At 45.6% G+C, this 144,179-nt stretch overlaps 1 protein-coding gene, 1 long non-coding RNA gene and 1 pseudogene across 2 annotated transcripts; all 3 read left to right on the plus strand.

Moving 5' to 3' along the window:
- The first annotated feature begins 7,717 nt into the window (after positions 1-7,717).
- LOC123448333 lies at positions 7,718-10,463 on the plus strand. Its single transcript, XR_006631706.1, has 3 exons — positions 7,718-8,625; positions 8,702-8,886; positions 8,993-10,463. It is a non-coding gene; the product is annotated as an uncharacterized LOC123448333 (long non-coding RNA).
- Positions 10,464-20,199: 9,736 nt separating this feature from the next.
- On the plus strand, positions 20,200-25,566 carry LOC123395579 (annotated as a pseudogene).
- A 960-nt stretch (positions 25,567-26,526) lies between these two features.
- Positions 26,527-98,094, plus strand: LOC123448261 (LRR receptor kinase SERK2-like). The gene is made up of 12 exons (XM_045125129.1): positions 26,527-26,632; positions 34,968-35,100; positions 35,783-35,854; positions 35,982-36,125; positions 36,199-36,270; positions 36,412-36,477; positions 36,572-36,639; positions 36,734-36,760; positions 94,235-94,333; positions 94,493-94,831; positions 94,986-95,354; positions 97,696-98,094. The coding sequence occupies exons 2-11, from the start codon at positions 34,979-34,981 to the stop codon at positions 95,258-95,260; spliced, it is 1,284 nt and encodes a 427-aa protein (XP_044981064.1). The 5' UTR covers positions 26,527-26,632; positions 34,968-34,978; the 3' UTR covers positions 95,261-95,354; positions 97,696-98,094.
- The last annotated feature ends 46,085 nt before the right edge of the window (positions 98,095-144,179 follow it).

Here is a 144,179-nt window from a genome sequence, read left to right on the forward strand (position 1 = left end):
CCTGAAGGACTGTTAGTTACGGTTGGGCCGGGGGGGGGGGGATTTTGTATAAGAAAAAAGAAAGATATGGTGAGATGTGCACAACGACGAAAAGGAGTCGTGACTAGAGGTAGCAGCATCGTCGACACGCGGGAGGGCTCAACCTCCACCGTCAACGACGGCAGCCGATCGGACACAATAGCAGGAGCATACCAGGTCTGTGGGCCCACAGGCTGGCCGACCCCTCATACGCTCGTAAAGCTCCCGCCATCGCGCTACAGCAGGCACGCCATCTATGTCGCCGCGCCCCATCTGAGCTCCTCCTCCTCCTCACCACATATAAGACCACAAAGTCATGCCGGGGCCGGTCCTCTAGGACCCAAGATGGGGCCCGTAGGGCCCAGATCAGGGCCGTGGGTGCGCCACCGGCCACTCCGCGCCAGCACACCGTCGCGTTGCCAAGAGGCTGCGCCAACACCCCACGTGCCGCTGGCCACAACCGCGGGTCCGCCGGGCCGTTGCCATACCGAGGAGCACCGCCGCCGCCTCCTACCCCGGGAAGGGGAGACGCACGCGCGGGGACTGAAGTTCTCGCCGCCGTTGACCCCACCTTACTCAGGGCCGGGGGCGGTGGGGGGGAGGGAGGAAGGAGGGGCCGACGAAGGGAGAGGGAGCATGCCGCCTCCCGGGGAGGCGACGTTAGGGTACCGGGCGGAGGATCAGATGCGGGTAATGAGACAAGGCAAGAACTTGGAAGACAAGAAAGCATCAGTGAGACCACCATCTATCACCTCTCTAGGGCTGAACGTAATGGGAGTATCATATGTGGTATCATGCATGCCAACTAGACATATTTGATGAGGTGGCATATAAGTAAATGAAGAAAGAAAAAGTTGAGTATCATAACATGATAACGTATCATATTAGATGTTGTGCTAGTATGTATTATGCATGACAAGAAATGAATTTTCGTATGATACTATGCATTAAGGATATAACATCATACACATGATATTAGTACTCCATTACAACCAGCCTAACACCTGGTGATTTTGCACGAAATGTTTTGTTGAGTCCCACTATAGGCTAGTGGACAGGGAAAGGGCATGCAGTGTGGACAATGATAGGGCATGCAGCCATACGCGAACCGAATCATATGGATCAAGGGACATGGTGATTTAGCACGAAGAAAAAATGATCGAGTCTCACGACGACAAGATATTTGACAGCGACGAGACATGGTGATTTAGCACGAAGAAAAAATGATCGAGTCTCAGGACGACAAGATATTGGACAGCGACGAGACAGGGTGATTTAGCACGAAGAAAAACTGATCGAGTCTCACGACGACAAGATATTGGACAACGACGAGACAGGGTGATTTAGCACGAAGAAAAAATGATCGAGTCTCACGACGACAAGATATTGGACAGAGACAAGACATGGTGATTTAGCACGAAGAAAAAATGATCGAGTCTCACGACGACAAGATATTGGACAACGACGAGACAGGGTGATTTAGCACGAAGAAAAAATGATCGAGTCTCACGACGACAAGATATTGGACAACGACGAGGCAGCGGTACTGTGGAGAGTGATAGGGCATTCAACCATAGATGAACTGAATCACATGAATGAGGCAGATTTCGTACGAAGAAAACTATCGAGTCTTACGCGGGGCATGCAGCCTTACGCGGAACTAATAACATGAATGAAGTGACCTGGTGATTTCGCACTAAGAAAATCTAGTTGTAGTAAAATGTGAAGATTTGAGTGCGAAATCTCCGGTTATAGTGGACAGCGACAAATCGTTCATGTGAGATATGTGCAACCATGAACCAAACGCTGATCGTTCATCTGAGGAGGCGCGTCCGCTGGTGGGAATCGCCGCTGTTGATGGTATGCGGGCTGGTGGGAACCGCCTCTGCTGATGGGACGTGGGCTGGTGGGAACCGCCAAACGCTGACAACCCTGCGCGGGAGGGCCTCGATCTGACGAGGAGCCGCGATCTGGCTTTCACGTCGGCTGGTGGGAACCGCGTCCGCTGGAGAGGAAGTCGCGTCCGCGGGCTGGTGGGCCTCGATCTGACGAGGCAGGGAACCGATCGGGAGCCGCCTTGACGCGGGATGAGACGAGCAGGACGAGGACCGGTGCTGATCGGGAACCTACGACGAGGTGGGAAAGATTAGATCGGGAAGAGCACGAGTTGCACGTGCAAAAACAACCTAGGCTCTAATACCATGTTAGGAATAAGCAACTTGTATTACCATGAGGCCATAGGCCGGTATATATACATGTACAGGTGATGGACTATATGCAGGAAAACCCCTTATATATCTGATTTTAGTAAGGTACCTTCTAAATAAAAAAGGGATAACTAATCTTATGCATCTACTTGTGTTCCATTCGACTGCTTTGATTCTAGTTTCTAGAAAACCTTGGTTCTGTCCAAGGCCACTTCGTTCCTCTTATGCATTTTCCTTTTCACCGTCCTTTTACCATTTGACCGTCACTTGGAGAACTCCATAACAAGTTGATATTAACACACAAAATATAAAAAATATATTAAAATATTCAGAAAACGATGGCCTATACGTGCATGTCATTCGCATTCAGGACAAAAGTGTTGTTTAAACCACATGAGGTTATTAATATTATTAAATCTAAAAATGTATGAATAATAATAATTATTATTTTCATGAAGGCAAATAACATCCACATATAGGTCAAATGTATGAATAATATTTTGATATCCTTTTTTTGCATATGAATTCGTTATGAAGTTTTTAAAATAATGGTCAAATGGTCAAAAGACGGTCAAAGGCCAAGTGCATAAGAGGAGAGAAATCACTTGGGTAGGACCAAGGTTTTTTTTAATATTAGGAGCAAAACATCCAAGTGAGACATGACTAGGAGCATAAAATTAACTACCCCAAATACAAATGAAGGGAGTTAAAAATAGACGACAAGTTTTTTTAGCAAAGCAACAAGGATATTTTATGGTCTGGATACCTTAGGAACAATGAGGGCAGCGTTTCAGTGCCCAGGCTCATCTGCACACGCGCCAAAGAAAAAATTCAAAGCAAATACTATAAAAATTCAAAAATAAATAAATTGTATGGTAAATATTTTGGTGTGTGAGATGCGTTCCAAATTTCAAATCATTTGGACATATGATTATCTCTCAGCAAAAAAAAAATAGGGTGTGTAAAAAAGTTACTCTTCATGTACTATTCTGACCAAATTTGTCTTTTTGCTGAAAGCTACATATATGTTAAAATGATCTAAAGTTGGAGCACACTTCATGCATCATGTTATCTACTATGCAAAAAATATTGTTTTATTATTTGTTTGTATTATTTGTTATTTATTTTGATCACCATGGGTTCAGAAATGGATATTCGGAAATAACAATCTATAGAGCCATCCAATTTTACACAAATCAAGTACTACACTCTTGGGGCCTAGAATTTATGCGCACTGAAGAATGATCCCAATATGTTGGGCCATGAATGATTATTATTAGTTTTATAGACCAATCCAAAATTACTGGAATGAGAACTTAGTTTTCATCTTCCAGAGGAAATGGAAGAATTCCTGCATCTAACTAGTTTCTTGTGTGTGTGTGTGTGTTTGGGGGGAGGGGGGGGCTCGCACATCTAACTATCTTTATGCGAGAAGGAAAGACAGGAAATGATTAAGGCTAGATGCTATAAAAAAAGAGAGGAGGTGCAAACTTAGTTTTTTTATAGGAGGAGTACCTCGTGTCTTTATATCAACCGATGCACACAACCATTTTTATTACATTATCCAAAATGATCCAATAAAATACATAGATTAACCTAAAGCCCCTTGACAACCAATGTCGCTATACCTACAAACCCGATGATGTGTCGTGACCTCGCATCAACACACACCATCTAATTCGATGGACTCATCAAGTCATCCACAGGCAAGACGAGAGCATCAACTGGTCTAGTAGACCCTTTGCGCGCATCGCATGCACACGCTTTAGAATTAGTTGCTTCCATCTTCTGCCTTCCCATCTTCAGGAACGATCACCACATTCACCTTGCCACATCAGTCTGCCATCAATGCCACCACATCACGGATAGCGCCACCGTCGTGCAGTCGTCCATCAAGACACATCCACCGCTAAGACTCTGTCGTACCATGCCGCCAAGACCCATCTTCATCGACACGATAGATACGAGACCGCTCCACCTTAGGACCCATCCATCCATCACTTGCTCCAAGAACGATGGCCCCAAGAGGGGCTGCGATGCCAGACGCTATCATCATCTGATCTCAGAGACACAAATCCAGGGTTTCCCCTAGAGAAATGATCCTTCTCGGCTAGTCCAACGTCGCTACGCCTCCGAGACCACCCCCCTAGAGGATATGAGATCGAAATTAGTGCCTCCAAATAGGTAAATGACTCCACATGCTGCCACTCTCCGTTTTGGCAAGCCAAATCCATGGTCTCCCTCAGAGCTCGACATGACCGTCACCGTGACGATTCCCTCCAAGCATGTTAGTGGCTTCCGTAGACATCGCCGCACCATTTGCACCGGCAGATCCAGGCAAAGGATTTCTCCTTGGTGGTAGTCCTTTGAAGATCAGAACGCAAAACGGTCGTCGGAGAAGCCCACTGACATGGAAGGAACGACCGCATCTGAAGAAACAAATCCGGGAACATGGCCCAAACCCATCCAACCCAACCCGACTAGAGAAGCCGCCGCCGATAGGGAGAGCATCAGGACGCGCCAGCCCAGGATCCATCGCCACCATCTACGGCCCGACCCCATCACGACCACCGGAGATCCGCCACCACGCTTCGCCCAAGCACCTCTGTGCAGGCCGCATTACATCTAACCTCCGAGTTGCCACTGATGCAAGCACTGCGAGAGCCGCCACTCACGGCCTAGAAGAACGCCACGGGAGAAAGCCCTGTAGTCGCCGCCGTTCACGTGGGCTTTGCTCAACGGCCTAATCCGGCAACGGCGTGGAGAAGAGATTGAGAAGGCGGCGACTGTTCTAGGGATGGCAGGTCGCCCTCGATTTGCGTTTGGTAGGAGCGGCACCCTTTTTTTGCATCCGCAAACTTACTTGAGTATATAAAAAATTAAATTATTGTGATTTCTAAGCAAAATTAATTTTCATAGTTGTCATCTATTTTTTTTCAAAGTTGCATTAGACATGCGGCATATAATTTGGATCGGATGGAGTAGTACATTCCTCCATGGGTCATGTGTTTGCAGAAGAAAATGTCCATTTTTTAACAATAATGTGTTTATAGTGGACTTCGAACTTCTCAAAGCTGTTTTAACTAAGCCCTATCTCGGTTTTGGATAGTAGTTTTATCGCTCAGTACCTTTAAGAATTATGGTTGCAACAAACACTGTGAAACGATACCTACAGAAATTTGTCAAAAGATATGTTTATTAATTTGTGTTCTAGAGAAGATGATATGTGATCTTTTCATTTATCTCATGTCCTTTTTGTTAGAAAAGATGACAGAGAGCTAAAGATTAAAGATCATCCGCACCAATAAATCAACATAGCAACTCAAGGCTAAGCCAACACATGACTTTTCAGGAATCTGTGGTATGAAGGCCTAATTAAACCGGAAATTCGCAGGGGCATGTAAGTGCGGGGGCACTCAAGTGCCAAGCCCTACTGTCCGCTCTATTTACCTCGCAATTCGTGAAGTAGTCGAATCCTGCATGAGGGCAGCGTAAAAAACAAAATTCCTAAAGATGATTTAAGTTTCAATGATATGAAAATTATGGGTTTTGCATCTAAAACTGCCCATGTCACAGAAAACATGAATATGAAAACATAAGTTAATTTGGAATTTGCGTTTAAAAGATATAAAACTTTAAAATCGGAAGCCAAAATAAAATGCCGGCATCAGGGGCCTGGGTGCCCTAGCATTTGTGCGTCGCAAATCCTCGTCCCTAATTAAACCAACATCTTATTTCTTTCGCATACTTCAGATCAAGTTTGTCACGCGTTTGGAATCCTTGGCAATTCCTCCAAAAACAAAGGAAGTGAGTTTTCCTCTCCTACAATGTCCAAATTTCCTGTGGCCACTCCCGTGTTCCAAAAGCTAGGATATGACTTTTCTCCCTTACGAATAGTATCCCTGACATTTCCACGTTTTCCCCGTGACCAGAACATGTTTCATTTGGGAGGAGCTCTCAGAGCTTGGGACAAGTTTTGTGTCGGCAATACAGTTGAAAAAGCACAATAGAGACCGGGCTCCAGTGAGGCCGATATTTTTTTACCAAAATACTATTTCCATAAATTGAAAAAATCTGAAAAAAATTATATACATAGATGTGTATTTCTAATACACGCGTATTAATTTTCACTAGCATTTATGCTTTCATGTAGCATACACAAAAATGATAAATACACAGATAAAAATGGGCTTTATCTTTGTTGTGTCTGGGTCAGATATTTATCTATTTTATGTAGCGTGCAAATAGACGAATTACCTGATGAAATTTTTTAGTATGTTTTGAAACTTTTAAGTATATACTAATTTTTTTAGTATACCAGGCTCACTGGAGCCTGGTCTCTGCGACGAGAACCTTTCTGTGTACGCGATAGCTCGGGATCACCATCTCTCGACCATTAATTCAACCACATCGCGTCCCGTCATGCAGGAAGATACCCCGTTGCAGTGTACCATCACCATCTCTTCGGAGCACGTACCATCATATCGGAACGAAAAAGATGTACTCCTTCTCATCTTTTCTATTTTGCGTGTTAGATTTATGTCAAGTTAAACTTTGTATGATTTGAGCTAATTTAAATTTAAAAATGTCGACACCTACAGTACCAATATATGTACTATGAACATTTCATAATCTATACCTATAATTAAGCACTCTCAAAGAATTACCACGTTAATTAGAATTTATGAGCCGTTTATTTTGGTGGGACCAAATTATTACGTGAAGATTAACCCAGTTGGCCTATTTTTCTTTCTCCCCTAATAATAAAGCACGCACTGCTTCCGACGTCCATCGCGGCTTTTTTGCAAAAAACACCCCTGTAGTTTCCTCTAATTAACCCGTGGTACGTTTTTAAGTGAGGCCGAACCGTTTTTTCACATTTTACACAAAAGCCCCTTACTTTCGTGCTAAATAACCCGCGGTCCAAATTATATTCAGAGTGAATCGTTTTTTAAAATTTTTGTGCACACCCCTCACATATGCGTTAATAACCTCGAAGTCCACTCAGAATAAATATGCATTTTCAAATAACAATATCTTTTAAACCATAAATTCAATTTAAACATGTTATATATGAAACTTGATTAGAAAAATGTGCAGAGTTTGAATATGTTGTTATTTTACATATTAAATATTTTAAAAAATACTATTTAGGATACAATGCTAATCAATATTTGTCTTTATTTCGTACCGACTATTTGTATTATAACATATTAACTTAAGCATCAATATTTGGGAAATGTTATAATCTTTGGACATGATATACTTGCACTAGGTTCTTTCTTTGTACATATTTTATAATCTAAGACCTTACGTACGTGTCTTTTTTTGACAGTATCCACGCGTGTTTTTATCAATGGACTACACTTTTTTTATTGTTCACTTTTCTTCCGTTGCAACGCAAGGGCATTTGTGCTAGTTTATAGAAATCCAAAGGAGCCACGTCAATCAGAATCTCCTTCGCTCTCCCCGTTAGGAAAAACAACAACAATCTGAGCCCACTATTTTCTTAATTATAGAAAACCAAAGGAACCACTTCAATGTCTATCTCCTTCTCTCCCCGTTAGAAAACACAACAACAATCTGAAGCAGATCTTGCGGCCTGAAATATCTACTTTCACCCCTCCCCACGAGATCTGGATCAAGATAAGATTCTCCTTTGGTTTTGGTTCTCTGGATCAGGATGAGGTTCTCTTTTTGTTTTTGATTCAGTTTTTTTTTCTTGCTTTCTACAGATTGAATCTCAAAGATCTCCGCAAGCTCTTCGCCTTTGTTTGATTTCTGCTACTGATTCTCTCCCACGTTTACCTACTGTCGTGGATTGGTTCGTCTGTTGATATCCAATAAAACACATGAGCATGTGTGCGTTCCACCCAGATTCTCCATGTGTTCTCCAATCTGATTCTTGATTGGGTGATGGTGGAAAAGTTGTTATTTAAAACAACAACAATCTGAAGCTGATCTTGCAGCGTGAAATCTCTACTATCACCCCATCCCCCGAGATCTGGATCAAGATGAGGTTCTCCTTTGGTTATGGTTCTCTGGATTAGGATGAGGTTCTCTTTTGGTTTTGGATTCAGTTTTTTTCTTGCTTTCTATGGATTGAATCTCGAAGATCTGCGCAAGCTCTTCACCTTTGGATTTCTGCTGCTGATTCTTTTCCACGTTTACCTATTGTCCTGGATTGGTTCGTCTGTTGATGTCCAATAAAATACATGAGCATGTGTACGTTCCGCCCAGGTTCTCCATGTGTTCTCCAAACTAATTCTTGACTGGGTGATGGTGGAAAATTTATTATTTACGTCTTGAAAGTGGGGTAGCAAGATTTGTGCGAAGAGTACTTCAAGTCCAACAATTTCTTTCCTGACAAGTTCCGATCAAAGTCAATATGCAGGAATCGGTACGGGCTTAGTCTCCATGGATTGATTCTCGAATCTCTCCCCAAGCTCATCTCTTCCACTGCCTATCTTATGCAGTTCTTTTTTTGCACGTTACATGGCTGCCACCTCCCAAGTAACTATGATGCGCCTCAGCCCGGCAATTGCCCCCACTGCACCCTTACCTCCTGCAGCCATCTTCTAAGCATGTACCTAAGTGCTTAGCAACGTCCTCTTGGAACAACAACGACCACATCACTATCATGAAGACTGGCAAGGAAGAGGTCGGTGGTTTGCTTCAATTTCTTCTTAGAGTTTTGAACTGATAGATTTATCGTTCCTGTTATCTCCTGTAATATCTATGGGTGATGTATTGCATATTTTTCATAGAGGTTGATCAAGGCGCGGGACTATGCCTGAGTTATATTTCAGCGTGTCATGCAACCACATGTTGACACCCACTATTGCATGTGACTTGCAAGAAGCAATAGCTTGCCATCCATCGACATAACAAGCACGATGCTGACCCCCATCTACATGCATTACTCGCGTGGCACAATACAATAAATGTTGCAGCATATATCCCTTTTCTCCAGTCAGTTTCAAACATCCCTCTGTCTACCTGTTTGACCTGCTCCCCATGCATGTGCTTGAGACTTTGAGCCTTTGAAGTGATGTTTAGAGGAAATAGCTATGAGTGGGTCTTTTCTTTTCTGATGATTGTTTAGAGAAAATAGCTATATATATATATATCCGATATAACCTTTGAACCAATGCTCAAGGTCCTATATGTAAGACACAGTGCATTACATGGTATACTCTAAGTAAGAGTAGCTTCTGTTGTGCAGGTATTTCTCCTACATGCAGATTCTTATCAACAAAGTGAATCTCATAGAATATTTATACTCATCATGTAACAGTAACATTAGCTATTTTGTTATGTGTATATTAAACAGTTTGTCTACCAACCATTATTTTCGATTATGTACTTTAAACAAAGTCGATCCTCATCTCCCTGATGTTTACTGCTACAAAATTGGTGCACGCATGGTTCTGGCACTCAATTTCTTTTATGATCCGCCAAGTAGTAGTTAAATTTTTTCTTGCAAAGTATAGTTGACTAAATTTTAACATCCGCTATTTTGAAGGAACGGTTTAGAGAAAACAGCTATAACAGTTTTTTCTGGTCCTATTATACTTGGATCTGGTTTCTTCTAATATCGTGTTACTCCTAAATAGTTCATGTTTCATTTTTCTCTTCATTGTATGTAATCTTGTCAAATGCCAGTTGTGCGCCTATCTAAATATTATAATTTCTTTACTATTAGAACTTGGTTTAATCTATATGATTACTTTCCTACTAGATTTGTACTGTCCATGTTTAGACATTTACTTAGATGAACAAAATCCACTTATTTGGCAAGATGAGCATCTATAGATGGTTCTTTATTTATCAAGTATCCCATAAGTCATAATGCACAAAAACGGATGTTCATAGTGTCAATCAGTATCTCCAGGTCGTGTGGTACAAAGTCAGGGATGGCCGGCCTAAGAATAAGAACATTTTATATCAACGATCAATGCAACATTCCCTGAGCTTATTAATCTATATCTATACTTCTACTAATTAGGCACTTCCTAGAAATTCCCACGTTAATTAGAAATTACGAACCGCTAATCTATGTGGGGCCAAATTATTACGGTGTAGATTAACCCAAAAGGACTCAATAAAAAAATCATTTTTCTCAGTTGAAAAACATAGTAAGAAAAAAAAAACTTTATCTCCATCTATTCACATAATAACAAAAAACTTTTCCTCATGTTGTCACGCCCTAGATGCCATCTAATTCTTCAGATGAAATTTTTTTCATATCTATCCTCACCGATCATAAAGTGAAGCGCTCACGTCAAGGAGCCCTCTATCTTCCATCTCAGAAAATAAATCACGTTAATCCTCACCCCCCGTTTAAAAAAAACACATCTATCCACACCTGCCAATCCTACAAAGAAGCAGTCACGCCCAAGTCCCCATCTATCTTTTGTCTCAAAGAAAATATCACGTATATCCTCACAACAAAATCCCCTTCTACATGCAAGGGACTCCTCTTTCGCTATTATTTATCCAGCAAGCAACGTGTTCCAGCCTGCAGGAGAGCCGCCCAATTTATTTCTGGATTGCTTCAGTCTCATGGTCATGCAGGTCCAAACTGATGGGTTTTTTTTCTGGTGAACTTGCATGGACTACTTGCTGCAATTGTTCTCGGGCGAGGGAAACAAATACATACAATGGGTAAGCAGATTCATTGATTCCTTCCATGAACATACGTATATGCAATTAACAGTGATTGCATTCTTCTAGGTGGATGTGCATGAGGCAACACAGTCAATTGATCACCGACAGGTTGATTGATTCTTTCTATGAACATACGTACATGCAGTTGACAGTGATTGCTTTCTTCTAGGTTGATGTGCATGAGGCAGCGCACTCAATTGATAACCGGCGGCACATGACGCGCCCCGACCCGTCAAAGGTTGAATCAAAGAAGGCATAAGTTCTTCTACTGATATGAGTTCATGGAGTCAATCATTGGTTCAGATTTATAATGCTCATTATGTCTAGAAACATTAAGGGTACAATAAGTTCACTTGCAGATGAGACACTTTCAACGTATATGCATGACACTTCTGATTTAATCATGGTGATACATATAGGTCGTCGATAATGCCAAAACATGCACATACCTTTCATGGTAGATTAATTGTTGACTAATAAGATAGTATCTTTACTTCATGCATCTCCCTTTACTAATCCGTCCGTCTTTAACTAATTTATATTCACATGGCGCTATATACGTGTTCCGACATGTAGAAGATACGCCCAATTTGTTGGTACGCTGAAGACACCATGTAGTGAATTTTTTTACATACCTGACTACCATGTATATGTAGTTGTATAAGAAATTTAGTATGTTTTGAAGCTTTCAAGTATATACTAATTTTTTTTAGTATACCGGGCACATTGGATCCCGGTCTCTGCGACGCCGTTCTCGCAATACAGTGTCCTTTCTGTGTACGCGATAGCTCGGGATCGGTATCTCTCGACCATTAATTCAACCACATCCATGTCCCGTCGTGGAGGAAGATACCCCGTTGCAGTGTACCATCACCATCTTTTCGGAACACGTACCATCATATCCAAACGAAAAAGCTGTACTCCTTCTCATCTTTTTTATTTCACGTATTAGATTTATGTCAAGTCAAACTTTATATGATTTGAGCTAATTTACATTTAAAAATATCGACACCTGCAGTATCAATATCTGTACCATGAAACTACATTTCATAATGAATCTAACAATGTTAATTTGGCATTTTAAATTTTGATACTTCTTTTATAAATTTGATTAAGGTAGAGATACTTTGATTTTAATTTTTTTATATGCATACTAAAATGCACCGGGGTACTAGCAGAATACAGTAGCGTGCTACAACATACAAATAAAGAGGAAAATGACAGGACCACTTGCAATATCTAGTACAGCCACCCGCAAAATAAAAAAATACTAAATACTTCAGTAATTTTACTGGTCATTCTGACAAGTCATTTTCCAAATGTACCATCACTGACTCGTGATTGAAAACAGGCTATTCATCATGTGTTCAAAAAATGAAAAAAAAAACGCTTTCATCAAAGGAGCATCTTCTATTCTATCTTCTAATTAGAGGCACCATGAGGCACCCCCTTAATTGTCACACTTAAATCATTACTAACCATTGGATAAAAATATGATTAAATGAACAGTTGAGATGTCTCCTTTCACCCCGTAAAAGCAAAAGAAAAAAGATGACTCCTTTCACCGTAATCATCCTCACCAAGAGTCCGGAGCAATATCATTATCAAACTGTTATCTGCCTCTCTCTTCTTTCTATCCATGTCGTCATGTCGTCCTACTTCCGATATCTATAAGATTACCTATAGGATCGAGCCGCCACACCCACCACATCCTCCTATGTCAATTTTCTTTGCAGGGTCCGATGTCTCTATCTCCTTTCTCTTCATGTTGTGATGTTGGGGTCCTCTCAATTTCTATCAGACTGGCTCTAGGTCCTCCTCTGCCTCTTTTCTCTCCACGATCTATCAGGACTAGACATTTGATCAGGGAGCTAGACCTATAAGAGCAACTTTAGCAGATCTCGTGTATTGCGGACCTGTATCACATAATTACAGTTTGCAAAAATCTTTTTTACAGGCCGATGAGGACCGCGGTAGAACATAACCCGCATCGTGGAACTGTAAATATTCCGTTTTACAGTTCCGCGATGCGGGTTCTGTTCTACCGCGGCCCTCGCCAGCCCACAAACTATAAAAATTCAAACTTACAATTCGACATCAATTCTGCTTATTTGTGGCAAATTTGAACAATCAAACACAGTCCTTATACAAACTACACCATAGTTTTCGATCAAGACTCTAAAGAACGTCATCTAAAAGCATCCATATCTTCACCACCGTCTTACTATTCCTCCATCTCACAATACTCCCTTCACGTATAAGATTTCTATGAAGTTATACTTTTTAAAGTTTGACCAAATTTATATTAAAAATTATTAACATATATAATACAAAATATGTATAGTATGGAGTGCAGCGCTTCGGTGTCCAGGTTTACCTCCACCCGGTCAGAAATCACCGGACGAAGGGAGTATTTTGGAGAGCTAGATCGGTTATCGCCACCATCCATCACCACAAAAAAGGGTTTCCCCTCGGTTTGTATTACAAAGCGATCAACCGATACAACCAACGATAGATGCTGGGGCGGAAGCAGTACAGTCACTCACAAAAAAAAATGAAAGACATAAACAAAAGAAGTAAATGCCGACAACGGCGGATCGATCAAAACAAAGTAGCCTCGCGATCACTGCACGCACCGAAGACCGTTCACCAAGCTCCAAGACTTCGGAGCGCCGTTACCAATCAAAACCTTCATGAAAGAACGCGACGATGACGACTCTGATGCCAAGGGTTTTCCCCGGTACGCGACGAGGCGAGAGGAAAGGTAGTCCCCGACGCCCTTCAGGAAGGTCTGGAGGCACCCACAGGCGCCACCGCGTCGGTGTCGGCCAGGCCGACAGGGGTTTCCCCCAATCCCCGCCTTCACCCCGGACGCTCTGGAGACTGTCACCAAACCGACCACTACCCAGCGCCAACGCGATCTTGAAGCCTCCACGATGTCTCACCACGGCACCTCGAGGTGAGATGTGCACAACGACGAAAAAGAGCCGTGACTAGAGGTAGCAGCATCGTCGACACGCGGGAGGGCTCAACCTCCACCGTCAACGACGGTAGCCGATCGGACACAATAGCAGGAGCATACCAGGCTTGTGGGCCCACAAGCTGGCCGGGTCCTCATACGCCCATAAAGCTCCCGCCATCGCGCTACAGCAGGCACGCCATCGGTGTCGCCGCGCCCCATCCGAGCTGCTCCTCCTCCTCACCACACAGAAGACCACAAAGTCATGCCGGAGGCCGGTCCGCTAGGACCCAGATGGGGCCCGTAAGGCCCAGATCTGGGCCGTGGGCGCGCCACCGGCCACTCCCCGCCAGCACACCATCCCGTTGCCAAGAGGCTACGCCACCACCTCGCGTGCCGTTGGCCACAACCGCGGGGCCACCGGGCCGTCACCATACCGAGGAGCACCGCCCCCGCCCCCTACCCCGGGAAGGGGAGACGCACGCGCGGGTCTGAAGTTCCCGCCACAGCCGACCCCACCTGACCCAGGGCCGGGGGCGGTGGGGGGGGAGGGAGGGAGAAGGGGCCGACGAAGGGAGAGGGAGCATGCCGCCTCGGCAGCCTCCCGGGGAGGCGGCGTTAGGGTACCGGGTGGAGGATCAGATGCGGGTAATCACACAAGGCAAGAACTTGGAAGACAAGAAAGCATTAGTGAGACCACCATCCATGACCTCTCTAAGGCTGAACGTAATGGGAGTATCATATGTGGTATCATGCATGCCAACTGCCGCCGCTGCCGCCGTCGCCTGGATCGCCGCCGCGATCTCCGCCTCTTCCCTCGCCGCCGCCGCCGTCGCCTGAGACGCCCGCATGGCGATGAGTAGCCCCGGCGAGTCGTCAGGGTCGCCGTCCTCGCGGAGGACAAACTCTTCCGGCGGCACCTCGTACTCCGCCGGGACAGCCGGGGCCACCACCGGGGCCGCCGGAGGTGGGTGGGGGATCGCCGCCGCCTGTCGGTAACGCGTGATGACGTCGTTGTAGTTTTTCCCGTCCCAATAGGCGTGCCGGCCGCGGGTGTTGTAGGGGTCGCCAGGGTGGACCCGGAGCTGCTCCAGCGTCGCGGGGTTGTCCAGCGTCGGATAGCCGTCCTTGCAAATACTCCACGGTTTTGCAAGGCGGCACCCCGGCGGGACGAGGAGGCCGAAGTTGTACAGCTCTTGTGTCAGCGGCTTGTCGAGGCTCTAGCGCCAGTTGCTCTCCGGCGCGCCGCCGCCGCCGGAGCTGCTGCCGCCGACATGATCCACCGTCGGGACGTCGGAGAACGGGGGAGGGAGGAAGAGAACGTCGGGACGACGGGGATCTGCGGCGGGACGACGAAGAGCGGGGGAGAGAAGGAGAGCAGGGGAGCGACGGGTGTGCCGACGAGCCGCGGGACGACGGGTATATATAGCGCCGCGACGGTAGGGGAGGCGACGGGGAAGCTGGCCGGCGTAACTCCCCCGGAGTGAATGCACGTCGCCTCGGGAGCCGTCGAACCAACGGGCCAACGACGACGGTCTCGAGAACCGACGCGATGGGCTCTGACGACGGGGCCGTCATTAATGGCGTCACCTCGGGAGCCGGCGAACCAACGGGCTAACGACGGCATCGGACGACGAGGCGCTGACTGGTGATTAATGTCGTCTTCGGGAACCGACGCGATGAGCTGGCGACGCGGTGGTTAATGGCGGCGGCTTCGGGAACCGGCGCGGACTGGCGACGCAGCGCGGGATTAATGGCGGCGGCGTCGGGAACCGACGCGAACTGACGACGCAGCGCGGAATTAATGTCGCGGTCTCGGGAACCGACGGATTGACCGCTGTCAGACCGACGTGAAGACGCCACGTCGCAGCGGGTGGACGCGGGTACGACGCGTGTACCGGGCCTCCTGTACGTCGCCGTTTCGTCAGCTGGCGCCCGTCGGGCTGACGTGCGTACGTCGGGACGGGGAAAAGACAATTCTGCTCTTTGTTACGAAGGGGTATCGTTTAATCTCAGCCGTCCTTGTATTTGGGGTTGTACCGAAGAAGAAGTGTATTTATATATAGAGTGTAAGTACGAACTTTCCTTGCTTCATCAAATGTCACGTGTACACCTGTTTATTTTCGGTCCTTCAAGTGTATTCATACTTTTCAAGGAAGTAACATCTCCAAGATACATTACTGCTGCCACAAGCTGGGATCCACCATGATAATTAAAATAAGGCCCACAGGGTTAAAAAATGTCTCCATGCAACTACAAGTGCCATTCATCTTGCCAACCATTTTTGCTCTATCTCCATAGAATTCTCCTTATGTGGTTTCCTGACACATATCTGTTATAGTTTCGAGCATTGCTTTTACATGCATAAAGAAACTAGCTAAAATTCATGCAAGGATTTTTCCTTCTTGAACCAAACAAGGATGCTCTCAAGTCAGGTAATGACAATCACCCTTGGTTTGAGTCTGTCTGAGGGCCCTCGAGTCTAAAATTCAAGCAAGAATTTCCCTTTCTGAACCAAATAAGCTTGCTCCCAATCTGGAAGATGGAAATATGGTTGGGACATGGTGCAAACCACTTGTTGTTCCCCTCATCACAACCCTTATCTGTCAAGACTTCAAGCTTCGAACATCCTGGACCGTCAGCACGGTTTGGTCTTGCATCCATCCGTGTTCAACCACGCGGTTGGATCAAATTTTGCTTTCCCCTCTAACGTGCTGACCTATTGTTTCTGTATGTGAGCTCTGGAGTGAATCTAGTTTTTTCCGTAACCCACTCATCTTTCTAGAACATGCTATGTGTCACATGTTAAATTTCAACCTTTTCAGAATTTATTTATAGTGCTTTTCAATTTCAGGGTCATTTAGCTAAAAAATTCATTAAGTGCATGGAAAATAGAAAATGATGTTAGAAAGGGTTGAAATTTAAGGATGTGTCATTGAATGATGCATATTAAATTCACAAAAAGTGTGGAGTTGAAATAATTTAAAAAAAAATGCCTTTGTAACAGATGAATTTTCGTCCGAAACCCTCATTCTTCGAAGTAGATGGTCCAGCTTGTACACAAAGTGCATCCAGTTTTTGCCGTAACCCGCTCAACTTTTTAGTACATGCTATGTGTGTGAAATTATGACACCATGCCATATTTCAACCTTTTAGCATTCATTTGTAGTCCTTTTCAATTTCATGGTCAGTTAGCACAAAAACAAATCACCAAGTGCATGAAAAAAAAAATGAATTTAGAAAGGGTTGAAATTTGAGATGTGGCACGACGACAAGATATTGGACAGCGACAAAACAGGGTGATTTAGCACGAAGAAAAAATGATCAAGTCTCACGACGACAAGATATTGGACAGCGAAGACAGGGTGATTTAGCACGAAGAAAAAATGATCAAGTCTCACGATGACAAGATATTGGACAGCGACGAGACAGGGTGATCTAGCACGAAGAAAAAAATTATCGAGTCTCACCATAACAAGATATTGGACAACGACGAGACAGGGTGATTTAGCACGAAGAAAAAATGATCGAGTCTCACGACGACGAGATATTGCACAGCGACGAGGCAGCGGTACTGTGGAAAGTGATGGGCATTCAGCCATAGTTGAACCGAATCACATGAATGAGACAGATTTCGTACGAAGAAAACTGTTGAGTCTTACGCGGGGCATGCAGCCTTACGTGGACCTAATAACATGAATGAAGCGACCTGGTGATTTCGCACTAAGAAAATTAGTTGTAGTAAAGTGTGAAGATTTGAGTGCGAAATCTTCGGCTATAGTGATAGGGACAAATCGTTATGTGAGATATGTGCAACCATGAACCAAAGTGGTCTCCAGCTATCGATCATATGTGCAACCATGAACCAAAGTGGTCTCCAGCTATCGATCGCTGCCGTGGTTGTTGAGATGTCCTCTTGAGATGTCCTGTGGTTGTTGAGATGTCCTCTTCCTACGTACATATTCCATTCATTGTCACGTATAGTTATGTAGTTCTTTTTTAATTCTTCAATTGTAACCAATTATTGTCGCTTTTGCAATTTACTATGAAATGATGGGCTTATCGGGTATGAACCATACATACATGTGTCTTCTATTCCTATGCATTAACACCGTGTATTGGGGAAAAAAAATTCCAAGATGACTTTTGAACATGAGCTTAACCATATAAAAGTCTTGGATGATAAAATCGCCTCCCAGATGCTTCAGTGGTTGTGGCTGCCGGCGAGGCTAGGCAGCGCGGGGCGAAGGCAGCGGCCGGCGGGGGCTCCGGCGGTCACGGGCGACGGCGGCGCGGGGCTGGCTCGAGCCCCTCTGCTCGGGCACGGGACTGTAGGGAACGCGGCTCGGCAGGCTGCGGGCTAGCGGCTACGGCATGGATCCGCCCTGGAATCCTGACCGCGGGTTGATTTCGGAAAAGCACAGTGGATTTTCTGTAAAATTACAAAAAAAAATTCGTTTTCTCACTTAAATCCGGACTGTAGATTTTACTGTTCATCCGAGAGCATATGAGCTCGAGCTCAGAATAGCACTTCCCAAAGTAAACGGTATATTCAGTGAAACAAATTATTTTTTCATTTACTCGGGTTGCATAGGTGTAATTATTGGCAATTATAGGGGCAATTTTCATGACACACAGCAAAAATAAATACTCCCTTTATTATTAGGTGTAAATTTGGATTATTACATTTTTAGTCCGACGACATGTTGATAGTTGCAATAAAGGAATAAACTAATATTAATCCATTAAGTCCAGAGAGCTTTACATAAAAAAGTGAGTGGCCACGGGCATTTAAGGTCTTGATGGATGTACCCGTTCTTAGATTGTGATGCAAACATTCGGTTAGTCTTGATTAGATATATTAGTGAAGAAAGAGACTTACAAGAGAAAAACTATTGTTTTTTATGGCTCACGATTCAGCATATCTTCTTTTATATATTAATTTTTTTAATGTTTCTGTGAAGGGTCTTGCATCTAGTTTCACCTTGGCCACCCGAAATCCGAGGACTGGACTTGGTCAGTGGTCTGGTGGCGAGGCCCGGTGTTCGTGTGGTGACCTCTTCGACACAAACAGCAGCATTCGTTCTTCGACGACGACTTCAAATTCATCAGCCACCCCTTTCACTCGACTATAGTGCCTAGATTCTTCTGCCATTCTTGTGGAAAAGAAAATAAGAATTCTTCTAACATTCTTCTCTCACCTTCGGGCCGTGAAAATGCCCCAATCCCATGTTTTCCTTCTCCCCATCGCCGCTCTCCTCACCGCGGTCTTCCTCCTTGCACCTGACCGCTCCGACGCTGCTCGGCCACTCCGCCATGAACGAACCACGACCACAGAGCTTCATACACTCCTAGATATCAAGAACGAGTGGGGCAGCCCCCTGCAGCTTGCGTCGTGGAATACGACTAACCATTGCAGCTGGACTGGTATCACCTGCGTGACACGCGGTGGAGGCCTAGTTACAGGGATTTCCTTTAAGAGGTTGAATCTGGGCGGCAGCATCCCTCCGTCTATGTGCAACCTCAAGTACCTCACCCATCTTGACATTTCATATAATAATCTCACCGAGAGATTTCCTCGCATCCTGCTATACGCCTGCTCCAGGCTCCGATTCCTTGATCTCTCCCACAATGCCTTCTATGGAGCACTTCCTGATGACATTAGTAGGCTATCACCATTTATGAAGTATCTAAACCTAACTGATAACAACTTCAGTGGTGTTGTGCCGCCGGCGATAGCCGAGCTTTCAGCGCTCCAGGAGCTGCTTCTTGACAGCAATGGCTTCACCGGTGAGATTCCAGATTCATTTTCAAACCTAAAGGAGCTACGGGTGTTGGACATGTGGGGGAACCATTTCAATGGTTCAATCCCTGTATGGATCTGGCAACACCAAAAGCTCGAGAAATTATACCTGTATGACAATGAATTCACCGGGGAGCTTCCTCTCAATATCACGATGCTCAAGTTGGAGGAACTTGACCTCTCGAACAACAAGCTCAATGGAAACATACCAGAAGTTCTTGGGACTCTCAAGACACTAAGCTTCATCAGTCTAGGCAGCAATGAGTTCACCGGCCCCATCCCCAAAAGCATTGGACTCCTTCCTAACCTCCAAGGACTTAGGATATATAACAATAAGCTCTTGGGTTCCATCCCCAGAAGCATTGGAGTCCTTCCCAACCTCCAACTCATCCAGCTATATAAACAATATGCTCTCGGGTGAGCTACCACCAGAGCTTGGGATGCATTCGGCACTTTTTGTGATTGAGGTCTACAACAACAGCTTGTCTAGCTCACTCCGAGAGCACTTATGTGACAGTGGAGTATTCTACGACTTAGCAGTCATGAACAACAACTTTTCCGGTGAGTTCCCGACGAGCATCCAGAATTGCCTCTCATTGAAGAACATCATGATCTCGAATAATAACTTCTCTGGGGAGTTCCCAAAAAATATATGGTTGTTGCCATTGCTGACAAAAGTGGAAATATCATACAACAGCTTGACTGGCACTTTGCCGACCGAGATATCTTCGAATATCTCTAGAATTGAGATGCAAAACAACCGGTTCTCCGGTCCCATCCCATCATCTGCGACTGGATTGTTGATCCTGACGGCGCAGAATAACCAGTTCTCGGGAGAGCTACCGGTCGACGTAAACAATCTCCGCACACTTACTGTGTTGTTGTTGTTGTCTGGGAACAAGATCTCTGGACCAATACCAACATCGATTAAATTATTGCAAAGTCTCATGTCACTTGACCTCAGCAATAATAATATATCAGGCACAATACCACCAGTAAGCATAGGGATGATGTCAGCCTTGGGTGTTCTTGATTTGTCCAACAACCAACTAACAGGTGACATTCCGCCTGACTGGGACAGCCACTCATTTACATCCCTGAATTTGTCACTGAACCAGCTCAGTGGGGAGGTGCCCCTCAGTCTGCAAGATGCGAAGTACAACCGTAGTTTCCTTGGCAACCAGGGGCTTTGTGCAACGCGGGACTGGACGATAAATCTCCCAAAATGCCACAAAAGCACCCACATGTCGAAGACTAATATGATAATCTTGTCGGTGCTTGGTGTCACTCTGTTCATTGTTATCATGAGCATCGTAATATGGCGGTTCTTCCGTAGCTGGAAGAACACACAAGTGGTGACAGAGGTCGTCAGTGATTGGAAAATGATATCATTCACATCTTTGGACTTCACCGTGTACGACGTGGTCAATAATATATTTGAGGAGAACATAATCGGCAGAGGTGGCTCTGGGATTGTGTACCGTGTCCACCTCCCTAGCCTTGATGGTGCCACCCAGGATCGCAGTAGCAAAATCGTGGCTGTAAAGAAGATATGCCTCACGATAAATTTGGACCAGAGGCAGTTTGACTCGGAGGTGCAGACATTGGGCAGCGTCAGGCATAGGAACATCGTCAAGCTGTTGTGCAGTATCTCCGGCTGAGATGCCAACCTGCTCGTTTACGAGTACATGGAGAAGGGCAGCCTCCATCACTGGCTGCACCGCCGGGACAATGTGGGTCCAGAACTATTGAACTGGCCGAGGAGGCTGGCCATTGCTATTGATGTGGCCAAGGGGCTGAACTACATGCACCATGAGCGTGGAGAGGCTCCTATCATCCACGGGGATATCAAGCCAGAAAACATCTTGCTTGACCCAGAGTTCAATGCAAAGATCTACGACTTTGGGCTCGCTCGGATGCTTGTTGTACCAGGCGATTCCTATGAGCCACACCTCCAAGGGACATTCGGGTACATGCCCCCTGGTGAGAATCTCAAATCCAGCAAGTCGTATCAATATTTTATAATTTACTATTGAACACTAATTCAGGTGAATTTTGCAGAATCGTCATATGGAAGGGCGAACGAGAAGGTTGACGTTTACAGTTTTGGCGTCGTTCTATTACAGCTGACCACCGGCAAGGCTGCCATTCACGAAAGTCAAAGCTCGGACATTGCCGTTCAAGATTATCAAAGCCTGGCCGGATGGGCATCTAGGCTATCCAATCTATCCGACGACATCATCGACAACAATATCCGTGATCCAGCTCACTCTTCTGATATCTTAGCGGTGTTCAAACTCGGCGTGTCATGCACGAGTGAATACCCGCGTAACCGGCCGACCATGAAGGACGTCTAAACCGAGCTCATTCAGTGGGACAAGAGGCAGATAGAGGCTGAGGCAGAGCTACATAGGTCATGCAACGATGACAGTGCGGCGCTTCTAGCCAGCATGCCCAGGAGCATGTCTGATGTCCGTCAGCGCAGCGGCTGCCGTGAGGTCCTTACGCGCTCAAGAACATCCTAGGGATGAGTTGTTGCGTTGGGGACCATAGTTGATGATATGGCTCCTGTTGTCGATGGGTTTTCAGCTGAGGGTATCTCATCTATGTGAAGCTATTGAAGACGTTAACATACATGATATCCAGGAGGGCGCCCCCTACAATTCTGCTACGTAGAGATATATTAGTTGTGAGCTTGGCTTGTGCCTATCTTGTAAGCAGTTTAAACCACTTGCTTGATTCTCAAGCTTTGTAACAATTTGTATGCAAACCATGGGATAAGCCCCATCATATAACACGCACCCATCTGCCTCAACAGGCATCGATGTGCAGAGAAGTCCACACACCGAGCCAACCATGGTGACATCCCAGAACCGCGCCTCGACGACCATTGGACACTGGTAAAATTGTGGTCATCCCACCGGTAGGGCCACGATGAGGATAAGAGAGGATGAACCACTACAAAGTAGAACAACCCTGCTGGCGTCGCCGCTACGTGATCACTTCCCAGGGACGCCCTCTGGTGAAGGCGAGGGGAGGAGGAGAGTGAAGTAGCAGCTGGGTAGGGGTGCTGCGGGTTCTGCCAGAGGGCTGCTCGTAGAATCAGTTCACAAGCGATATCAAAACAAGGCAACACATATGTTCTAAGAGGTGCTTCCATGTTTCAAGTATTTTACATCCACCGACATGTCACACGGATGAGGTATATCTATTTACTATGTCAATCTGGCTTTAGCTGAGAAAATGCTTTCAACTTTAATTTGTACCCCTTTTTTCACCTGGTAAATCTTGTCCCATTTTAACTTAAAAATGATTTCAGCTTCTTCTTAATAAAGGGCAGCGCTCCTGCCTGTTCCATAAAAAAAAAGACTATGAAGGCTAAGGAGGAGACCAAAGAGCGACGACCTCTAATTGAAGGGAGCAATGATGACCGATATTAACAACATGGCACTTTATTTAATTGGTTCGCCTGGTCACTCTCTCGCTTCTCCTCCAGTCGTACCTCCCGATGGCATGCGCGCTGACATGAATGGCGATGTTTCATCTCGATGGAGCCCACGATTTGGAATTATTGTGGATGGGTGTTGTCGGTGCAAGGGTTCGGCAGACAACTTGAACATACGCAGCTGCAAATAAAGCAGACCAAGACGTACCATACGTTCGAGATTTGTTGCGCAACCCATGTTTGTTGTGGTATATGGTGTATTGCCTATGGATGGACATGGACTGGGCAGCAAGCTTTCCCACTGCCGCAGTTGATAAAAGCACAGCCACGAACACGCCGCTGATTTAAAAATCTTTCACGATGCAGCTAGCTTCACCAAAGCTGTCACTAAAAGCATGGTTAATAATACAACCACTTAATCAGCAATAAAGAGTTGTCATGTTATATAAAGCCAATCTAATAATTTCTTTTTTTTTAAATATAAGTCTTTTTATAGGTTTCACTAGTAGACTACATTCAGGTGTATATAGACATATTTTAGAATATAGATTCACTCATTTTGTGCAGCTAGCTTCACCAAAGCTGTCATTAAAAGCATGGTTAATAATACAACCACTTAATCAACAATAAAGAGTTGTCATGTTATATAAAACCAATCTCTCCGTTTCTAAATCTTTTTAGAGGTTTCACTAGTAGACTACATTCGGATGTATATAGACATATTTTAGAATATAGATTCACTCATTTTGCTTCGCATGTAGTCTTTTAGTGAAATTTAAAAAAAAAATTATATTTAAGAACGGAGGGAGTAGTCGACATACAACATGCAGACTATCCACGTCACTGATTGTCACGTCATCTTCAGTTTCCAATACCACCCAATCAGGCCCATTTCCCTGCGTTCACATCGGTGGAAAAAACAGCTGCAGTCGCCCAGCCTTTGCTTTCAGACGCAACCACAGCCGCTCCTCACCCACCTCCCTCCCGCAGCGCCCATCTTAGCCGCAGCCACTCGCCCGCTCCTCATGGCCGCTGCCTCCCCCCTCCCCCTCCTACAGCGCCCATCTCCAGCCACCGGCCCGCGCCTCCGCTGCTCACTGTCGGACCGCCTCTTCCGATGGACCGTCGCATCCACCACCTCCCCCACCACCGGAGCGCCTCCTCCTCCGCCGCATCCACCACCGGACTGCCTCCACCGCCTCCTGCTCAGCCGGACCGACGCCTCCACCACCTCCTCCACCGCCTGCACCGCTTCCTCCTCCCCCTCACCTTCCCAGTACGTGTGGACGACATCAGGAAGGAGCAGCTCGCCGGTCTACCACCTCCCCCTCCCCCTGCTTCCTCGCTGCCATCACCATATTTTCGGAACACGTACCATCATATCCAAACGAAAAAGATGTACTCCTTCTCATCTTTTTTATTTCACGTATTAGATTTATATCAAGTCAAACTTTATATGATTTGAGCTAATTTATATTTAAAAATATCGACACCTACAGTACCAATATCTGTACCATGAAACTACATTTCATAATGAATCTAACAATGTTAATTTGGCATTTTAAATGTTGATACTTCTTTTATAAATTTGATTAAGGTAGAGATACTTTGATTTTAATTTTTTTATGTGCATACTAAAATGCACCGGGGTACTAGCAGAATACAGTAGCGTGCTACAACATACAAATAAAGAGGAAAATGACAGGACCACTTGCAATATCTAGTACAGCCACCCGCAAAATAAAAAATACTAAATAGTTCAATAATTTTACTGGTCATTCTGACAAGTCATTTTCTAAACGTACCATTACTGACTCGTGATTGAAAACAGGGTATTTATCATGTGTTCAAAAAATGAAAAAAAACGCTTTCATCAAAGGAGCATATTCTATTCTATCTTCTAATTAGAGGCACTATGAGGCACCCTGTTAATTGTCACACTTAAATAATTATTAACCATTGGATAAAAACATGATTAGATGAACAGTTGAGATGAGTCATTTCACCTCGTAAAAGCAAAAGAAAAAAAGATGACTCCTTTCACCGTAATCATCCTCACCAAGAGTCCGGAGCAATATCATTATCAAACTGTTTTCTGCCTCTCTCTTCTTTCGGTCCATGTCTTGATGTCGCCCTACTTCCGGTATCTATCAGATTAGCTATAGGATCGAGCCGCCACAACCACCACATTGTCCTATGTCAATTTTCTCTCCAGGGTCCGATGTCTCCATCTCCTTTCTCTTCATGTTGTGATGTTGGCGTCCTCTCAATTTCTATCAGACTGGCTCTAGGTCCTCCCGTGCCTCTTTTCTCTCCACGATCTAATAGGACTAGACATTTGATCAGGGAGCTAGACCTATAAGAGCAACTTTAGCACATCCCGTATATTGCGGACGTGTATCACATAATTACAGTTTGCAAAAATCTTTTTTTACAGGCTGATGAGGACCGCAGTAGAACATAACCCGCATCGTGGAACTATAAATGTTTCGTTTTACAGTTCCTCGATGCGGGTTCTGTTCTACCGCGGCCCTCGTCAGCCCACAAACTATAAAAAAATCAAACTTACAATTCTTCATCAATTCTGCTGATTTGCGTCAAATTTGAACAATCAAAAACAGTCTGTATACAAATTAAACCATAATTTTCGATCAAGACTCTAAAGAACGTCATGCAAAAGCAACCATCATCTTCACCACCGTCTTACTATTACTCCATCTCACAATACTCCCTTCACGTATAAGATTTTTATCAAGTTAAACTTTATAAAGTTTGACCAAATTTATATTAAAAATTATTAACATATATAATACAAAATATGTATAGTATGGAGTGCAGCGCTTTGGTGTCCAGGTTTACCTCCACCCGGTCAGAAATCACACACAAAAAATCCTAGGAAAACTCAAACAATTACATATTTTATTTGCATGGTAGAAAATTTATTACGTGATGTCTGTTATGACGTCTAGATCATTTGAACATCTGAATACACTACCAGAAACCTGTTAATACACGACGGATTTTGCTTGACGTTTTCCTACAGCACCCACGAGCCCGCGCACCCCTACAGCACCCACGAGCCCGCTAAAGCCCGTGTAACTATTCCCGCATAAAAAGCTAACCCTGGAACCATTCTCCTCATCCACTACTCTCGATTCCCCACCATCTCCTAGCCGCCGCCACCCAGCAGCACCTCGTCTCCTACCTCCTCCCAAATATCGCCGCCGGCCTTCCCCCTCCCGTCTTCTCAAGTCCTGCTGGATCCACCGCTCCTAGTATCTGGCGCTCTCGTGCGAACCCAACCCCGTGGGCTAGGGTTTCGGCTGCGGCTTCGCATCCACCGTCGGCGCATCTCCAGGTGCTCCTCCCCATCGCACACCGCGGCCACTTTGCGTCCACTCCGCCTCGTGGATAGTGGCCCCTAGCTCAGTGCGCTCGTGCTCGTTGGGCTGGACTGCGGCGACCATCGTGCCTGAGGCAGAGCAGTGTGGTCACTAAGGTCAAGGTCCAAGCAGATGCGCTGCATGTGGGTAAGCTAAATCTGAAATTAGATCATGTTGCAGGGTGAGTTTCATTCCCTTCCGCTCTATACTTGTTATTCTCGATTTCCTATGCCATGTCTGCTGCACTGTCTGCTGAAAGTCGAATGTGATAGCAAAAGACATGTCAGACAATATTCAGTAAATAGCCTGAAGGACTGTTAGTTACGGTTGGGCCGGGGGGGGGGGGATTTTGTATAAGAAAAAAGAAAGATATGGTGAGATGTGCACAACGACGAAAAGGAGTCGTGACTAGAGGTAGCAGCATCGTCGACACGCGGGAGGGCTCAACCTCCACCGTCAACGACGGCAGCCGATCGGACACAATAGCAGGAGCATACCAGGTCTGTGGGCCCACAGGCTGGCCGACCCCTCATACGCTCGTAAAGCTCCCGCCATCGCGCTACAGCAGGCACGCCATCTATGTCGCCGCGCCCCATCTGAGCTCCTCCTCCTCCTCACCACATATAAGACCACAAAGTCATGCCGGGGCCGGTCCTCTAGGACCCAAGATGGGGCCCGTAGGGCCCAGATCAGGGCCGTGGGTGCGCCACCGGCCACTCCGCGCCAGCACACCGTCGCGTTGCCAAGAGGCTGCGCCAACACCCCACGTGCCGCTGGCCACAACCGCGGGTCCGCCGGGCCGTTGCCATACCGAGGAGCACCGCCGCCGCCTCCTACCCCGGGAAGGGGAGACGCACGCGCGGGGACTGAAGTTCTCGCCGCCGTTGACCCCACCTTACTCAGGGCCGGGGGCGGTGGGGGGGAGGGAGGAAGGAGGGGCCGACGAAGGGAGAGGGAGCATGCCGCCTCCCGGGGAGGCGACGTTAGGGTACCGGGCGGAGGATCAGATGCGGGTAATGAGACAAGGCAAGAACTTGGAAGACAAGAAAGCATCAGTGAGACCACCATCTATCACCTCTCTAGGGCTGAACGTAATGGGAGTATCATATGTGGTATCATGCATGCCAACTAGACATATTTGATGAGGTGGCATATAAGTAAATGAAGAAAGAAAAAGTTGAGTATCATAACATGATAACGTATCATATTAGATGTTGTGCTAGTATGTATTATGCATGACAAGAAATGAATTTTCGTATGATACTATGCATTAAGGATATAACATCATACACATGATATTAGTACTCCATTACAACCAGCCTAACACCTGGTGATTTTGCACGAAATGTTTTGTTGAGTCCCACTATAGGCTAGTGGACAGGGAAAGGGCATGCAGTGTGGACAATGATAGGGCATGCAGCCATACGCGAACCGAATCATATGGATCAAGGGACATGGTGATTTAGCACGAAGAAAAAATGATCGAGTCTCACGACGACAAGATATTTGACAGCGACGAGACATGGTGATTTAGCACGAAGAAAAAATGATCGAGTCTCAGGACGACAAGATATTGGACAGCGACGAGACAGGGTGATTTAGCACGAAGAAAAACTGATCGAGTCTCACGACGACAAGATATTGGACAACGACGAGACAGGGTGATTTAGCACGAAGAAAAAATGATCGAGTCTCACGACGACAAGATATTGGACAGAGACAAGACATGGTGATTTAGCACGAAGAAAAAATGATCGAGTCTCACGACGACAAGATATTGGACAACGACGAGACAGGGTGATTTAGCACGAAGAAAAAATGATCGAGTCTCACGACGACAAGATATTGGACAACGACGAGGCAGCGGTACTGTGGAGAGTGATAGGGCATTCAACCATAGATGAACTGAATCACATGAATGAGGCAGATTTCGTACGAAGAAAACTATCGAGTCTTACGCGGGGCATGCAGCCTTACGCGGAACTAATAACATGAATGAAGTGACCTGGTGATTTCGCACTAAGAAAATCTAGTTGTAGTAAAATGTGAAGATTTGAGTGCGAAATCTCCGGTTATAGTGGACAGCGACAAATCGTTCATGTGAGATATGTGCAACCATGAACCAAACGCTGATCGTTCATCTGAGGAGGCGCGTCCGCTGGTGGGAATCGCCGCTGTTGATGGTATGCGGGCTGGTGGGAACCGCCTCTGCTGATGGGACGTGGGCTGGTGGGAACCGCCAAACGCTGACAACCCTGCGCGGGAGGGCCTCGATCTGACGAGGAGCCGCGATCTGGCTTTCACGTCGGCTGGTGGGAACCGCGTCCGCTGGAGAGGAAGTCGCGTCCGCGGGCTGGTGGGCCTCGATCTGACGAGGCAGGGAACCGATCGGGAGCCGCCTTGACGCGGGATGAGACGAGCAGGACGAGGACCGGTGCTGATCGGGAACCTACGACGAGGTGGGAAAGATTAGATCGGGAAGAGCACGAGTTGCACGTGCAAAAACAACCTAGGCTCTAATACCATGTTAGGAATAAGCAACTTGTATTACCATGAGGCCATAGGCCGGTATATATACATGTACAGGTGATGGACTATATGCAGGAAAACCCCTTATATATTGGGATAAATGCAAAAGGGTACATGACTTATATTATAAGTCTAACAAGCAGCAGGGGAGAGAGAAGGGGGCGTGCGGGGGGCTCTTTTGATGGGGAAGACGATTTACTCGCAAGGTGGAGAGGGGCCGGTGTGGCGGCGGCGCCAGTCTCCGATGGTCGGCCTCGGAGGCACGATTGTACGCTCGATCCTGGCACGAAGTTAGCCAGGCTAGACTCCTAGATAGATCAATCATGTCCAGATACACTTGTACGTGAGCAGCCAATTGCTTTTCTACCATCACGCATATGCGCAAGCCGCCGGCTGCATACAAGGAGTCACAAGACCGATCGAATCTCATCGAAACATGTGGTACTGATCATGTTGCCACAAGCGATACATATCCTAGTAATGCCAAGCCGCCGACATGGGAAGCGGCACGCTCTACACTCACACATGGACGGACCGCCGCTGCTGCTACACTGCCCTTCGACGTCCACCAAGCTGCCATTGCATGCGACGTGGCCATGGAAGAAACGTTGGTGGGCAGCGTGACCCGCGACGGGAGCTGCAGCCGCAACGGCCTTGCAGATTAAGATAATGTAGTGGTGTCTTGGTGGCCTGCTGGTTGCTCAGGATGCTAGTTGGAGCTCCCACTTGAAGGGCATGGGCTTGGAATCCTGGACGACGACATCTACCCCATTAGAGGCAACAAATGGTGAATCGACTCTTGGATGGGTGCCGTCGGTGACAGGCGACGGTAACGACCAGGGCGGTCACAGACTCACAACGATGAATCCTATGAATTTAAAAATGAAAAATGACAAACTACCTAGCTATTCAAGGGCTAAGGCTGGTTGTAATGGGTGGTATCATGTACTAGTATCATATATATGATACTAGTCTATGATACTACCTTTGTAATGCATGGTATTATAAAGGTAGTATCATAAACAACATCATTTATTGTAATATGGGATCTATAGTAACATTTCAGCATTGTAGCTCATTTGTGGCATTGTCCGAATGCAAATTAGGCTTCCTGATACACGCATGCATAAATTAGGCTTCAGGTGCAAGCGTATACAATGGTCTCCTGTAACAACTATTCGAATTTTACTTCAGAACACATCGTCAACAAGTTGATTCTCAATGAATAAATGAATGTAGTATTCAAATTTTGCACCCAGCATTTAAGAACTGCATCTAAGACAGAGCATAGTAATCTAACCACGTTACTGTCACAATATAACTGAATCTGCTGTTACTCACGACACTTGAGAATTGAAGAACAAAGCACACAGAACAAATAAATCATATCAATAAATAGGCGAGGTGTTGGGGACGGAAAAACTACCCATAGCTCCAGTATAGTAGTACGGACGTGACCCCATCGCCAATGGAGGTGCTGCCGACATCTCCTTGTTGCTGTTCTTGCGAGCCGCTATGGAGGAGTTCCTCCGGAAGACGAGCAGAACGGAGGCGGGTCGCGGAGGAAATCGCGCCGCTGGTCGGCACTGACGGTAGGGCTAGATTGGGGGCGAGCCGCCGTCGGTGGAGGGGTTGGATTGGGGGCGAGCCGCCGTCGGTGGAGGGGTTGGATTGGGGGCGAGCCGCCGTCGGTGGAGGGGTTGGATTGGGGGCGAGCCGCCGTCGGTGGAGGGGTTGGATTGGGGGCGAGCCGCCGCCGGTGGAGGGGTTGGATTGGGGGCGAGCCGCCGCCGGTGGAGGGGGTTGGAGGTGAGCTGCCGTCGGTGGAGGGGGTTGGATTGGGGGCGAGCCGCCGTCGGTGGAGGGGCTGGATTGGGGGCGAGCCGCCGCCGGTGGAGGGGGTTGGAGGTGAGCCGCCGCCGGTGAACGGGTGGTTTGGAGGCGAGCTGCCGCCGGTGGAGGGGGTGGGTCGGATGCGAGCCGACGTCGGTGAAGGGGTGGGCTGGAGGCGAGCCGCTGCCGTTGAAGGGCTGGGTTGGAGGAGGCAAAGATGAAAACGATTCCTTGCTCTTTTTTGTTACAGATACGGCTCGGTACAGAGAAGCCCCGCAGGCACACGGGATCGATGCAATTACTCCTTTCCTTGATGAAAATGCTATGATACTGATCTTTCTCTTTCCTCATTTAATATTGTGCCACATCATCAAAAATGCCTAGTTGGCATATATGATATCAGCTACTATGGTACGATCATTACGACCAACCTAAGATGTAAGGAAATACTCAACGAAAGAGAAGCCACGGGCCATTGGTTGGAAGGAAGGAGGGCTATGTCGTCATCGCAAGGACAAGGCTAAGCTATTAGCATAGAGGGAGTGGAGCGGAACATATTACGGCTTGAGCGCCTCTGCGAATCACACGAATTGGAATCTGAATATGCAGTTAACTTACCCTATGGATTGATGACCGCCTCCGTACATGCAACATACAATAAGCAACCCAATAAGATAAATCCATAAGTTGTCTTCATGGTTTTGGAAAGCTGATATCAGCCTTTTGGGGTGTGATGAACAAAATAAAAGATGTTAGTATTATATTGAGATTTATAATATGTACTTATACGTTACTGGGCATGAAATCAATGCTTGACAAGCGCTGTCGAACCTAGCAAATTCTGCCAAACTAATCAAGCTTTATCCTTTTGATTAATCAACACTAAGATCTAGGATTAACATTTCAGAAACACACATAAAGAAAAATTTAGAAAAAATTATATCATACCTCTCTGCTCAGATCCTCTCGTAATAATCTTAGTTCCAAATGCCTGTATCAAGAAAAACTAAACCGAGGAAATATTTTCTTGGTTAAAGGCCTGGTCGAGCCTTCCTTCTCCTTATATATCTGGAAAGCGCTATATATAAGACGGGACCAGGCTCAACAAAGCAGCCAAGGATAAGAGAATGACATAGTGTCCTAATCTACTACCTATGAGAAGCAACTCACCCTATCACCCTACCTAGATTGTTTCTCTCCACATATTAATCCATGTATTCTAAGTCGAGTCTTAAAACCATGTAGTTTTTGAATTTAAACTTTGATCTCTGGTTTGTTTACATATTTGGAGTCCTGGTATAAAAAATATCAATCATGAATATATTTCAATGATTTTTTAAATACGAATTTTGAAACAAAACTGTATACGATGTTTTGGATTGCATCATTGTTTTTCTCAATACAAACAAATTGACATAACCATGTTTCGCAGACTATATCATAGAGTTTTACACCATGTTTCATGGAGTTTTGCCATCATCAATTGCTTGATGTGAACTAAAGATGCAAGTATTCTTCTGTTCAATATACTGTCAATAGTACAATCATTTTCATTTTGTACTAATAGAAGCAACCAGAACATATCCTACATATAGGCATTTCAACTATCATCCCTAGTTTTCTTTTTCTTTTTATGAAAAGGACGTTGAAACTCCAAACATCTGAATCCGTAAACGCATACAATTGTCTTTATTAATTATTCAACAAAAGACTAATAAGAACATATATCAAACAACATGAAGCGTCCACTCACATCTTCAAACTCAATAAGGTGAAATGCCCTCACCCCCAGCATCAATAACCGGGTCACTGCCGATCCACCCAATGACGTATCGGCAATTGAACAGAAGAATACTTGCATCTTTAGTTCACATCAAGCAATTGATGATGGCAAAACTCCATGAAACATGGTGTAAAACTCTATGATATAGTCTGCGAAACATGGTTATGTCAATTTGTTTGTATTGAGAAAAACAATGATGCAATCCAAAACATCGTATACAGTTTTGTTTCAAAATTCGTATTTAAAAAATCATTGAAATATATTCATGATTGATATTTTTTATACCAGGACTCCAAATATGTAAACAAACCAGAGATCAAAGTTTAAATTCAAAAACTACATGGTTTTAAGACTCGACTTAGAATACATGGATTAATATGTGGAGAGAAACAATCTAGGTAGGGTGATAGGGTGAGTTGTTTATCATAGGTAGTAGATTCGGACACTGTGCCATTCTCTTATCCTTGGCTGCTTTGTTGAGCCTGGTCCTGTCTTATATATAGCGCTCCCAGACATAGAAGGAGAAGAAGGCTCGACCAGGCCTTTAACCAAGAAAATATTTCCTCGGTTTAGTTTTCCTTGATACAGGCATTTGGAACTAAGATTATTACGAGAGGATCTGAGCAGAGAGGTATGGTATAATTTTTTCTAAATTTTTTTTATGTGTGTTTCTGAGATGTTAATCCCAGATTTTAGTGTTGATTTATCACAAGGATAAAGCTTGATTAGCTTGGCAGGATTGCTAGGTACGACATCGCTTGTCAAGCATTGATTTCAGGCCCAGTAACGTATAAGTACATATTATAAATCTCAATATAATACTAACATCTTTTATTTTGTTCATCACACCCCAAAAGGCTGATATCAGCTTTCCAAAACCATGAAGACAACTTATGGATTTATCTTATTGGGTTGCTTATTGTATGTTGCATGTACGGAGGCGGTCATCAATCCATAGGGTAAGTTAACTGCATATTCAGATTCCAATTCGTGTGATTCGCAGAGGCGCTCAAGCCGTAATATGTTCCGCTCCACTCCCTCTATGCTAATAGCTTAGCCTTGTCCTTGCGATGACGACATAGCCCTCCTTCCTTCCAACCAATGGCCCGTGGCTTCTCTTTCGTTCTTAAATGCTGGATGCAAAATTTGAATACTACATTCATTTATTCATTGAGAATCAACTTGTTGACGATGTGTTCTGAAGTAAAATTCGAATAGTTGTTACAGGAGACCATTGTATACGCTTGCACCTGAAGCCTAATTTATGCATGCGTGTATCAGGAAGCCTAATTTACATTCGGACAATGCCACAAATGAGCTACAATGCTGAAATGTTACTATAGATCCCATATTACAATAAATGATGTTGTTTATGATACTACCTTTATAATACCATGCATTACAAAGGTAGTATCATAGACTAGTATCATATATATGATACTAGTACATGATACCACCCATTACAACCAGCCTTAGCCCTTGAATAGCTAGGTAGTTTGTCATTTTTCATTTTTAAATTCATAGGATTCATCGCTGTGAGTCTGTGACCGCCCTGGTCGTTACCGTCGCCGGTCACCGACGGCACCCATCCAAGAGTCGATTCACCATTTGTTGCCTCTAATGGGGTAGATGTCGTCGTCCAGGATTCCGAGCCCATGCCCTTCAAGTGGGAGCTCCAACTAGCATCCTGAGCAACCAGCAGGCCACCAAGACACCACTACATTATCTTAATCTGCAAGGCCGTTGCGGCTGCAGCTCCCGTCGCGGGTCACGCTGCCCACCAACGTTTCTTCCATGGCCACGTCGCATGCAATGGCAGCTTGGTGGACGTCGAAGGGCAGTGTAGCAGCAGCGGCGGTCCGTCCATGTGTGAGTGTAGAGCGTGCCGCTTCCCATGTCGGCGGCTTGGCATTACTAGGATATGTATCGCTTGTGGCAACATGATCAGTACCACATGTTTCGATGAGATTCGATCGGTCCTGTGACTCCTTGTATGCAGCCGGCGGCTTGCGCCTATGCGTGATGGTAGAAAAGCAATTGGCTGCTCACGTACAAGTGTATCTGGACATGATCGATCTATCTAGGAGTCTAGCCTGGCTAACTTCGTGCCAGGATCGAGCGTACAATCGTGCCTCTGAGGCCGACCATCGGAGACTGGCGCCGCCGCCACACCGGCCCCTCTCCACCATGCGAGTAAATCGTCTTCCCCATCAAAAGAGCCCCCCGTGCGCCCCCTTCTCTCTCCCCTGCTGCTGACCCGAGGGCAGCATCTGCAGGGCTGCGTGAAGCGTCTATTTAGATATTATCGTAAAAGGACTAATAATTTGCTTTCTCCAGTTGCAATTCTGATGGACGTGAAGATGATTCTTAATGACAGTCGTGATGTCCTAGATAACTGGCGTCGGCAACTAACGGATGCATGCGGTACTATTTCTCGTGTCGTGTGTGAAGATGGTGGGATCTTTTCAATGTAAGTGAAGCCTAATCATCTCAGTTGTCTAACATTAATTAATCTGTTCCTGCCCAAGGTAGCTACAACGAACGTACGTTAAGTCCTTGAAAATAAGAAACGAGCTCAGAAAAATTGAGTAAAGAAAAAGGCGTAACAACTCCTGGGTGCCTATGTCTATGAACAGTAAAACTAAAAAAAATAAAAAAACTGAAACTTTACAACATCAAAGACGGTCAAACTTTGTAGGTTCTTGTACGTCTTCATGTTAAAATGGCATCTAGAGAAATGTGTACAAACAAGTTCCACATTGGAAAGCACCGAATGTTTTTCCTATGCAGAGCTCCTCGAATATTTTTTTGGCATGAAAACTTGCAAGCATATCAGATTTTTTTGATTTTTTTCTATGTGTTTTGATTTTACTGTTTATAGAAGGTGCCTAAGACCCGGGAGCTGAAGATACACTCTCGTTGAGTAAAATATGTCCTTCATGTTTGACACCAAGTTTTCCTTGGACACAGAGATAGTTCGATTGCCATTTTCTCATGCTCTACTATTGCTACATAGTTCTCACTAGTTTATCATAGAATGTATTTCTGGTTACATGGCTATTTGGCTTAGTATCTGTCACTATGTTTCTATGTAATAACATGTACCTGTGTAACAAGATTGTTTGCTTAGCTTCACATTTCTGAATTTGCAGAAGTTTGAGCTCGTCAGGTTTAGCTGGAGTCCTGTCGCCCAGCATTGGGAAGTTAAGATCATTAAAATGGCTGTAAGATCAGTGTTCATTTACTTTTAGAAATCTTAGATGTTTTTCCTCATGAAAAGGGTGTAGTCATATATGGACAAATTTTTCCATAAAACACTATTATCGTTATTGCTGCATGTCCTGGTTTCAGGTATTTAGATGGTAACAACATAACTGGAGAAATACCACAAGAGATTGGGAATCTTTCAAATCTAACAATTCTAAAACTTGTGAAGAATCAATTCAATGGCACAATACCTGGCTCTCTTGGCCATCTTTCAGAACTACAAATTATGTAAGTCGGCACATGACTTCTGTTAGATCTTATTATGGTTCGCTAACAGACATAACATTGGTGTAACTTGCAGGGACCTGAGCAAAAATCTTCTAAGTGGAAATATTCCAACCTCTTTGCCAAATATTCCGTCCTTGAATTCCATGTAAGTTTGCCTTTTCATACCATATAACCAGAAAAATTAATGAATACTGTTTTTGTCATTGCAAGTCTTGTATTTACTTAGGTAATGCAATAACCATATGTACTCAATTGTTTGATGATGTATGTGTTGTGTGTTCTGCAGCATTCTGGCATATAACAATCTTAGTGGTGAAATAACCGATCAACTACTTGACGTATCCCTATACAAGTACAACCTAACTCTCGTATAGTAGAATATATTAATGCAAATAATTTTGTGCACTCCTTCAATTTACATAATGAGTGGAATCATGTGATTGTAGCTATAACGGAAACCATTTAAATTGTGGTCCATACTTAATGTCATGTGAAGGAAACAAAAAGAATACAGGTAATCCAGAAAGCTTCATGACAATCTATATTGAACTTAACATTTGGGGTGAAAACACATGCACTTACTTTTCATACCAAACACTTGTTAACAGGTAGATCTAGAAAATCCAACACACTAGGTGTCGTGGGTATAAGCCTGACAGTAGATGTGTAGGGTACGAATAAGACGGGCAGAGTCCTAGCTACAGCGAAGTTGTATGAGTTCAGGCCCCTCTACGGTGGAGGTAATAGCCCTACGTCTCAGTGCTCTTGGAGCTTGTTATCGAGTGTAATATGGAGTACAATGTTTTTCTAACCCTTTTACCAGTGGGGGAGGGCGGCTTATATAGAGTGCGTTGCCCTCCACAACGGTTCTGATTCAAGGGTGGAGTAGTGGCGATTGAATGCATGCGTTACAGGTAACGTATGCTATGAATGCTAGTTAATGCACCCGGAAACGTACGGCAGTTTCCCTTCAGGGAGGTTACGACGCACCGAGTGTATCCAGTCGGTAGGTCCGGTGTCCTCCGAGTCTTAGTCTCCGACTGAATGATTCTGGGCCCGTTACCGACTGGATGATGAGGGCACCTTAATACAGTCGGGCATGCTTAAGGTCCTGTCCCTTGCGTGGGGTAGTCCTTGGGTAGGACCCGTAGGACAGGCCTATGACCCTACCCTAGGACTATGACTCCATCATTAGTCCCCGAATGGATTGGGGTTGAAACGTCAAAGCAATGCTCGATGCTCAGATCCGACTGGACTAGGTTCGGCTTGGGCGTTGCTTGCCTCTATCCATTCTATCTCACCTGGCCAATGATCCGAGTGAATGTGTTCTACGGAACGGACTGTCGGGGACCGACTGCCTTCGCGGCATCTTTTGACACGACTGGTCAACTGACAGCAGCGGATTTTCCGGGATCTTACACATGTCTCTCCCTCATGCTATGGATCTCTCTCATAGTCACATCATCATGCATGCACAAGTTGTTGTCTCACCTACTAAAAAACATCTCTTTATCTCGGGCATAAATTCTCTGTCACTTGTCCCTTCTTAAAAAAACGTGATTTCCTCTCTCACAAGCGTTCTCTCCCTCTCTCCATTTTTCGGTGTCACTTCTCGAAGAAAAAGGTGAAGTTCTCTCTCACATGCTTTCTCTCTTCATTTTTTTGTCACATCTCAAAAAAGTAAAGTTCATTCTTAAGCGATTTCTCTCTACTTTTTTCTCCGTGTCACTCTCAAAGCCATACGCAGCAGCGTCCTCTCACTCAACTGTGTACTGCATTAAAAAAAGAGTTCTGCCATAGTGTTTCTTTCAACCGTCAGAGCAATGGAACCTGTGATCGACATGTCAACTAGACAGCTCGCTACTTGCATCGCTAGGTGGAATCAGCCTATGAGCGGTGATAAACTAGGCCCGGAATCATTTCAAATAGACGCATCCTCCAGCGCTAAACAACTGCTGCGCCTGCTAATCAAAATTGTGGTATCGTACATGTCACAGATCTCTATGTGGTAAATTCTAAATGTACGATTTCGATAAAAGGGTGTCTAGACACCCGGGTATTAAAAATCCACTCTCAATAAAGATTAGAGAAAACTCAGATAAAAGGAGACGTTCATAAAGATAATTTATTTTTCAAGCATGCCATCGGATAGAAATTAAAGGAGCCACTACGGCAACCAAGTGATAACTCGATTGGTGCTGTCTGCATCTGGTATTCTCTGTCACACCCTGAACTCCTAGTTGTGCCGTGGTGGCTGTGCCATGGCTTGGTGTGGTAGGCTGTCCGCAAGATAGGGTTTTGATTGAGAGAAAGCCTCTTTTTTCTGGTTATGTTGGTTGATTTATTGGCCCTATAATTGCCAATAATTACACCTATGCAACCCGCTTAAATGAAAAAATAATCCGTTTTCTTTGGAGTATACATAGTGCGGTTTCTAATGTATCACATCCACGCAGGTAGCCCAGTGGCTAACGCCTCACTTGACTATGTAGGAGGTCTTTTTCTTCTTCACTTCTTTTTTGTTGAGCAAATTCAAATGCTTTTTGAAAATACTCATATCTTTCAAATCCTAACTTCACATAAAGCATGTTATGTATGAAAATCCTTCAGAAAAATACGTAGGTTTCAAATATGCTATTATTTTGCATGTTAATCATTTCTAGAATTAAGTTTATGGTGCAACTTTAATTAATACCTTCTCTATATGGGATATTTTGGAAATCCTTCTACATATGTTTTCTACCCCGTTTTAACTTGAGTAAACATGATATTCGACCATTACGCTTTTGCACAACATCACTTATCATGTTAGTTTTGTGGAGATTTTATGGGATTTGCTGATATCGTCAAGTGTATACATAATGGGGTTATTTTTTTTCCAGTAGCAACACACGGACTTGTTTTCTAGACATATACTCCCTCCGTTCCAAAATTCTTGTCTTAGATTTGTCTAGATATAAATGTATCTAGTCATGTTTTAGTATTTAGATACATCCATTTGTAGACAAACTTACGACAAAAAACTTTCGGATGTAGAGAGTATGCATGAGCAATATGTAATAAATAGATTATGAGTGGCAAATTGCAACAGTTAAGAGGCAATATTGATAATCATTTTGTAAATTTTGTTCAATCATCATGGCAAAGTACAATATTAAAGCATTGACTGAATGTATAAACAAAGATTAGAGATGTACTTTCTCTTCTTTGTAACTTGTCAACGTGTCTCAAGAGTTAGCACGGTCGTATGGGAGGCAACGACGTGTTTATCTCAGCTGGTCCGTTGCTCCTCTGACGCTCCGACTCAGGCCTGCAGGGACTTTCGGATCTCACTCTTGCAAGGAATCCTAGACTAAGGAAAGAAATCGTGGATTAAAGGAAGGGAATCGTAGCAAAAAAGAAATCATGGACAATTTCAGAATTACCTTGCCACAGCGAGTAAAGGTGGTGCGCCCCGTCGAGCGACCTTCTTTCGTCTCTCGCTCCGTGCTTGAACTGTGGGAAAGAGGAATTGGGCAGACACCTGATGCGGGCTGGTTGTGTTGATCTTATGGTCCCTTAAATACACGACGAGGGAAGAATGTCAGGCTCAGGTAGCTATCCTAGCGGCCGGTGCTGTCTTTCTTGAATGTTCAGCCGGTTGTAGTGCAGTGTTGACAGGCTGCCGGCTGCTTTTTTTCCAGCCAAAAGTGTGGCGTGCCACATGGTTCGATAGGAATGTTTGGCTTGCCACACCGTGTAGAGACTTTTGCAGTAAAAACTTTTGTCAAATGTGTGGCATTGGTCTTGCCCGCCACAATTTGTGCGGTACGCCACATGTGTGACGCCAACCAAAAGCCAGCCGTCTTGACCGTGTTGTCCCAATACTAACGTAAAAAACACAATTATACCCCCCTACGTTTTTTAGTCCGCGCACAAATCTTGTCTAAAGTCAAAGTATCCCAAGTTTGACCAAACTTATCTATATCTATCTTTCCCTAACAATAAAGCAACTACATCTTCTGTCGTTCGTCGTAGCATTTTACAGAAAACCCTCTGTAGTTTCTCGAAGTTAACCCACAGTCCGGATTTAAGTGAGAAAACGAATCCTTTTTTGTAATTTTACAGAAAATCCACTGTGTTTTGCCGAAATCAACCCGCGGTCAGGATTCCGGGGCGGATCCACGCCGTCGCCGCTCGCCTGCAGCATCCCGAGCCGCGTCCCCTGTAGTCGCATGCCCGAGCAGAGGGGCTCGAGCCAGCCCCGCGCCCCGTCGCCCGTGACCGCCGGAGCCCCCGCCGCCCGCTGCCTTCGCCCCGCGCTGCCCTAGCCTCGCCGGCCGAACCTCCTGCACCCGCCGCAGCCACAACCACCGAAGCATCTGGGAGGCGATTTTATCATCCAAGACTTTTATATGGTTAAGCTCATGTTCAAAAGTCATCTTGGAATTTTTTCCCCAATACACGGTGTTCATGCATAGGAATAGAAGACACATGTATGTATGGTTCATACCCGATAAGCCCGTCATTTCATAGTAAATTGCAAAAACGGCAATACTTGGTTACAATTGAAGAATTAAAAAAGAACTACATAACTATACGTGACAATACATGAAATATGTACGTAGGAAGAGGACATCTCAACAACCACGGTAGCGATCAATAGGTGGAGACCACTTTGGTTCATGGTTGCACGTATCTCACATGAACGATTTGTCCCTGTCCACTATAGCCGGAGATTTCGCACTCAAATCTTCACACTTTACTACAACTAGATTTTCTTAGTGCGAAATCACCAGGTCGCTTCATTCATGTTATTAGGACCGCGTAAGACTCAACAGTTTTCTTGGTACGAAATCTGCCTCATTCATGTGATTCGGTTCAACTATGGCTGAATGCCCTATCACTCTCCATAGTACCGCTGCCTCGTCGCTGTCCAATATCTTGTCGTCGTGAGACTCGATCATTTTTTCTTCGTGCTAAATCAACCTGTCTCGTCGCTGTCCAATATCTTGTCGTCATGAGACTCGATCATTTTTTCTTCGTGTTAAATCACCTTGTCTCAGCGCTGTCCAATATCTTGTCGTCGTGAGACTCGATCATTTTTTCTTCGTGCTAAATCACGCTGTCTCGTCGCTATCCATTATCTTGTCGTCGTGAGAGTCGATCATTTTTCTTCATGCTAAATCTCCCTTGTCACTTGATCCATATGATTCTGTTCGCGTGTGGCTGCATGCCCTATCATTGTCCACACTGCATGCCCTTTCCCTGTCCACTAGCCTATAGTGGGACTCAACAAAACATTTCGTGCAAAATCACCATGTGTTATGCTGGTCGTAATGGAGTACTAGTATCGTGTGTATGATACTATATCCGTAATGCATAGTATCATAGAATAATTAATTTATTGTCATGCATAGTACATATTAGCACAACATCTAATATGATACGTTATCATGACGATATGATACTCAACTTTCTCTTTCTTCATTCACTTATATGCCACCTCATCAAATATGTCTAGTTGACATGCATGATACCACCTATGATACTCCCATTACGTTCAGCCCTAGAGAGGTGATGGATGGTGGTCTGACTAATACTTTCTTGCCTTTCAAGTTCTTGCCTTGTGTGATTACCCGCATCTGATCCTCCGCCCGGTACCCTAACATCGCCTCCCCGAGAGGCGGCCGAGGGAGCATGCTCCCTCTCCCTTCGACGGCCCATCCTTCCTCCCTCCCCCCACCGCCCCCGGCCCTGGGTCAGGTGGGGTCGGCGGTGGCGGGAACTTCAGTCCCCGCGCGTGCGTCTCCCCTTCCCGAGGTAGGGGCGGCGGCGGTGCTCCTCGGTATGGCGACGACCCGGTGGCCCCACGGTTGTGACCAGCGGCACGCGAGGTGGTGGCGCATGATGACCCACAAGTATAGGGGATAAATCGTAGTCCTTTCGATAAGTAAGAGTGTCGAATCCAACGAGGAGCAGAAGGCTCTGATAAACGGTTTTCAGCAAGGTAATAACTGCAAGCACTGAAAGTAGCGGTAACAAGTGATGGTGTAGTGAGGTGAAACATAGCAAGCGAAAAGTAACAAGTAACAAGTAGTAGCAACGGTGCAGCAAGTGGCTCAATCCCTTTTGTAGCAAGGGACAAGCCTGAACAAAGTCTTATAGGAGGAAAAACGCTCCCGAGGACACACGGGAATTTCTGTAATGCTAGTTTCATCATGTTCCTATGATTCGCGTTCGTTACTTTGATAGTTTGATATGTGGGTGGACCGGCGCTTGGGTACTACCCTTACTTGGACAAGCATCCCACTTATGATTAACCTCTCTCGCAAGCATCCGCAACTACAAAACAAGAATTAAGACAACGTCTAACCATAGCATTAAACTAGTGGATTCAAATCAGCCCCTTACGAAGCAACACATAGAATGGGGTTTAAGCTTCTGTCAGCCCCTTACGAAGCAACCCATCATCTACTTACTACGCCCCAATGCCTTCCTCTAGGCCCAAATATGATGAAGTGTTATGTAGTTGACGTTCACATAAAACCACTAGAGGAAAAGACAACATACATCATATCAAAATACCGAACGAATATCAAATTCACATGACTATTATCAGCATGACTTATCCCATGTCCTCGGGAACAAAAGTAACTACTCACAAAGCATAATCATAATCATGATCAGAGGTGTAATGAATAGCATCAAGGATCTGAACATAAACTATTCCACCAAGTAATCCGACTAGCATCAACTACAAAGAGTAATCAACACTACTAGCAACCTTACAAGTACCAATCGGAGTCGTGAGACGGAGATTGATTACAAGAGATGAACTAGGGATTGGAGAGGAGATGGTGCTGATTAAGATGTTGATGAAGATGCCTCCCCTCCGACGAGAGGAGTGTTGGTAATGACTATGACGACGATTTCCCCCTCCGGGAGGGAACTTTCCCCGGCAGGATCGTCCTCCGGAGCTCTAGATTGGATCTGCTCAAGTTCCGCCTCGTGGCGGCGGAGAAAGCACGAAAAAGCTCCCGAATGATTTTTTGTGGACCAAAACCCTTCATATAGCAAAAGAGGGGGGCTAGTGGGCCGTCAGGCAGCCCACAAGCTTGCCCTCCGCCACCAGGGGGTGGCGGTGGCAGGGCTTGTGGCACATTGGTGGCCCCCTTTGGTACTTCTTTCGCCCAGTATTTTTTATATAATCCCAAAAAATTCCACGTAACTTTTCAGGACATTTGGAGATGTGCAGAATAGTGGACTAAGATTTGCTCCTTTTCCATATTAGAATTCCAGCTACCTGAATTCTCCCTCTTTAAATAAACCTTGCAAAATAAGAGAGAAAAAGCATAAATATGGTACCACAAAGTAATATAACAGCCCATAAAGCAATAAATATCAACATGAAAGCATGATGCAAAATGGACGTATCAGCGCAGCCTCTTGGCAACGGGACGGTGTGCTGGCGTGGAGTGGCCAGAGGCGCGCCCACGGCCCAGATCTGGGCCCCACGGGCCCCATCTGGGTCCTAGAAGCCCGGCCTTCGGCATGGCTTTGTGGTCTTCTGTGTGGTGAGGAGGAGGAGCAGCTAGTATGGGTGCGGTGACACCGATGGCGTGCCTGCTGTAGCGCGATGGCGGGAGCTTTGCGGGTGTATGAGGGCCCGCCAGCCTGTGGGCCCACAAGCCTGGTATGCTCCTGCTATTGTGTCCGATCGGGTACTGTCTTTGACGGTGGAGGTTGAGCCCTCCCGCGTGTCAACGATGCTGCTACCTCTAGTCCCGGCTCCTTTTCGTGGTTGTGCACATCTCACCTCACGGTGCCGTGGTGAGACATCGTGGAGGCTTCAAGATCGCGTTGGCGCAGGGTAGTGGTTGGTTTGGTGACAGTCTCCAGAGTGTCCAGGGTGAAGGTTGGGATTGGGGGAAACCCCTGTCGGCCTGGCCGACACCGACGTGGTGGCGCCTGTGGGTGTCGCCGGACCTTCCTGAAGGGCGTCAGGGGCTACCCTTCCTCTCGCCTCGTCACGTACCCGGGAAAACCCTTGGCAGCAGAGTCGTCATCGTTGTGTTATTTCGTGGAGGTTTTGATTGGTAACGGCGCTCCGAAGTCTTGGAGCTTGGTGGAAGGTCTTCGGTGGGCGTAGTGGTCCTGGTAGGGTTTCCTCTTCAGCCCCCTCCCCCCCTCCCATCGCGCCCACCCCGACCTCTGCTCTGTCTGGGGCTTCCTCTCTCCAGCCCCATCCCTCCTTCGTCCTCCGCGGCTCCTCTAGCTAGCCCCATGCCGCGGGACCGGGACGACGATCGCCTCCACCCGAAGCGGCGGCTGGATGACAGGGACGACCATACCTTATCTTGGCCCTTCCTGGACGGGTCCTGTCGGGAGGCCGACCTGCGATGGCATCTGGAGCGGCCGACGGAATCCTCCCTATTGGACCGAAGATCCCGCACGCGCAGCGACGGCTGCCGGTCCCCTTCCCGGGGCGATCGCCATTCCCCTGGTCGTGGCCGCTCTCCGACCCGGGATGGGGGGCCTCTCCCCTGCTCGGGAGTCTCACCGGTCCCCTGGCCGCGTGGACTGACAGGCTCGCCGCTCGCCCTCCCCCGATCGGCGCCACGGCCGGTCCACCTTGCCGGTCAACCAACGACCGTCTGCTGGTTCATCCCCCTTGCGCCGCTACGTGCCTCCGCACTCACAGCCGCGGTTCCCTCCTCCCAAGGGCCCCAACAATGGGTGTGGTCATCAAGGGGCCAAGAAGAAGAAGCGTAAGCCCCCCCGCCCCCGCTTCTTGGCCACGGCCACCCCGGCTCCCAAGGGCTCGACCGCGCCCGCGGGTGATGGCCCCCCGTGCTTCAACTACGGCCTTTCCGGCCACTTAAAGGTGGCATGTCCCAACCCGCCGACCTGCTACATCTGCAAGGATACCGGCCACCCCGTCGTCCTATGTCTGGATCGCCTGGTGTCTGAGGAGCTGATGGTCTATGGGCATGGCATCGAGGGGTTGGCATTCTTCCACATGGAGATCCTCGATCGATGTGCCCCCGCCGGCGCCCTCCCTCTCGGCCATCGTCACTGTGTTGGGCATTGGCGTGGCCTCCCTCGAGATGATTGAGGCCGAGCTCAACCATCTCTACCGCTGCCAATGGGACTGAGAGGTGACCGCGATTTCTGGCCACCAGTTCTCCGTGATCTTCCCCGGCATTGCGAGTCATGACCTCGGCACTCGGAGTGACGAGATCACTCTAGCCCTCAACAAAATCGTGGTGGACATCTCTGAGTCGAAGCTGGATCCGAAGGCGGTCGCGGTCCTCGACACGGCCTGGATCCTGGTTGCGGGCCTCGCCGACATCGCTCGGACTGAACGGGTCATCCCGCAACATGTCGCGGATCCTAGGCAGGGTGATGGTGGTCGATGAGCTTTCCCTTCGCAAGGAGGAGGAGGCCCGTGTCAACACGAAGTGCTTCGACTCCGACAAGCTCAGGTCGACCTAGTAGCGGGTGTCGTCTTTCTTGAATGTTCAGCCGGCTGTAGAGAAAAAACTGTTGTGCAGTGTTGATAGGCTGCCGGCTGTTTTTTTGCCAGCCAAAAGTGTGTCGTGCCACAGGGTTCGATACGAGTGTTTGGCTTGCTACACCGTGTAGGGGCCGTTTGCAGTAGAATCTTTTATCAAATGTGTGACATTGGTCTTGCCCGCCACACTTTCTGCATCACGCCACAGGTGTGGGGCCAACCACACTAGTAGAAAACGGGCCTTTGGCCGGGACCCTTTAGTCCCGGCCTGCCTCTGGGCCGGGACTAAAGGCCCGACCACGTCGCCCCAATTCTCATATCCTCCCTCGAGGCTTTAGTCCCGGCCCGTAAGGAGCCTTTAGTCCCGGTTCGTGTCCCAAACCGGGACTAAAGGGCTACGCGGTGGGCAGCCCGCATGTGCCCACCTTTAGTCCCGGTTTGTGTCTCAAACCGGGACTAAAGTCCTCTGCCTATATATAGCACAGCCCCCCTCTCCCCTCTTCGTTGCATTTTTCTTGGATGGAGGATTGTGGGTGGGTGCTTGCTCTCCACTTTTTTTGATGCACTAGAGGTGTTTGTTGAAATGTGTGTTAGAGCGATGCCGCTTCAGTTCACCGAACACAACTACGATATGAGATGGCCGAGCCACGCTTAAACCTCTTCCTCTTTATTTCTACTTATTCTAAAAGGGTAGCAACTATATTTCCTCGTTTAGACCGTGCGGTACTAATTTTTAGGATCGTGATTGTATTTGATATACTGTCGTATAACGCAGATGAGCCATCCATGGATGTACGGTGATCGACGCATAGCCGCTTACAGAGAAGGTGTGCATTCTTTTCGAGATGCAGCCGATGCGAACAAGCATGGTGGTGGCTATATGTTTTGTCCATGTGTTGAATGTCGGAATGAGAAGGATTACACTTCCTCAAGAGTCATTCAGAGTCACCTGCTTCGGTCCGGTTCTATGTCAGGCTATAATGTTTGGACCAAGCACGGAGAAAAAGGGGTTATGATGGAAGACGACGATGAAGAAGAAGAGAATGATGATGACAACTACCGATCTATGTTCCCTGAGTATGCTGATACCGCAATGAAAGACAATGAAGAAGAAGATCAGGATGAAGAACGGGAACCAGATGAGCCCGCTGATGATCTTGGCCGGGTCATTTCTGATGCACGACGAGGTTGCGACACAGAAAAGGAGAGGTTGTAGTTCGAGCAGATGTTACAGGACCACAACAAATTGTTGTACCCAACTTGTGAAGATGGCCAGAAAAAGCTAGGTAGCACACTGGAATTGCTGAAGTGGAAGGCAGAGACCGGTGTGACTGACTCATCATTCGAAAAGTTGCTGGTACTGATGAAGAAGATGCTTCCAAGAAAGAACGAATTGCCCGCCAGCACGTAGGAAGCAAAGAAGCTTGTCTGCCCTCTAGGATTAGACGTGCAGAAGATACATGCATGCCCTAATGACTGCATCCTCTACCGCGGTGAGAAGTACGAGAATATGGATAAATGCCCGGTATGCACTGCATTGCGGTGTAAGATTAGAAAAGATGACCCTGGTGATATTGAGGGCGAGCCACCCAGGAAGAGGGTTCTGCCAAGGTGATGTGGTATGCTCCTATAATACCACGGTTGAAACGTCTGTTCAGAAATAAAGATCATGCGAAGTTGTTGCGATGGCACATGGAAGATCGTATGAAAGACGATAAGTTGAGGCACACCGCTGATGGTCGGTAGTGGAGAAAAATCGAGAGAGAGTTCCCGAGATTTGCAGCTGACGCAAGGAACTTATGGTTAGGTCTGAGTACAGATGGCATGAATCCTTTTGGGGAGCAGAGTTGCAGTCACATCACCTGGCCCGTTACTCTATGTATCTACAACCTTCCTCCTTGGTTGTGCATGAAGCGGAAGTTCATTATGATGCCAGTGCTTATACAAGGTCCAAAGCAACCCGGCAACGATATTGATGTGTACCTAAGGCCATTAGTTGATGAACTTTTACAGCTGTGGGCCGAACCAGGTGTACGTGTGTGGGACGAGCACAAACAAGAGGAATTTGACCTTCGAGCGTTGCTTTTCGTAACCATCAATGATTGACCTGCTCTTAGTAACATTTCAGGGCAGTCAAACAAGGGATACAATGCATGCACGCACTGTTTGGATCAGACAGAAAGTATATATCTCGACAACTATAGGAAGAATGTGTATCCGTACAATCGTCGTTTTCTTCCGCCCAAGTATCCCTTAAAGAAAAAAGGCAAGCATTTCAATGGCAAGGCAGAACCCCGGGGGAAGCCTGTCATCCGTACTGGTGTTGAAGTATTTGATATGGTCAAAGATTTAAAAGTAATCTTTGGAAAGGGTCCTGGCAGCCAACCTGTTCCTAACGGCCCTGATAAGCGCGTACCCATGTGGAAAAAGAAATCTATATTTTGGAAGCTACCCTACTGGGAAGTCCATGAGGTCCGCTCGGCAATCGACGTGATGCACCTGACGAAGAATCTCTGCGTGAATATTCTAGGCTTCCTGGGCTTGTATGGGAAGTCAAAAGATACACCGGAAGCACGGGAGGACCAGGAACGTCATAAAGGAAGAGATGGCATGCATCCAGGGCAGTTTCAAGGGCGTGCCAGCTACGCTCTTACTAAGGAAGAGAAGGAAATCTTCTTTGAAGTCCTGTTCAGTATCAAGGTCCCGACTGGCTTCTCGTCGAATATAAAGGGAATCGTAAATATGAAAGACAAAAAATTCCAAAACCTAAAGTATCATGACTGCCACGTGCTTATGACGCAATTGCTTCCGGTTGCATTGAGGGGAATTCTACCGGAAAATGTTTGCCTGGCAATTGTGAAGGTATGTGCATTCCTCAATGCAATTTCTCAGAAGGTAATCGATCGAGAAAGTATATCAGGGTTACAGATTGATGTGGTCCAATGTCTGGTCAGCTTTGAGCTGTTGTTCCCGCCATCCTTCTTCAATATAATGACACACCTCCTAGTTCACCTAGTCGAAGAGATTAGAATTCTCGGTCCTGTGTTTCTACACAATATGTTCCCCTTCGAGAGGTTCATGGGAGTCTTAACGAAATATGTTCGTAACCGTGCTAGGCCAGAAGGAAGCATCTCCAAGGGCTATGGAACAGAGGAGGTCATTGAGTTTTGTGTGGACTTTCTTCCTGACCTTAAGCCGATTGGTGTTCCTGAATCTCGGTATGAGGGTAGGCTGACAGGAAAAGGCACACTAGGAAGGAAAGCTGACAGGAGGCGGGGTAGTTGTAGACCAAAAGTACGGCATGACAACAGTGGATCTCAACAATCTTTCGTACATGGACGAACCATTTGTCCTAGCCAATGATGTCGCTCAGGTTTTCTATGTGAAGGGCATGTCTACATTAACGAGAAAAAGAAATCAACAAAAGAAGATATCGTCCGATGAGCCAAAACGCCACATAGTTGTTTTACGGAAAAGAAACATCATGGGAGTAGATGACAAGACAGACATGTCAGAAGATTATAATAAGTTTCATGAAATTCCGCCCTTCAAAGTGAAAACTGACCCAAGCATCCTACTGAATGATGAAGATTCTCCATGGCTACGACCCAGAAGAAAACAGAAATAATAGATAGGAATATTGGTGCAATAATGTAATAATGTATTAAACCTTTTATGTAATGCATGTATGGAATGTACTAAATTTCAAACACTTTTCATTTTCATAGTATCCATGTAAGAGATGAGTTCTCGTTCGAAACCCTGATACTTCGAGAGAGATTGTCCGTTTTGTACACGAAGTGCATCCAGTTTTTGTCATAGCCCTCTCAACTTTTTAACACATGCCATGTGGGTGAAATGATGATAGCATGCCAACTTTCAACATTTTCAGAGTTCATTTGTAGTGCTTTTCAATTTCAGGGTCAACTAGCTCAAAAAAAAAAAGTAAATGCACGAAATATATCAAATGAAGTCAGAAATTGTTGAATTTTTGTGGTGTGCCTTTGAATGGTGCATTTTGAACACACAAAAGTATGGAGTTCAAATAAGTTCAAAAAAATGAAATCCCTTTGTAAGAGATGAGTTCTCGTTCGAAACCCTGATACTTCGAGAGAGATTGTCCGTTTTGTACACGAAGTGCATCCAGTTTTTGTCATAGCCCTCTCAACTTTTTAACACATGCTATGTGGGTGAAATGATGATAACATGCCAACTTTCAACATTTTCAGAGTTCATTTGTAGTGCTTTTCAATTTCAGGGTCAACTAGCTCAAAAAAAAAAGTAAATGCACGAAATATATCAAATGAAGTGAGAAATTGTTGAAATTTTGTGGTGTGCCTTTGAATGGTGCATTTTGAACACACAAAAAGTATGGAGTTCAAATAAGTTCAAAAAAAATGAAATCCCTTTGTAAGAGACGAGTTCTCGTTCGAAACCCTGATACTTCGAGAGAGATTGTCCGTTTTGTACACGAAGTGTATTCAGTTTTTGTCGTAGCCCTCTCAACTTTTTAACACATGCTATGTGGGTGAAATGATGATAGCATGCCAACTTTCAACATTTTCAGAGTTCAATTGTAGTGCTTTTCAATTTCAGGGTCAACTAGCTCAAAAAAAAAGTAAATCCACGAAATATACCAAATGAAGTCAGAAATTGTTGAAATTTTGTGATGTGCCTTTGAATGGTCCATTTTGAACACACAAAAAGTATGGAGTTCAAATAAGTTCAAAAAATCATTGCAGAACATATGACCAAATTAATACAAGTTCATCATCACATTAAAGCCAAAGAACAGTAGTGATCAAATGTTATTATTGCAAAAAATAAATACATAAAGTTCTCTCATAAAACAACATACAACTATGTAAAACATTTAAATACAACAACAAACGCGATCAAAATCGCAACTAAGGTAACAATTGACCCAACAACATAATGATACCAAGCCTCTTTATCAATGGCATATTTTCTAATATTCCTAATCTTCAAGCGCATTGCATCCATCTTCAACCGCATCGCATCGATCTTCATCTTGCGATCATCGATGACATCGGCGACATGCAACTCCAGTTCCATATTCTTATCCTCAATTATTTTCAATTTTTTCTTCAAATATTTGTTTTCTTTTTCAACCAAATTTAACTTCTTGACAAATTTTTTTATGTGGGTTGGAATTTCCGGTTCACATACCTCCTAGATTAAAAACATATATGTCACATTGGTCGTCATAGTTGTCATAAACACTAAATAAACAAATAGTTATAAAAGATAATATATATACCACATCCGAATCATAGACAGGACGAGGGCCGACGGAGGCGGATACCAAAACCATCGCATTATATAATGAAAAAAAAATGAAAGTGAGTAATTTATACAAGTATATATCTAAATCATACAAGTAAGATTTTTTTGATTTTAAAAAGAAGATAAGAACAAGATGCTCACCACGGTGGTGCTCGCAGTTGGTGTGCATGGCCAAACCTAGACAAATATTAAGGAAAATGAAGCTTGGAGGTCGAGTTTGGAGAGGAGAAAGCTTAAGTAGAGTGGCTCGGGCAGTTCATCGAACACGTCATGTGCATGAACTAGAGTGGCAAGAGCATGGCATGGTCACACTTCAACAACCAAAAATCAGGGGATATGGCGGGCAGGGGCGAGGGTTTATATAGGCAAAACCTTAGTCCCGGTTCTTGCCACGCCCCGGGACTAAAGGCCCCTGCTTCCCGCCTTCTTGTCTGCCAAAAAAGGGCCTTTAGTCCCGGGTCGTGGTGCCACCCGGGACTAAAGACCCCCTTTAGTCCCGGCTGGAGCCACGCCCCGGGACTAAAGGCCCCTGTTTCCCGCCTTCTAGTCTGCCCGAAAAAGGGTCTTTAGTCCCGGGTCGTGGCACCACCCGGGACTAAAGGGGTCTTTAGTCCCGGATCGAGCCTCGAACTGGGACTAAAGATCCACCTGTATAAGCGGGAGTTAGAAAATTTCGAACCTAAATCGTCCATTTTCTCTTCTCTTCCTCTCGTTCTCCTGCCCGGCGCGGCAAGCGACAAACTCGACGACGCCGTCAGGTTGCCCGCCGTCCTGCTCGCCGCCGCCTACCGTCCTCCTTGTCATCGCCGTCGTCTTGCTCGCCGCCGCCGTCCTCCTCGCCGCGCACCGCCCTCCTCGCCGCGCGTTGCCGTCCTCCTCGCCGCGCGCCGTCGACACCCCCGTACGTTAAGCCCCACGCCCCCTCCTCCCCAACACTCTGGCAGCACAAGAAAGGAAGAAAAAGGAGAAGAAAGGGAGAATAAGGAGAAGAAACGAAGAAAAAGGAGAAGAAAGGAAGAAAAAGGAGAAGAAATGAAGAAAATGGAGAAGAAAGGAAGAAAAAGGAGAAGAAAGGAAGAAAAAGGGAAGAAAGAAAGAAAAAGGAGAAGAAAGGAAGAAAAAGGAGAATAAGAAAAGGAGGAGAAGAAAAGAAGAAAAAGGAGAATAAGAAGAGGAGGAGAGGAGACGAAGTAGTAGAAGAATAGGAGAAGTAGAAGTAGAAGTAGAAGAATAGGAGAAGTAGAAGTAGAAATATAATTTTGCTATTGTATATGCTTAAGTGTTAATAGTTTAATTTTTCTATTGTATATGCTTAAGTGTTAATAGTTTATTTTTAGCAAGAAAATTAATAGAACTAGTTTAATTTTGCTATTGTATATGCTTAAGTGTCCGGGACTGGGCTCCGCCAGGCTGGTATTTTAGAGTTTAGGTTCTAGCCAAGACCCGGGACTAAAGGTCCTCCTATATAAAACGAACCTTCGAAGTTTCCAACCCCTCTTATATAGTTTGTTAGTTTATTAGTGTCACATCCCTGACCCTTAAGCAAGATAGCATTGTGCTCATGTCTTCTTTGCATTTGCATCTAAGAAGTTTCAACAAAAACAACAAAGTGGCAAAGGAAAAACTCAAAACCCTAGCCACCATTTCAATTAATGGAAATCTCAAACTAGTTCAAAATCAATGAACCCAAAATGGCCTCAAGAAATGTTCAAACTTTCTGATAAATCATGAAAGTAAATGAGCATTGGAGAAAACTATTTTCTTGACACTTTAAGCATTTTAAATAAATGCAAAAGCCACTGGTTTCAAACTTTAAAATTTGAAATCAGAATCTATAAATTTCCAAAAATGTTGAAAACCTTGGAAATGGTTGGGGATATTATAACAAATATTTCAGGAGGTCTAAAATAGTTTTACTTTTTGTTTTGGAGCTGAATTAATTAGCAAAATAGAAAAACAAAAACAGAAAAAAATGGAAAAACCTTACCTGTCGCCTAAGCCTGGCCCGGCCCATCTCCCCGCTCGTCCCCTCCCTCGCGCCAGTAGGCAGCAGGAGGTGGCCGCCGCCCCCTCCGGCGCGGCCACGCACCTGCGTGCCTGCCTGGCCGCCGCCTCGCGCTGGCGACGACGGGGATAAGCTCCCCAGAGCCTCCCCTATCCATTCCTCGCCTCGGTTCTCCTCCTCCTCCCGGATCTCCTCCTCCTCCTTGCTGCCGCCATTAGAGCCGAGCTCGAGCTCGAGCTGCCCGTGCCCCTGGCCATAGGATTCCCTCCCAGAGCACGCCTTTAGCTCCGCGTCGTCGCCCTGGTCATCTCTGCAGAAGCCGAAGCTTCCTCAAGCCCTGCAACGCCCGCAACGCCGTCGTCTTCCACCTCTGGCCGCCGGACCTCTCCCGTCGATTCGTCGCCCCCAGGCCTTCCCCGAGTCGTCTAAGCTCTGCTCTGCACTCCCCGTGAGCATGCGGTCGTTTCCCCTAAGTTTTCCCCGTCGATACCCTCCTCTAGCTCTAGTTTCACCGGAGCCCGACGAGGACCGCCGCTGCCGCTCGTCGCCGGTAGCCCTCCGATGATCAGCTCGTCCTTCCGAGGGCACCAGCAGCTCCAGGACGACGCGTAGATGCCGTAGCAGCTAAGAACCGAGCGTAGATCCCCCTGATTCAAAGACCCCGATGACGCCCGAGCCTTGGCCGCCGCCAAGCTCGTCGCCGGCGTCATCTCCGGCCAGATCAGCCCCGGCTAGGCGCAGAAATGAAGCTGCGGGAGACGTGCCGTTCCTCTGGTGCTCCCCGCGCAGCATTTGGCCCCCTGTGCGCCGTTTTCGAGCCCCTCCGCCGTGCTGGTGGTCGCCGGAGGCTCCCCGCCGGCGAGGACGACCTCGCCGCCGGTGGATGTCGACGTGGCAAGCTAACCCAGCCGATTAGTGACCTAATCACTCGCTGACAAGTGGGCCCAAGACCAAGTCAAACCTCAGTTAGGGCTGGTCAGCGCGGGATTAGTCCCAGAGAGGCTGACGAGTGGGGCCCCCCTGTCAGGTTTGACCTGAACAGGTCGGCTGACCTGCTGACGTCAGCCTGATGCAATAAATAGAATTTCCAGTATAGAAATAATTCCAGTAAATTGCTAAAACTTGTAAAAATCATAGAAATTAATCTGTAACTCCAATGAAAATAATTTATATATGAAAAAGTATCAGAAAAATTCAAGGATTCTGATTATGCTATTTTCAACCATGTTTAAAAAATTACAGAACCCTAAATTGTGAAATAAGGAATAATTCAATTCTTATAATCACTTTATAAATGGAATTTGCAAAAATATTCAAATTCCATTATATATGCAATGATCACACACTGCCCTAATTACAAATCAGTATCATAACATGACATTTCATGCATGTTAACATCAAGTTGATCTGAGCATCAGGTCGAATCAATTAAACCGGTATCCGAGAATACCCCGTTTGAATTGCTATTCGAATGTGATTCAAATCAACTCTAAACCTAATACATGTTGAAAATAATAACTTATCACCTTGCATTCTCATGCCATGCTCATGCATCATTTTGAGTGCATATGATTGTTATTGAATGTTGCCATTCATTTCGGTAGGCTCCGCACCCCCGGATTCCACCGAATATCCGTTTGACGGATATCGTTCCTCCTCTGAGCAACAAGGCAAGCAACCCTTTTGATCATCCGATAAATCCCATGTTCTTGCTCCTGCACCTATTTATTGCATTAGGATCGAATGCTTCAACTGCTTTTGCCACGATAGTTGAACCCACTTCCTTTGCATGACTTAACCTTGTCACAGTAAATAGCTGAACCTTGCAACCTAGCATACCTGGTAGTTGCTTGAGCTACGATGTGCCTTATCCTGCTATGCATGCTATGCTTAGAGTTGTGTATGGTCTGTCATCTGGGAGATGAACAGAAATGTGGAATGTGTTCGGTGAGCAAAGGTCGTGTGTTGAACTTGATTTGGTAAAGGTACCGGTGAAAGGCTGTGTAGGAGTACATGGCGGGTTGTTTCATTGGAACCGTCCTTAGGAACTGAGTTCCGTGTATGTAATCCAAGACTAGATACTACCACATGCTGGGCCCTGAAATATGACCCCGCTCGGCCTATTAATCGCTTAGTACTCGGTCCAGGAGTTGCAAGTAGTTTCTGGTGTTTATAGTAATGCTGGAGGCCGTGCATGGTGCTGACCTCAGAGGTGGGCCGTGATGCGGTAGGCAGTGGCACGGTGTACCAAGTGGCACCCGGATGGTGGGCTTGGGAACCCTGCGCACATCGTTTGAGGCCGTGGCGGAAATCCCGGCCGGACTTCCGTACGGGTTACTCTCAGATAGGCGATAAACCTGGACTAGGTACTGGTGTGGTTAACGGTCGTGGCCGACTCCCTTGCTGGGCTTCCGCTTGAAGGTTGCCGAGGTGCATGACGTGCACATGGCGATAAGTGGCGAGAGCGTGTGTGACGAAGTACACCCCTGCAGGGTTATGATCTATTCGAATAGCCGCGTCCGCGGATATGGACTACTTGAAGACATATGTTGTTCATAGATAACTTCAATGGCTACTCATAAAATTTGTCAAGATAAGCGTGAGTGTCGTGGACGACATTTCCGTATGGAGACGGAATGATTCCATGATAGTGTATTGTTGTGGTGTTAGTGGACTCGTGTGCGAAAAATCAAGTTGTCAAAACTAATTTCAAAATGCAAGTTGTCTAGCCACGAGTCAAATGCTGGCTTTCCGCATGAAACCCCACAGTACCTTTTGATACCTTGCATGAGTAGTTAGTTCTCCTAAAGTCTTGCTGAGTACCTTCGTACTCATGTTTGCTTAATAAATGTTGCAGAGGTTGCTAATGACCCTAATGGAGGGTTCTTCGTAGACATCGACGACGACGAGTAGCTGGTGTCCCAGCTACGATCTGGCCCTACGTCGGCTCTGTAGTATAGTCAGGCCATGTGCCCTCTAGTTGCACTGTCTGTACCCAGACAGTTTATAACTCTTCCGCTGGCTTGTATTTGTATGACTGCTATTATAGGTCGAGAGACCTTAATGTGTAATATTATGTGTGTGGCTCTTCCGAGCCTCTTGAATAAAGGTTGTATGTTTATGGTTATGTTGTGATGCCATCGATGTATCTATACATATCGGTATGCCATGCGTACGTGTGTCATACTTGATATGTATGGGGTTCGAATACCTAGTCGTGAACTTTAGTAGCACTCCTTAGAAGGAAATGCCCCTTTGTGATCCAACGAGCCTTGGTAGTCCGCTACTGCTCCGGACACATTGGTTGACCGGCATGTGTCCTTCTTAGCTGCTGTGTCTGTCCTCTTTGGGGAAATGTCACGCGACGTAATGGAGTCCTTGTAGCTTGCTACGACTCGTCTACGTTCGCTGATGACCGACACCTGCTTTGTTGGGTCATGTATGCGTGTCCTTGTGCGGAACTGCCACTTTGGTTTATGACTAGACATGTCGATCCGGGTTCTTTGACATTGGATTGCTAGCGACACCTATCGCATACGTGAGTCAAAAGACGCAAACGGTCCCGGCTAAGGTAAGGCTGCAGCCGTGGAGTTAACCGTGCGTGAGACCACAAAGAGATGCGATGTGTTACAGGCTGGATTCCTATGGCTTAGGATCGGGGTGCCGACAGCGTTGGTATCAGAGCCTGACTGACTGTAGGATTACTAAGCCAAACTGGTCGAAGTTGAGTCTAGAATTTCTTAGTTATATATAAGGGAATTGTTTGTGGAAGGGAACGTAACACTCTTGTTCTCTTCTCAAGATATTCTATCCTGGTCATCCTCGTCTTTTCCGCGGGAATTAAGGACTAGATTTCTCATCTTCTCCTAGGCTCGTGTTTCCGATCGGTAGCTTATAGGACTACGGGTCGAGAGATATTGGGTTTCTTTTATCCCTAGGAAGCAGGAAGTAAGTTTGATGATCAGAGAGTTGAACTTGATAGTTGAGTGGTGACGCTATTTCATTTTGGGTTGTCTCAAAATTTGTTTTTGAGCATTTACAACCGTTATGCTGCCCAATTTCGCATTCGGAGCTCTAATGCTTTTGCATTACTCTCTATTTACAGATGCCTGGCCGTCCTTCTCGTCAGGTGGTACGTCTGACCAGGTGCATTGATGTGCCGGGTCATACGGCCATGCTGGTCAGGGTGATGTCGGTGTGCGGTTACCGCTGGTACCCCGAGTACATGGTAGAGGAACAGTACCGAGACTTCAACCAGAGCCAGTACATCTGCACTGTTAGGGTATTCCCAAACTACCCTGGAGCGGAGAAGCCAATCCATTGGTCCTATGGGTTGGGGGTCACCGTTGACATGGCAGTACAGGATGCTGCCTATTCAATGCTGACTATTATGAGAGCGAGACATGCACTGCTGCAGAATTCAGAATTTTGCTATGTTCCGGCCTCTCAGTCTGGTGAAGAGGGATACCTCAGTGGAGTCTATTTTGATTCTTCTATGGAGGATCCACTTCTGCAGTCCACTGTTGAGATGCTAGAGAACACAGATAAGGATGCTCGTGCTCTCCGCATGGAGCTTTATGCTACCCGTGCCCGTCTGTGGACAACTTTGACGCAGCTGGCACCGGTAGTCCAGACAGGGTATGGAGAGATGGAGATGCTGAACCCTGTTAGGACCCATCTTCCGGCCCACGTTGACTGGCCAGCTATAGGAGGAGTCACACCTCTTCGGGGACCCCTCTTACCACCAGTCAGGGGACCAAGGCCACATCCGTGCCCTTATGGATCCGAGGGATCTCAGGCTAGAGTGTTTCCTGATCCGCAGGTTGAGCTTCCAGGTCATGGAGGTAATCTCTATGAGATGTTCTATGCGGATGCCTGAGCTGTGAGCGGAAGGATAGTATGGTAGTAGCCGTATGTTCACAGTCCTGCGTGACTTGTGAAGTATGGTAGTAATGTGAAATGAATTCCGGAGGCCTAGATAAATAATGTATAGGAAGCTTGTAAGCCTCTGATGAGTAGTTCCACCATTTCAGTAGTTTGCTCTTCATGTAAGTTTGTACTGAACTATGTAAGGGTGTGTATGAACCATGGTGTATATATAGCAGTTGCTTGTTACCATGTTGTTCGGATATTCATTTCCGCATTTCGTGTGTTCAGTACATTCTTAATCCATAGCTAGTATTGATATGATATTGGTCTAAGCTATGAGTTTGTTTGTCAGGATGGTGTTCACCAGGTTGAACCGTGCCTCTGCTCATGAGCAAGGTGAGGGTAGTCAAGCGTCGCAGGAAGACCTGCCTCACCCACCTTCTCTGGTAGAAGTGATGCTTGAGGCAGAAAGAAACAAAAGGGAGACCAACCGACTGCTAGAGCGTATTGAGCAGAATATGGCTCGACAGCCTAGGAATGCTGCAGTGTCCCTCAATGACTTTGTGAAGCTGAATCCTCCAAAGTTTCATCATTCCGTCGATCCCCTCGACGCTGATGACTGGATGTGCAGCATCTCACGCAAGATTCGCTCGACGAATGTGTCTGAGGCCGACAAGGTGACCTTTGCGGCGTATTTCCTGGAGGGACCCGCCAATCTGTGGTGGGAGAATTTTGAAGCTATGCGTCCTGCTGAACCAGTGGCCACATGGGCAGACTTCAGCGCAGCTTTTCGTCTGCACTATATTCCAGAGGGCCTGATGGACAGAAAGAGAGAGGAGTTATGTGCCTTCACTCAGGGCAAGTTGTCTGTGGATGCCTATAGCCGCGAGTTCGGTAACCTCGCCCGCTATGCAACAGAGGAGGTGTCTACTGACGCCAAGAAGCAAGCAAGATTCCGTAAGGGTCTGAGCCCTGAGCTCCGTCGAGACCCGCGCCTCCATGAGTGTGCAAGTTTTCAAGCCCTGGTCAACAAAGCGATCAGTGCGGAGACTGGTCATTCTGACTTCGAAGCCACAAGGAAGCACTCCCGTGACTTCGGCTCATCTTCTGGTTCCGCGTTTCCAAAACGCAGGCTGTGGGTTCCAAACAGTTCTCTGCCGCCAAGATACACTCCGAGGCCATCCTACGTGGCGCCTCAGACGAATCAGGCCAACTCTCCAGCAAAAGCTTATGGTGGTCCAGCTAGCAATGCTGCACCACGTGCCAACCAGGTGATATGCTATAAGTGTGGAGAACCAGGGCATTATTCCCGTGAGTGTCCTCAGAATGTGGGTGCCAAGCAACCCGGAAAGTCCGTCGGGCAGGCCAAGTCGGGCAAAGCTTTTTATGTGAAGCCAACTCCTGCACGTGGCCGTGTGAACTATGTGTCAGCAGAAGAAGCTGCAGAGGATCCCGACGTCATACTGGGTACGCTTCTTGTTAATCATCACCCAGCGTCCGTTCTCTTTGACACTGGGTCTTCTCATTCCTTCATTTTAGAAAGTTATGCACAGTTGCATAACATGTCATTTTGTGATATGCCAATCCCATTGGTTGTCCAAACCCCTGGTAGTAAATGGCAAACCTCTAGGATAACCTATGACAATGAAATCCTAGTAGACAGGCTAGTTTTTCTAGCCTCATTGACAGTATTGAAATCTTCGGATATTAATATCATCTTGGGCATGGACTGGATGTCAGCTCACTATGCCAAGATTGATACTCACTCTAGAAATGTCCAGCTTACCCATCCCTCGGGTGAGATAGTAAATGTCTCTACTCGAGTTGCCAAATGCCAGCTCTATTCCCTAAATGCCAACCCTCTTCCGGAACTTGAAGACATTCCGGTAGTCCGTGACTTCCCGGATGTTTTTCCAGAGGAACTGCCAGGAATTCCACCTGACAGAGATGTGGAGTTTGTGATAGATCTTGTTCCGGGAACTGTCCCAATAGCCAGAAGACCTTATAAGATGGCATCCCTAGAGCTAGCCGAACTTAAGAAGCAACTAGATGAGGCCTTGAGCAAGGGTTTCATTCGTCCTAGCTCTTCTCCTTGGGCTTGTCCCGTCCTCTTCGTCAAGAAGAAAGACGGAACAGATCGGATGGTTGTAGATTACCGACCAGTTAACCTGGTCACCATAAAGAACAAGTATCCGCTCCCCAGGATCAACGATCTGTACGATCAGCTCGCTGGATCCTCAGTCTTCTCCAAAATGGATTTGAGGTTGGGATACCATCAAATCAAGATTAAGAACGGGGACATTCCAAAAACGGCCTTTGTTACTCGTTATGGCCAATATGAGTACACCGTTATGTCCTTCGGTTTAACCAATGCCCCAGCCACCTTCTCTCGACTGATTAATTCAATCTTTATGGAGTATTTGGATAAATTCGTCGTAGTATACCTCGATGATATTCTCATCTACTCAAAGAATGAACAAGAACATGCCGAGCATCTAAGGCTGGTATTGATGAAACTTCGAGAGCATCGCCTTTATGCCAAATTTTCAAAATGTGAATTCTGGTTACCAGAAGTGACCTATCTAGGCCACGTAATCTCTGGTAAGGGTATTGCTGTCAATCCCGAGAGAGTTCAAGCTGTCCTTGATTGGACTCAACCTGAATCGGTTAAGCAAGTTAGGAGTTTTCTTGGTCTAGCGAGCTATTGTCGCCGCTTTGTTGAGAATTTCTCCAAGGTTGCAAAGCCTCTAACTGAACTCCTCAAGAAAGATAAAAAGTTCGAGTGGACACCACAGTGTGAGCATAGTTTTCAGGAACTGAAAAGACGCCTGACTTCCGCACCTGTGTTGCTACCACCAGATTTTTCTAAGGACTTTGTTATCTATTGCGACGCCTCGCGACAAGGATTAGGTTGCATTCTCATGCAAGATCGTCATGTGATCGCATACGCATCTCGACAGTTGCGTCCACATGAGGATAATTATCCCACACATGACCTTGAGCTTGCAGCTGTGGTCCATGCACTAAAAACCTGGCGACATTACCTTTTGGGTAATCGTTGCGAAATATTCATTGATCACCAAAGTCTGAAATATATCTTCACCCAGCCGGATTTGAATCTCAGGCAAAGACGGTGGGTTGAGTTGATCTCGGATTACGACTTAGGGATAACTTACACCCCGGGGAAGGCCAATGTTATGGCCGATGCACTAAGTCGTAAATCTTATTGTAACAATTTGATGCTACAACAAGGTCAACCACATCTCCATGAGGACTTTCGGAAGTTGAATCTTCATATTGTTCCTCAAGGATTCCTTTCTACCCTGGTGGCGAAGCCTACTCTTAAGGATCAAATTATAACTGGCCAAAAGCGTGACAAGGGTGTATCACGGATCAAGGAGAATATTTTTTGCGGAAACACTAAAGAATTTTCCATGAATGATCAAGGTGTTGTGTTCTTCCAGAATCGTTTAGTGGTTCCTAAGAACCCACATCTAAGGCAGTTAATCCTTAAGGAGGCTCATGATTCTCCTCTCACCATTCATCCCGGTAGTACTAAGATGTATCAGGACCTACGACAGAGGTTCTGGTGGACTAGGATGAAGAGAGAAATTGCTGAGTTCGTTGCTAACTGCGACGTTTGTCGCCGAGTTAAGGCAGAACATCAAAGGCCTGCTGGCACCCTTCAACCTTTAGCTATTCCTGAATGGAAATGGGATAAAGTTAGCATGGATTTCATTACCGGATTTCCCAAGACCAAGAAAGGAAATAATGCTATCTTTGTGGTCATTGGCCGTCTTTCCAAAGTGGCTCATTTTCTTCCTGTTCGTGAGAGTATAACAGCTAGCCAGCTAGCAGAGTTATATATCTCTCGAATAGTGTCTCTTCATGGTGTTCCCCTGGAAATTAACTCGGACCGTGGAAGTATCTTTACTTCTCGCTTCTGGGAAAGTTTTCAGAATGCCATGGGGACTCACTTATCTTTTAGCACTGCTTTCCATCCTCAATCAAGTGGTCAAGTAGAAAGAGTGAATCAAATCTTAGAAGATATGCTCCGAGCCTGTGTTATTTCGTTCGGTATGAATTGGGAGAAGTGCCTTCCATTCGCCGAATTCGCTTATAACAATAGTTATCAATCAAGCTTGGGCAAAGCCCCTTTTGAAGTTCTCTATGGACGAAGATGTCGAACCCCTCTTAATTGGTCAGAAACCGGAGAGAGGCAACTCTTTGGCCCGGACATGATCCAGGATGCAGAAGAGCAGGTTCGCATTATTCGTGAAAAGTTGAAAACAGCCCAGTCTCGTCAAAAGAGCCAATATGATCGTCATCATAAGGCTGTGACCTTTGAAGTTGACGAGAAGGCTTACCTTCGGGTTACACCTTTGAAGGGTACCCATCGATTCGGTATCAAGGGCAAATTGGCTCCTCATTACATTGGTCCTTTTCGCATTCTTGCCAAACGAGGAGAAGTTGCCTACCCGTTGGAACTTCCTCCTCATCTTTCAAGGTTCATGATGTTTTCCACGTCTCTTAACTCAGGCGTTGCTTTTCGGATCCTATCCGTGAAGTGGACCACGAAACGCTTGATCTACAAGATAACCTTTCTTACCGAGAATACCCCGTGCGTATTCTTGATCAAGCTGAGCGTACCACTCGACGTCGAAACCTCAAGTTTCTTAAAGTTCAATGGTCAAATCATTCTGAAAAGGAGGCAACTTGGGAAAGAGAGGATCGTCTCCGACTTGAATATCCTGCATTATTCCCGACGACTTCTAAATCTCGGGACGAGATTCTTTTGAGTGGGGGTGAGTTGTCACATCCCTGACCCTTAAGCAAGATAGCATTGTGCTCATGTCTTCTTTGCATTTGCATCTAAGAAGTTTCAACAAAAACAACAAAGTGGCAAAGGAAAAACTCAAAACCCTAGCCACCATTTCAATTAAAGGAAATCTCAAACTAGTTCAAAATCAATAAACCCAAAATGGCCTCAAGAAATGTTCAAACTTTCTGATAAATCATGAAAGTAAATGAGCATTGGAGAAAACTATTTTCTTGACACTTTAAGCATTTTAAATAAATGCAAAAGCCACTGGTTTCAAACTTTAAAATTTGAAATCAGAATCTATAAATTTCCAAAAATGTTGAAAACCTTGGAAATGGTTGGGGATATTATAACAAATATTTCAGGAGGTCTAAAATAGTTTTACTTTTTGTTTTGGAGCTGAATTAATTAGCAAAACAGAAAAACAAAAACAGAAAAAAATGGAAAAACCTTACCTGTCGCCTAAGCCTGGCCCGGCCCATCTCCCCGCTCGTCCCCTCCCTCGCGCCAGTAGGCAGCAGGAGGTGGCCGCCGCCCCCTCCGGCGCGGCCACGCACCTACGTGCCTGCCTGGCCGCCGCCTCGCGCTCGCGACGACGGGAATAAGCTCCCCAGAGCCTCCCCTATCCATTCCCCGCCTCGGTTCTCCTCCTCCTCCTTGCTGCCGCCATTAGAGCCGAGCTCGAGCTCGAGCTGCCCGTGCCCCTGGCCATAGGATTCCCTCCCAGAGCACGCCTTTAGCTCCGCCTCGTCGCCCTGGTCATCTCTGCAGAAGCCGAAGCTTCCTCGAGCCCTGCAACGCCCGCAACGCCGTCGTCTTCCACCTCCGGCCGCCGGACCTCTCCCGTCGATTCGTCGCCCCCAGGCCTTCCCCGAGCCGTCTAAGCTCTGCTCTGCACTCCCCGTGAGCATGCGGTCGTTTCCCCTAAGTTTTCCCCGTCGATCCCCTCCTCTAGCTCTAGTTTCACCGGAGCCCGACGAGGACCGCCGTTGCCGGTCGTCGCCGGTAGCCCTCCGATGATCAGCTCGTCCTTCCGAGGGCACCAGCAGCTCCAGGACGACGCGTAGCAGCTAAGAACCGAGCGTAGATCCCCCTGATTCAAAGACCCCGATGACGCCCGAGCCTTGGCCGCCGCCAAGCTCGTCGCCGGCGTCATCTCCGGCCAGATCAGCCCCGGCTAGGCGCAGAAATGAAGCTGCGGGAGACGTGTCGTTCCTCTGGTGCTCCCCGCGCAGCATTTGGCCCCCTGTGCGCCGTTTCCGAGCCCCTCCGCCGTGCTGGTGGTCACCGGAGGCTCCCCGCCGGCGAGGACGACACGCCGCCGGTGGATGTCGACGTGGCAAGCTAACCCAGCCGATTAGTGACCTAATCACTCGCTGACAAGTGGGCCCAAGGCCAAGTCAAACCTCAGTTAGGGCTGGTCAGCGCGGGATTAGTCCCAGAGAGGCTGACGAGTGGGGCCCCCCTGTCAGGTTTGACCTGAACAGGTCGGCTGACCTGCTGACGTCAGCCTGATGCAATAAATAGAATTTCCAGTATAGAAATAATTCCAGTAAATTGCTAAAACTTGTAAAAATCATAGAAATTAATCTGTAACTCCAATGAAAATAATTTATATATGAAAAAGTATCAGAAAAATTCAAGGATTCTGATTATGCTATTTTCAACCATGTTTAAAAAATTACAGAACCCTAAATTGTGAAATAAGGAATAATTCAATTCTTATAATCACTTTATAAATGGAATTTGCAAAAATATTCAAATTCCATTATATATGCAATGATCACACACTGCCCTAATTACAAATCAGTATCATAACATGACATTTCATGCATGTTAACATCAAGTTGATCTGAGCATCAGGTCGAATCAATTAAACCGGTATCCGAGAATACCCCGTTTGAATTGCTATTCGAATGTGATTCAAATCAACTCTAAACCTAATACATGTTGAAAATAATAACTTATCACCTTGCATTCTCATGCCATGCTCATGCATCATTTTGAGTGCATATGATTGTTATTGAATGTTGCCATTCATTTCGGTAGGCTCCGCACCCCCGTCGTCCTATGTCTGGATCGCCTGGTGTCTGAGGAGCTGATGGTCTATGGTCACGACATCGAGGGGTTGGCATTCTTCCACATGGAGGTCCTCGATCGATGTGCCCCCGTCGGCGCCCTCCCTCTCGGCTATCGTCACTGTGCTGGGCATTGGCGTGGCCTCCCTTGAGATGACTGAGGCCGAGCTCAACCATCTCTACCGCTGCCAATGGGACTGGGAGGTGACCGTGATTTCTGGCCACCAGTTCTCCGTGATCTTCCCCGACATTGCGAGTCACGACCTCGGCACTCGGAGTGACGAGATCACTCTAGCCCTCAACAAAATCGTGGTGGACATCTGTGAGTCGAAGCTGGATCCGAAGGCGGTCGCGGTCCTCGACACGGCCTGGATCCTGGTTGCGGGCCTCCCCGACATCGATCGGTCTGAACGGGTCATCCCGCAACATGTCGCGGATCCTGGGCAGGGTGATGGTGGTCGATGAGCTTTCCCTTCGCAAGGAGGAGGAGGCCCGTGTCAACACGAAGTGCATCGACTCCGACAAGCTCAGGTCGACCTAGTAGCGGGTGTCGTCTTTCTTGAATGTTCAGCCGACTGTAGAGAAAAAATTGTTGCGCAGTATTGATAGACTGTCGGCTGTTTTTTTGCCAGCCAAAAGTGTGTCGTGCCACAGGGTTCGATACGAGTGTTTCGCTTGCTACACCGTGTAGAGGCCGTTTGCAGTAGAATCTTCATGCATGCCCTGTTGCTATCCAAACTAGCCTGGTGGAAGTCTTTTCTTCACGCGAAGTCTATTTTCTTCACCTGACCGCGTGATTCTCTTCATGTATGGCTGCATGCCATGTTGCTGTCCGCTAGCCTGTCAACAATTTTTTTCATGCCAAATCACCAGGACGCTTGATCGTATGGTCGCCCTCGATTTGCGTTTGGTAGGAGCGGCACCCTTTTTTTTGCATCCGCAAACTTACTTGAGTATATAACAAAGTAAATTATTGTGATTTCTGAGCACTATTAATTTTCATAGTTGTCATCTATTTTTTTTCAAAGTTGTATTAGACATGCGGCAAATAATTTGGATCGGATGTAGTACATTCCTCCATGGGTCATGTGTTTGCAGAAGAAAATGTCCATTTTCTAACAATAATGTGTTTATAGTGGACTTCGAACTTCCCAAAGTTGTTTTAACTAAGCTCTATCTCGGTTTTGGATAGTAGTTTTATTGCTCAGTACCTTTAAGAATCATGGTTGCAACAAACACTGTGAAACGATACCTATGAAAATTTGTCAAAAAGTATGTTTATTAATTTGTGTTCTAGAGAAGATGATATGTGAGATTTTCATTTATCTAATGTCCTTTTTGTTAGAAAAGATGACAGAGAGCTAAAGATTAAAGATCATCCGAACCGATAAATCAACATCGCAACTCAAGGCTAAGCCAACACATGACTTTTCAGGAATCTGTGGTACGAAGGCCTAATTAAACCGGAAATTCGCAGGGGCACGTGAGTGCGGGGGCACTCACGTGCCAAGCCCTACTGTCCGCTCTATTTACCTCGCAAGTCGTGAAGTAGTTGATGTTGGAAATATGCCCTAGAGGCAATAATAAAATGGTTATTATCATATTTCTCTGTTCATGATAATCGTCTATTGTTCATGCTATAATTGTATTAACAGGAAACAGTAATACATGTGTAAATAAATAGATCACAATGTGTCCCTAGCAAGCCTCTAGTTGGCTAGCTCGTTAGTCAATAGATGATCATGGTTTCCTGATCATGGGCATTAGATGTCATTGATAACGGGATCACATCATTGGGAGAAAGATGTGATGGACAAGACCCAATCCTAAGCCTAGCACTAGATCGTATTGTTCATATGCTAATGTTGTTCTAATGTCAAGTATCTTTTCCTTCGACCGTGAGATTGTGCAACTCCCGGATACCGTAGGAGTGCTTTGGTGTATCAAACGTCACAACGTAACTGGGTGACTATAAAGGTGCACTACGGGTACCTCCGAAAGTGTCTGTTGGGTTGGTACGAATCGAGATCGGGATTTGTCACTCCGTGTGACGGAGAGGTATCTCTGGGCCACTCGGTAGAACATCATCATGAGCTCAATATGACTAAGGAGTTAGTCACACGATGACGTGCTACGGAACGAGTAAAGAGATTTACCGGTAACGAGATTGAACAAGGTATAGGTATACCGACGATCGAATCTCGGGCAAGTTCAATACCGACAGACTAAGGGAATCGTATACGGGATTGATTGAATCCTTGACATCGTGGTTCATCCAATGAGATCATCGTGGAGCAAGTGGGAGCCACCATGGGTATCCAGACCCCGCTGATGGTTATTGGCCAGAGAGGTGTCTCAGTCATGTCTGCCTGTCTCCCGAACCCATAGGGTCTACACACTTAAGGTTCGATGACGCTAGGGTTATAGGGAATTGTTATACGAGGTTACCGAAAGTTGTTCGGAGTCCCGGATGAGATCCCGGACGTCACGAGGAGCTCCAGAATGGTCCGTAGGTAAAGATTGATATATAGGATGGATGGTTTTGGACACCGGAAGTGTTTCGGGCGTCACCGGTAATGTACCGGGACCACCGAAGGGGGGCAACGACCCCGGGAGGCTAGATGGGCTAAGTAGGGAAGGGAACCAGCCCCTAGGTGGGCTGGTGCGCCCCCCACCCAGCCCATGCGCACCAAAGAAGGGGGGAGGGGGAAACCCTAGGCGCATATGACGCCCAAGGCCCACCTAGGGTCCGCCCCCCTTTCCCTGCCCTGGCCGTCGCCCCCCTCCCATCTGGTGGCTGCCGCACCCCGTAGGGAGGGAACCCTAGGGGTGGCGCACCCCCTCCCCCTCCTCCTATAAATATAGAGGGGTTTTGGCCATTGGAGATTGCACCTTTCATCTCTCTCTCGGCGCAGCCCTGCTCCTCTCCCTCCTCCTCTTTGCCGGCGCTTGGCGAAGCCCTGCCGGGAGACCTCGTCTCTCCACCGACACCACGCCGTCGTGTTGCTGGACTTCTTCCCCAACCTCTCCCTCCTCCTTGCTGGATCAAGGTGCGGGAGACGTCACCGGGCTGCACGTGTGTTGAACGCGGAGGTGCCGTTGTTCGGCACTAGATCGGAATCGCTACGAGTACGACTCCATCAACCGCGTTCTAGCAACGCTTACGCTTAGCGATCTTCAAAGGTATGAAGATGCTCTTACCCCTCTCTCGTTGCTGGTCTCTCCATAGGAAGATCTGAACATACGTAGGAATTTTTTTGAATTTATGCTACGTTACCCAACAGTGGCATCCGAGCCAGGTTTTCTATGCGTAGATTCTATGCACGAGTAGAACACAAAAGTTGTGGGCGATGATTTGTCAATTTGCTTGCCGCTACTAGTCTTATTCTTTTCCGGCGGTATTGTGGGATGAAGCGGCCCGGACCGACTTTACACGTACTCTTACGTGAGGCTGGTTCCACCGGCAGACATGCACACCGTGCATAAAGGTTGCTAGCGGGTGTCTGTCTCTCCTGCTCTAGTCGGATTGGATTTGATGAAAAGGGTCCTTATGAAGGGTAAATAGCTTTGGCATATCATCGTTCTAAGCAAAATAAGGTGCATAAAAGGATTAACATCACATGCAATTCATAAGTGACATGATATGGCCATCATCACGTGCTTCTTGATCTCCATCACCAAAGCACCGGCACGATCTTCTTGTCACCGGCGCCACACCATGATCTCCATCAACGTGTCGCCATCGGGGTTGTCGTGCTACTCATTATATTACTACTAAAGCTACATCCTAGCAAAATAGTAAACGCATCTGCAAGCACAAACGTTAGTTATCAAGACAACCCTATGGCTCCTGCCGGTTGCCGTACCATCGACGTGCAAGTCGATATTATCTATTACAACATGATCATCTCATACATCCAATATATCACATCACATCGTTGGCCATATCACATCACAAGCATACCCTACAAAAACAAGTTAGACGTCCTCTAATTTTGTTGTTGCATGTTTTACGTGGTAACCATGGGTATCTAGTAGGATCGCATCTTACTTACGCAAACACCACAACGGAGATATATGAGTTGCTATTTAATCTCATCCAAGGACCTCCTTGGTCAAATCCCATTCAACTAAAGTTGGAGAAACTGACACTCGCCAGTCATCTTTGAGCATCGGAGTTACTCGTAGCGATGAAACCAGTCTCTCGTAAGCGTACGAGTAATGTCGGTCCGAGCCGCTTCGATCCAACAATACCACGGAATCAAGAAAAGACTAAGGAGGGCAGCAAAACGCACATCACCACCCACAAAAACTTTTGTGTTCTACTCGAGAAGACATCTACGCATGAACCTAGCTCATGATGCCACTGTTGGGGAACGTCGGATGGGAAACAAAAATTTTCCTACGCGCACGAAGACCTATCATGGTGATGTCCATCTACGAGAGGGGATGTTTGATCTACGTACCCTTGTAGGCCGTACAGCAGAAGCGTTAGTGAACGCGGTTGATGTACTGGAACGTCCTCACGTCCCTCGATCCGCCCCGCGAACTATCCCGCGATCAGTCCCACGATCTAGTGTCGAACGGACGGCACCTCCGCGTTCAGCACACGTACAGCTCGACGATGATCTCGGCCTTCTTGATCCAGCAAGAGAGACGGAGAGGTAGAAGAGTTCTCCGGCAGCGTGATGGCGCTCCGGAGGTTGGTGATGATCTCGTCTCAGCAGGGCTCTGCCCGAGCTCTGCAGAAACGCGATCTAGAGGTAAAACCGTGGAGATATGTGGTCGGGCTGCCGTGGCAAAAGTTGTCTCAAATCAGCCCTAAAACCCCACTATATATAGGAGGGAGAGGGGGGAGCCTTGCCTTGGGGTCCAAGAACCCCCAAGGGGTCGGCCGAGCCAAGGGGGGAAGGTCTCCCCTCCCAAACCGAGTCCTACTTGGTTTGGAAGGTGGAGTCCTTCTTCCCTTTCCCACCTCCTCCTTTTTTTTCTCTTTGATTTTCTTCCCAATGCGCATAGGCCCCTTTTGGGCTGTCCCACCAGCCCACTAAGGGCTGGTGCGGCACCCCCAATACCTATGGGCTTCCCCGGGGTGGGTCCCCCCCCGGTGAACTCCCGGAACCCATTCGTCATTCCCGGTACATTCCCGGTAACTCCGAAAACCTTCCGGTAATCAAATGAGGTCATCCTATATATCAATCTTCGTTTCCGGACCATTCCGGAATCCCTCGTGAGGTCCGTGATCTCATCCGGGACTCCGAACAACATTCGGTAACCAACCATATAACTCAAATACGCATAAAACAACGTCGAACCTTAAGTGTGCAGACCCTGCGGGTTCGAGAACTATGTAGACATGACCCGAGAGACTCCTCGGTCAATATACAATTGCGGGACCTGGATGCCCATATTGGATCCTACATATTCTACGAATATCTTATCGTTTGAACCTCAGTGCCAAGGATTCATATAATCCTGTATGTCATTCCCTTTGTCCTTCGGTATGTTACTTGCCCGAGATTCGATCGTCAGTATCCGTATAACTATTTCAATCTCGTTTACCGGCAAGTCTCTTTACTCGTTCCGTAATACAAGATCCCGCAACTTACACTAAGTCACATTGCTTGCAAGGCTTGTGTGTGATGTTGTATTACCGAGTGGGCCCCGAGATACCTCTCCGTCACACGGAGTGACAAATCCCAGTCTCGATCCATACTAACTTAACGAACACCTTCGGAGATACCTGTAGAGCATCTTTATAGTCACCCAATTACGTTGCGACGTTTGATACACACAAAGTATCCCTCCGGTGTTAGTAAGTTATATGATCTCATGGTCATAGGAATAAATACTTGACATGCAGAAAACAGTAGCAATAAAATGACACGATCAACATGCTACGTCTATTAGTTTGGGTCTAGTCCATCACGTGATTCTCCTAATGACGTGATCCAGTTATCAAGCAACAACACCTTGTTCATAATCAGAAGACACTGACTATCGTTGATCAACTGGCTAGCCAACTAGAGGCTTGCTAGGGACAGTGTTTTGTCTATGTATCCACATATGTATATAAGTCTTCATTCAATACAATTATAGCATGGATAATAAACGATTATCTTGATACAGGAATTATAATAATAACTATATTTATTATTGCCTCTAGGGCATAATTCCAACAGTCTCCCACTTGCACTAGAGTCAATAATCTAGCCCTCACATCATCATGCGAATTACATTGTAATAAATCTAACACCCATACAGTTCTGGTGTTGATCATGCTTTGCCCGTGGAAGAGGTTTAGTCAGCTGGTCTGCTACATTCAGATCCGTGTGCACTTTGCATTCAGATTCGTCATTGGACCTATCTCCTGCCCCATCGGCTTCATCTTCGTGTCGCTCGACCTCCATTCCAACGTCCTGGTTTAGATATGACGACGGAGATTCAGCTGGTTCAACGTCGGGGCCATCTTTGATTATATCTTCGAGAAGTTCTTCATCTTCGAGGTTCCTGATATGTGGATCCATAGTTCTGCAAAAAACGGATTCTCTTAACCTTTGTACCAAAAAAGAATTATTCTATCACGAACTCCGTTCCAAAACAACTTAAGTCCCGGGTCGTGGCTCCACCCGGGACTCCTAGATTTCTGCATAGTATTCAAAGTAGGAGTACTTTCCCAATTTGAGCATTCAATAAGCAAAACCAAATCGTAAAATAAAGTAGTATTCAAATTAGCATGCATTCAATTATAAGCTAATACATCATCACTTGTGTCCGTACATCGTCGAATATTATCACTAATACTCCTCGAATACTATCATACATATAGCATCATTAATACATCTAGAACCGTAGCGCCGGACGGGTATCGGTGCGGACGGTGGACACCCAAAGAGAAGGAACCATCACAGGATCATAGCTCCAGTGAGATCCCCGAAGAACCTGCCAGGTATGCTCGAACCTGCCCTCCAACGCAACCATGTAGCGACGGACGTGCTCATCCTCCTCGCTGACACGATGACGTACCACCTCCGCGGTGTCCGTAAGCCTCGGCACCCTCACTGGCCCACGCGACCGCCACCAAACAAGGATCGGGTCAACGACGGGCTGGCTCCTCACCAACCTACGCCCCCGAAAGGTAGCACCTCCCAATACCAGCCGGGCGGAGCCCAGTCCAGGACAGGGCCCCTTTGATCAAGCAGGTGTCCTCCGCCGAGTCGGCGATGAGGATGCGGGATAGGCATCGTAAAATGAACTACAAAAATAAACTAGTTCTATTAATTTTCTTGCTAAAAATAAACTATTAACACTTAAGCATATACAATAGAAAAATTAAACTATTAACACTTAAGCATATACAATAGCAAAATTAAGCAATAATCTAAGAAACACTATTAACACTTAAGCATATACACTATACAATAGCAAAATTAAGCATATACACTATACAATAGCAAAATTAAATGACACTATACATATTTTTGTTCATATACACTATCTTATTTTCTTATTTTTGTTCATATTTCTTCTTCTTGTAACCCTAACCTAATTCTAAATATTACTAACCATTATAATCTAACACAAACCTAATAACAATAATAACAATAGGAATTAAATGACAAAAAAAATCTTTTTATTTTTCTTCTTTTTTTCTCCTTTTTCTTCTTTTCTTCTCCTTTTTCTTCTTTTCTTCTCCTTTTTCTTCCTTTCTTCTACTGGCTGGAGTGTTGAGGAGGAGGGGGCGGGGGGCTTACCGGCCGGAGGTGTCGACGGCGCGCGGCGAGGAGGACGGCGGCGCGCGGCGAGGAGGATGGCGGCGGCGAGGAGGACGGCAGCGACGGCGAGGAGGACGACAAACGGCAGCGAGCAGGACGTCGGGCAGCCTCACGGCGTCGAGTTCGACGATGTGCCGCGCCGGGCAGGAGAACGAGAGGAAGAAGAAGAGAAATGGACGATTTGGGTTGGAATTTTTCGAAGTCCCGCTTATATAGGTGGATCTTTAGTCCCGGTGTGTGGCTCGAACCGGGACTAAAGACCCCCTTTAGTCCCGGGTGGAGCCACGGCCCGGGACTAAAGCCCCTCGTTTCCCTCCTCCTCGCCTGCCGAAAAGGGGTCTTTAGTCCCGGGGCGTGGCTCCACCCGGGGACTAAAGGGGTCTGTAGTCCCGGGGCGTGGCTCCATCGGGGACTAAAGCCCCTCCTCGGCTGCACGATAAGTTTAGTCCCATCTCGCCCAGCGAGGGGGACAAACACTTGTTTATAAGCCTCGTCGCAGCTTCTTCATCGAGCTCCTCTCTAAAGCAGGCTTACGGGCCTAAACTCACTGAAAATTGAAACTATATTAGAAATTGTAGCGAAAATTCAATCTAAATTCAAATGAGAATTTAGATTGAATTTTGATTGAATTTTCTCTATGATTTCAAATATAGTTTCAGTTTTTTTCTATTTTCATAATTAATAATTTTGACTATCCAAACTATTATCTATTTTGTTATTTTCAATTAAAAACTATGTTTATTAAAAATTCTTTTTGCATATTTGAGAATTTGACAAAACAATTATAATGAAAAGTGTTTCAAATTGAATAAAAAATGCAAAACTATTTTATATTTTCATAATTAATTATTTTGACTATCCAAACTATTATCTATTTTGTTATTTTCGATTCAAAACTATGTTTATTAAAAATTCTTTTTGCATATTTGAGAATTTGACAAAACTATGATAATGAAAAGTGTTTCAAATTGAATAAATAATGCAAAACTATTTTCTATTTTCATAATTAATTATTTTGACTATCCAAACTATTATCTATTTTGTTCTTTTCAATTAAAAACTATGTTTATTAAAAATTATTTTTGCATATTTGATAATTTGACAAAACTATGATAATGAAAAGTGTTTCAAATTGAATAAATAATGCAAAACTATTTTCTATTTTCATAATTAATTATTTTGACTATCCAAACTATTATCTATTTTGTTATTTTAAATTAAAAACTATGTTTATTAAAAATTCTTTTTGCATATTAGAGAATTTGACAAAACTATGATAATGAAAAGTGTTTCAAATTGAATAAATAATGCAAAACTATTTTTTATTTTCATAATTAATTATTTTGACTATCCAAACTATTATCTATTTTTGTTATTTTCAATTAAAAACTATGTTTATTAAAAAATCTTTTTGCATATTTGAGAATTTGACAAAACTATGATAATGAAAAGTGTTTCAAATTGAATAAATAATGCAAAACTATTTTTTATTTTCATAGTTAATTATTTCGAACGAGAACTCGTCTCTTACAAAGGGATTTCATTTTTTTGAACTTATTTGAACTCCATACTTTTTGTGTGTTCAAAATGCACCATTCAAAGGCACATCACAAAATTTAAACAATTTCTGACTTCATTTCGTATTCTTCGTGCATTTACTTTTTTTGTAGCTAGTTGACCCTGAAATTGAAAAGCACTACAAATGAACTCTGAAAATATGGAAAGTTGGCATGCTATCATCATTCACCCACATAGCATGTGTTCAAAAGTTGAGAGGGCTACGACAAAAACTGGATGCAGTTCGTGTACAAAACTGACAATCTCTCTCGAAGTAGCAGGGTTTCGAACGAGAACTCATCTCTTACAAAGGGATTTCATTTTTTTGAACTTAATTGAACTCCGTATTTTTTGTGTGTTCAAAATGCACCATTCTAAGGCACATCACAAAATTTCAACAATTCCTGACTTCATTTGGTATTCTTCGTGCATTTACTTTTTTTTTGAGCTAGTTGACCCTGAAATTGAAAAGCACTACAAATGAACTCTGAAAATGTTGAAAGTTGGCATGCTATCATCATTTCACCCACATAGCATGTGTTAAAAAGTTGAGAGGGCTACGACAAAAACTAGATGCAGTTCGTGTACAAAACTGACAATCTCTCTCGAAGTAGCACGGTTTCGAACGAGAACTCATTTCTTACAAAGGGATTTCATTTTTTGAACTTATTTGAACTCCATCCTTTTTGTGTGTTCAAAATGCACCATTGAAAGACACATCACAAAATGGACAATCTCTCTCGAAGTAGAAACGACCCCCACAATAAGAGACGATATTCTTCTTCTCTCATATATGGTGGACACTAGCTCACCTGATTTTCAACCGTCAATGATGGTCGCTACTCCTACTTCCCCTAGTGTATAACCAATATCTAGCACAAGGAGATGAAGGAGAAGCGACCCCCACAACAAAAGTTGTTCCGCGGCAGGCCACGTGGTTCCGCTGCACGCCACGTGGGACTAATGGTCTTTCATTTTTAAATGATCGTTTTAATCAAAAACAGATCTGTTACAAAAGGGATTTCATTTTTTGAACTTATTTGAACTGAAGACTTTTTGTATATATATGTGGTCGAAATGCATGATACCATGAAGTTAGAAAGGGCTAAACGATTCAAAAGTAGCAAATGAAGTTAGAAAGGGCTAAACCATTCAAATTTGGAAACTATAATGGCACAAACAGAAACTAGACATATATAAATTGGTCCAAGAAGTACATGATACTAGTCCAAACAGTACATAATAATAGCTACCATAGATATATATACAAGTGTTCTACGTTCAGAACACTACTCGTCTGAATCATCTAAATCAGAATGTCCACGTTCCTCGAGGTGACGCTGGCCATAGTGGACGACTCGAATCTTGCGGTACAACTCGTATGAAACGTATGCATCTTTTGCTGCATACTCAATGTTGATGTCATCAAGTGGGCCCTTCTCCCAAAGTTTGTGCTGAGACTTTGGGAAACTGGTCTTCATATCACCATATGACTCGTCGATCAAGGCAACTGCCATATGAGCCATCGAAGTCCTGTCATGTCGAAGCCTGAATATCGTTTGGAGATCAACAAGGCAACCAGCTGGTATCTCAATACCGAAGATGTGCCTCATCTTCAGCTTGTCGTTCCTTATGTCAACGGAAGCAAAAGTGATGCCGCTGCGAAGGAACTCCATGAGTTCTGGACAATGCTTGTCACTCCTGCAAACAAATTAAAATGAAACAAATGTTACATACTGCTGCAATAAGGAAACATGTTTCACTACAACTAAAGAGAAACTTATCTTTAGGATTCAAATAGAACATATGCAATGGAACCTAGAGAGATCACTATAGCTATCCAATGGAACCTAGAGAGATCACTAGCTATATGCAATTTTCATGACTATGGCATATCATATTGCTATCCAATGGAACCTAGAGAGATCACTAGCTATATTCAATTTTCATAACCTTGGATCAAAGAACACCGCATAAAATTGTATCACTACAACTATGATTTCAATGGAACATATTGAACCAATCAGATTTTTCATATTGTGGAACACTATTCCAATCAGATTGTGTTCCCTTCAACTAATCAAAATTGTTTCACTACAACTATTTGAAGCGAACCAACTATGATTCCAATGGAACATATTAAACACTAGTTGATTCTAATACGATTTTTCAGATTATGGAACACTATTCCAATCAGATTGTGTTCCCCTTCAACTAATCGAAATTGTTTCACTACAACTATTTGAAGGGAACCAACTATGATTCTAATGGAACATATTAAACACTAGTTGATTCTAATACGATTTTTCAGATTATGGAACACTATTCCAATCAGATTGTGCTTCCCTTCAACTAATCAAAATTGTTTCACTACAACTATTTGAAGGGAACCAACTATGATTCGAATGGAACATATTAAAAAGTAGTTGATTCTAATACGATTTTTTAGATTATGGAACACTATTCCAATTAGATTGTGCTCCCCTTCAACTAATCAAAATTGTTTGACTACAACTATTTGAAGGGAACCAACTATGATTGAAACAAATAATCTTACAATGTCATTATCTTGGATCAAAGAAAGCCTCAAAACTTACCTCGCCCATTGGAAGATCAAGACATGGCGTGCGAAGCATAGTTGGATGACGGCAACACAGCGTTGATCGGCCGTGTACTCCATATCAAGCCCCAAGAACTTCTCATGATCCGCTGCGTGGTCAAACCATCGTTCCTTCAACTGTTGAAGAAAAAATGGCACCTCCCTGCTCGGGTTCGTGTACACGACACGGAGCTTGGTCGTGCCATGTGCGAGCACCTCATGAAAGCTAGTTGGCATGGTGGAAGAAGAGAAGGGAAGAAGAGAGGAGAAGAATAGAGAGGGCAACGCGAGAGAGAAGAAGAAACAGAGAAATGGCGACTGTACGCTTCGGTTCTGTATTTATTAATTATTCTGCGTGTATTGTTTCGCTTCCCAGATCCTCTCGTAATAATCTTAGTTCCAAATGCCTGTATCAAGAAAAACTAAACCGAGGAAATATTTTCTTGGTTAAAGGCTTGGTCGAGCCTTCCTTCTCCTTATATATCTGGGAAGCGCTATATATAAGACGGGACCAGGCTCAACAAAGCAGCCAAGGATAAGAGAATGGCATAGTGTCCTAATCTACTACCTATGAGAAGCAACTCACCCTATCACCCTACCTATATTGTTTCTCTCCACATATTAATCCATGTATTCTAAGTCGAGTCTTAAAACCATGTAGTTTTTGAATTTAAACTTTGATCTCTGGTTTGTTTACATATTTCGAGTCCTGTATAAAAAATATCAATCATGAATATATTTCAATGATTTTTTATATACGAATTTTGAAACAAAACTGTATACGATGTTCTGGATTGCATCATTGTTTTTCTCAATACAAACAAATTGACATAACCATGTTCCGCAGACTATATCATAGAGTTTTACACCATGTTTGATGGAGTTTTGCCATCATCAATTGCTTGATGTGAACTAAAGATGCAAGTATTCTTCTGTTCAATATACTGTCAATAGTACAATCATCTTCATTTTGTACTAATAGAAGCAACCAGAACATATCCTACATATAGGCATTTCAACTACCATCCCTAGTTTTCTTTTTTCTTTTTATGAAAAGGACGTTGAAACTCCAAACCTCTGAATCCGTAGACGCATACAATTGTCTTTATTAATTATTCAACAAAAGACTAATAAGAACATATATCAAACAACATGAAGCGTCCACTCACATCTTCAAACTAAATAAGGTGGAATGCCCTCACCCCCAACATCAATAACCGGGGTCACTACCCATCCCACGCCCTTCACCGGCGGCGGCTCGCCTCCAACCCACCCCCTCCACCGGCGGCGCCTCACCTCCAACCCCCTTCACCGGCGGCGCCTCACCTCCAACCTTCTCCATCGGCAGCGGCCCGCCTCCAATCCAACCCCTCCACCGACGGCGGCTCGCCTCCAACCCCTTCCACCGGCGGCGGCTCGCCCCCAATCCAGCCCCTCAACCGACGGCGGCTCGCCCCCAATCCAGCCCTACCGCCGGTGCCGACCAGCGGCGCGATTTCCTCCGCGACCCGCCTTCGTTCTGCTCATCTTCCGGAGGAACTCCTCCATGGCGGCTCACAAGAACAGCAACAAGGAGATGCAGCCAGCACCTCCATTGGCGATGGGGTCACCTCCATACTACTATACTGGAGCTGTGGGTAGCTCTTCCGTCCCCAACACCTTGCCTATTCATTGGTATGATTTGTTTGTTCTGTCTGTGCTCTGTTATTCAATTCTCCAGTGTCGTGAGTAGCAGCAGATTCAGTTATATTGTGATAGTAACGTGGTTAGATTACTATGCTCTGTCTTAGATGCAGTTTTTAAGTGTTGGGTGCAAAATTCGAATACTACATTCAGTTATTCATTGAGAATCAACTTGTTGCCGATGTGTTCTGAAGTAAAATTCGAATACTTGTTACAGGAGGCCATTGTATACGCCTGCACCTGAAGCCTAATTTATGCATGCGTGTATGAGGAAGCCTAATTTGCATTCGGACAATGCCACAAATGAGCTACAATGCTGAAATGTTACTATAGATCCCATATTACAATAAATGATGTTGTTTATGATACTACCCTTATGATACAGAGGTAATATCATATATATGATACTAGTACATGATACCACCCATTACAACTAGCCTTAGCCCTTGGATAGCTAGGTTGTTTTGTCATTTTTCATTTTTAAATTCATAGGATTCATCGCTGTGAGTCTGTGACCGCCCTGGTCGTTACTGTCGCCGGTCACCGGCGGCGCCCATCCAAGAGCCGATTCACCATTTGTTGCCTCTAATGGGGTAGATGTCGTCGTCCAGGATTCCGAGCCCGTGCCCTTCGAGTGGGAGCTCCAACTAGCATCCTGAGCAACCAGCAGGCCACCAAGACACCACTGCATTATCTTAATCTGCGAGGCCGTTGCGGCTGCAGCTCCCGTCGCGGGTCACGCTGCCCACCAACGTTTCTGCCATGGCCACGTCGTATGCAATGGCTGCTTTGACGTCGGCATGGTGGACGTCGAAGGGGCAGTGCAGCAGCAGTAGCGGTCCGTCCATGTGTGAGTGTCCCACCTCGACAGGGTAAGCTGTAGAGCGTGCCGCTTCCCATGTCGGCAGCTTGGCATTACCGGGATATGTATCGCTTGTGGCAACATGATCAGTACCACATGTTTCGATGAGATTCGATCGGTCCTGTGACTCCTTGTATGCAGCCGGCGGCTTGCGCCTATGCGTGATGGTAGAAAAGCAATTGGCTGCTCAGGTACAAGTGTATCTGGACATGATCGATCTATCTAGGAGTCTAGCCTGGCTAACTTCGTGCCAGGATCGAGCGTACAATCGTGCCTCCGAGGCCGACCATCGGAGACTGGCGCCGCCGCCACACCGGCCCCTCTCCACCATGCGAGTAAATCGTCTTCCCCATCAAAAGAGCCCCCCACGCGCCCCCTTCTCTCTCCCCTGCTGCTGACCCGAGGGCAGCATCTGCAGGGCTGCGTGAAGCGTCTATTTAGATATTATCGTAAAAGGACTAATAATTTGCTTTCTCCAGTTGCAATTCTGATGGACGTGAAGATGATTCTTAATGACAGTCGTGATGTCCTAGATGACCGGCGTCGGCAACTAACGGATGCATGCGGTACTATTTCTCGTGTCGTGTGTGAAGATGGTGGGATCGTTTCAATGTAAGTGAAGCCTAATCATCTCAGTTGTCTAACATTAATTAATCTGTTCCTGCCCAAGGTAGCTACAACAAACTTACGTTAAGTCCTTGAAAATAAGAAAGGAGCTCGAAAAAATTGAGTAAAGAAAAAGGCGTAACAACTCCTGGGTGCCTATGTCTATGAACAGTAAAACTAAAAAAAAAAAAATGAAACTTTACAACATCAAAGACGGTCAAACTTTGTAGGTTCTTGTACGTCTTCATGTTAAAATGGCATCTAGAGAAATGTGTACAAACAAGTTCCAGATTGGAAAGCACCGAATGTTTTTCCTATGCAGAGCTCCTCGAATATTTTTTTGGCATGAAAACTTGCAAGCATATCAGATTTTTTTGATTTTTTTCTATGTGTTTTGATTTTACTGTTTATAGAAGGTGCCTAAGACCCGGGAGCTGAAGATACACTCTCGTTGAGTAAAATATGTCCTTCATGTTTGACACCAAGTTTTCCATGGACACAGAGATTTCAGTTCGATTGCCATTTTCTCATGCTCTACTATTGCTACATAGTTCTCACTAGTTTATCATAGAATGTATTTCTGGTTACATGGCTATTTGGCTTAGTATCTATCACTATGTTTCTATGTAATAACATGTACCTGTGTAACAAGATTGTTTGCTTAGCTTCACATTTCTGAATTTGCAGAAGTTTGAGCTCGTCAGGTTTAGCTGGAGTCCTGTCGCCCAGCATTGGGAAGTTAAGATCATTAAAATGGCTGTAAGATCAGTGTTCATTTACTTTCAGAAATCTTAGATGTTTTTCCTCATGAAAAGGGCGTCGTCATATATGGACAAATTTTTCCGTAGAACACCGGATTCTATTATCGACAAGAGATTGGGAATCTTTCAAATCTAACAATTCTAAAACTTGTGAAGAATCAATTCAATGGCACAATACCTGGCTCTCTTGGCCATCTTTCAGAACTACAAATTATGTAAGTCGGCACATGACTTCTGTTAGATCTTATTATGGTTCGCTAACAGACATAACATTGGTGTAACTTGTAGGGACCTGAGCGAAAATCTTCTAAGTGGAAATATTCCAACCTCTTTGCCAAATATTCCGTCCTTGAATTCCATGTAAGTTTGCCTTTTCATACCATATAACCAGAAAAATTAATGAATACTGTTTTTTTCATTGCAAGTCTTGTATTTACTTAGGTAATGCAATAACCATATGTACTCAATTGTTTGATGATGTATGTGTTGTGTGTTATGCAGCATTCTGGCATATAACAATCTTAGTGGTGAAATAACCGATCAACTACTTGACGTATCCCTATACAAGTACAACCTAACTCTCGTATAGTAGAATATATTAATGCAAATAATTTTGTGCACTCCTTCAATTTACATAATGAGTGGAATCATGTGATTGTAGCTATAACGGAAACCATTTAAATTGTGGTCCATACTTAATGTCATGTGAAGGAAACAAAAAGAATACAGGTAATCCAGAAAGCTTCATGACAATCTATATTGAACTTAACATTTGGGGTGAAAACAGATGCACTTACTTTTCATACCAAACACTTGTTAACAGGTGGATCTAGAAAATCCAACACATTAGGTGTCGTGGGTATAAGCCTCACAGTAGATGTGTAGGGTACGAATGAGACGGGCAGAGTCCTAGCTACGGCGAGGTTGTATGAGTTCAGACCCCTCTACGGTGGAGGTAATAGCCCTACGTCTCAGTGCTCTTGGAGCTTGTTACCGAGTGTAATATGGAGTACAATGTTTTTCTAACCCTTTTACCAGTGGGGGAGGGCGGCTTATATAGAGTGCGCTGCCCTCCACAACGGTTCTGATTCAAGGGTGGAGTAGTGGCGATTGAATGCATGCGTTACAGGTAACGTATGCTATAAATGCTAGTTAATGCACCCGGAAACGTACGGCAGTTTCCCTCCAGGGAGGTTACGACGCACCGAGTGTATCCAGTCGGTAGGTCCGGTGTCCTCCGAGTCTTAGTCTCCGACTGGATGATTCTGGGCCCGTTACGGACTGGATGATGGGGGCACCTTAATACAGTCGGGCATGCTTAAGGTCCTGTCCCTTGCGTGGGGTAGTCCTTGGGTAGGACCCGTAGGACAGGCCTATGACCCTACCCTAGGACTATGACCCCATCATTAGTCCCCGAATGGATTGGGGTTGAAACGTCAAAGCAGTGCTCGATGTTCAGATCCGACTGGACTAGGTTCGGCTTGGGCGTTGCTTGCCTCTATCCATTCTATCTCACCTGGCCAATGATCCGAGTGAATGTGTTTTGCAGAACGGACTGTCGGGGACCGACTGCCTTCGCGGCATCTTTTGACACGACTGGTCAATTGACAGCAGCGGATTTTCCGGGATCTCAAATTTCGGGTTCCGCGCGCTTAGCGGGGGCGACGTCAGCGTGCTCGAGTAGCGCCTGACTCCTCGATCCTCGCGCCTTCAACTCTTCCGCCGATATCGCCGCGGCTGGTTGGGCGGATAAGATTTCGGGCCCGCTCGCCAGCGACCCAGTCGGTGTTCTATTTAACTCTGGCCGACGAGACCCTTCGGTTACGCTCGCCGAATCCTCTGCTCTTGCTTGCTCCGTCTCCCTCGCCACCTCTTGCGCTCATACACCTTCCCTTCCCATTCTTCTCGAAAGCTCGCCATCGCCGCCATAACCAAGGGCCAGACCAACAAGATGGAGGCAAGGAAGAAGAAGGGCAAGGCTGCGGCTGTTCAGCGGCGGCAGCGGCCATTGCCAGCGGGATGGATCCAGGGAGACTTTCTCCCCTCCACAGTGACGGAGGGGGACCTGTTGGAGCTGGTAGAGCACATCCAGCTCGTGCACAACTCTTGGAGGTTGCCGGCGGACGACGAGGTTGAGCCGGCGCCACGGGAGGGGGAGCGCGTCTTGCTCCTCAGCCACGTTCACCGAGGTTTCTCTCTGCCCCCCCACCCTTTCTTCAAAGGCATCATGAATCATTTTGGTGCTCAACTCCATCACTTCCCTCCGAATGCCATTGCCCACCTTTCTGCCTTCATTGTTCCGTGCGAATACTTTATCGGTTGCCCCCTCATTGGGGTTTATTCAAACATATCTTCTCCGCCCGCTCTCAAACCATCAAACGTCTTAGTCAGTCGGATGACAAGACGCATCTCCTCCAGCTATGCGGGGGTTTATGGTTTCAGAAAAAGAGTCGGAGTAGCTACCCTGCTCTCCAGTTGAACGAGTCGGTTAGGAACTGGCAGTCGACATGGTTCTACTGCCAGGACATAGCCTGTCCGAACGCGTCGACTGGGCTGCCTCCATTTAGTCTAGACCGCCCTGCTCCACCCAAGCAACTCGCCCTCTCGAAAGCCGAGAGGAATGACATGCAGCCTTTAGTCGAGGCACTCGCGGATGTTGTCAGGAGGGGGGTCATCGGTATTGACCTGTTGGAAGTCTTCATCGGTCGGCGGATCCAGCCTCTTCAAGCTCGCCACCATGCTATGTGGCTCTACACAGGGCCCGAGGATTCCACTCGGAACGTCGCGGTGGGCATACTCGAGGAGAAGGTGACCTCATAGTGCTCCAAATCACGGGACCTTGCGAGAACCCTAAAGGAGCTTGCCGAGTGGTGCCTTACAGCGTGGACAACCCGCCACCGAATCAGGTGAGTAGCATTAACCGAATATATCGAACTGTTTTGATTTCAGTCGTTCATTTATATCCTCGTGTGATGCTTAATGTTTCCGACTGAATCTCATGTAGGAATGGACCAACTGGTCCTCCCCTGTCTCCAACGGGGATCCGGAGGAGGAGGAAGAAGGTAGCCAGGAGGGGAGCGTGGATAGCGCTGAATATGTCTCCGACAGCAGGGAGTCGGAGGAGGAGGACGGCGAGGAGGAAGAAGACGAAGAGCGCGACTCTCCGCCTCCACCGCCAGAACAGCGGAGTAAGCGTCGACATGAGCCTGTCATCCCTTCGGCTCCCCCCGCGTTGTCGAGTGCTCTACCTACCGCTCCGGCGGTCCCGAGTGCTCGAGGCACGAAGAGGTCCAGGGACGTCCCCGCTGAGCCTGCAGGCCAATCTCCCAGGGCGCCCAAACCGAGTGGGCCCAAACCTCGGAGGGCTCTGCCGCACATGAGGGTTGCCATCCCCGTCACATCCACATAAGCGAATCCAACTCTCGGCTTTTTATGTTATCCGAGTGAACTCCCGCTTTACAAGTCGAATGGGCTTCACTTGACAGGGTCGCCACTTCTACAACCTCTCCGGTCCGCCAAGGGGATGACCCCATGGACACAGACAACGTCGTCTCGTCCTAGCCGGGTATGTTGTAGGAGAGTCAGGTGTTTTATTCCCGTAGACTGTACTATCCTTTTCTTTTTCTGAATCATCATGCTATTCGGCTTGTCAGGGGCGATTCACCCGGACGAAGACGAGCAAGGGAAAACCGACCCGGCCGCGGAGCCTGTCCTTGAGGCTGCTCCTCCTGCTGCTGCCCCTGCTGCCGACGCTCCGCCGACTGAAGTGCCTCCACCGACCGAACCAGTGCCGGTGGGCGACGAACTGACTGGGGCGAATCTTGGGATGCCCCAGGATCTTCCCACGATTCCCGGTTCGTCGAATGTTGAATTCAGCATTCGGTGTGTCCCAGAGGAGCAGGTGGGAGCGGCCACGGGAGCCATGATCCAAGCGGAGCTGATGACCGGGGAGGCCAAGAAGGCTTATGACTCCGTTGCGGCTTTGTACTAGCGGAGCTTGGAGCTGCGCGACGACATCCGAGTAAGTAGTCTAGTAAGTACTTACTTTTCTTTTGTAACCCAGTGGGTGTTGTCGTAGTATGTTGTTTGCAATGGGTTCACTCCGAGTGAACCCAGTGGGTGTAGTCCCCGAGACTTCTGTCGAGTGCTTGCACCGACAGTTGTCTTTATACATTTGGTCTTTATTTTTGTCGTGTCCGTAGACAAGATTTCTGAGTGCAAGTACTTACTGCAGTCGGAGCACTCTTGCGGTAAGAGTTCCCTAGAGTAAACTGCACACAGGTGGAGTAGCTTTAGCCTCGGAGGCGTAGGTGAAAACGTGCACCTCAATAGGGCAGACCTGCTTGAGGTGCATGCCAGTGGGGTCACTCTCAGTGAACCCACTGGGTGTAGTCCTCGAGACCGCTGTCGACTGCTTGCGTCGGCAGGGGTCTGAAGAACATAGTTTGTATTGAGAAAGTTGCTGATAACCCTTTGTTTCGTTTTGTAGAAAACTTGTGATATGGGGAGCACTTATGAAGCCTTCAGAGCGGAGAGGAATCAATATGCTGGTGAACTGGAAGCTGCAATGCTTGCCATGGCTGGTATGAAGGACGCTCTGGAAGCACGAGAAAAGTCCTTGGAAGAAGCTCGGGAGGCAAACAGGGTATTGACGGCGGAGATGCAGATGATGAGGAAACATAGGACCGATCTGCATAATCAGATGGGCGCCCTGAACAGAAGGTGCATAGCTCAAGAGAAGTATGTCACCGACTGGGCTGAGCAAACGATGACTTGTCTGGCTGGTAAGTCTTATGCTTTGTCAAGTGGCTTTATCGTGTGCCCGACATTCGGTTTTCATTGCTTGCTTGCTTGTTGGTGGCAGACTTTTGCGGAGACCCTGAAGCTGAAACGGCGGCTGTGGAACAGTCTGTTAAGGACAAAGTTCCACTCGGTGAGGACACCAATCGGGATCTGCTTCGAGCACAAATCCGCGCTAGCAAAGTAGGTCCTTTCATCGGTCGACTGAGAGAAGTCGTCGGCCGAATTAACAAGGAACTTTGGCCAGAAGACGAGTCACGGGAGGAGATGGAGACCCTAATGAGCCGACTGGAGGAGGTGCCGAACCAAGTGCAATCTTGGAAGAAATCGGCAGCGCGGTGCGGTGCTGATGTTGCGCTGTCGTTGGTTCGAGTCCATTGCAAGGAGGTGCGGGAAGATAAGCTGAAAGCGTTGAAGGTCGCCAACACGAAGAAACTTCAATTCGAAGACTTCATGGAGACGTTCCTCGAGACTGCCACCCGCATTGCTGATGGAATTGACTTGGACACTTTTGTGGAGTCCTCTAGTCCTGACGCCGGCCCAGCTGACGCGTAATCAGATGTTATGCTCGGTATGCCGAGTGTTTGCCTGTAAGATATTCTGGCCACTTCTGTTGGCCGTCATACTTTTAAATCGGTGTGGGCAAGCTTGATCCGCACCGAGTCTGTTATCGTTTCTAGACTGTTGGAGTCACAACGAAAACACTTATTCTTTTGCTTGAATGCTGTTTGGAGTTGAACACTTAATGTGTACTCGTAGAATATTAGGACTTAGGTGATTCATGATCAGTGCTAAGTTCCCGAGTGTAACGTATAGTGTACATTCGGAGGAGGCTAGTACTTAGATGATTATTGATCATAACTCAGACTCCGAGTGGAACGTATAGTGCACACTCGGAGGAAGGTATTACTTAGGCGAATCGGGATCGCAGCTAAGTCTCCGAATGCGACATATAGTTCACACTCGGAGGAGCGATTAGTACTTAGGCGATGCAGGATCGCAGCTAAGTCCCCGAGTGTGATGTGAAGTGCACACTCGGAGGAAGTTAACACTTAGGCGATGCGTGATCGCAGCTAAGTCCCCGAGTGCGACGTGAAGTGCACACTCGGAGATAATTAACACTTAGGCGATGCGTGATCGCAGCTAAGTCCCCGAGTGCGACGTGAAGTGCACACTCGGAGATAGTTAATACTTAGGCGATGCAGGATCGCAGCTAAGTCCCCGAGTGCGACGTGAAGTGCACACTCGGAGAAAGTTAATACTTAGGCGATGCAGGATCGCAGCTAAGTCCTCGAGTGCGACGTGAAGTGCACACTCGGAGAAAGTTAATACTTAGGCGATGCAGGATTGCAGCTAAGTCCTCGAGTGCGACGTGAAGTGCACACGCGGAGAAAGTTAATACTTAGGCGATGCAGGATCGCAGCTAAGCCTCCGAGTGCGACGTGAAGTGCACACTCGAAGGAAGTTAATACTTAGGTGATGCAGGATCGCAGCTAAGCCTCCGAGTGCGACGTGAAGTGCACACTCGGAGAAAGTTAATACTTAGGCGATGCAGGATCGCAGCTAAGCTTCCGAGTGCGACGTGAAGTGCACACTCGGTGAAAGTTAATACTTAGGCGATGCAGGATCGCAGGTAAGTCCCTGAGTGCGACGTGAAGTGCACACTCGGAGAAAGTTAATACTTAGGCGATGCAGGATCGCAGCTAAGCCTCCGAGTGCGACGTGAAGTGCACACTCGAAGGAAGTTAATACTTAGGCGATGCAGGATCGCAGCTAAGCCTCCGAGTGCGACGTGAAGTGCACACTCGGAGAAAGTTAATACTTAGGCGATGTAGGATCGCAGCTAAGTCCCCGAGTGTGACGTGAAGTGCATACTCGGAGAAAGTTAATACTTAGGCTATGCAGGATCGCAGCTAGGCCTCCGAGTGCGACGTGAAGTGCACACTCGAAGGAAGTTAATACTTAGGCGATGCAGGATCGCCGCTAAGTCCCCGAGTGCGACGTGAAGTGCACACTCGGAGAAAGTTAATACTTAGGCGATGCAGGATCGCAGCTAAGCCTCCGAGTGCGACGTAAAGTGCACACTCGGAGAAGTTAATACTTAGGCGATGCAGGATCGCATCTAAGTCCCGGGGTGCGACGTGAAGTGCACACTCGGAGATAGTTAATACTTCGGCGATGCAGGATCGCAGCTAAGTCCTCGAGTGCGAAGTAAAGTGCACACTCGGAGGAAGGTGTTACTTAGGCGATTCGGGATCGCAGCTAAGCCCCCGAGTGCGACGTAAAGTGCACACTCGGAGATAGTTAATACTTACGCGATGCAGGATCGCAGCTAAGTTTTTTTTTGTTTTGTTTTGTGACCATAGTCTGCAACCACGGAAGAACTCTGAATCTGCAAAAGAAATTGAATCTGCTGTATATTATTTCTCCAAAACTTGTTTGTTACACTGCTTCAGTCGGCGATCACGTATAAAAACGCTTGAGGAGGTCTCCGTTCCACGCGCGGGGTTCGTCGGTCTCCTTCTGAATGTTGTAGAGTCTGTATGCCCCGTTGTTCAGCACCTTTGAAATGATGAAAGGACCTTCCCAGGCCGGAGCCAACTTGTGTGGTCTCTGCTGATCCACTCGGAGCACCAAATCGCCAGCCTGGAACGTGCGGCTTCTGACATGTCGTGCATGAAAACGCCGCAGATCTTGCTGATAAATTGTTGAGCGAGTAAGTGCCATCTCGCGCTCCTCCTCTAGAAGATCAACTCCATCTTGCCTTGCATGTTCTGCTTCGGCTTCGGAGAAGAGTTCGACTCGCGGGGCATTGTGAAGCAGGTCACTCGGAAGGACCGCTTCTGCTCCATAGACGAGGAAGAACGGTGATCGCCCTGTTGATTTGTTCGGAGTGGTGCGGAGGCCCCAAAGTACTGAAGGTAACTCGATTACCCATGCACCAGCAGCATGTCCTATCTCTCGCAAGAGCCGAGGCTTCAAACCTTGAAGGATAAGTCCATTTGCACGCTCGGCTTGTCCATTGGATTGCGGATGTGCTACGGAAGCATAATCCACTCGGATACCTTGACTCGCGCAAAAACCTTTGAATCTGTCCGAGTCGAAGTTTGTCCCATTGTCCATGATTATGCTGTGAGGCACTCCGGATCTAGAGAAGATGTCTCTGACAAACTTCACAGCTGTGGAGGCGTCGAGTTTCTTGATGGGCTTGGCTTCTATCCACTTTGTAAACTTGTCGACTGCCACCAACAGATGTGTGTAGCCTCCTTGGCCTGTCTTGAATGGTCCGACTGTGTCTAATCCCCAAACTGCAAACGGCCACACAAGTGGGATTGTCTTTAGTGCAGATGTTGGCTTGTGGGACTTGTTGGAGTAGAACTGACAGCCTTCGAATCGATCGACCATAGCTTTGGCCATTTCGTTAGCCTGCAGCCAGAAGAATCCAGCCCTGAACGCCTTGGCGACGATTGCTCTTGAAGAAGCATGATGGCCGCAGGTTCCCGAGTGGATATCCTCTAGGATCAACTGCCCTTCCTCTGGGGAAATGCAACGTTGGAGAACGCCTGAAACACTCTCCTTATACAATTGACCGTCAATGACAGTGAACGCCTTCAACCTGCGAACTATTTGTCGGGCTTGGACTTCGTCTTCTGGAAGTTCTTGCCTTAGGATATATGCCATAATCGGCACAGTCCACTCGGGGATGATTACCAGAATCTCTGTGACCAGATCAACCATAGCAGGCACATCGACTTCAGTCGGGTCTGTTGCGCTCTTGGGTTGCACTGGCTCTTCCGTGAAGGGATCTTCTTTGACTGAAGGAATATGGAGGTGCTCGAGGCAGACATCACTCGGGACGGGTCTCCGAGTGGATCCGAGCTTCGCCAATTCGTCCGCCGCTTGGTTCTTCAGTCTTGGAACATGATGAAGTTCTAGACCTTCAAACTTCTTCTCCAGCTTCCTAACTGCATTGCAGTAGGTTGTCATAGTGGGGTTCCTTACGTCCCACTCTTTCATCACTTGGTTGACCATCAAGTCTGAATCGCCGTAGACCATCAGGCGACGGACGCCGAGTGAGATGGCCATGCGCAATCCGCAGAGAAGAGCTTCATACTTGAGCTTGTCACCCTTTGGTGATACGATCACAACGCCAGCGCCGGATCCATTCAACATCTTAGACCCATCGAAGGACATTGTCCAATGAGCCGAGTAGATGTGAGTCGGTTGCTGTTGTTCTACCCATTCTGCTATAAAGTCAGCCAGGGCTTGAGACTTATTAGCTTTCTTGGCCTCGAACTTGATGTCACAGTACAGCATCTCCATCGACCACTTCGCCACTCGGCCTGATGCGTCTCGAATGTGGAGAATTTCCGACAAAGGAGAATCAGAAACGACAGATACCGAGTGGTCTTGGAAATAATGGGCAACCTTCTTCGCAGTCAAATAGATCCCATAGATAAGCTTCTGATAATGGTGATACCTCTGCTTGGAAGGGGTCAGAACCTCGGAAACGTAGTACACTGGCCGCTGAACTTTGTAAGCTTTGCCCTCCTCCTCTCGCTCGACTGTAAGAACAGTACTAACCACTTGATTTGTGGCCGCGATATATAGAAGAAGGGGCTCTTTACTGAGCGGAGCAGTAAGAACCGGCTGGGTGGAAAGTAGGACTTTGAGGTCGTCGAACGCGACTTGGGCTTCGTCTGTCCACTCGAAGGTATGTGATTTCTTCATGAGTCGGTACAGAGGAAGTGCTTTCTCGCCGAGTCGACTGATGAACCTGCTCAAAGCTGCTAAGCAACCTGTGAGTCGTTGAACATCGTGTATTCTGACTGGCCTCTCCATTCGGACGATGGTCCCGATCTTTTCGGGGTTAACATCGATCCCTCGTTCGGAAACGAAGAACCGAGTAACTTTCCACTAGGAACACCGAATGAACACTTGGCAGGATTTAGCTTGATATCGTACCTACGAAGGTTGGCAAATGTTTCTGCCATGTCAGTCAGCAGGTCGGAACCTTTGCAGGACTTGACTACGATATCATCCATGTATGCCTCCACATTGCGACCGATCTGGTCGAGGAGACATTTTTGGATCATGCGCATAAAGGTAGCTCCTGCATTCTTCAGACCGAAAGGCATGGTGATGTAGCAGAAGCACCCAAACGGGGTGATGAAAGCTGTTTTCAACTCATCGGGACCATACAGACGGATCTGATGATAACCCGAGTAGGCATCAAGAAATGACAAACGCTCGCACCCCGCAGTCGAATCGACAATTTGATCTATGCGGGGGAGCGGAAAATGGTCTTTCGGACAGACCTTATTGAGGTGCTTGAAGTCAATGCATATTCGGAGTGATTTGTCCTTCTTGGGCACCATGACTACATTGGTGAGCCACTCGGAGTGGTGAACCTCGCGAATGAATCTGGCAGCTAGCAGCTTAGCCACCTCTTCTCCGATTGCCTTCCTTTTGTGCGCGGCGGACCGGCGCAGGCGCTCTCGGACGGGCCGAGCAGCGGGATCCACATGCAGTCGGTGCTCAGCCAACTCCCTAGGTACACCCGGCATGTCAGATGGCTTCCATGCGAAGATGTCCCAGTTCTCACGGAGGAATTGGGTGAGCTCGGCTTCCTATTTGGGATCCAGGGTGGTGGAGATGTTCGTCGGGGTGGCAGACTCGTCCGTCGGGTGGATGCTGACCTTCTTAGTCTCTCCTGCCGACTGGAACGCGGACTCATAAGCTGGCTTCTTTGAGCGCATTAAGTCGGCGGGGTCGACTGTCTTCTTGTACTCTTCGAGCTCGAGTACAGCCATCTGCCGGTCGGTGATCCTCGACCCCTCTTGCAGACACTCCTCGGCTCGCTGGCGGTTGCCGGTGATGGTCATAATGCCTTTTGGACCGGGCATTTTCAACTTCAAGTACACATAACACGGTCGTGCCATGAAACTCACATATGTCGGGCGGCCCAGAATTGCATGGTAAGCGCTCTGGAAGTCCACCACTTCAAACGTGAGCTTCTCCTTGCGAAAATTCTTGTCGGAGCCGAAGATGACCTCCAATGCGATCTGGCCGAGTGATTTGGCCTTCCGCCCTGGGACGACTCCGTGGAACTGCATATTGCTCTCGCTGAGTCTGGACATCGGAATGCCCATCCCCTTGAGAGTGTCGGCGTACATAATATTCAATCCGCTGCCGCCGTCCATTAGGACTTTGCGCGGTCGGACTCCTTCCACCACCGGGTCAACGACCAGAGCCTGCCTTCCTGGGGTGGGGACATGTGTTGGATGATCCGACTGATCGAAGGTAATCGCAGTCTGAGACCATTTGAGAAACTTGGGGGCAGTCGGAACGGCCATGTTGACTTCTCTGTTTACTAGCTTCAGTCGACTCTTGGTTTCGACGTCGGCGAAGATCATGAGGGTTGCATGGACTTGGGGGAACGGATCCTCCTTGTCCTCCTCATCCTGTTCAGGATTCTTCTCACTCGGCTGCCCTTCGCTGAAACCGTGGATCAGGAGACGGCACTGCCGAGTGGTGTGCTTTGCGTATATGGGGTTACCTTCCTCATCCATCTTCGTATGGATTGGACAAGGCTGGTCCAGGATGGGATTGTTGAAAGGCTTTTTCTTGGGGGTGAACTGCGCTTTCCCTTTGCCCTTGAATTTGGAGCTGGTTACAGCTACAGCTTCTGCTTGCGGTGTGGGCGGAACCTTCGGTTTCTGCTTCCGAGTGTTACCTCCGTCGGCATCGCCGACTGTCTTGTGTTTACCGCTCCGGATGCGGTCCTCTTCTTCGCCATTTGCATAGCGAGTTGCTATCTCCATCATCTTGCTCATGGAGATGTCGCCGGTTCGTCCAAACTTCAAGTACAGCTCCCTGTACCGCACGCCAGCCTTGAAGGCGCAGACTGCTTGATGCTCGGTGACGTTCTCCACCGTGTGGTAAAGAGTCGTCCATCGCTGGATGAAGTCGCGCAAGGGCTCATTCGGCTTCTGGACACAGTGCTGAAGCTCCACAAGACCTGCAGGGTGGTTGCACGTTCCTTCGAAGGTTCTGATGAACACTCGGGCTAGATCTGCCCAACTGTAAATGCTTGAGGGGGCCAACTGATTTAGCAAAGCTCGGGCCGAGCCGTCGAGCATCAGAGGGAGGTGCTTCATAGCGACATGGTCGTCTCCTCCTCCGATCTGGACCGCCACTCGGTAGTCGTCTAGCCATGTTTCGGGCTTGGACTCTCCTGAGAATTTACCGATTCCCGCAGCCAATCGGAAGTTGGGCGGGATATCAGCCGAGCGGATGGCTCGACTAAAACACTCGGGACCAGATACGATGGCCCTGCTTCCACTCGGACGGTCCATATCGCGGCCATCGCGGTGGGCTCGACCCCTGTCGACTCTTCGCTGAGCGATTCGGCCCCTTGCGTCGGGTCTTGGGTCGTAAGTGTCGCCGACTGAATGCCGATCATCATGATGCCGGGACCCGTAGGGCCCACCCCGCGGAGGGGTGCGCGAGCGACGGCGATACTGATGAGATCCAGGGCTGTGAGCCGATCTATGCGTGTTTGCATGGACGGAACTATTGCGGATCCGATTGTGTGACTGGGAGACTGCCGAATTCTGCTGCTGCGCCGTGCGCAACAGGGCTCGGATTTGTTCGATTCCCCTTCCTGCCTCTGAATCAGTCGGCTGGAGGGAATCGGCAATCTGAGAAGCCGCGGCCAGGTTGAGGAGAGGTGTGCGGAACACCTCCACGTTGCTCCGCCGAGTGTGTCGGCTGGCAAAACGACGAGGCGGACGACGCGCACCGGATGCTTCGCCAACTTCACCTCGGTCGGCTTGACGAGGATCTTCATGGGAGTTGGCCATGTGTACTTCTGTTGCAGGCTCACGACCCACGTACTCGGTAGGAAGCTCAGTCGGAACCGAGTCCGAGCACTGGGAGCGTGGGGCGACTACAACAGACTCCAGGACTGCCACCTGAGAGGACGCGAACTGGCGCGCTCGGGCATGCTGCACCCAACGTTGTAGACCCGGACTGCGAGATCGCCTGCTGCGGCGCGTGACGAAGGTGCAAGCCGGCAACGGAGCCGATTGTTGGAGAAGAAGAACGCCGCGAGCGCCGGCACGAAAGTGCGTGGCCTCGTGATGGGGAAGCGCCTTGACGTCAAGGGGCGCCTCCCGAAGCCACGCCGAATCGTCGACGACGAAGGAGAGAGCACCGAAGAGGATCTGGTGACCCATGCTCGAAACTCCAGCGGACGACATGACGAAAGGAAGTAGTCGCAAACTCGCCGGAAGTCACTTAGACGCCTGCCCCACGGTGGGCGCCAACTGTCCTGGGTATAAGCCTGACAGTAGATGTGTAGGGTACGAATGAGACGGGCAGAGTCCTAGCTACGGCGAGGTTGTATGAGTTCAGGCCCCTCTACGGTGGAGGTAATAGCCCTACGTCTCAGTGCTCTTGAAGCTTGTTAGCGAGTGTAATATGGAGTACAATGTTTTTCTAACCCTTTACCAGTGGGGGAGGGCGGCTTATATAGAGTGCGCTGCCCTCTACAACGGTTCTGATTCAAGGATGAAGTAGTGGCGATTGAATGCATGCGTTACAGGTAACGTATGCTATAAATGCTAGTTAATGCATCCGAAAACGTACGGCAGTTTCCCTCCAGGGAGGTTACGACGCACCGAGTGTATCTAGTCGGTAGGTCCGGTGTCCTCCGAGTCTTAGTCTCCGACTGGATGATTCTAGGCCCGTTACCGACTGGATTAAGGGGGCACCTTAATACAGTCGGGCATGCTTAAGGTCCTGTCCCTTGCGTGGGGTAGTCCTTGGGTAGGACCTGTAGGACAGGCCTATGACCCTACCCTAGGACTATGACCCCATCACTAGGGGTGCTTCTTGGAAGCATTGGTGGAGCAATAGCTCTCCTCGTTCTCATATGTGTGCTAGTGTTGCGAAGAATGCGTCACCGACGTGGTAACGTTCGAGGTTAGTTTGGTTCAGCTGTAAAAACTACGTTTGTACATGCCTGTTTATCATACTGAAAATTTGTACCATCAAAATGATTTTACATTTATGGAAATTGAATTCCACAAATAAAGAAGTTTTATCAACCGAGACATGATAAGCATGTAAATTAAATTTCAGGCGAGCATCATGAAAGCCTAGCTCTTGGGCATAGACGACAGTTCTCTTCGCTAGATCTTGAGACTGCAACTGGCAACTTCAGCGAAGAAAATGTTATTGGTGTGGGATCTTTCGCTAAGGTGTACAAAGGAATTCTTCCAGGCCCAGACAATAAAGCGGTTGCTGTCAAACGACTGCTTAAAATACTGAATGATGGTGCTTTCAGAAGAGAGGCTGAACTTATAAGTGCTGCTGTCCACAGGAACGTCTTAAGCTTGATAGGGTATTGTGTGACAGAAACGGAGCAGCTTTTGGTTTACCCTTTCATGGAGAGTTTGAGTCTTTCTTCCCGTTTAAAACGTAATGCCAGTAGATCTTATATACGGAGTATTTGTCTAAATGTCTATGCATATATCTAATTCATTGGCTTTGTTCAGTTGAATCATTCAGAACCAATAAGTCATTTGCTTCAAGCTGTCACTCATTAAACTGCTGGAATCATGTAAATATGCAGGTTTAAAACAAAACGAACTAGCACTGGATTGGCCAATAAGAATGCAAATTGCTGTTGACGTTGCCCGTGGTTTGGAATACCTTCATGATATCTGCATCTCCTGGATCATCCACCGTGATATCAAGTCTGCCAATGTCCTGCTTGATGAAAATCTTGAAGCTGTGATAGGAGACTTTGGACTGGCAAAGCTGATGGAAGCGAAAGAAGAAGTGACAAAGGTCCGAGGAACACACGGCTACATAGCTCCTGAGTACCTGCAGACATCTAAGGCATAAAAAAAAACTGATGTATATGCTGTTGGAGATTGCGACGGGAATGGGTCCTTGCAGATTTGCTGGCGAAGGAGGAAGTGAAACCCCCACCCAGAAAGTAAGCATACTCTATCATATCGTTCTTTACAAGTACTTGTGAAAATATAAGAAAACATGATTCTAAATGTAGCCCGTGGAATTGGAGCAGCAGGAGCAGACCTTATCAGTCGGTCCAATTAGTATGGATTTATCACATGCCGAGTTTCTGCACAGTCTAGTTACATAACATTACCTCTCATCTATTATTTCAGATGTAGTTTGAACTGCAGTTTCCAAGCAAAAAGAAAAACCTAGAGCCAAAAGTAAGCAAGAAAAACTTACATGATTTAGCTGGCACATCTCACATGATTTCATAAAAATAATAATGATTCATTTTTGTGATAAAAGTGAAACAAAATGTCGACATTCTTAGCTCTCAGAAGGATAATATCTTTGGGCACCTTAGAAAACATGGGAAGTAGGAAAAAAGCCAACCAGAAAAAAAAAACGATATATTTGGAACGAAAAGGTGCCTGGGTGTTTAGGCACCCCGTTATCCGGTGCGCCCAGTTTTTTTATAGATTGGTGCTGAGTCCTAGGTTTTGCAGTGAGTGGACTGTGATCACAGCAAATTAAGAGAGATAGCACGTGAACTGGCTGCAGTCATTGCACATCTCTCTCCCTCATGCTATGGATCTCTCTCATAGTCACATCACCATGCATGCACAAGTTGTTGTCTCACCTACTAAAAAACATCTCTTTATCTCGGGCATAAATTCTCTCACTTGTCCCTTCTTAAAAAAAAAGTGATTTCCTCTCTCACAAGCGTTCTCTCCATTTTTTGGTGTCACTTCTTGAAGAAAAAGGTGAAGTTCTCTCACATGCTTTCTCTCTTCATTTTTTTGTCACATCTCCAAAAAGTAAAGTTCATTCTTAAGCAATTTCGCTCTACTTTTTTCTCCGTGTCACTCTCAAAGCCATACGCAGCAGCGTCCTCTCACTCAACGGTGTACTGCATTAAAAAAGAGAGTTCTGCCATAGTGTTTCTTTCAACCGTCAGAGCAATGGAACCTGTGCTCGACATGTCAACTCGACAGCTCGCTACTTGCATCGCTAGGTGGAATCAGCCTATGAGCGGTGATAGACTAGGCCCAAAATCATTTCAAATAGACGCATCCTCCAGCGCTAAACAACTGCTGCGCCTGCTAATCAAAATTGTGGTATCGTACATGTCTCAGATCTCTATGTGGTGAATTATAAATGTACGGTTTCGATAAGGGGGTGTCTAGACACCCGGGTATTAAAAATCCACTCTCAATAAAGATTAGAGAAAACTCAGATAAAAGGAGACGTTCATAAAGATAATTTATTTTTCAAGCATGCCATCGGATAGAAATTAAAGGAGCCACTACGGCAACCAAGTGATAACTCGATTGGTGCTGTCTGCATCTGGTATTCTCTGTCACACCCTGAACTCCTAGTTGTGCCGTGGTGGCTGTGCCATGGCTTGGTGTGGTAGGCCGTACGCAAGATAGGGTTTTGATTGAGAGAAAGCCTCTTTTTTCTGGTTATGTTGGTTGATTTATTGGCCGATGTCCTTAGGCTTACATGAACGGCCATTATATAGGCTATATACTTAGCTGGATCCACAAGATAGATGAAACCATCCTAGTAGTAACTGTGAATACTTTCCTATCTGTAACAAAATTTATCTTTTCTTTCTTTGGAAACTAACTATCCTGGTAAAGAAGCAAACCAGGAGGTGAGAGGCTAAAGGCAGGCTGCTGCTGACCTTGGCTTGCCATGGCGTGGGAATTGCTCGCAGTCATACCCCCATGTGGCATCACCCATGACATTGTCTGTAGCAGTTGTTTATAGCTGTGTTCGTGCTAGAGGGTTGTTATGTGCCGCACGATCAAAGGCTGATCAGACAGCAGAGGTGGTGAACACGCGTCCGGTTATTAGCCGGTTGAGCATTTCCTATAAAAAATAATAATCGTTAAGAACAACACAGTCCATCGCAGTATATCGTCCTGTGTGTTAGCAGAAAAAATACACACAAGTTTGAAGTTTTTCTTTCTAAAAAAACATGCTTTGACTGCTAATAGCGTTCTTGTTTTTTTTTTTTTTGGCCTTGGTTTGTTTGAGTTAATGGCTGGTGTCTTTTGGTGGTCTATAGTAAGACTTATGTATGCTCCCATTTTCCATCCAAGGTGTTTCATGAAAGACTACTTGACCTATTTGAGAGTATCTGATTTTTGCAATTTGCCATATAGTCCTTCCTCTTAAGAAAAAATAGAGATATTTATGAAATTAGTAAATGCACTACCTTCTGAAGGCCATTGATGCAACTAGAGAAAAAATAAATAATCTTGTGAATGAGAATTTCTTATTGTATTGACCGATGGATTATTGTGTAGCTGAGACGTCTAAAGGAAGAAGACCGACTGGAAGACATTGCAGATTGCAAATTGAATACCTATGGTTCCAACGAGCTGGCAAAAATTATCGATATATCACTTCGTTGCATCCAAAAGGAAGCTGCTCATCGCCCTATGATGGCAGATATTGTCAAGATGCTGGAAGGTTCGGAGATGGAAGGAGATGGAGATGTCCCAGTAGATTATTGCTTGGTTAAGTTGCCGAGCATCCAGGAAGCCGAGGAGTTGTCTGGTCCGAGATGAGCTGCACGAGCATCTCATCGAAATGTAGCAATTAGCTCCATTTGGAGCTTGTGATCTCTGCTAACATAATTTCTAATGTCGGAACAATATTGTTTCACAAGATTGAAGCTATATATTATATCAACAATTTTCCTAGGATTGGAGACGTCACAATCAATTAAAGTCTTCAGTTAAAATTTGTTCATCAAGTTTTGACCGGGTCAATAATTTATCAACAAGCTCTTCTATTCAATTCTTTTAGTTTACTATGCACCTTAATTTTAGTTATTTTTGATTCGATTGAGGTATTCAATTCGGGATTGGGTTCATCATTTTGACTTGGTCAATGATTTTTAAAATTAATCGGTAGCAACTGATAGCACATAGCACAGAATCACACCAGAAATACTCATCAAAACACCGCATTATAAATAAAATAGAAAACATAGGCCATCGCCTCTTACACTAGCCAAATCAAATTCTCCCTCGATTCCAAGATATAAGATGTATTTGTTTTCTTGAAAAGTTAAAATTTATTTAATTTTGACTAAGTTTGGAGTAAAAAATATCTATGGACACTAATGTGAGAGTCGGCCATCTAAAACCACCTGCATATGGCCGATTGCATTTCAAACGAAATTTAACAAAATTAGGTAAATTTGATGCAAAATCAAACTAACCGGATGAAATATATTTGAACTTGAATAAATTTTACACAAAACCAGAGTTTTTTTATCCGTTAAACTAAAAACATTTAGAAAATAATCATATACTACTCTATACTTGACGGTATCTTGTAGGGCATGCCGGCTTGGACGGCGGATCCTCCTTCATCGTCGCCTTCGACATTATCGGGCATCGGGCACCGAATGGCGCGACAGGGATTCCCGACAGCCACCTGGCACTCGCGGATCATCCTCTTCGCTTGTTCCTGCGTTGTGCCGTGCGACCGCAGCCACCAATGACGTGGGGGCACTACCAGAATAATTACAGCTGCCGATGGCTTTTTCTATGCCGACAGCCCCCATCGGCATATATAGTGAGATGTCGATAGCCACGCAAAGACCGTAGGCCTAGTAAAGCCGTTGGCATACCTCTATCTATGCCAACGAGGGCCATCGACGTACTTCCTATTTCGATGGTCGGCTTTGGGTACACCGACGTGCGATTTGCCGACGAGGCTATCCTGACGGCCATCATCGGCATAACCCTAGGCCGACGGTTTCTGGCCGTCGGCATAGGTGTTTATTCTGGTAGGGGGGGAGATGGTGGCGGACTCATAGAGAATACCCTCCTGGCCGTACTTGACCATCTCCTCGTCGAGGCAGGGAAAACGATGTTTGCTGGTCTTCGTCATTGTCTTGTAACGGTCCAATGTCCACGTCGTGGCCAGCTCCGGGTTTGCCCCGATGTGTGGTGGTGGGGCGGCAGAGCGTGCAAACTCCATACAACATGCCGCGTTGTGTGTCTCCTACCGGCTCCGCTGCGGTAAGCTCCATCGTCGTTAGGGTGCTCCGGGAGGATGAGTTGCTGCCGTTGCTAAGGTATCAGAGAATGTGAATGCGTGCCTTCACTACAATCGCATGGGGCAGGCCACCATGAGCTTGGCGGGGCTGCGGTGAGTGTCACTCCTCCTTCACATGACAGGGCTACGGAATGAACTAACCTTGACGTGTCGGGGCGATAGCGAGTGCTGCTTCTTCTTTATGCGCTGGTGCAGCGGTGACGACGACATCTACTCCTTCTTGGCGTAGCATCCGATTCGGACGCCGCGGTTGCACATGGCAGAGGGCACAGGTGATGCGGTTGCACAAGGAGATGGAGATGTCCCACTAGATTATTTATTGTTGAGGAATTAGGCACAATTTCCATGATTAATTCCAGAATATAAAGCATGATGATACTAGCTACTAACATGTGAAACACTTACATACTAGATGCAGTAGGCAACATGAATAGCAGCAACACCGTATAGCAAAACATGTACGCATCTAACATGTTCATCAGGTCAACGGGAACACGACGCACGTACCGAACGTTTGCAGATGAAGCAGATGTGTTCGGTGCAGCGACGTTGTCGACGATGACGTTGGCGATGATGGGACGAAGTAGACGACGCTCGAGACGGCGGTACACAGCACCGCCCGACTTGCTAGGTAGACGACACATTGTGAAGCAGCGAGCAGTCGCGCAGAGCGCTTCCCAAAAATCTAATTCGCCCTCTCCCGTACAGGATCACAAAGGCGACTGGTTCCGAAGACCTGCTCTCCCATTTTCCAGTGGACGCTGACGCTCAGGATTAGGTAGACTACGATGGCGGCGCAAGTTGTGAGACGAGGCAAAACCCTAGATGTTTTTCGGTGTGTCTTTGGCCGACCACGATAAGAAGTATATATAGGAGGACCAAGGTCGGTTCCGTGTCGCGACCACATCTCAAACCGACTTGGTTTCCAAGTCGAATACTTACCGGACAAGAAATTCTCAATTTGTCTGCCAAGACATAAAAATAAAGCGGCAAAAGGTAGCCATGCCCCCGCAAGGCATCGGACCGGAATTTGGCGGACCATTCACGCGCATGTCGCACGTACGCGCCGCCCTGCCCGGCCCGGCCCGGCCAGGCGAGGGAGCGCGCACGTGTGGTTCTCTCCTTTCTCTTCTCAACACACACTTACAGTGGTGGGGAGAACTCACTATATAAAGAGGTCCAACACTTCCTCCACTAGCGGCATGAGACTAAAAAAAACTACAGCAACACTTGCCATTTTATTCATGGGCTCAATTTGAGATTTCAGAATTTTGTAAATGGGTCAAGCCCATTAATTCTAACAATGCCCCACCAGATCTCAAACACCCATTTAGAGATTTGTATTTTCTCTCCACTTGTTTAATATACCAGTGTTTCAGCACAGACTGTTAAGTTGAACTTCTACCTAGAACTTTAAGCTACATCCACCCACAACTTGACATTGGACTATGCCTTGAATTGCTTGTTTTGTGTGAAAATGTTTCACTCAAAGTCTTAACCAGTATCTGGCTGCCAGTAGGCTACCCCGCGGTTTGGAGCATATACGTCGTACTCCCTGGTCTCTTCGTGACCTTACTAGAGATTACCCAAATCTCCTAGATTTTGACGTTTTACAATCGGAGCTCATATAGGTGTGTTCTTTCAAGATTGCTCTGTAGGACAACATTTTTGCTATAATAGCCAATAGAATCACATTAAGGTATGTTGCCAACCTGCCTTACAGCACTTAAGCCTTACAGCTCTGAGATTTTTGAATCTTCACTTAGAGACGGTCACTTATTACTCTCCTCTGTTAACCAATAGCTTATTCTTCCCAGGTCCTAATTCACGGGATCTCCGATCAGAAAGGTTGGGTTACTACTATGGTGTAACGTCTATGGGACTCATACCCATCTCCCTCGATGCAATATCTATCACATTTCGTGATAGTCCCTTTGTAAAAGGATCTGTCAGGCTTTTGTCTGTTTGAATATACGTAACAGTTATTACTCCGGAGTTTCTCAACTTCCTGATAGATTTCAAACGTCTCTTCACGTGTCTTGATGACTTTGCGTTATCCTTAGAATTATTTACTTTAGTGATAACCGTTTGGTTGTCACAATTCATAAGAATAGACGGTACAGGTTTTTCAACCACATGCAAGTCCATCAAGAGTTCATGCAGCCATTCTACATCTACAGTGGTTGTGTCTAAAGCAGTTAGTTCTGCTTCCATAGTTGACCTTGTCAATATGGTTTGCTTGTAAGACCTCCATGACACTGCACCACCTCCATGAGTAAATACATACCCACTTGTAGCGTAGAGTACATCAACATCAAAGATTCAATTTGAATCACTATATCCTTCTAGCACAGCGGGGTGCCCTGAATAGTGAATTCCATAACTCATAGTACCTCTTAGATAGTGCAAGACCCTTTCTAGTGCATGCCAATGATCATTACCTGGGTTGGACATGAACCTACTCAGTTTGCTCACAACAAAAGAGATGTATGGTCTTGTAGTACTAGCTAGGTACATGAGTGAACCGACAATTTGAGAGTATCTTAATTGATCTCTCGTTTCTTTCTTGTTCTTTCTAAGTGTCATGCTGGGATCATAAGGTGTTGGAGAAGGCTTACTATCCATAAAGCCGAAACGGCTCAAGACCTTCTCAACATAGTGAGATTGCGTTAGAGTAATCCCACTCTCATCCTTAATAAGTTTGATGTTTAGGATCACATCGGCTTCTCCCAGATCTTTCATGCCAAAACTCTTTGATAGGAAAGTCTTGACCTCATTGATCACAACAATGTTTGTACCAAAGATCAATATGTCATCCACATACAAACATAATATGACACTATTGCCTCCACCATGGCGATAGTAGACACACCTATCATCCTCATTAATGACAAATCCCGCAGAAGTCAAAGTTCTTTCAAACTTCTCATGCCATTGCTTAGGTGCTTGTTTCAGACCATACAAAGATTTTAGCAACTTGCCCACCTTTTTCTCTTCTCCTTTTACCACAAACCCATCAGGCTGATCCATATAAATTTCCTCTTCCAACTCTCCATTTAGGAAAGCTGTCTTTACATCCATTTGATGAATGATCAGACCATAAGAGGCAGCCAGGGAAAGTAGCACCCGAATGATGGTTATTCTAGCAACAGGTGAATAGTGTCAAAGTAATCTTTGCCTTCTTTCTGAGTGTAGCCCTTGTCCAGAAGTCGCGCCTTGTACCTATCAATAGTACCATCTGGCCGTAACTTCTTTTTGAACACCCATTTACAACCCACATGTTTACAACCATAAGTTCGTTCAGTTAACTCCCAAGTTCCATTAGAAAGAATTGAGTCCATCTCATTATGAACAACTTCTTTCTGATCATCTACATCTGGAGACGCATATGCCTCTTCAATAGACTTGGGAGTATCGTCCACAAGGTATATGATGAAATCATCACCAAAGGATTTTGCAACCCTTTGTCTCTTGCTCCTTATAGGAGCCTCATCGTTATCCTTCTCATGGACTTCCTCGGGTGTTTGTTCAATATAATCATCAAATGTACTAGATTTAAAATTTAACTCAGAAGAAAATCTAGCGATGCTATGCATATCTTTCATAGGAAACATATTCTCAAAAAATGTTGCATCACGAGATTCCATTACAGTATCTACATGCATATCAGGAACCTCAGATTTAACTACTAAAAATCTATAAGCAATGCTCCGCTGAGCATAACCCAGAAAAACACAATCCACTGTCTTTGGTCCAAGTTTGCGTTTCTTGGGGATAGGAATATTGACCTTTGCCAAACATCCCCAAGTGCGCAAATAAGAAAGTGATCTTTTTCTCCCAACCCACTCTTCATAAGGGGTTTTCTCTTCATTTTTGTTAGGAACTCTATTCAGGACATGACATACAGTCAACAAAGCCTCCCCACACCATGCCTTAGATAAACCAGCAGTGTCTATCATGGCGTTCACCAAGTCAGTCAACGTGCGGTTTTTCCTCTCGGCAATCCCATTTTATTGGGGGCGAATAGGGAGGCATCCTCTCATGAATAATACCATATTCCTCACAAAATTCATCAAAAATTTTGGAAAAATATTCTCCACCATGATCCGACCTAAGACGCTTGATCTTTCTCTCTAGTTGATTTTCAACTTCAGCTTTATATATCTTAAAGTAATCGAGAGCTTCATCTTTAGTTTGCAAAAAATAAACATAGCAAAATCTAGTCACATCATCAATCAAAGTAATGAAATATTTCTTTCCACCTTTTGTCAACACACCATTCATCTCACATAGATCAGAGTGTTCTAGAGGTGCCAAGTTTCTCTCTTCGGCAACCGTGTGAGGCTTTTGAGGTTGCTTCGATTGCACACAACTATGGCACTTAGAATCTTTGGCAAGTGTGAAATTAGGAATTAAACTCATACTCGATAGCCGAGACATTAAACCAAAATTAATATGACATAAACAAGAATGCCAAACACTTGTATCATCATTAATACTAGCACAAATTTGGTTTACTGACTTATTGCAAAAATCTGAAAGGGAAAAGCGGAACAAGCCTCCGCACTCATAGCATTTGCCTATAAATTTCCAAATCTCGATATGATTACTTTATTTGGCTCTAAAACTACCTTAAACCCATCTCGACATAGAAGGGAGCCGTTAACTAGATTCTTGTTCATAGTAGGGACATGCTACACGTTCCTTAGTTGCACGATCTTTCCCAAAGTAAACTTTAGACCCACCGTGCCAATGCCACGAAGAGAAGCATGCGACCTATTCCCCATTATGGCGGAAGAATCCCTTGCAACCTGATAAGAAGTAAACAAAGAGATGTCAGCACACACATGAACGTTAGCTCATGAATCAATCCACCATGAAGATGATTGGAATACTGAAAGCACAATAGGTAAATTACCATACCCATCAGTATTGCTAGCGGTCACTATGTTGAATGTCTTGGAGTTGGTTTTCCCTCTGCGGTCTGCCGTTCTGGGCATTCCTTGGAAAAGTGTCCGAGCTTCCCACAGGCGTAGCACTCTAGCTCAGCCTTGTTGAACTTCTTCTTGAAGGTAGTAGTCTTTATAGGCTTGTTGAAAACAGGCTTGTTCTTTCCTTTGTTCTTCTTATGTGGGAACCTTTGTACCATGTTGGCAGTAGGTTGAACCTCACCTCCTTTCTCAGTAGTGTCTTTAGCCCGAGCTTTCTCTTCAACGTCAAGAGATGCAATCAAATTTTTAACTGATATCTCCTGTCTCTTATGTTTCAGAGAAGTGGCGAAGTTTCTTCTTGAAGGAGGCAACTTTACAATCATGCACCCAACCACAAATTTATCGGGTAGATCACACTTAAGGAGTTCCAGTTCCTTCACTATATGTTGGAATTATGCCCTAGAGGCAATAATAAATGTATAGTTATTATTATAATTCCTGTATCAAGAGAATAGTTTATTATCCATGCTATAATTGTATTGAATGAAGACTCATTTACATGTGTGGATACATAGACAAAACACCGTCCCTAGCATGCCTCTAGTTGGCTAGCCAGTTGATCGATGATAGTCAGTGTCTTTTGATTATGAACAAGGTGTTGTTGCTTGATAACTGGATCACGTCATTAGGAGAATCACATGATGGACTAGACCCAAACTAATAGACGTAGCATGTTGATCGTGTCATTTTGTTGCTACTGTTTTCTGCGTGTCAAGTATTTATTCCTATGACCATGAGATCATATAACTCACTGACACCGGAGGAATGCTTTGTGTGTATCAAACGTCGCAACGTAACTGGGTGACTATAAAGATGCTCTACAGGTATCTCCGAAGGTGTTAGTTGAGTTAGTATGGATCAAGACTGGGATTTGTCACTCTGTGTGACGGAGAGGTATCTCGGGGCCCACTCGGTAATACAACATCACACACAAGCCTTGCAAGCAATGTAACTTAGTGTAAGTTGCGGGATCTTGTATTACGGAACGAGTAAAGAGACTTGCCGGTAAACGAGATTGAAATAGGTATACGGATACTGACGATCGAATCTCGGGCAAGTAACATACCGAAGGACAAAGGGAATGACATACGGGATTATACGAATCCTTGGCACCGAGGTTCAAACGATAAGATCTTCGTAGAATATGTAGGATCCAATATGGGCATCCAGGTCCTGCTGTTGGATATTGACCGAGGAGTCTCTCAGGTCATGTCTACATAGTTCTCGAACCCGCAGGGTCTGCACACTTAAGGTTCGACGTTGTTTTATGCGTATTTGAGTTATATGGTTGGTTACCGAATGTTGTTCGGAGTCCCGGATGAGATCACGGACGTCACGAGGATTTCCGGAATGGTCCGGAAACGAAGATTGATATATAGGATGACCTCATTTGATTACCGGAAGGTTTTCGGAGTTACCGGGAATGTACCGGGAATGACGAATGGGTTCCGGGAGTTCACCGGAAGGGGGCAACCCACTCCGGGGAAGCCCATAGGCTTTTTGGGGGACACACCAGCCCTTAGTGGGCTGGTGGGACAGCCCCAAGGGAGCCTATGCGCCAAGATAAGAAAATCAAAGGAAAAGAAAAAAAAAGAGGGAAGAAGTGGGAAGGGAGGGGGACTCCTCCCACCAAACCAAGTCCAACTCGGTTTGGGGGGGGGGGAATCCTCCCCCCCTTGGCTCGGCCGACCCCTTGGGAGTCCCTTGGACCCCAAGGCAAGGTCCCCCTCCCTCCTCCTATATATATGGGGCTTTTAGGGCAGATTTGAGACGATTTTCTCACGGCTGCCCGACCACATACCTCCATAGTTTTTCCTCTAGATCGTGTTTCTGCGGAGCTCGGGCGGAGCCCTGCTGAGACAAGATCATCACCAACCTCCGGAGCGCCGTCACGCTGCCGGAGAACTCTTCTACCTCTCCGTCTCTCTTGCTGGATCAAGAAGGCCGAGATCATCGTCGAGCTGTACGTGTGCTGAACGCGGAGGTGCCGTCCGTTCGGTACTAGATCGTGGGACTGATCGCGGGATTGTTCGCGGGGCGGATCGAGGGACGTGAGGACGTTCCACTACATCAACCGCGTTCTCTAACGCTTCTGCTGTACGATCTACAAGGGTACGTAGATCACTCATCCCCTCTCGTAGATGGACATCACCATGATAGGTCTTCGTGCGCGTAGGAAAATTTTTGTTTCCCATGCGACGTTCCCCAACAGTGGCATCATGAGCTAGGTTCATGCGTAGATGTCTTCTCGAGTAGAACACAAAAGTTTTTGTGGGCGGTGATGTGCGTTTTGCTGCCCTCCTTAGTCTTTTCTTGATTCCGCGGTATTGTTGGATTGAAGCGGCTTGGACCGACATTACTCGTACGCTTACGAGAGACTGGTTTCATCGTTACGAGTAACCCCCTTTGCTCAAAGATGACTGGCAAGTGACGGTTTCTCCAACTTTAGTTGAATCGGATTTGACCGAGGAGGTCCTTGGATGAGGTTAAATAGCAACTCATATATCTCCGTTGTGGTGTTTGCATAAGTAAGATGCGGTCCTACTAGATACCCTTGGTCACCACGTAAAACTTGCAACAACAAAATTAGAGGACGTCTAACTTGTTTTTGCAGGGTATGATTGTGATGTGATATGGCCAATGATGTGATGTGATATATTGGATGTATGAGATGATCATGTTGTAATAGAAATATCGACTTGCACGTCGATGGTACGGCAACCGGCAGGAGCCATAGGGTTGTCTTTATACTAACATGTTTGTGCTTGCAGATGCGTTTACTATTTTGCTAGGATGTAGCTTTAGTAGTAATAGCATAAGTAGCACGACAACCCCGATGGCAACACGTTGATGGATGATCATGGTGTGGCGCCGGTGACAAGAAGATCGTGCCGGTGCTTTGGTGATGGAGATCAAGAAGGACGTGATGATGGCCATATCATGTCACTTATGAATTGCATGTGATGTTAATCCTTTTAATGCACCTTATTTTGCTTAGAACGACGGTAGCATTATGAGGTGATCTCTCACTAAAATTTCAAGACGAAATTGTGTTCTCCCCGACTGTGCACCGTTGCTACAGTTCGTCGTTTCGAGACACCACGTGATGATCGGGTGTGATAGACTCAACGTTCACATACAACGGGTGCAAAACAGTTGCGCACGCGGAACACTCGGGTTAAGCTTGACGAGCCTAGCATGTGCAGACATGGCCTCGGAACACATGAGACCGAAAGGTCGATCATGAATCATATAGTTGATATGATTAGCATAGGGATGCTTACCACTGAAACTACTCTCGACTCACGTGATGATCGGACTTGGGATAGTGTAAGTGGATCATGAACCACTCAAATGACTAGAGAGATGTACTTTTTGAGTGGGAGTTTAGCATATAATTTGATTAAGTTGAACTCTAATTATCTCGAACATAGTCTAAGTCCACTTTGAATATATTTGTGTTGTAGATCATGGCTCACGCAAGTGTCATCCTGAATTTTAATACGTTCCTAGAGAAAGCTAAGTTGAAAGATGATGGAAGCAACTTTGTAGACTAGGCTCGTAATCTTAAGCTAATCTTACAAGCTGGAAAGAAGGATTATGTCCTTAATGCTGCGCTAGGAGATGAACCACCCGCTACGGCTGATCAGAACGCTTGGTTAGCGCGTAAGGAGGACTACTCAATAGTTCAATGTGCAGTCTTGTATGGCTTAGAACCGGGACTTCAACGTCGCTTTGAGCGTCATGGAGCATTTGAGATGTTCCAGGAGTTGAAGTTTATCTTTCAGAAGAACGCCCGGATCGAGAGGTATGAGACCTCCGATAAATTCTATGCTTGCAAGATGGAGGAAAACTCGTCTGTCAGTGAACATGTGCTCAAAATGTCTGGGTACTCAAACCGTCTAGCTGAACTGGGGATTGAACTCCCGCAAGAAGCTATCACTGACAGAATCCTTCAATCACTGCCGCCAAGCTATAAAGGCTTTGTGTTGAACTACAACATGCAAGGGATGAACAAGTCTCCCGGCGAGTTGTTCGCGATGCTGAAAGTCGCAGAGTCTGAACTCCGTAAAGAGCATCAAGTGTTGATGGTCAGCAAGACCACTAGTTTCAAGAGAAACGGCAAAGGCAAGAAGGGCAATTCGAAGAAGAGCGGCAAGCCTGTTGCCAATCCGCCGAAGAAACCCAAGGCTGGACCTAAGCCTGAAACAGAGTGCTTCTATTGCAAGGGTATGGGTCACTGGAAGCGCAATTGCCCCAAGTATCTGGCAGATAAGAAGGCGGACAAAGAAAAATCAGGTATATTTGATATACATGTTATTGATGTGTACTTAACCGGCTCTCGTAGTAGTGCCTGGGTATTCGATACCGGTTCTGTTGCTCACATTTGCAACTCGAAACAGGAACTGTGGAATAGACGAAGGCTGGCGAAAGACGAAGTGACGATGCGCGTAGGAAACGGTTCCAAGGTTGATGCAATCGCCGTCGGCACCGTGTCACTTCAACTACCATCGGGATTAGTGATGAACTTAAATCATTGTTATTTAGTGCCTGCGTTGAGCATGAACATTATATCTGGATCTTGTTTATTGCGAGACGGTTACTCTTTGAAGTCTGAGAATAATGGTTGTTCTATTTCTATGAGTAACATCTTTTATGGTCATGCACCGAATGTGAGAGGATTGTTCATATTGAATCTCGATAGTGATACACATATACATAACATTGAGACCAAAAGAGTTAGAGTAAACAATGATAGCGCCATATTTTTGTGGCACTGCCGCTTGGGTCATATTGGTGTAAAGCGCATGAAGAAACTCCATGCTGATGGACTCCAACTTTGATTCACTTGACACGTGCGAACCATGCCTCATGGGCAAGATGACTAAAACTCCGTTCTCCGGAACAATGGAGCGTGCAAGTGACTTGTTGGAAATCATACATACCGATGTGTGTGGTCCGATGAGCGTGGAGGCACGCGGCGGATATCGTTATTTTCTCACCTTCACTGACGATTTAAGTAGATATGGTTATGTCTACTTGATGAAGCACAAGTCTGAAACATTTGAAAAGTTCAAGCAATTTCAGAGTGAAGTAGAAAATCATCGTAACAAGAAGATCAAGTTCCTACGGTCTGATCGTGGGGGTGAATATCTGAGTTTCGAGTTTGGTACTCACTTAAGACAATGTGGAATTGTTTCGCAGTTAACACCGCCTGGAACACCACAGCGTAATGGTGTGTCCGAACGTCGTAATCGTACTTTATTAGAGATGGTGCGATCTATGATGTCTCTTACTGATTTGCCGTTATCATTTTGGGGTTATGCATTAGAAACAGCTGCATTCACTTTAAATAGGGCACCATCAAAATCCGTTGAGACGACACCATACGAACTGTGGTATGGCAAAAGACCAAAGTTGTCGTTTCTTAAAGTTTGGGGATGTGATGCTTATGTCAAAAAGCTTCAGCCTGAAAAGCTGGAACCCAAAGCGGAAAAGTGCGTCTTCATAGGTTACCCAAAGGAGACAGTTGGGTACACCTTCTATCTCAAATCCGAGGGCAAAGTGTTTGTTGCTAAAAACGGAACTTTTCTCGAGAAGGAGTTTCTCTCGATAGAATTGAGTGGGAGGAAGATAGAACTTGACGAGGTTGTCGAACCTCTCATCCCTCTGGATGGTGGCGCAGGGCAAGGGGAAACCTCTGTCGTTGCGACGCCGGTTGAGGAGGAAGTTAATGATGATGATCATGAAACTCCAGTTCAAGTTTCTGTTGAACCACGCAGGTCGACGAGATCACGCGCTGCTCCAGAGTGGTACGGTAATCCCGTCTTATCAATCATGTTGTTAGACAACAATGAACCTGCAAATTATGAAGAAGCAATGGTGGGCCCAGATTCCAACAAATGGCTAGAAGCCATGAAATCCGAGATAGGATCCATGTATGAGAACAAAGTGTGGACTTTGGAGATACTACCTAAGGGCCGCAAGGCTATTCAGAACAAATGGATCTTTAAGAAGAAGACGGACGCTGACGGTAATGTGACCGTTTATAAAGCTCGACTTGTGGCAAAGGGTTTTTCACAAGTTCCAGGAATTGACTACGATGAGACTTTCTCTCCCGTAGCGATGCTTAAGTCCGTCAGAATCATGTTAGCAATAGCTGCATTTTTCGATTATGAAATCTGGCAGATGGATGTCAAAATAGCATTCCTTAATGGTTTCCTTAAGGAAGAGTTGTATATGATGCAACCCGAAGGTTTTGTCGATCCTAAAAATGCTGACAAGGTGTGCAAGCTCCAGCGATCCATTTATGGACTGGTGCAAGCATCTCGGAGTTGGAACAAGCGCTTTGATGAGGTGATCAAAGCATTTGGGTTTATACAAGTGGTTGGAGAATCTTGTATTTACAAGAAAGTGAGTGGGAGCTCTGTGGCATTTCTAATATTATATGTGGATGGCATATTACTGATTGGAAACAACGTAGAGCTTTTGGAGAGCATAAAAGGTTACTTGAATAAAAGTTTCTCTATGAAGGACCTAGGAGAAGCTGCTTACATTCTAGGCATTAAGATCTATAGGGATAGATCAAAACGCCTGATAGGACTTTCACAAAGCACATACCTTAATAAAGTTTTGAAGAGGTTCAAAATGGAACAGTCCAAGAAAGGGTTCTTGCCGGTGTTACAAGGTACGAGATTGAGTAAGACTCAGTGCCCAGCAACTGATGAAGATAGAGAGCATATGCGCTCCGTCCCCTATGCTTCAGCCGTAGGCTCTATCATGTATGCAATGCTGTGCACTAGACCGGATGTTAGCCTGGCCATAAGTATGGCAGGTAGGTTCCAGAGTAATCCAGGAGTGGATCACTGGACGGCGGTCAAGAATATCCTGAAGTACCTGAAAAGGACTAAGGAGATGTTTCTCGTGTATGGAGGTGACGAAGAGCTCGCCGTAAAAGGTTACGTCGATGCAAGCTTTGACACAGATCCGGACGACTCTAAGTCGCAAACCGGATACGTATTTATTCTTAATGGGGGTGCACTAAGCTGGTGCAGTTCCAAGCAAAGCGTCGTAGCAGATTCTACATGTGAAGCGGAGTACATGGCTGCCTCGGAGGCGGCTAAGGAGGGTGTCTGGATGAAGCAGTTCATGACGGATCTTGGAGTAGTGCCAAGTGCACTGGATCCAATAACCTTGTTCTGTGATAACACTGGTGCCATTGCCTTAGCAAAGGAACCAAGGTTTCACAAGAAGACCAGACACATCAAACGACGCTTCAACCTCATCCGCGACTACGTCGAGGAGGAGGACGTAAATATATGCAAAGTGCACACGGATCTGAATGTAGCAGACCCGCTGATTAAACCTCTTCCACGGCCAAAACATGATCGACACCAAAACTGCATGGGTGTTAGATTTATTACAATGTAATTCACATGGTGATGTGAGGGCTAGATTATTGACTCTAGTGCAAGTGGGAGACTGTTGGAATTATGCCCTAGAGGCAATAATAAATGTATAGTTATTATTATAATTCATGTATCAAGATAATAGTTTATTATCCATGCTATAATTGTATTGAATGAAGACTCATTTACATGTGTGGATACATAGACAAAACACCGTCCCTAGCATGCCTCTAGTTGGCTAGCCAGTTGATCGATGATAGTCAGTGTCTTCTGATTATGAACAAGGTGTTGTTGCTTGATAACTGGATCACGTCATTAGGAGAATCACGTGATGGACTAGACCCAAACTAATAGACGTAGCATGTTGATCGTGTCATTTTGTTGCTACTGTTTTCTGCGTGTCAAGTATTTATTCCTATGACCATGAGATCATATAACTCACTGACACCGGAGGAATGCTTTGTGTGTATCAAACGTCGCAACGTAACTGGGTGACTATAAAGATGCTCTACAGGTATCTCCGAAGGTGTTAGTTGAGTTAGTATGGATCAAGACTGGGATTTGTCACTCCGTGTGACGGAGAGGTATCTCGGGGCCCACTCGGTAATACAACATCACACACAAGCCTTGCAAGCAATGTAACTTAGTGTAAGTTGCGGGATCTTGTATTACGGAACGAGTAAAGAGACTTGCCGGTAAACGAGATTGAAATAGGTATACGGATACTGACGATCGAATCTCGGGCAAGTAACATACCGAAGGACAAAGGGAATGACATACGGGATTATACGAATCCTTGGCACTGAGGTTCAAACGATAAAGATCTTCGTAGAATATGTAGGATCCAATATGGGCATCCAGGTCCCGCTATTGGATATTGACCGAGGAGTCTCTCGGGTCATGTCTACATAGTTCTCGAACCCGCAGGGTCTGCACACTTAAGGTTCGACGTTGTTTTATGCGTATTTGAGTTATATGGTTGGTTACCGAATGTTGTTCGGAGTCCCGGATGAGATCACGGACGTCACGAGGATTTCCGGAATGGTCCGGAAACGAAGATTGATATATAGGATGACCTCATTTGATTACCGGAAGGTTTTCGGAGTTACCGGGAATGTACCGGGAATGACGAATGGGTTCCGGGAGTTCACCGGAAGGGGGCAACCCACTCCGGGGAAGCCCATAGGCTTTTTGGGGGACACACCAACCCTTAGTGGGCTGGTGGGACAGCCCCAAGGGAGCCTATGCGCCAAGATAAGAAAATCAAAGGAAAAGAAAAAAAAAGAGGGAAGAAGTGGGAAGGGAGGGGGACTCCTCCCACCAAACCAAGTCCAACTCGGTTTGGGGGGGGGGGGGAAATCCTCCCCCCCTTGGCTCGGCCGACCCCTTGGGAGTCCCTTGGACCCCAAGGCAAGGTCCCCCTCCCTCCTCCTATATATATGGGGCTTTTAGGGCAGATTTGAGACGATTTTCTCACGGCTGCCCGACCACATACCTCCATAGTTTTTCCTCTAGATCGTGTTTCTGCGGAGCTCGGGCGGAGCCCTGCTGAGACAAGATCATCACCAACCTCCGGAGCGCCGTCACGCTGCCGGAGAACTCTTCTACCTCTCCGTCTCTCTTGCTGGATCAAGAAGGCCGAGATCATCGTCGAGCTGTACGTGTGCTGAACGCGGAGGTGCCGTCCGTTCGGTACTAGATCATGGGACTGATCGCGGGATTGTTCGCGGGGCGGATCGAGGGACGTGAGGACGTTCCACTACATCAACCGCGTTCTCTAACGCTTCTGCTGTACGATCTACAAGGGTACGTAGATCACTCATCCCCTCTCGTAGATGGACATCACCATGATAGGTCTTCGTGCGCGTAGGAAATTTTTTGTTTCCCATGCGACGTTCCCCAACACTATACACTGTATCTCATGAGCTTGTTCAACCACAGAATGGTTATTCATCATCTTGTAGTCGTGAAAATTCTCCATGATGTACAATTCACTGCCTGCATCTGTAGCACCGAATTTAGCCTTCAGTGCATCCCACAGTGTCTTTCCATCTTGTATGTGCACGTACATATCACACAGACGGTCAACAAGAACACTCAAAACGCATCCCACAAACATAATGTTGGCTTCCTGGAACTTTCTCTGATCTTCATCAGAAGCTCCCTCTGGCATTGCCAGCACTAACATGGAAAACTTTTCGAGCAGTAAGTCAGAGCGTGGATCTCACTTCCCACCTCTTAAAGTGCACACCGGTAAACTTATCCGGCCTCAGTGCATCAGTAAATCCGGCCATAGTTAGCTCAGGAAATTGCCTACAATTAGTGTTTTGGATTGTTGAGGAATTAGGCATAATTTCCATGATTAAATCCAGAATATAAAGCATGACGATACTAGCTACTAACATGTGAAACTCTAACATATTAGATGAAGTAGACAACATGAATAGCAACAACACTGTATAGCAAAACATGTACGCATCTAACATGTTCATTAGGCCAACGAGAACACGACGCACGTACTGAACGTTTGCAGATGAAACAGATGTGTTCGGTGCAGCTACGTTGTTGATGATGACGGGACGAAGTAGACGACGCTTGAGGCGGCGGTACGCAGCACTGCCCGACTTGCTAGGTAGACGACCCGTTGTGAAAGCAGCGAGCAGTCGCGCAGAGCGCTTCCCAAAAACCTAATTCGCCCTCTCCCGTACAGGATCGCAAAGGCGACTTGTTCCGGAGACATGCTCTCCCGTTTGCCAGTGGACACCGGCGCTCGGGATGAGGTAGACTATGATGGCCGCACAAGTTGTGAGACGAGGCAAAATCCTAGAAGTATTTGGCGCATCATTCACGCGCATGTCGCACGTACGCGCCGCCCTACGAGGCGAGCGAGCACGCGCTTGTGGTTCTTTCCTTTCTCTTCTCAACACACACTTAGAGTGGTAGGGAGAACTCACTATATAAAGTGGTCCAACACTTCCTCCACTAACGGTATGAGACTAAACTTTAGCACCACCACACCACCACTTCCATTTTATTCATGGGCTCAATTTAAAATTTCATAATTTTGTAAATTGACCAAACCCATTAATTCTAACATTTATTGGTTAAGTTACCGAGCATCCAGAAAGCCGAGGAGATTTCTGTTGACGCCGCCTCGTCGCAGCTCCGCTTCTTCTTCCTCCTTGCAACTCTTGGCGCCGCCTCGTCGCATCGCCGCTTCTTCTTGCTCCTCACAACACTCTCTTCTTCTCTCCAAAAAACACACTTTGAGTAGAACTCAGAAACACACACACACACACACCAAGGAAGAGCGCATAAGATTTGCGCAGAGGCTCTATGTGACACCCCGGTAGTTGAGCTATACTAACCGCACCCTAATGATGCTAGGTCATCATATTTAACTGAGCTAGATTGTCACTTAATAAAAATCAAAGCAGTTATCATATTTAATTTAAAGACAAACGAATAAAATTTTCAAATAAAAAAATGTTTGAGTTGTAGTAGATAAATCATGGTTAATATATTTTCTAAACTAGAATGCAGAAAAATTTAAAAATAAAGAAATAAGCAAAAGGGTAAAATAAAACTGAAAATGAAAAAAAATATAATACAAAAAAGAAGAAGAAGCAACAAAGCCCCTGGCCCATTGAGCCCCCTCCTCTCGGTCCCCAGATCCCTCCTCTCTCGGTCACCCACCCCACCTCCCGTCGGGCTCCTACTCCAGCGACCGAGCCCCCCCCCCCCCAGATCGAACCCCACTGCCTCCCCACCGAGCCCCAGATCTCTCTTCCTCCCGTCGGCTTCCCTCCCCCTGGAGATCGAGCCCCACTCCAGCGACCGACCCCCCACCTCCAGCGACCACCCTCATCCGGATCCAGCGGCCGAGCCCACCCCACTCCGACGGCCCCCATCTCGCCTCGCCCACACACCCTCCCGCCGGCGATCTCTCCATCTCGTCGGCCCTCCCCATCTCGCCCCTGCACCGGCCGAAGCTCCCCACGGCGGGCCCATCCCCGGGCCCCCTCCCCACCGGGGTTCCTCACGGCGGCTCTTCGGTCGGCCCTCCTCGTCACGCCGGCCGGCCCCTTCGGGAGGCCCCTCCGGCGACCCACCTTGCCGGAACCATCACCACCACCACTGCGTCATCCTCCACGTCGTCTCCTTCACGCCTCCCGAGAACTCCGGCTTCACCGGGCCCTCTCGTCAACGTCGGTGAGCCCCTTTTCGGGCTCCTCCCACCGTCTCCTTCCTTGCGCCGTCCCGGTTCCATTCCGGCAAACGACGCTCCGTTCCGACGTCGTTAGGATCGAGTAGGTGATGTTGGAGATGTCCCTCTCTCTTGTGGTTGAGAGTTTGAGAGTTCTTTGTTGTTTAACAAAGAGGTTGGAGAGAGAGTTTTAGGTAGAAATAAAAATAAAATGATATATTCACGTATGTATTTTGTATGTATGAGATGCACGTATGTATGTATTTATGTATGAAGGTATATAGAGAAATACGTTGATTGTATAAATATGTTTATGGGTGTTTTGTGTGTATGTGGCCTAAGCCACTTACCGGTGGGCCAACCCACCCCGCTGTCTATGACACGGAGGCCCCACACCCTCTTTTAAGAAAACTGAAAATTAAAATATAAAAATTAAAATATTTTTTTACTACATAAATAAATAGATATATTAATTAATTAATTAATTAATTGGGTAATTAGAATAATTACAGTATGACACGTGGGTCCCCCACTAACTTAATCTGATTAATTACTATTTAATCTTAATTAAAACCTGAGTCTATGACGCACGGGACCCACTGGTGAGTTGACCAATCAACTGTTGATGTCAGCGTGACATCATGCTGATGTCATAATAGCATTTAATTAAATTAATTGAATCTGTTTTTAATTCCTAAATGGTTAATAAAACTTTAAAATTAATATAAAATAATCCGTAAGTCAGATCAAAATATTTTCAACATGAAAGTTGATCAGCAGAACGAGACGAACCCGGATACACGGTCCATTCGTTTGTCACGCATCCCTAGCATAGAAAACATGGAACATTTCCATCGTTTCCAGTCTGACCGGTAGTAGCCCGAGACCCGGAAAATATCGTCAGATATTCTTCCGACCCGTCTATGATGGATGTTGCTGCGTTAGCTCATGTCTAGCCTGCATCTTGCCATGTCATGCATCGTGTCGCATCTGTTGCTATTATTTATTGTTTCTTCACCCTCGTCTTACCGGTAGACCCCGAGACTGACGCTGCTGCCGGGTACATCTACGACCCTGCCGATCGGTCCTTTGCCGCAGAGCAGCAAGGCAAGCAAACCCCCCTTGATCATTCCTATATCGCATATGTCTTTCTTCCTACTGCTTCCATTAGTATTTTGCTACTGTTGTAGTTATCTCCTATATCTGATGCATAGCCTGTTTTTGATGAACTGCTACTTTCTGCACTGTACCTTTAATTTGCTTAGTATAGGTGGAGCAGTCATCCCCTCTGACCCCGTAGTCCAGTTGCCCCGCTTGTTTTCAAATCTCGATCCCTGATCGACGAGCCAGACCCGACACATCACATACACCCCCTTAGTTGTATGAGCTACAGAGATACTATCGGGTACCGAGGGTGACACCTCGCTAAGTACTCCTGATGATATCTCTGTAGTATAGCTAGTCGGTCGTGGTTATCGAGGGTGATTCCTCTTTCACCATTCCCGACGATGCCTCTGTCGTGCAACCCCTCAAGTGTGGGACCCCCGAGGGTGATTCCTCTAAGCCCACATTGAAGGATACATCGTTCGAAATCCAACGAGGGTGATATCTTGGATTCCCCCCGGTGTTACAACCACACAGTTACTCGACCATATTACTGGGATCATTGGTGATTAGATGTTAGTCGGGTGGATTCCCGCGAGATTGTGTTGGTGGCCTAATTAAAATGATAATGGATTTGGGTATTTGATCTGGGTTGGTTGGAGGCCTTTTCGCACTAACCGGCTACGCGGGATGAATTATGGGTACTCGGCGTCGTGGTATCAGCCGAAGCTTTCCAGATGTCAGCAATGTAGCGACGCGCGCCCGAGTGGTCTCGAGATGCATCACGCTTGTGATTAAGGGATGCTAGGACCGACGTCGGCCGCCCACGCATCGTGCAGGAGCGCGAAGGGGAACTGGGCCCATGAACCCTTTGTGCTTAGGAGTTAGACCGGCGGGCTGGCCTCTCTATTGAGTCTTAGGTGGAGCTGCGACGTGTCGATATTCCGAGGCCGGGCAGGATCCAGAAAAGTGTGTCCGGCCAGAGTGTTGTCGAGCGTGACGGGACATGTGGTGCACCCCTGCAGGGATGCAAATTAACTATTCGAATAGCCGTGTCCACGGTTACAGGACGACTTGGAGTTGTGCCCTGATCTTATACAACTACAATTGTTACTTAACTGGATTTTAGTTGCCCCGGGATTGCTTCCTCGCAGGGAGTCGAGGGAGGATCTCTGGGCGTGACCTCACTTTAATATTGCTGCAACAATATGTCTATTATTTGTGTTACCTTGCTCTATTCTCGTCTATTGCTGCAAGACCCTGAAGATGCTAGTCTTCGATAGGACTACGTCTTCTCTCTCTATTCTCGCATTGCTGCAGTCAGTCCACATATAACCACCCCCCTTCTTTGATACTGATGCATACTTAGAATAGTTCTGATGTAAGACTTGCGAGTACTTTGGATGAGTACTCACCGTTGCTTTGCTCCCCCTTTGTTCCCTTGATCCGTTGCTGCGACCAGATGATGGAGCCCAGGAGTGGAGTTTCTTGTCGATGTATACCATCCCGATGGTGTCTTCTTCATGGAGGTCACTGAAGATAGGAGTAGTTTAGGAGGTTCCAGGCAGGAGGCCTCGCCTCGTTCGATCGTGTTTCTTTTGTGCTAGCCTTCTCTAAGGCACCCCATGTTTAATGTCTGTACTCAGATATTGTTGCTTCCGCTGACTCGTGTGTTTATCGAGCTTCTGTATTCTAGCCCTCGAGGCCCCCTGGCTTGTAATAGGAAGATGATATTATTTTATTTGTGTCTAGAGTTGTGTTGTGATATCTTCCCGTGAGTCCTTGGGTTTGATTGTACGCATTTACGTGTATGATTAGCGTACGATTAAACCGAGGGCGTCACACTCTGCTCCTTGGTGTACACACAGTGGTTATATTGTTCTGCTCAGCCCTCAAGGCCTCACTTTTCTCATTACTCAAAGCACTACTTATATACAAGATTCTAGCGAATGCACGCACCCACTAACACACGCCATCACCTACTGAGATCACTCCTGATCCTTATGACTCGGCCACTAACTTGAACAACTAGCAATCTGCTAACTCCATCCACAAAGCTAGCTAACTGCTACCTGCATGCACGTCATGCTCTGCACTAGCACAACGTCTTCTCAACGGCTTCATGATTTGGCCAGCATCCGATGCATACGCACACAACTAACTAGCCGGCTTACAACTTACACATGGATATCATCGGATCACCCAACTTAACTTGTACGGCAGCCAGTCAAGCTTCAGACTTCGTCGCGCCTTACCGCTTCTCACGGCATCTCGATCGCACAACAGTCCGGCATCTCGCCATCTATGCACGTCTCCGTCAAAACTTCATCGGACAAGCTACTCTCTAACCTATTCATGATGCATAACGAAAGGAAACTAAATATACTTTAATCTTGATTCACCAATCTCTGATGCGGATCACCCACAACCACTTATCACCACAACCACTTGTTCACCACCGGAGCCGCAACTTGCCGGTGACTCGCCTCCATGTTCGTCACCGGTGCCCCAACTCGCCGTGAGTGACCTCCATGTTGTCGACGACTCACACATGGAACTCCGTATGGCAATGGCCTCTGCTCCATGGCCATCACCTCCTTGCCGACGGTAACGCAACTTACCGGGCAGCATACCGTTCTCCATCGCTCGTGACGCAGGTCGACGATGATCGATGGATACACGCACAGGCCGCTAGCAGCATCACGCCGACAATGCCGTCCACCTTGTGCCGACGACCTCCACCTCACAAGAAGTCCGCCATGCCGCACCACCGTTTCCGCCATAACATCCGCACCGCCGCGCAACTCCATAGGCCAACACATGGCTCAGAGCTTTGCACGGCCGCCGACGAATGCCTCCATTGCTGGCACGGCTCCAGCACGGCGAACCATGCCCAAGATAACCAGGCTTATGATACCAATTGTTGGCGCCACCTCGTCACGGCGCAGCTTCTTCTTCCTCCTCGCAACTCTCTCTTCTTCTCTCAAGAACACACACGATGAGTAGAACTCAGAAAAAATACACACACACACACCAAGGAAGATCTCATAAGCTTTGCGCAGAGGCTCTGCTCCTTGATGTACACACTGTGGCTATATTTTTCTGCTCACCCCTCAAGGCCTCACTTTTCTCAATACTCAAAGCATTACTTATATACAAGAGACTAGTGAATGCACGCACCCACTAACACACACCATCACCTAGTGAGATCACTCCTGATCCTTATGACTCGGCCACTAACTTGACCAGCCAGTAATCTGCTAACTGCATCCACAAAGCACAACGTCTTCTCAACGGCTTCATGATTTGGCCAGCTATAAAGGGGTTAACTTTGGATTGGCACAGCTTACTCATGTGGGAACCTGTGCATTACTTTGGGCTACATGAAACTGCATAAATGATTTAGTGTTTAACAGATATAGCTCTATCAATTTTTTTGCAAGTTATCTTCAGGGCTACTGCCTTGATCTGCACGTGGTCATTACTCACTCATGCGGAAGCCAGGGAGCCTTTGGTTACTGGGTGTGTTCGCTCGGAGATGGTAGCTCAGGGTATCTTTAACCGGTTTGGATGGCGACACAATAATAGGATAGATGGCTAGTCATCTAGGTCTATTATCATAGCCGGTTGTGGCGTGAAAGGCACTTTGTATCTTTGGTTTCTTTTTATAAACTTGATGTACTTGGTTCGGACTGGTTTTACCTTGCTTAAATAAAAGGCTGCATGCATCACTCGATGTAGAGGTCGGGGCGACACCTCCTATTCTAAAAAAAGATTTGGCCAGCAGCCGATGCATACGCACACAACTAACTAGCCAGCTTACAACTTAAGCATGTATATCAATGGATCACCCGACTTAACTTGTGCGACAGTCAATCATGCTTCAGACTTCGTCGCGCCTTACCGCTTCTCATGGCATCTCGGCGTACTCGCCGCATCGCACAACAGCCCGGCATCTCGCCATCTCTGCACGTCTTCGCCAAAACTTCATCCGACAAGCTACTCTCCTGCACGGCTAAGGGTGTGGTTGTGGTCCAGGTCGACAGTCGTGGCAAACCATTTGTCTCCTTTTAGTGTTGCAACCATCTTAGCCTGGCACCCGGTTATTCGTATGAAGTTTCTCCTCTTCCTTTTTACCTTCTGAGGTGGGCAAATCTATATATTCTCTTGCTTCTTGAGTTGCCTATTTTTTCATCTTCCTTGAAGCACATCCTCGCCAACAACTCTACATGGGCGGTTGCACTCGTAAGTGTAACATGATAGTGTTGAAATTAGTAGTGGACCTTAGGCTCATAAGAGAATTTCAGAAGTCTCCAACGGCCCATGTAGGTGGTGGCATGACAAGGTGGTGGTGGAAAATTTAGTCCCACCCGGCTAGTGGAGAAGAAGTTGGACCCCTTTATGAGGGTCTCTTTTCTACATGCTATTGGAGAGTGAGAAGAGAAGATGCCCTCGCGCACTCCTCCTCCGTCGCCCGCCTCGCCACGGGTTGCGAGAATGACCCGAGCTCATACCTATGCGCTTATTTTTGCCGGTCAGGAACGAAGAACAGGTAACGGATGCGCCAAGATCTGAGACGTCGGATCATGGGCTGTTACCGACTCGGACGTGGGTTCAGCCCACGTCTCTCCACCCGGCCGCCTATATAAGCAGGGCTAACGCTAACCCTAGCCGTCACGAGATCTGATCGCCTCTGCCTCACGCGCTCGTTCCTTTGCTCCTGTTGCCGCAGGCGACTCCGCCCCGTTCACCGTGCACACGGTCGACGGGAGAGCAGGCCTCCGAAACCCCGCCTCTGGTTCCTGTACGGGAGAGGGGCGATTAGGTTTTTGGGGAGCGAACACGCGACTACTTGCCTCCGTGCGTCTGCTTCCCTTTACGTCCACGTCGTCGCCATGGCTGAACCATCTGAGGTTGATCGTCTTGCCCTTTAAGCTGAGAAGAAGAGGTTAGAGGATGCTGCTGCTACGGCTGCGTCCGCCGCCAACACCGCTGCTACGGCCAACTGGCCTACTAGAGGGTATAACCTGTTTATCCCACTCTTGTTTGTTTTGATCCTAGCAGTACTACTTGCATGCATAGATGTATCAACTATATGCGTAATATGTGCTAGATTAGTTCATGATCAGTATGTCATTAGTCTAGTCAATGCCATGTTAGTTATTATCTCGTGGATTAATATACTCGGAAAATTGCCTATTTACTCAACAATCCAAAACCTCATGTGTGTAGGAATTTTTCGAGTAATGGTTTTGCTGTTGCACTAAAACCAGATAAGTTTACCGGTACTTATTTCAAGCGTTGGCAAACAAGAACCACCTTATGGCTCACGGCTATATATTAACGTGTTCTGGCTAGCCGGTGTCACTCCCACGGGAACGATCTTTCCTGAACAGGAGAAGATGTTCACGGAGGCCACCGTCCTATTCCTTGGAGCAGTTATAAGCGCGTGATCGGAGATAAGCTGGTTGATGCATATTTACACATGCATGTTGCGAAGGATTTGTGGGAGGCCCTCGAATCCATATTCGGGGCCACCGATGTTGGGAGTGAGATGTATGTTATGGAGCAGTTCCATGATTACAAAATGGTTGACAACCGTTCTGTATTGGAACAGGCTCATGACATAATATGCATAGCTAAAGAACTTGAGGTTCTTCAGTGCAATTTGCCGGGCAAGTTTGTCGTGGGCTGTACAATTGCCAAGCTCCCTAATTCCTGGAGGAACTTTGCTACTACTCTGAAACATCAGAGGCGTGAGTTCTCAGTAGAGGACATCATTGGCCATCTGAGTGTTGAGCAGAATTCGAGAGCAAAGGACTCTAATGGAAAAGCGGTTGAAAGCTCTTCTGTTGCCAATATGGTACAACAGAGGAACTTCAACTCCCACAAGCCCAAGGGAAACAATTATGTCCAACAGAATACCGACTTCAAGAAGAAGGGAAAGAAGACCTTCAAGAAGAATAAGAAGGGAGAGGGCTGCTTTACTTGTGGTTCAGATGAACATTGGGCGAATAAGTGCCCAAACAAGTATAATAAGCCGGCGCAGGACTTCAAGCCTGCCAATATGATTGTGGGCAACAATGAAAGTGGTGCATCTGGGTACGGTAATTTATTTATTGTATTTTCAGTTTGTCAGTCCACCGATTGGTGGGTGGTCACGGGTGCAAATATTCATGTGTGTGCTGACATCTCACTGTTCTCTTCTTATCAGGCCACAAGTCGCGGGTCCGTATTGATGGGGAATGGCGAGAGTGCTTCTGTTCTTGGAGTTGGCATGGTTGATCTGAAGTTTACTTCGGGAAGGATCGTTCAGCTGAAGAACGTGCAGCATGTCCCCGCCATCAAGAAGAACCTCGTTAGTGGCTCCCTTCTATGTAGAGAAGGGTTTAAGTTGGTATTCGAGTCTAATAAAGTAGTTGTTACGAAATATGGACTTTTTGTTGGTAAAGGTTATGAATGGGGAGGTTTGTTCCGCCTTTCCCTTGCAGATTTTTGTAATGAAGTCGTGAACAATATTCATTCGAGTGTTAATGAATCTGAAGTTTGGCATTCACGTCTTTGTCACATAAGTTTCGGTCTTATGTCGCGGCTAGCAAAACTGAATTTAATCCAGAATTTCACTTTAACCAAAGGTTCTAAGTGCCATTCGTGTGTGCAAGCAAAGCAACCTCGCAAGCCTCACAAGGCTGCAGAGGAGAGACACTTGGGACCATTAGAACTCATACATTCTGATCTTTGTGAGATGAATGGTGTGTTGACTAAAGGTGGAAAGAAATATTTCATGACATTGATAGATGATTCCACTAGATATTGCTATGTGTATCTGTTAAATACTAAAGATGAGGCTCTACGCTACTTTAAAATCTATAAGGCAGAAGTTGAGAACCAACTTGAAAAGAAAATTAAACGAGTCCGGTCTGATCGTGGTGGAGAGTACTTCTCAAACGAGTTTGATTCTGTTTGTGCGCAACACGACATTATTCATGAGAGGATGCCTCCCTATTCACCCCAGTCAAACGGGGTTGCCGAGCGGAAAAACCGTACTCTAACTAATTTGGTTAACGCCATGTTAGATACATCGGGTTTATCCAAGGCATGGCGGGGGAGGCTATATTGACAACGTGTCATGTCCTGAATAAGGTTCCTACAAAAGATAATGATGTCACTCCCTATAAGGAGTGGTCAAAGAGAAGGGCGACGCTCTCGTACTTACGTACTTGGGGTGCTTGGCGAAAGTAAATGTGCCGATCCCCAAGAAGTGTAAGCTTGGACCAAAGACTGTGAACTACTTAATTTGGGATACGCTAAGAATAGCGTAGGCTATAGATTTGTAGTAGTGAAATCTGAGGTACCTGACGTGAAGGTCGGTACAATTATGGAGGCGAGGGATGCTACATTCTTTGAGGATATTTTTCCCATGAGAGATATGCAAAGCACTTCTAGACAAGAATCTGAGGAAACTCCTGAGCCTGCCTTTCCTATGAAATATTATGAACAAACACATGATGATAATCCTGAGGAGGATGACGAGGAAACCCTTGGTAGGGGCAAGAGACAGGACTGCAAAGACCTTTGGTGATGATTTCTTCGTATACCTCGTGGATGATAATCCCACTTCTATTTCAGAAGTGTATGCTTCTCCAGATGCTGATTACTGGAAAGCCGCGGTCTGTAGCGAGATGGATTGCATCATGGCTAATGGGACATGGGAAATTACTGATCGTCCCTATGGTTGCAAACCATTGAGATGCAAGTGGGTGTTCAAAAAGAAGCTTAGGCCCGATGGAACGATTGAAAAGTACAAGGCTAGGCGTGTGGCCAAGGGCTAGGCCCAAAAAGAAGAATAAGATTTCTTTGGTACTTACTCACCTGTGGCTAGACTGACCACCATTCGAGTATGTCACGCCCAAGATGCGACCCTATCCTCAATTTGGCATGAGGGCCTCGTTAGGGATAGAAGCGCATCTCGTCGTGTCGCAAGAATGGACATCATTACAAGTACATGTACTGAAAAGAAGATATATATATATATAGAGAGATGGCTTACACTCGCCACAAGGTACATCAGAGTCACATAAGTACAATACATAATCATCATGAATAAGAGCAGGGTCCGACTACGGACGAAAACAAACGAGAAAAGAAGAACGACGCCCATCCTTGCTATCCCAGGCTGCCGGCCTGGAACCCATCCTAGATCGATGAAGAAGAAGAAGAAGCAACTCCAAATGAGCAATCAACGCGCTCGCTCAAGTAACCTTTACCTGTACCTGCAACTGGTGTTGTAGTAATATGTGAGCCACATGGGACTCAGCAATCTCATTTCCAAAGGTATCAAGACTATCAAAGCTTAATGGGCGAGGCATGGTTAAGTGGTGAGGTTGCAACAGCAGCTAAGCATATATTTGGTGGCTAAACTTATGAGTACAAGAAATAAGAGGGGGGAAGATCTACGCATAGCGGACGTAACTACTGATGATCAAATGAATGATCCTGAACACCTACCTATGTCAGACATAAACCCACCGTGTCCTCGATCGGAGAAGGAACTCACGTAAGAGATAGTCACGATTACGCACTCAGTTGGCATATTTTAATTAAGTTAACTTCAAGTTATCTAGAACTAGTGTTAAACAAAGTTTCCACGTTGCCACATAACCACGGGCACGGCTTTCCGAAAGATTTAACCCTGCAGGGGTGCTCCAACTAATCCATCACAAATTACCACAAGCCGCATAAAAATCCTCGATCACGAAACTCGCAATCTCGTCGGAATCCTTAGTGGAAAACCTCAACTGTGAGATTACCCAAGGCATCACCGGAATCCCGATGCACAAGATATCTCGTCAAAGGTAAAACTAATCCAGCAAGGCCACCCGGCGTGTCGACGATCCTGATAGGAGCCGCGTATCTCGTTCTCAGGACACGACGGATGAGTGACGCGTACGGTGTCCTGATAGAAATCACCCAAGTTGCCCTGGGTTGGCCCCGCACAGTGCTCTGTCTGGGACCAACACCATCAGCACTGGCCCATCCTGTATTATGTAGAATTACTCCTCGGGTAGCGCTAACTCCCTATGCATTTCAGTATTAACATAATTATTATGTTGGGCAAATGTAGTACCGATGTTGGGCCTTGCCAGACTAACTTTAATCTAAAACGAATTATCAAGGGTGTCCCCATAACAACCCCGATCGTGTTAAAAGCGCTCAATTATGGAACATAACACCGGTAGCCGAAACTAAGCGGGCACAGGTGGAACAAAACACCAGGCTAGAAAGGCCGAGCCTTCCACCTTTTACCAAGTATATAGGTACATTAAATTAAATAGCATTTAATAGGGTGATATAACAAGGAACCCATGTTGTCACATGGAAGCAACTGCACCTGCAACTAGCAACGCTAACACATGGTTAAGTAAGCGGTAACATAGCCAATCAGTGGTTGCTAGGTTGAACAGGTTGAAGGTTTTCATGGCAATATTGAGGGGCTGGTATTAAACAGGTGGTAGGCAACGAGACATAATCGATAGAAACGGTAAAACTAGCATGACAATGATAGTAATGGTATATGGGGAAATGGTCATCTTGCCTGAGAGGCCGCTTGGAAGAAGAACGACTCCGTGAAGCAGACGGACCGATGTAGTCGAACGGGTCCTCACTTTCCGACACGCTTGCGGAACTCTATCGAGACAGAGCAAACCGGAAAAGAATCAACAACGATATTCATCACCCACATGCATGGTATGATGCACACCCTAATATGATGCATGATCAGTTAAAATATGCAAGGCATGGCAAATCACATCACGCAACCACTACACATTAAGTGAAGCTCAATATGCAACAACGAGTTGCATATTGACGAAAGTCCACATACGAACTATTTAGTTCCCTCTTGATTAGGTACACGGCAATATTAAATGTTGTTAACATGGTAAGGGGTGAAGCACAAATTAATCTACTTATCTAGGCATTTTAAATGAGGCCGGAAACAACTTATAGCATCTCCAAAATGTCCCTACGCGTTAAATTCTAATTCTGTCCAGATTTATCCTAATCACATTTTTATGTTTGTTAAACAACGAAACAGAGTGGAGCATGAGATTCTACACGTCGTTCTATTCGATTTACATATATAGAACATATCCAACGGAGCTACGGTTAAATAACTACGACCTAAACCGTTTTTAACACATCGTCACGCAAACCACGCTAACAGCCTTAAACATGCATGAGAGTTGAAAATTGTTAATCTACAGGAAATTCTAGTCAAGTTTCATATATAACTTGTCTCGATCCGGTGCACGGCCTAAAAACTATGGGTGTTTGAAAATCGATGTTTTTTTCTGAAATCCTAGTGCAGCAAAAAAAATAAAAAAAATAAATAACAGGGGAAACAAATAATGGGGCAAAGCTGGATTCGATATGAGTTTCTCAACCATATTTTTCAAGTAATTTGCATTTATATTTAGAAATAGTTGGTGTTCATTCATATACAAAATTTGTTAAATTATAATTTACAGCTGATTTCGTTTCTTCGAGTGAATTACGGAAATTAATTGACACGACACACTACACGTATGGATCATATCTAACTTGGGAGGAGAAGGATGTTCTTCTCCACTTTCTTGTTGCTGGTGTTCTGGTTTCTAGGGATACATTTTCGTATAATTTTAAAATTGGCCAAAATTATACATTTTACATGCCACTAGTGCATAGGTTGAGGCCGAATGACATTCGCCGAAATATCTTGGTAAGAGTTTCCTAATTAAGTACGCTCTACTATTGCATAAATGGTGTTGATTACATTGCTAACTAGGTTATTATTATGTTCTTCAACAACAACTGCCACATGATGTAGTGCCTCTGTTGATGCACCCAGAAGGTCAAATGAAAATTAGAAGCCCACTGAGGGCTGAGTTCAATGCTCCATACTCGAGTAACCTCAAATCAAGATAAAAAAAGCTCCAAATTGAAGCATGGAGAGAAATAAAGAAGGTTCGCAAGCCACAAGTTGAAGACCGTTGGATCTATGTGCTTCATCATGGAGACATAGGTGTCATTCTTTTTTATGACATTATAACTAAGAGCGAGGACTGGTCTTATGAGAGACAAGTTATTCTGGTTTATATTATTACTTGACATGATCGATTAGGATGCATGCATATGATGACTATTATGATGTTTCTCTGTTTTACTTTATGTGTATCATATGATAATTTGGTATATGATTAAAGATGATGATGAGTTGTTAGATGATCGATTAGAATACTATTGCCATTTGACGGAAAAGATATGAAATGATATAGTGTAAAATAGATGCATATATGTGCATGTAACTCGTGTCTACATTTTATAAATATGTTCAACAAAGCACGACGGATGAGATGGTGTAATACATTGATGACGATGTGCAATATATATGTAACAAATAAATGAGAAAATAGGGGGCTGCAAAATAACCCATCCAATTTAGTGCAAAACCCTAAACCCAAAAATTGCTCAAAAAAACAGCGATGAAATTGCCCCGGTTCGTAATACGAACCGGGACTAATACCCCTCTCCCCCTCGCTCCCAGCCCCGCCACCTGTAAGGCCATTAACCCCGGTTTGGGGCCGAACCGGGGCTAGCATTAGTCCCGGTTGATTAGTTCCAGTTCGCGAACCGGGACTAATGGCCCAACCGAACCGGAACTAAAGGCCCTTTTTCTACTAGTGTGAGAGTAACAACAAAATACCATATGCATCTACTATATTGTGGCGTGAGCGTTACACCATATTTAGAATTTGACTATGCGCATTTCACTTGAAATAACTTGACTGGAAAAGGTTTCGTAGATTTTCGTTTATTTTTTTGTGCATGCTGCTTGAGCATATTTAGTTCAAATATTGGAATTTCACAATTAAAATTAATATGAAATATTTATCTTGTCACAAAATTTGGCCAACAACACCAATAGTCAAAGAAATGCCAAAATTCACCAAAAAAATAGTGTATGCGTAAGGTTTTTTTTCGAACGTCCAAGTATGAAAAACATTCTTTGGTGGAACTAAAACACGTGAGTCACAATTTGTGAATTTCATAACTAATTTGAATCCAATATATTATTTCACCTATAACATGTAGATGTAATTTATAACGAAAACATGGACTATATTGTATTTTTATGTGATTACTTAGATGAATATATAATGTAGATAAATCGCTTTCATATTCTGTCCATTGTTTTCTGGTTTTGTTCATATGTTTTGCTTATTTTTCACGTTGAAAGATGTAGCTCCTTTCAGTTAAGAATAAGGTGACCTTAAGTTGAGCATGTTTTCTTAATAATAATATATTATGTAGACAGACATTTGAGGCACAAATCAATTGAGATGCTGGTTCTTATATATGTAAAGAACATGGGAGAAATTGATGGGTAGATGAGGAAGCGACCTATCCATCAATGAGCTGCTTGGGGTCAACATAGATACATTTGAAGTTTGTTGCTTCTCCCTTGCCGTATCTCTGTCCACCTTTCCACCATCATCGGTCCATCGTCCATGCCAGGCCATTTGGTGACTACAACTTACAAGATAGGATCAATAACACACATATATTGGCGACAACATAATAGGTTCAGATCTGAAATCATGGCACTCGGGCCCTAGTGACAAGCATTAAGCATGGCAAAGTAGCAGCAACATCAATCTCAGAACATAGTGGATACTAGGGATCAATCCCCGTCAAAACTAACTCGATTACATGATAGATCTCATCCAACCCATCACCGTCCAGCAAGCCTATGATGAGATTACTCACGAACGGTGAAGAGCATCATGGAATTGGCGATGAAGGAAGGTTGATGATGATGATGGCGACGATTTCCCCTCTCTGGAGCCCAGAACGGACTCCAGATCTGCCCTCCAGAGGAAGAACAGGAGGTGGCGGCGCCTCCATATCGTAAAACGCGATGAACTCTTCTCCTTGATTTTTTTCCGGTAAAAACGGACTAATTAGAGCTGGATTTGGAGGCCATGGAGCATTGTGCGCCCCACAAGCTTGCCAGGCACGGCAAGGGGGGGCCGCGCCTGGTGGGCTTGTGGGCTCACAGCTCCACTTCCTCCGCTGATTCTTGCGTCAGTATTTGTCATATATTCCACAAAAATTCTCCGTAAATTTTCAGTTCATTCCGAGAACTTTTATTTCTGCGCAAAAACAACACCATGGCAATTCTGCTGAAAACAGCGTTAGTCCGGGTTAGTTCCATTCAAATCATGCAAATTAGAGTCCAAAACAAGGGCAAAAGAGTTCAGAAAAGTAGATATGACGGAGACGTAGCAACTCCCCCAAGCTTAAAGCCTTGCTTTTCCTCAAGCAATTCAGTTGACAAACTGAAAGAGACAAAAGAAAAACTTTTACGAACTCTGTTTGATCTTGTTGTGGCAACTATGTCTAACTCATATCCAGAATTTTAGCAAGACCACAAGCTAACCACATAAGCAAATGACATCTAGGTCTCACGGTAAACTCATATCAATGGCATAATCAACTAGCGAGCAAATAATAATAGGTCTCAAACATGAACACTTCAATCAAAACAATCATGAAGCAGTACGAATAGATGGTATCTCGCTAGCTCTTTCTGAGACCGCAAAACACAAATGCAGAGCACCTTCAAAGACCAAGGGCTTACTAAACATTGTAATTCATGGCAAAGAAGATCCAGTCACAGTCATACTCAATAACAGTTAAAAGCAAAGCATAAAAATGACAGAGGTGCACTCTAATTGGTGCTTTTGTAAGAAGAGGATGACTCAATAGGAACATAATTAGACAGGCCCTTCACAGAGGAAAGCATTGATTTGCAGAGGTGCCAGAGCTCAAGCTTTTGAAAACAGAGATAATAATTTTGGGTGGCATGTTTTCATTGTCAACGCAATGACCAAGAGTTCTCACCATCTTTCACGCTACACATGCTATAGGCGGTTCCCAAACAGAAAAGTAAAGTTTTGACCCCCACCACCGATCTCACACTCCACGACTAGCCGAATCCTCGGGTGCCGTCCATACCAACATCAATCCAGGGGGAGTTTTGTTTGAAATTATCTTTTCGATTTGAGCATGGAATTGGGCATTCCAATTACCGGCCCCTTTCTCATGAATGATAGTGAATAAACACATATCGAGGATAACACGCCTAGCATGGAAGATACTGATAGCCCCCTGTCACCATATGAGCGGTTCGGGCATGCAAAACAGATTATTTCTTGAAGGTTTAGAGAGTGGCACATGCAAATTTACTTGGAACGACAGGTAGATACTGCATATAGGTAGGTATGGTGGACTCATATGGAACAACTTTGGGTTTATGGAAGTGGATGCACAAGCAGTATTCCCGCTTAGTACAAGTGAAGGCAAGCAAAAGACTGGGAAGCGACCAACTAGAGAGAGACAACAGTCATCAAAATGCATTGAGATTACCCAACATTGAGTGCAAGCATGAGTAGGACATAAATCACCATGAACATGAATATCATAGAGGCTATGTTGATTTTGTTTCAACTACATACGTAAACATGTGCCAAGTCAAGACACTTGAATCATTCAGAGGAGGATCCCATCCTATCATACTACATCATAGTCATCTCAAGATTCATGTTGGCATTCAAGACAAACCATTATAAGCTCCTAGCTAATTAAGTATGGCATCAGAAACTATGATATCTAAGTTGTCATTGCAAACATGTTTCTCTCACAACAAAGCTGAATTAGGAACGATGAGCTAGTCATATTTACAAAAACAAAATAGATCGAGTTCATACCAGCTTTTCCAGGCTCAGTCACTTCATCATATATCGTCATTATTTCCTTTCACTTGCATGACCCAATGATGTGAACAATAATAAGAGTGCTCGTGCATTGGAAAAACAAACACAAAGGAGAAGACAAAGTAATATGGCTCTTTGGAAGATAAACAAATATGCATGCGAGAGCCACTAAACATTGTAACCATAGTATTCTACCTTGACCCAAATAAAAAGAAAACTATTTACACGGGAAAGCTCCAAACAAGCAAAAGAAGAACAAGAAAATCTTTTTGGGTTTTCTCAAATTAGACAGACACGCGAAAAGAAAACGAGAAAAAGAAACAAACTAGCATGGATGATACAGTGGCAAAGTGTGAACACCGACAAACAAAGTGAAAGCATAAGCAAGAATATAAAGTCTGTGAGAAACACGTACTCCCCCAAGCTTAGGCTTTTGGCCTAAGTTGGTCTACTCCCATGGAGACGAGCAGCCTTTGCCTCCCTCTCATACTCCTCTGTCTCTCCTCTGGTTATGTAATATCTCCGTTTTACCTGAAAGTCAAAGGAGGCAGGAGCAGGAAGGGTAATATGGAAAACACGCCGCCGGTTAAATATTAGACGGTATAGGAGGGATTCATCATCCCTCTCAAGGAACTGATAGCGTGTCAAAGCGGTGCGATCAAGGAAAGCTATATGGAGCGGGGGATCTCCTTCGCGGATGGGTATGATACGTCTCAAACGTATCTATAATTTTTGATGGTTTCACGCTGTTATCTTGTCATCTTTGGATGTTTTATGTACCTTTTATATCTTTTTTTGGGACTAACTTATTAATTTAGTGCCAAGTGCCAGTTCCTGTTTTTTCTGTGTTCTTGGCTCTTTACAGATCTGATTTTGGAACGGAGTCCAAACGGAATAAAATCCCCGAAATGATTTTTTCCCAAAAGGAAGAAGATCAGGGGGCCTGTGGGCCAAGCCAGGAGGGCTCCTAGGAGTCCACAAGCCCCCACTCCGCCACCAGGGGGAGGCGGCGGTGGTAGGGCTTGTGGCCTCCCTGGCCGCCCCGTGACCTAGATCTTTGGCCTATATATTCCCTAAAATACATCAAAAAATCAGGGGAGCCTCGAAAATACTTTTCCGCCGCCGCAAGCTTCCGTTTCCGCGAGATCTCATCTGGAGACCCATCCCGGCACCCTGCCGGAGGGGACTTTGGAGTTGGAGGGCTTCTTCATCATCATCATCGCCCCTCCAATGACTCGTGAGTAGTTCACTTCAGACCTACGGGTCTGTAGTTAGTAGCTAGATGGCTTCTTCTCTCTCTTGGATCTTCAATACAAAGTTCTCCATGATCTTCATGGAGATCTATCCGATGTAATCTTCTTTGGCGGTGAGTTTTTCGAGATCCGATGAATTGTGGATTTGTGATCAGATTATCTATGATATATATTTGAGTCTTTGCTGATTTCTTATATGCATGATTTGATATCCTTGTAAGTCTCTCCGAGTCTTGGGTTTTGTTTGGCCAACTAGATCTATGATTCTTGCAATGGGAGAAGTGCTTGGTTTTGGGTTCTACCATGTGCTGACCTTTCCCAGTGACAGTAGGGGCAGCAAGGCACACATTAAGTAGTTGCCATCAAGGGTAACAAGATGAGCTCTGTCGTTGATATGAGATTGTCCATCTACATCATGTCATCTTGCTTAAGGCGTTACTCTGTTCTTTTGGACTTAATACACTAGATGCATGCTGGATAGCGGTCGCCGTGTGGAGTAATAGTAGTAGATGCAGAAAGTATCGGTCTACTTGTTTTGGACGTGATGCCTATAGATATAATCATTTCCATAGATATCGTCACGACTTTGTGCGGTTCTATCAATTGCTCGACAGTAATTTGTTCACCCACCGTCTACTTGCTTTCATGAGAGAAGCCACTAGTAAACACTACGGCCCCCGGGTCTATTCACATCCATCGTTTACACCTCCGCTTTTACTTTGCTTTGTTACTTTGTTGCTTTCAATTCTCACTTGGCGAACAATCTATAAGGGATTGACAACCCCTTCATAGCATTGGGAGCAAGCTTTTGTGTTTGTGTAGGATCTTGTGATACTCCTCCACTGGATTGATACCTTGGTTCTCAAACTGAGGGAAATACTTACCACCGCTGTGCTACATCACCCTTTCCGCTTTGAGGGAACACCAACGCAAGGCTCCATAGCCGTAGCAGAAGGATTCCTGGTGCCGTCGACACGACTATTTCTGTCGTCGTTGCCGGGGAAGCACAGCTGACATCAGAAGTATTTCTGGCGCCATTGCCGGGGAGGAGAGATCAAGATCTATCCAAGTAGCTAGGTCTCAGAAACTCATCTCTTGCATTTACTTTTGTTGCCAGTTGCCTCTCATTTTCCTCTCCCCCACTTCACATTTGCCGTTTTTTTGCTTTTTGCCTTTTTGCCGTTCCCTTTTGCCCGCCTGATCTTAGGTTTGTTCGTGAGAGACCTTTTCCTCATGGCCAAACCAAACTATTTCAGAAAATTGGAAGATATTGAAACTAATGTCAAAGGTTTCATGTCTTCTCAGTTTGACCAAATAGTTACTTCCGTAGGGAATTAAAAGAGAAAAATTCCTTTTTGGTCTGTTTGAATAAAGAGGTTGATGATATGGCCAATGATTTCCTTGCACTTAGCTCTCAGTTTGCTCACCTTGAAAAATTGGTGGGCCAAATTTCTGTCAAGCAGGCTACCTTAGTCAATAAGATGGCAGCTAAACCTGAAATTTGTGATGCAAATCACGAAGATCTTAAAGTGCTTGGTGTGTCTCCTCTTGAATCTTTGTTTTCGCGTGTCAAACCTATTTATGGAGGGGCTGGATATGAATCCACTTTTGTTGAAAAACGCCCCAATGATTCGGAGTCCACCTATCTTGATGATAAAGGTGTGGAGAGTTGAGTAGAAGAAGTCAAAATTTTGGGTAATAATGAAACTCCCACTTTGGATTTCAAGGAATTTAATTATGATAATTGCTCCTTGTTTGAATGCATTTCTTTGATGCAATCCATTGCAAACTCTCCACATGCTTATAGCCAAAGCAAAGCCTTTACCGCGCATATCGTAGATGCTATGATGAAATCTCTCCAAGAGAAGCTCGAACTAGAAGTCTCTATACCTAGAAAACTTCATGATGAGTGGGAACCTACTACCAAAATCAATATAAAAAACTATGAGTGCAATGCTTTGTGTGATTTGGGTGCTAGTGTTTCCGCGATTCCAAAGTCTTTATGTGATATTCTTGGTTTTCATGAGATTGAAGAGTGCTCTCTTAATTTGCATCTTGCGGATTCTACTGTCAAGAAACCCATGGGAAGGATCGATGATGTTCTTATTGTTTTAAATAAGAACTATGTACCCGTGGATTTCATTGTACTTGACATAGATTGCAATCCTTCATGTCCCATTATTCTTGGTTGACCTTTCCTAAGGACTATTGGTGTTATCGTCGATATGAAGGAAGGGAATATTAGATTTCAATTTACTTTAAAGAAGAGCATGTATCACTTTCGTAGAAAGAAAATAAGATTTCCTTATGAATCTATGATGAGGGCTACTTATGGTTTGAGCACCAAAGACGACTATACGTGATTTCATCACCTTTCGCCTAGCTAAGGCCGTTAAACAAAAGCGCTTGTGGGGAGGCAACCCAACGAATCTATCCTTTTTCTTTCTGTTTTGTGTTTTTCACACTTTCATAATTCTGTTATGATTGTGTTTTTTGTGTTTCTTTTTTGCGTTTGTGCCAAGCAAAACCGTTATGATTAGTCTTGGGGATGATCGTTTGGTCATGCTGGAAAAGATAGAAACTTTCTGCTCACGAAAAGAATTTTCATTTTTTTTTCTGTAAGAGCTTTTGAGTTGATTCTTTTCGCTTCTGATTTCTACGCAAATTACTGTCGTAATTTTTCAGAATTTTTGAAGTACCACAGGTATACGAAATATACAGATTGCTACAGACTAGTCTGCTGTTAACAGATTTTGTTTTTGTTGCGTTGGTTGCTTATTTTGATGAAACTATGGATAGTATTGGGGGGTATTAGCCATGGAAGATTGAAAATACAGTAACCCAGCATCAGCACAAGTAGAATTTAAGTTTGCTATAGTACCTAAGGAAGTGGAGGTTGGCTTTCTCATACTAATGTTATCACGAATTTCTGTTTAAGTTTCGTGTTGTGAAGTTTTCAAGTTTTGGGTGAAGTTCTTATGGTCAAAAAGATAAAGAGTGGCAAGAGCTCAAGCTTGGGGATGCCCAAGGCACCCCAAGAGATTCAAGGATGCCGTAAAATCCTAAGCTTGGGGATGCCCCGGGAAGGCATCCCCTCTCTCGTCTTCAATCCACCGGTAACGTTACTTGGGGCTATATTTTTGTTCACCACATGTTATGTGTTTTTGCTTCGAGCGTCTTGTATCGTAGGAGTCTTTTATTTTTTGTTGTGTCACAATCATCCTTGCTGCACACCTAGAGAGAGAGACATGCACTCATCGTGATTTTGTCGAGCTTCACTTATATATTTTTGTAGACAATTCAGCTCACATGTGCTTCACTTATATCTTTTGAGCTAGATACTTTTTCTCTATGTGCTTCACTTATATCTTTTAGAGCACAATGGTGCGTGGCTTGGTAGTTGATCTATGCTTTGAAAGTAGTCTCAAAAGGGGTAGTTATCCAAAGGGATACGAAAACTTCCACCTTCATGTGCATTGAATAGTTAGAGAAGTTTGATTCATCTCAATTAGTTTTGAGTTGTGGTTATGGTAATAGTGAAGTCATGCTAGTAAGGTGTTCTGAATCTAGAAATACTTGTGTTGAAGTTAGTGCTTCCCGTAGCATGCACGTATGGTGAACCGCTATGTGATGAAATCTGAGCATGATTAGTCTATTGATTGTCATCCTTTGCGTGGCGGTCGGGATCGCGCGATGGTTTATACCTACCAACCCTTCCCCTAGGAGTATGCGTTGAATGCTTTGTTTCGATTACTAATAAAACTTTTGCAACAAGTATATGAGTTCTTCATGACTAATGTTGAGTCCATGGTTTAGATGCACTTCCACCACCACTATCTTCTTAGTGCCGTGCAACTTTCGCCGGTGCACAAAACCCACCATTAGCCTCCCTCAAAACAGCCACCATACCTACCTACTATGGCTTTTTCAAAGTCATTCCGAGATATATTGCCATGCAACTACCACCATGACATGTGCCATTACATCTACATTGACATTGCATGATCGGAAGATAGCTAGCATGATATTTCCATTAATGTCTATGCCATGCTAGATCATTGCCACGGTACACTAACGAAGGCATTCCATATAGAGTCATTGTTGCTCTAAGTTTTGAGTTGAAAGTGCGATGAGCATCATTAATGGAGCATTGTCCCATGTGAGGAAATAAAAGAGGCCAAAGAAGCCCACCAAAATAAAAAAATATAATAAACAAGAGGCCAAAGAGCCCACAAAAAAAATGAGAGAAAAAGAGAGAAGGGACAATGCTACCACTTTTTCCACACTTGTGCATATTAAGCACCATGATCTTCATGATTGAGAGTCTCTCGTTTTGTCACCACCATATAGCTAGTGGGAAATTTTCACTATATAACTTGGCTTGTATATTCCAATGATAGGCTTCCTCAAAATTGCCTTAGGTCTTCGTGAGCAAGCAAGTTGGATGCACACCCACTAGTTTTCTTTAGGAGCTTTCACATACTCGTAGCTCTTGTGCATCATTTGCATGGCAATCCCTACTCATTCACATTGATATCTATTGATGAGCATCTCCACAGCTCATTGATATGCCTAGTTAATGTGACTATCTTCTCCTTTTTGTCTTGCAACCTCCACCGCACTCCACACCATCTATAGTGCTATAACCATGGCTCACGCTCATGTATTGCATGAGAGTTGAAAAGGTTTGAGAAAGTAAAGGTGTGAAACAATTACTTGGCCAATACCGGGGTTGTGCATGATTTAAATTCGTTGTGCAATGATGATAGAGCATAGACAGACTATATGCTTTTATAGGGATAACTTTCTTTTGGCCTTGTTATTTTGAAAGTTCATGATTACCTTGCTAGTTTGCTTAAATTATTATTATTTCCACGTCAATAGCAAACTATTGTTTTGAATCTGATGGATCTGAACATTCACGTCACATAAGAGGAGTTACAAAGGACATCTATGCTTGGTAGCATGAAAGCATCAAAAATTCATTCTTTATCACTTCCCGACTCGAGGACGAGCAGGAGTTAAGCTTGGGGATGCTTGATATGTCTCAAACGTATCTATAATTTTTGATGGTTTCACGCTGTTATCTTGTCATCTTTGGATGTTTTATGTACCTTTTATATATTTTTTTGGGACTAACTTATTAATTTAGTGCCAAGTGCCAGTTCCTGTTTTTTCTGTGTTCTTGGCTCTTTTCAGATCTGATTTTGGAACGGAGTCCAAACGGAATAAAATCCCCGAAATGATTTTTTCCCAAACGGAAGAAGATCAGCGGGCCTGTGGGCCAAGCCAGGAGGGCTCCTAGGAGTCCACAAGCCCCCACTCCGCCACCAGGGGGGAGGCGGCGGTGGCAGGGCTTGTGGCCTCCCTAGCCGCCCCCTGACCTAGATCTTTGGCCTATATATTCCCTAAAATCAAGCAAAAAATCAGGGGAGCCTCGAAAATACTTTTCCGCCACCGCAAGCTTCCGTTTCCGCGAGATCTCATCTGGAGACCCTTCCCGGCACCCTGCCGGAGGGGACTTTGGAGTTGGAGGGCTTCTTCATCATCATCATCGCCCCTCCAATGACTCGTGAGTAGTTCACTTCAGACCTATGGGTCCATAGTTAGTAGCTAGATGGCTTCTTCTCTCTCTTGGATCTTCAATGCAAAGTTCTCTATGATCTTCATGGAGATCTATCCGATGTAATCTTCTTTGGCGGAGTGTTTGTCGAGATCCGATGAATTGTGGATTTGTGATCAGATTATCTATGATATATATTTGAGTCTTTGCTGATTTCTTATATGCATGATTTGATATCCTTGTAAGTCTCTCCGAGTCTTGGGTTTTGTTTGGCCAACTAGATCTATGATTCTTGCAATGGGAGAAGTGCTTGGTTTTGGGTTCTACCATGTGGTGACCTTTCCCAGTGACAGTAGGGGCAGCAAGGCACACATTAAGTGGGTAACAAGATGAGCTCTGTCGTTGATATGAGATTGTCCATCTACATCATGTCATCTTGCTTAAGGCGTTACTCTGTTCTTTTGGACTTAATACACTAGATGCATGCTGGATAGAGGTCGACGTGTGGAGTAATAGTAGTAGATGCAGAAAGTATCGGTCTAATTGTTTTGGACGTGATGCCTATAGATATAATCATTGCCATAGATATCGTCACGACTTTGCGCGGTTCTATCAATTGCTCGACAGTAATTTGTTCACCCACCGTCTACTTGCTTTCATGAGAGAAGCCACTAGTAAACACTACGGCCCCCGGGTCTATTCACATCCATCGTTTACACCTCCGCTTTTACTTTGCTTTGTTACTTTGTTGCTTTCAATTCTCACTTGGCGAACAATCTATAAGGGATTGACAACCCCTTCATAGCGTTGGGAGCAAGCTTTTGTGTTTGTGCAGAATCTTGTGATACTCCTCCACTGTATTGATACCTTGGTTCTCAAACTGAGGGAAATACTTACCACCGCTGTGCTACATCACCCTTTCCGCTTTGAGGGAACACCAACGCAAGGCTCCATAGCCTTAGCAGAAGGATTCCTGGTGCCGTCGACACGACTATTCCTGTCGCCGTTGCCGGGGAAGCACATCTGACATCAGAAGTATTTCTGGCGCCGTTGCCGGGGAGGAGAGATCAAGATCTATCCAAGTAGCTAGGTCTCAGAAACTCATCTCTTGCATTTACTTTTGTTGCCAGTTGCCTCTCATTTTCCTCTCCCCCACTTCACATTTGCCGTTTTCTTTTGCTTTTTGCCTTTTTGCCGTTCCCTTTCGCCCGTCTGATCTTAGGTTTGTTCATGAGAGACCTTTTCCTCATGGCCAAACCAAACTATTTCAGAAAACTGGAAGAGATCGAAACTAATGTTAAAGGTTTCATGTCTTCTCAGTTTGACCAAATAGTTAATTCCGTAGGGAACTAAAAGAGCAAAATTCCTTTTTGGTCTGTTTGAATAAAGAGGTTGATGATATGGCCAATGATTTCCTTGCACTTAGTTCTCAGTTTGCTCACCTTGAAAAATTGGTGGGCCAAATTTCTGACAAGCAGGCTACCTTAGTCAATAAGATGGCAGCTAAACCTGAAATTTGTGATGCAAATCACGAAGATCTTAAAGTGCTTGGTGTGTCTCCTCTTGAATCTTTGTTTTCGCGTGTCAAACCTATTTATGGAGGGGCTGGATATGAATCCACTTTTGTTGAAAAACGCCCCAATGATTCGGAGTCCACCTATCTTGATGATAAAGGTGTGGAGAGTGGAGTAGAAGAAGTCAAAAATTTGGGTAGTAATGAAACTCCCACTTTGGATTTCAAGGAATTTAATTATGATAATTGCTCCTTGTTTGAATGCATTTCTTTGATGCAATCCATTGAAAACTCTCCACATGCTTATAGCCAAAGCAAAGCCTTTACCGCGCATATCGTAGATGCTATGATGAAATCTCTCCAAGAGAAGCTCGAACTAGAAGTCTCTATACCTAGAAAACTTCACGATGAGTGGGAACCTACTACCAAAATCAATATCAAAAACTATGAGTGCAATGCTTTGTGTGATTTGGGTGCTAGTGTTTCCGCGATTCCAAAGTCTTTATGTGATATTCTTGGTTTTCATGAGATTGAAGAGTGTTCTCTTAATTTGCATCTTGCGGATTCTACTGTCAAGAAACCCATGGGAAGGATCGATGATGTTCTTATTGTTGCAAATAAGAACTATGTACCCGTGGATTTCATTGTACTGGACATAGATTGCAATCCTTCATGTCCCATTATTCTTAGTTGACCTTTCCTAAGGACTATTGGTGCTCTCATTGATATGAAGGAAGGGAATATTAGATTTCAATTTCATTTAAAGAAGGGCATGGAGCACTTTTGTAGAAAGAAAATAAGATTGCCTTATGAATCTATGATGAGGGCTACTTATGGTTTGTGCACCAAAGACGACTATACGTGATTCCATCACCTTTCGCCTAGCTAAGGGCGTTAAACAAAAGCGCTTGTTGGGAGGCAACCCAACGAATCGATCCTTTTTCTTTCTGTTTTGTGTTTTTCACACTTTCATAATTCTGATATGATTGTGTTTTTTGTGTTTCTTTTTTGCGTTTGTGCCAAGCAAAACCGTTATGATTAGTCTTGGGGATGATCCTTTGGTCATGCTGGAAAAGATAGAAACTTTCTGCTCACGAAAAGAATTTTCATTTTTTTTCTGTAAGAGCTTTTGAGTTGATTCTTTTCGCTTCTGATTTCTACGCAAATTACTGTCGTAATTTTCAGAATTTTTGAAGTACCAGAGGTATACGAAATATACAAATTGCTACAGACTGGTCTGCTGTTAACATATTTTGTTTTTGTTGTGTTGGTTGCTTATTTTGATGAAACTATGGATAGTATCGGGGGGTATTTGCCATGGAAGATTGAAAATACAGTAACCCAACATCAGCACAAGTAGAATTTAAGTTTTCTACAGTACCTAAGGATGTGGTGGTTTGCTTTCTCATACTAATGTTATCACGAATTTCTGTTTAAGTTTCGTGTTGTGAAGTTTTCAAGTTTTGGGTGAAGTTCTTATGGACAAAAAGGTAAAGAGTGGCAAGAGCTCAAGCTTGGGGATGCCCAAGGCACCCCAAGAGATTCAAGGATGCCGTAAAATCCTAAGCTTGGGGATACCCCGGGAAGGCATCCCCTCTCTCGTCTTCAATCCATCGGTAACGTTACTTGGGGCTATATTTTTATTCACCACATGTTATGTGTTTTTGCTTGGAGCGTCTTGTATCGTAGGATTCTTTTATATTTTGTTGTGTCACAATCATCCTTGCTGCACACCTAGAGAGAGAGACATGCACTCACCGTGATTTTGTTGAGCTTCACTTATATATTTTGGTAGACAATTCAGCTCACATGTGCTTCACTTATATCTTTTGAGCTAGATACTTTTGCTCTATGTGCTTCACTTATATCTTTTAGAGCACAGCGGTGCGTGGCTTGGTAGTTGATCTATGCTTTGAAAGTAGTCTCAAAAGGGGTAGTTATCCAAACGGATACGAAAACTTCCACCTTCATGTGCATTGAATAGTTAGAGAAGTTTGATTCATCTCAATTAGTTTTGAGTTGTGGTTATGGTAATATTGAAGTCATGCTAGTAAAGTATTGTGGATCTAGAAATACTTGTGTTGAAGTTAGTGATTCCTGTAGCATGCACGTATGGTGAACCGCTATGTGATGAAATCTGAGCATGATTAGTCTATTGATTGTCATCCTTTGCATGGCGGTCGGGATCGCGCGATGGTTTATACCTATACCAACCCTTCCCCTAGGAGTATGCGTTGAATGCTTTGTTTCGATTACTAATAAAACTTTTGCAACAAGTATATGAGTTCTTCATGACTAATGTTGAGTCCATGGTTTAGATGCACTTCCACCATCACTATCTTCTTAGTGCCGTGCAACTTTCGCCGGTGCACAAAACCCACCATTAGCCTCCCTCAAAACTGCCACCATACCTACCTACTATGGCTTTTTCAAAGTCATTCCGAGATATATTGCCATGCAACTACCACCATGACATGTGCCACCACATCTACATTGCCATTGCATGATCGTGAGATAGCTAGCATGATGTTTCCATTAATGTCTATGCCATGCTAGATCATTGCCACGGTACACTACCGAAGGCATTCCATATAGAGTCATTGTTGCTCTAAGTTTTGAGTTGAAAGTGCGATGATCATCATTAATTGAGCATTGTCCCATGTGAGGAAATAAAAGAGGCCAAAGAAGCCCACCAAAATAACAAATAAAATAAAAAAAGAGGCCAAAGAGCCAACCAAAAAAAATGAGAGAAAAAGAGAGAACGGACAATGCTACCACTTTTTCCACACTTGTGCATATTAAGCACCATGATCTTCATGATTGAGAGTCTCTCGTTTTGTCACCACCATATAGCTAGTGGGAAATTTTCATTATATAACTTGGCTTGTATATTCCAATGATAGGCTTCCTCAAAATTGCCTTAGGTCTTCGTGAGCAAGCAAGTTGGATGCACACCCACTAGTTTTCTTTAGGAGCTTTCACATACTCGTAGCTCTTGTGCATCATTTGTATGGCAATCCCTACTCATTCACATTGATATCTATTGATGAGCATCTCCACAACTCATTGATATGCCTAGTTAATGTGACTATCTTCTCCTTTTTGTCTTGCAACCTCCACCGCACTCCACACCATCTATAGTGCTATAACCATGGCTCACGCTCATGTATTGCATGAGAGTTGAAAAGGTTTGAGAAAGTACAGGTGTGTAACAATTACTTGGCCAATACCGGGGTTGTGCATGATTTAAATTTGTTGTGCAATGATGATAGAACATAGCCAGACTATATGCTTTTATAGGGATAACTTTCTTTTGGCCTTGTTATTTTGAAAGTTCATGATTACCTTGCTAGTTTGCTTAAATTATTATTGTTTGCACGTCAATAGCAAACTATTGTTTTGAATCTGATGGATCTGAACATTCATGTCACATAAGAGGAGTTACAAAGGACATCTATGCTTGGTAGCATGAAAGCATCGAAAATTCATTCTTTATCACTTCCCTACTCGAGGACGAGGAGGAGTTAAGCTTGGGGATGCTTGATACGTCTCAAACGTATCTATAATTTTTGATGGTTTCACGCCGTTATCTTGTCATCTTTGGATGTTTTATGTACCTTTTATATCTTTTTTGGGACTAACTTATTAATCCAGTGCCAAGTTCCAGTTCCTATTTTTTCTGTGTTTTTGGCTCTTTTCAGATCTGATTTTGGAACGGAGTCCAAACGGAATAAAATCCCCAAAATGATTTTTTCCCAAACGGAAGAAGATCAGGGGGCCTGTGGGCCAAGCCAGGAGGGCTCCTGGGAGTCCACAAGCCCCCACTCCGCCACCAGGGGGGAGGCGGCGGTGGAAGGGCT

Source organism: Hordeum vulgare, chromosome 1H, assembly GCF_904849725.1.
Source record: "Hordeum vulgare subsp. vulgare chromosome 1H, MorexV3_pseudomolecules_assembly, whole genome shotgun sequence".
Taxonomy (NCBI): domain Eukaryota; kingdom Viridiplantae; phylum Streptophyta; class Magnoliopsida; order Poales; family Poaceae; genus Hordeum; species Hordeum vulgare.

Coding starts and splice junctions, on each gene's coding strand:
- LOC123448261 (XM_045125129.1), top strand. CDS start 34,979: ATGGACGTGAAGATGATTCTTAATGACAGTCGTGATGTCCTAGATAAC. Junction 35,101..35,782: donor GATGGTGGGATCTTTTCAAT/GTAAGTGAAGCC, acceptor CTGAATTTGCAG/AAGTTTGAGCTCGTCAGGTT. Junction 36,126..36,198: donor CTTTCAGAACTACAAATTAT/GTAAGTCGGCAC, acceptor TGTAACTTGCAG/GGACCTGAGCAAAAATCTTC.